This window comes from Equus caballus, chromosome 4 (genome assembly GCF_041296265.1).
Source record: "Equus caballus isolate H_3958 breed thoroughbred chromosome 4, TB-T2T, whole genome shotgun sequence".
NCBI lineage: Eukaryota > Metazoa > Chordata > Mammalia > Perissodactyla > Equidae > Equus > Equus caballus.
The window spans coordinates 112,005,231-112,147,382 of NC_091687.1; the positions used below are offsets into that span (position 1 = coordinate 112,005,231).

The 142,152-nt window shown below is 49.1% G+C and overlaps 1 protein-coding gene across 6 annotated transcripts; it reads left to right on the forward strand.

Moving 5' to 3' along the window:
• The first annotated feature begins 1,300 nt into the window (after nucleotides 1-1,300).
• Nucleotides 1,301-91,511, forward strand: DNAJB6 (DnaJ heat shock protein family (Hsp40) member B6). Of its 6 annotated transcripts, none has more exons than XM_023640120.2 (10): nucleotides 1,301-1,770; nucleotides 25,074-25,164; nucleotides 28,747-28,856; nucleotides 30,673-30,732; nucleotides 31,569-31,679; nucleotides 43,323-43,454; nucleotides 45,999-46,140; nucleotides 46,750-46,820; nucleotides 70,203-70,415; nucleotides 77,281-78,767. In XM_023640120.2, the coding sequence occupies exons 2-10, from the start codon at nucleotides 25,100-25,102 to the stop codon at nucleotides 77,361-77,363; spliced, it is 987 nt and encodes a 328-aa protein (XP_023495888.2). In that variant the 5' UTR covers nucleotides 1,301-1,770; nucleotides 25,074-25,099; the 3' UTR covers nucleotides 77,364-78,767. The 6 variants fall into 6 exon arrangements, with proteins under 6 accessions (XP_023495888.2, XP_023495886.2, XP_023495889.1 ...); XM_023640118.2 differs by lacking the exon at nucleotides 77,281-78,767 and adding an exon at nucleotides 88,757-91,511 and having other exon boundaries at nucleotides 1,574-1,770; XM_070266122.1 differs by lacking the exon at nucleotides 1,301-1,770 and adding an exon at nucleotides 2,141-2,353.
• Nucleotides 91,512-142,152: the final 50,641 nt, after the last annotated feature.

The following is a 142,152-nucleotide window of genomic DNA, read 5'->3' on the forward strand; positions in this document are numbered from 1 at the left end:
AATACTGCAAGGGACACAAACCTCCACCAAACTGCTGGTAGATGCGGTTACATGTGACAGTGCCAAACTGCGTATACCTGAATGAAATTCCAGGCTCTGCTGGGATTACCTTATGTGTTACCATGAGATGTCCACAGTAAAACCAAATATTCTGTCATTCCCACCTTTTGACCAGGCATTTACAGAACCAGAAGAGAAGAGAGAATTGACTCAGCTGAAAAACTCTTTTTTTTTTTCACTATATATTTTTAAATTTTTTTTTTTAAGAGGGGAAGATGAGCCCTGAGCCAACATCTGCCGCCAAGCCTCCTCTTTTTGCTGAGGAAGCCTGGCCCTGAGCTAACATCCGTGCCCATCTTCCTCTACTTTATATGTGGGATGCCTGCCACAGCATGGCTTGACAAGCAGTGCTATGTCCACACCCAGGATCTGAACCAGTGAACCCTGGGCCGCCAAAGCAGAACGTGCGAACTTAACTGCTGCGCCACCAGGCTGGCCCGTTTTGTTTTCTTTTGCTAACTGGTCATCTGCTAAAAACGATACGCTCTAAGTAACCCAATGAAGGCTTAAGAAACACAAGAACTGCATAAGCACACTATCCAGTGTGGGGGAGGAAGACAAATGCTCTACCCACTCTAGATCCTTCTGGTCCGGCTATGAATTAAATTCACGTGAGACAGGATGACAGCAGAAAATCAAACAAAGCTTTATAACCCGTATACATGGGAGACCCTCCGGAAAACTGAGTAACTTGCCAAAATGAGGGAGATTCTCATCTTAAATTCCATCTTCAGCTGAAGTCAAAGGAGGATGTTGGGGGTGGAGGGAGTCAGTTATGTGAGATGACCAGAAAAGCACTGTCAACAAGGGGAGGGTTATCATGCAGATTTAAGTGTTTGCCTTCCCCATTGTTAAGAGCTTCCAGAGATAAGGTCATCCCCCCTCTTCCTGGTACACAGAGGGAGATCCCCTTACACATGTAAATCTCTCCTACAACCGGGAAGTTCTACGTCGGCTCGGTTTTCAGAGCTTTTCCCATGTCAGTAGTTTTTAAAAGGAACCAGCCCCAGATAATCCTCATGCCAAAGAGACACATCTTGGGGTGGCCAGTTCCCACGCCCCAGCAGCAATCCTTGGCTCGGAGGCAGGAAGAACGAGAGGAGCAGTGAAGGCCGGGCACCGGCTGCTATAAAGGGGCGCCCCCTGTCTCCCACCCAAGCCTCCCCCGCGGAGGGTCGCGGGGAGGCCGAGCCGGCACCGGCGCATCGGACCGGGCGCGCACGCGGCGTCCTCGGCCCAGCCCGGCCCGGAGCGGAGGGCAGGCCCGCAGAGACGCGCGGGGGCTCCGTCCGGACCGCGGCGCCCGGCCAGCTCCAGAGGCGGCGGGCCAGCCCCCCAGCACGCGGCCACAGCGTGCGGACTCGACTCCAACCCAGCCAGACCCCGACAGGCCCCGGGCTCCGTCGCCTCCGCGCCGGGGGCCTCCGGCTGCACGCTGTGGGCGGTCAGCCGGGACTCGGGGACCGGCCGGGAGGAACCTTCGGGAAGGCGGGGCGGGGCGCGCGGCGTGCATGCGCGGCGTCGGGGCCGGGCGGAAGTGGACGTCGCCGCGCCGCCGCTGCGTGACGCACTTCCTGTTTGTTGTTGGAGAAAGGAGAGAAAGGAAAGCGCTAGGAGCAGCCGTCACCGTCATCAGCGCCGCCGCGCCGGAGCCGAGGGAGACCGGGCCCCTTCCCGCCGCGCCGTCCCGCCGCCGGCCCCGCGTCCTCGGTGAGCGCCGTCCGCGCGGGGCAGGGGCGGGCCGCCGACCTGACCCGGGCCTGAAACGCGTGTGCGGACTGGGCCGCGCCGGCCGGGGTCGCGGTGGGGGTCAGGCCGGGGGCGGAGGCCGGGGGGCGCGGGCCGGGGTCGGGGCCGGCGTGGAGGGCTGGTGTGGGGCCGGGGGCGGGCTGCGCCGGCTGGGGTCGCGGTGGGGGTCAGGCGGGGGGCAGAGGCCGGGGGTCGCGGGCCGGGGCTGGGGTCGGGCCGGTGTGGGGCTGGGGACGGGCCGCGTCGGGGGTCGGCGTGGCGGTCAGGCCGGGCTCGCGGCCGGAGACGGGTGTGGGGCCGACGCCGAGGCGCGGACGGCGCTCGGTCCCGCGTGCCGACCTGCCGCCGCTCCCCGCCCGGCCCCCGCGTCCCCGCGCCGGCGGTTGGCGGTGCCGCCCGTGCGCCGCGGGCTGGGGGCCGGCTCCTGCCGTGTGCGGCCGGGGCCCCGCTCGGCCCGTCCCGCTCGGCCGCGCGGGGCTCACAGCGGGAGAGGCTGGCTTTTTCTTGAAGGGCCCACGTAGCTGACCCCAAGGCCAGGAGCGGGGTAGGTGTACAGGAAAAGTGGGAGCCTGTGCGAGGCGGCGTCCCGAGCACGGAGGCCGGGCAGCGCGTGGGGACGCGGAGCCGCGGGGCCACAGCTCCCCGCGGAGTTCTCGGAAGTTTGTTGATTAACAAAATGCCTGACTTTCAACTCACTACTTAGAGAGCCGCTGCGCTTTGTTTCCTTTCAAAGTGTAACGCAGTTTACATAAGTCGAGTTTATAGCAACTTTTGCCCAAGTAAGGAAAGAATTGACGAAAGAGGGGTAAATTGCAAACCTTGTATTGAGGGGTGAACTTAGTTACTCACTAGCTCCTGTGAGCTGCGGAAAGGGAATGGCGGTGGAGACCACCAGTCCAGGGGCTGCCTGGGAAGGGTGGGTTGGGCAGCGCTGCTTGTTTCAACGTTGTTATTTCAGTTGTGGATTCGTAGTAAGATTTTATGACTAGAATCTTTTAAGGCAACTAAATGATTTAGTAGAAAAGTTAGACTAAATGACCAAAAAAGGGAAAGATAAACCCGTCCTGTTTGACTTTGTTTGCTGACTCTTCAGGTTTAATCACCCTCATAATTATACATATAAAAAATGGTTTAGGAATTATATCCTCCCCCCCCCCCCGTGCACCCCACTGGGGGAAGTTTTAATCCAGACTTTCCTTGTTTCCAGTAAGAAACTTTAGCTCTCATGGGGTTACAACTTTTGTATTTGTATGATCTGTAACAAAAAGATGAGTGTGCACACTATCGAGGAGCTGTGGAATGTTTTGCATTATGCAGAATAGGAGTTTGGGGAGTAAGTTGGCTTGGTGTAGTAGTTAGTAGGTGTGGATGACTTGGTGGGAAGTGGGAGAACAAAAGGGGTTGAGAAGGTGGCTTTTGAAATTGGCCTAACTATGCTTAGTGTGGTGCTGTAGAGGATGAGAAAGTTGGGAATTTAAGGGCCTTTAAAGAATTTGAGATGAGTTCGGCATCCTTTTCAAAATATCAGTGTTTTAAATTTGTTTTCTTGAGTTGAAAGTGGTAGGTTTGAGAGTGTTTCTTGCTGCAGGACAGAGGCTTATCTGGAGGGCTGGGTGGGGAGTACTGTTTGAGTAATACTCTGAAGACTGAATTATGGATAAAGAATTCTGGTATGATATGGGCAATGAAGTGTCATACAGTAGCTTTCCTTTTTAAGCAAACCCATTATTTTTGGGGGTAGAACCAGGAGTAGAATTATTAACTCTGTTTTGGACAGTTTCAAACAAATACAACCGTGTGCTCTTCACCATCATTGACAGTTTTCAATTTAGCAAACTCGAAAACCAGGTTGGGGTGGGATGGTTTATGTGTTATTTTTTACAGTTTTAAAGGGGACACTTTAAAACTTGGTAGATTATTTTTAATTCAGCTTTTCAGAATTGCAGTGCAATCCTGACCGTGTCACTTAGACCGGTGTTACCTGTTAGGTTCCACTGGAGTGCAGTCGGCATGTCTGCGCCAAAGGTCAGCTGCGATGTAGGTTAATGCTTGAGGGTGGTTACACATCTTCTGATGTCTGTTGGTAAGGAGTAAGTGGATATGACCAGCCTTTGTTCTGTAAGCTGATGTCTTAACAAGATTTTTAGAAGTTTTTTTCCTTTCTGCGTTTTTATTTCAACTTGGAAATGATTCTAGGGTTTAGCATGGTATTGTGTGTCAGAAATCTGGTTTGGTTTAAATTTGTCCAGGACACCGCCTAGCGGTGAAAGGAGGGTAACTGCAGGCTCACTGGTACATTGGGATGGGATGGGGCGAGACTTCAGAAAGGCGGCGTTTCTCTTGCATGAATAGAGTTTGAGAGAACTTCCAACTCGAGAAAGGGAGATACGGGAGAAGAAAAGCGAAGCTGATGACGATCAGAATAGTGATGGAAATGGTAATATAGGAATGGAAAGACAATTTAAAGCCTAATTGGAGAAAATGACTTACTGGATAAGTCAGCTAGGAAAACTTTGATGGTTTATTGTATATTTATTATAAGGTGTTTTTTCTTTTTTTTTTTAAAGGTTTTGTTGTTTTCCTTTTTCTCCCAAACCCCCCCCCCCCCGTACATAGTTGTATATTCTTAGTTGTGGGTCCTTTTAGTTGTGGCATATGGGACGCCACCTCAGCATGGCTTGATGAGTGGGGGCGTGTCCACACCCAGGATCCGAACCAGCAAAACCCTGGACTGCCACAGCGGAGCGCGCGAACTTAACCCTTCAGCCAAGGGGCTGGCCCCCTATGGTGTTTTTTCAAACTCTGTGTTTTTAGAGGACTTAAAATCACAATTGACCCACAGCTTTTTTTTTTTAAAGCAATTTGATTTCTTTTTTGTTTTTTTAAAGATTGGCACCCGAGCTAACATCTGTTGCCATTTTCTTTTCTCTTTTTTAATAATTCTTCTGCCCAAAGCCCCCCAGTACATAGCTGTATATTTTACTTGTAGATCCTTCTGGCTCTGCTATGTGGGGTGCCACTTCAGTGTGGCCTGACGAGCAGTGCCATGTCCACACCCAGGATCCGAACCGGTGAAACCCTGGGCCACTGAAGTGGAGTGCACGGACTTAACCACTTGGCCACAGGGCTGGCCTCCCTTTCTGTTTTAATATCCTACCTAAGAAGAAGTAAAATTTAAAAACCTTATTGTTAAAGTGGGGAAAATTAATTTCTGAGAAAACATAGTTAAATTTCTAAGGATTGCAACATATGTCAAAGCAGAGAAGGTTCTGTCTTGTTTATATCCTTCATACCTTATTTCAAAAGCTGTATCTTATTTATGCATAGCTTGGTTTTACTCTTAGAATTGTTATCCTGTCTAAAGTTTGTAAGGACTTTTTGGCCATTCTAAAAACAGCAAGCGTTGCTTATGGCTGTGGGGCAGTAGAACTACTTGTGTATCTAAATACTCTAGGTATTAGGATTCTTAAGCTCGTTTGCAAGCATCTCTTGTCTCTGATTTCCTCAGGCAGCATGTGATTTAGTGCCCTTTAAAATTCTGCTCCTACCTTTAGCACCAGCGGCGTTCAGAGTCTGCTTTGCATTTCCGTGTGGGCACCGGGGTGCTCCTGTGCCTCCCTCCAGGGTAGGCTTCAATCTGCTGTGTTCCTTTGTGCCTGTAGCACTGTCTCCGACCCAGAGTGCTCAGAAAATAATGAATAGGATCCTTCCTGCTTTGTTCTGATACTCTTCTGCACTTAATAATGAGATTCAGAGTTTAGGAAAGTTAGAAAGAGATATATAAATATATAAAATGTTAAATTTTAGTTCACAGGTATCTGAGACTGGGTACTTGGCCATGTGTTCTACGGTGTTTTTTTTTCTTTAAAGATTTTATTTTTTCCTTTTTCTCCCCAAAGCCCCCCGGTACATAGTTGTATATTTTTTAGTTGTGGGTCCTTCTAGTTGTGGCTTGTGGGATGCCGCCTCAGCATGGCTTGATGAGCGGTGCCATGTCTGTGCCCAGGATCTGAACCGGCGAACCAGGGAAATCCTGGGCCCCAGAAGGGGAGCGCGTGAACTTAACCACTCGGCTGTGGGGCTGGCCCTCTGTTCTGTTGTGTATCGATGAAAGGAAGTCAGTCATGTCCCTATCTAATAGGTGATAATTGCCAGTTGAAAGGATGGTCTCGCATCTTGAGTTAGAGGAAATAACTTCTCTTGTTTGTTTCAGGAATACTTCAAGGCATATCAGGTAAGAACAAAATATATAAGTAGGTGATGTGTGATAAGGAACGATAGTCCACTTTTATGTTTTTGAATTTGTTCTGGGCGTTCATCAGATAATGAAATGACATGTAGGAAGCTTTCCCAGATTTATCATTTATTTCTTTTTAAACTTCTTGCCTGCTTCCATTCCATTAAGCAAATAGTATTGAACTAGTTTCTTGCCACAATAGGAATGAAACATTTTTTAAAAAGTGTTTTTTTAAATTACCCTTTTTCTAGGTTAATAGAATTAGTGAGAATTTTGATCTGCTGGTTTTTTTTTTAAGGTTGGCACCTGAGCTAACATCTGTTGCCCATCTTTTCTTCTTCTTCTCCCCAAAGCCCCCGGTACATAGTTGTTTGTTCTAGTCGTAGGTCCTTCTACCTGTGGCGTGTGGGATGCTGCCCCAGCGTGGCCTGATGAGCGGTGCCATGTCTGCTCCCACGATTGGAACTGGTGAAACCCTGGGCCGCCAATGTGAACTTAACCACTCGGCCACGCAGCCGGCCTCTGATTTTTTTTTTTTAAGCTAAAGGTAGAGAATGTCTTCAGTGGACATATTATCGAATTGTTACTGATAAACAAACAGCAAACAATAGGATATTAGAGTATATGAGGAAGCCCATTTGGTGTAAACCTAATTTGGCGTGGCCTTGTTTTTTCTGAAAGGGCTTAACATGGCCCTGGAGCATGCATTTCTGTCTGCTTTAAGCATTTGCTATGTCCCAAAGACAGGACCAGATGGCCTTAAGATAAAGGTGCACCTTCCCCCACATTGGCATTTCCTTAAGGATAAGCATCTCTCCCTAGGCTAGGAACTGATTGCTGCGCCCACCCTGTGACCACCCGGCTCGCCTGTGATCACCCAGCTCCAGACAGCAGACCTGCCCCCTGCTGTGTCCACCAATCGCCCTGTGCAACAGGGCGATCTTGTGACTATTGTCAAAGGGACGTTTGAATCATATGCGATACATGCTCTCTGACGGTATATAACCACTCAGTGCATCCCACTTCTTTGGAGTGCTCCCTTCCTTTGTGGAAGGACTCTCCCAGGCTATGTGGTCCTCATGTCTGGCTCAAAATAAGCTCACCCCAATTTTGATTTATAGATTGGTTATGGATTATTTACGTCAACATACTTAAAACAATGTATAATGAGTAGTAATCTATGGGTGGATAATAAGGCTTTCTGGAAGAAGGAAGGGTTCCCCCTCCTTCGGCTCCATTTTCAGTGTTGATTTTCATGAATTGGAAAGGAACAAAGGAGCATTTTTTTCCTATCTAAGCAGAGCGCGTTTTCTTAGATGGTAGATGGAGAGATGTTTGAGAAAGGTCTCATGGGTGGAAAGATGGTCAGTTATGTCCAGTAATGCCTTATTTGTGAGTCCAGTAGGACTCAGAATGTAGAGATATCTAAGTCTACACTCCACGCTTGAACCTGTCTCAGGATAATCTGTACAGGCCTCGAAGGCTGGTAATATTTGGAACGATCATGTTGGGCACATATATTCTCTCAATTTTGTTAAGAACACAGGGCATGTGTAATGACTAAAAAGTTCTCTAGAAAATGATTAAAATCATGACTTTGTAACTAAAAGGGGCAAGGTGAACTGTGCATAAAACTTGACTTTTTAGAGCTTACTCATCACGGAGCACCTCAAGTAGCTGAAATTTTGTGTTATTTATAGTCAAAACTGATAGTGGATGCAGTTTCGTGGAGGAGAAGCAGTGGCTCTGAAGTCACATAGCACCCTGTAGATAAACAGGATCTTGAGAGAGACAATTCTGGTCCCACTTTTTCTATGAGCCAGCCCTCAGGCTGTCTGATCCTGACTTTATCCCATACGGATCATTTCTGAAGCTTTCTTTTTTTTGAGGAGGAGTAGTTAAATTTGTACTGCTTTAGTGGTGTTCCTGGATGTTTTGTTACATTTAATTTACATCTTTGTTTTGGGGAAGAGTTATCATTGTGGCTAGAGATTTCATCTACTGCATACTGGTTTGCATGCAGTTGATATGGGATGGTATGTATTTGATTCAGCGGCCTCTACTAGAGAGATTTAATCATCTGTGTATTTCTTTTTTAAGATTTTATTTTTCCTTCTTCTCCCCAAAGCTCTCTGGTACATAGTTGTATATTTTTAGTTGTGGGTCCTTCTAGTTGTGGCATGTGGGACGCCGCCTCAGCATGGCCTGATGAGTGGTGCCATGTCCGCACCCAGGATGCAAGCCGGTGAAACCCTGGGCCACTGAAGCAGAATATGTGAACTTAACCCCTCGGCCACGAGGCCACCCCCTGATCCATGTATTTAGAGAAACGTGACATATAGATTGGTCAGAAAGTCAAAAGTGAATAAAGTGAGTTTTTGAAGGTTACCCAGATGTTTGGGAACCTGTAGAGTACCTTTCCAATGATATACAGGAATGGAAGTAAAGGCAGATTTGTTGGGAAATCTCTGCACCTTTTCTCTCTTGGTAGTAAAAGGAAAATCTCGGGCCGGCCCTGTGGCCTAGTCATTAAGTTTGGCATGCTCTGCTTAAGTGGCCTGGGTTCATGGGTTCAGATCCTGGGCATGGACCTACACCATTTATCAGCCATGCTGGGGCGGTGACCCACATACAAAATAGAAGATTGGCACAGGTGTTAGCTCAGGGCTAATCTTCCTCAGCAAAAAAAGAAAAAAAAAGAAAAAAAGAAATCTGAGAGACTTAGCAAGAATGATCTAGATTCATTTTACTTAGAATTCTATCTTGAAGAACTCTCTAGTAGTGAAACTTGTAAATGCGCATAATCACAGTATAATTCAGTTGTAGAGTAATTGTGCAGGAGATATGCTAGCTGATTTAGCTTTGGGAAGCAGAACTTCTGTTTGGGGATGTTGATGTAATGGTACACTGGTTAAAAGTGCAAGCAGTGGTAGAGAGGTGGGTATTTGAACTAGCAGCCTTCACCCTGAAGGAGCATCTTGGGTACTGTGTATGTACATACACCAACCAGCCCATTTTTCGTATTTGTAAGATCTATTTGGAGAAAGTAGGAGTCTTGGATGGGCAGGGTTGGACCCCTAGGAGTTAGAAATGGCAGATTGTTGCTAATCTACAGACTGGGAAAAGAGAACGCATTACACGGTGGTGGCTAGTTGTATGGTGAGGACAGAAACTTCTCTATACTTCAGTAGCTTATCTTCTCGGGTGATCCACAGCTTTAGACCACAGGACTTGCTTCTGCATTGGAAGGACTGCGTAGCTTTAATGAAGTGAGAATTCATCTTTCCAGAGAGGAACTCCTCCATGTTCATTTGGGTACACTGTAGTGGGTGCAGGCTTCTCTTTCAGGGGAAGACTTTCTCTTGTTAGTGGCATGGAGTTCATTCCGATTCCCAGTGCCCCCCGTGCACAGCAGAGTGGAACCCTGCCCAGTCTCTGCGCCATCCTCTCACCTTCGAGTGCTGTATCAGACAATGCTCTGCTCCTAATCATAGGGTTTTCGTGCCAGTTTTTTCAGAAGTGGGTGGCCAGGTCTTTCTTCCTAGTCTGGAAGCTCTGCTGAAACGTGTCCACCATGAGTGACCCTGCTGGTACTTGAAATACTGGTGGCAGAGCTTTCAGCATTACAGCAACACGCAGCTGCCACAGTAGGACAATCGACAGACGGGTGGTGTGGTTCCCTGACCAGGAAGGGAACCCTGGGCTGCTGTGGTTAGTGTGCTGAATCTTAACTGCTAGACCACAGGAGAAGACTAGATTGAATACACAGTATCTGGCATATAGAGGGTATATAGTAACATTTTAATATTTTGCTAATTTGGCTTGGCTAGTCAAAATTTATCCTAAGTGGACCATCAGCTTTGGGTTCACATCGTAGATGAATATTTGTATGAGTCACCTGAGGTGCTTGTTTAAAATGTACGTTCACGGGCTAACATACTGTTGGGTGAAATGGCATCTTTTGGAATGGACCTAGGAATCCTCATTTAGACATGCTCCCCTTTTTTCGTACATACAAAGTCATTCTCTCGGTAGACAGCCATCTTTGGGGTTTTCTATTTGTGCATGCTGTTCCTTTCTGTGGAGCACCTGTGCCAGTAGCACTTCTCTCGGTTCCTGGTATCTGCTCTGTGCTTTCCCTGACTCATTTCACAGTCTGAGTTGCACTTAGTCATGTTGGTAGAAGCTTTTTTCCAGCCCAAGCAGTGTATGACACCCGGTGGGCATCCCCACATTGAAAAGAGGGAATAATAGAAGACATAGTTAAGGCTTGGCTTTCAGTGATTCCAATAAAGGCCTTTGTAAGATTTGGTCAAAAAAATTAGGAAACGCCAACAGTTCAGTAGAAAAATGGGCAAAGGGCATAGATGAGCAGTTCACAGGAAGCACTTAACAGATAGCCTTTGAACCTGAAAAGATGCTTAACTTCATGAGCACAAGACAGATCAGGCTTCACTTACGGGTTGGAAATATCAGACAGGGTAGTAATTGTTTCTTAGGGCTGGAAAACGTAAGGCTAATAATACTAGTCAGAATGCATGTTGGTCCAGCCTATGTGGAAGGCAGTTAGGCAATGTCTTTTTTTTTCAGAGAGACATACATTTTTTGATGCAGAAAGTTCTACAGCTTACCCCAGAGAGTTACTTGCAGCAGTGATGAAGAGGGCAGCTCACGCTGGAGCGCCTGAGTCTGATCTTGCTCCCCACTGTGGTGTGTAACCCTAGACCATGTGCAGGCTCTGGGCCTCAGGCTTCCCCAGGGAGAAATAAGGGCAGCAGCAGTGTCCACCTAGTGCTCAGACTAGTGCTGGGTATGGTCAGGGCTCAAACGTCAGCTGTGTTAGGATATTCGTACGTTCACCACACGTGCCCTCCACCACACAGAACACTTCATTTTAAAAGGGGAAAATATGGCCTGTAAATAGTAATTTTTTTCTGAAATTGTACTTAAAATTCCCAAGCTGTTTAAGGGCTTCTGCAGTGTATCTATTTTTCATGTGACTTAGTATCTATTTTTCATGTGACAATTCCGTTGCTCGTTTCTGCTTTTACATTTTTTTGTCTTTGTAGGTATATATATATATTTGATAATCTATCCTGAATTGTTTTATTCATTCATTGATTTATTTTATTGCTGAGGAAGATTGTCCCTGAGCTAACATCTGTGCCGGTCTTCCTCTGTTTTGTTTGTGGGATGCTGCCACAGCATGGCTCGATGAATGGTGTGTAAGTCTGGGCCTGGGATCCGAACCTGCGAACTCTGGGCCACCAAAGTGGAGTGCATGAACTTAACCACTATGCCACTCCTCTAGCCCCCTTTTCTTATTTTTTATTTTTGTATTGAGATATAATTGACATAACACTGTGTAAGTTTGATGTGTACAACATATTGATTTTATACATTTTTATATTGTAGTGTGATTACTATGGTAGTGTTTCTAACACTTATGTCACATAATTCTATCATTGTATATTTTTTAATTTCAATTTTTTTTTTTTAAGGATTGGCGCCTGAGCTAACAACTATTGCCAATCTTCTTTTTCTTTTTTTTTTCCTTTCTGCTTTTTCTCCCCACATCCCCCGAGTACATAGTTGTATATTTTAGTTGTGGGTCCTTCTAGTTGTGGCATGTGGGACACTGCCTCAATGTGGCCTGATGAGTGGTGCCATGTCCACGCCCAGGATCCAAATCAGCAAAACCCTGGGCTGCCGTAGTGGAGCGCGCAAACTTAACCACTCGGCCATGGGGCCAGCCCCCCCAATTTCACATGTATGTTTTATTTGCCAAACTCAACTTTGCATGCTCTACCAAAAGAAAAAAAAGAGAGAGAGATACTAATTTAAATAGCTCCAGTTCTGTCATTACTTCAGCGGTTGATTTTATTTCTGTAGGCAATAGGTGTGTTCATGTCACATGTAGTATCATTTGGCTGAATGCAGAACATGGAAAGAATGATTTTAAAGGTGAGATTCAGGGGCCGGCCCCACGGCCCAGTGGTTAAGTTCGTGTGCTCTGCTTTGGCGGCCCAGGGTTTCGCCGGTTTGTGTCCTGGGTGCGGACCTAGCACCACTCATCAAGCCATGCTGAGGCGGTGTCCCACGTGCCACAAATGGACTCACAACTAAAATATACAACTATGTACTGGGGGGCTTTGGGAAGAAGAAGGAAAAATAAAATCTTAAAATAAAAATACAACTCAGATAGTGACCAAAGAGCTGACCACCAGGCCAGTAGGTAGTTACAGCTTCCTTAGTCCTGACGGAGAATTATTTGCCAAAAAAGAGTTAGAAAGACTAAGGGGATAGAAAACAGTACCAGCCAATCAAAATATTCATTAATTTGCTAAAGCCATCAAAAGTGAAACCTTTGAGGGGCCAGCCCTGGGGTCGAGTGGTGAAGTTCACGGGCTCTGCTGTGGTGGCCCAGGGTTTCGCCGCTTTGGATCCTGGACGCGGACCTAGCGCCACTCATGAAGCCATGCTGAGGTGGCATCCCACATGCCACAACTAGAAGGACCTACAACTAAAATACACCACTGTGTACTGGGGGACTTTGGGGGGAAGTAGAAGGAAAAAAAGATTGGCAGCAGATGTTAGCTCAGGGGCCAATCTTTAAAAAAAAAGTGAAACCTTTGAAAAATTTAATTAGTGATTATAAACTCTTTTGCACCAATATTTACATTATTGAGTACAATATACATTTAAACATGCATCTTGATGAATATATGGGCCTTTGGCTTATTCACCGATTGGAATATGAGGAAACATTAGTATCTTTCTGACATTCTGTAGTTAAAAGCTTTCTTCTGTGTACCCACTAATTCAATAAGCTTCATTATTTACCGCGGACTGTATTATTGAGCTCTAAAAATAAAATGACATGTGTCCTGCCCTCAAGGAGCTTACGATGTAAAAAGTGTTAAAAAACCCAGTGTAATGTGTGATGGGTGTGATAACTTGATCAATGTTTTAATGGAGGCGTGTGTAAGATGCAGTCCCATTGTAAAGAAAGGTATACAGAGGTGTGTCCTCAGAAGAGAGGAGGTAACCTGGAGTTGGGATGAGGATGAAGAATGCACCTGCGAGGTGCAAGGGTAGGCCAGAGTGCAGACAAGAGGCATTGTCTGTAGTCGGCAGGTGATGGAGTCTGCTTTGCACATAGGATAGCATCAGGGAGGATATGAAGTCAGACAGGGTCATGGCCTTGGATGCTGTGGAATGGAGTCTTGAGTTTTCCCTGTCAAGTGGCACATATAATGATTTTTGGTAGTACACTAAAGAAATTTATTTCATTTTAATAGTTACATATTGTTGCAGTAAAAATAACTAGCATTTCTAACTTGTGATTTTTATGGATTTTACAATGTGCCCATTAACAAATTAACTTATAAAAGTGTAAAACAAGAGAAAGAGTAAAGGTGATATGCATGTAAGTAAATCAGACCAGAGGTTGGTTAAAGCCATCTTAAATGGTAAGAATCATTGAAGGGTTTTGGCTAGAGCACAGGTCTGCCTCATGGGTATTGTGGAACTTGTTTTTGCAGTGGTGTAGCTGACAGATGGTGAGAGTCTAAACCAGGGCAGAGTGGGTAACTGGTGATTGATAGGTGATTGGTTATGGAGGTTGAGGGAAAAAGGGTAAATTTTAGAAACTGGTTTTAATTGAACATTTTATATGATTCCATTTTCCTCTCCTTAGCTAGCGTATGTTATACTTTTTTTTTTTTTTACCTTTTTAATGGTTGCCCTAGAGTTTGCAGTGTCTGCATACAGCTAATCCAAGTGCACATTCACATAACACTGTACAGTTTCATCGGTAGTGCAAGTACCTTTTAATAACAGATATTCGTAATTCTCCCCTCCCTGCCCTTGTATCATTGTCATTCATTTCACTCACATAAGCATATGTAGTCACATAAGCTCATATAATCAAATGTGTTGTTATTATTTGAATGAATTATCAGATCAGTTAGGAATAAGAAAAATAAGTTTTTCTTTTACGGACACTTGTTCTTTCTCTGTTCTTTGTAGATCTGAGTTTCTCACCTATATCATTTTCCTTTTCTCTGAAGAACTGTTAACATTTCTTGCAGGGCAGATCTGCTGGCAACAAATTTCCTCAGCTTTGTTTACCAGAGAAAGTCTCTATTCTTAACTTTTTTTTTTGGCTGAAGAAGATTCTCCCTGAGCTAACATCTGTTGCCAATCCTCTTTTGCTTGAGGAAGATTCATCCTGAGCTAGCATCTGTGCCAATCTTCCTGTTTTGTATGTGGGTTGCAGCCACAGCATGTCTGCCGCCGAGTGGTGTAGGTCTGTGCCCAGGAACCAAACCTGGGCTGCCAAAGCAGAGTGCACTAAGCTTAAGCAGTAGGCCATGGGGCCGGCCCCAATTTGTTCTTCACTGTTGAAGGATAATTTTGCAGGGTACAGAATTCTAGGTTGGTGGGGTTCCCCCCACACCAACACTACAACGTTTTACTCCACTCTAACTTGCATGGATGGAATTCTTATCTTTACTTTCCTATAGGTAAGGTGTTTTTTCCTCTGGCTTCTTTTAAGATTTTTTTCTTTGATTTTCTAAAGTTTGAATATGATATGCCTAGGTGTAGTTTGTTTGGTCATTATCCTGCTTGGTGTGCTCTGATCTTCCTGAATGTGTGGTTTGGTGTCTGACATTAATTTGAGGGAAATTCTCAATCATTACTGCTTCAAATTGCTTTAAGGTTCATTTATGCTTTGGAGTGTTGCTTCTTTTCTTCTGGTATTTCCATTACGTGTGTATTACATCTTTTGTAGTTGGCCAGCAGCTCTTGGATATTCTGTTTTCAGTTTCAAAGTTTCTGTTGTTCGATTCCTCAGCCCTGTCCAGTCTACTAATAAGCTCACCAGTGACATTTCCCATGTCTGTTAGTGTTTTTGATCTCTAGCATTTCTTTTTGATGCTTTCTTAGAATTTCCATCTCTTACGTTATCCGTCTGTTCTTGCATGTGGCCTGCTTTTTCCGTTAAAGCTCTTAGCGTATTAATTGTAGTTTTAAAAAATTCTTTGTGTGGTAGTTCCACCCTTCCTGCCATATCTGACTGGTTCCAATGCTTGCTCAGTCTCTTCAAACTGCTTTTTGCGTTTTAGTATGCCTTGTAATTTTTTGTTAAAGATGGTGGATGTGATGTACTGGGTAAAAGGAACTGCTGTAAGGACCCCTCAGGAATGTGGAGGTGAGGGGAAGTGTGTGTTGGGGGGCTTTCTATAGTCTGTGAGTAGGTCTCAGTCTTCTACGGAGCTTGTGCGTCTGGACTGCCAACTTCACTAGTACTTCCCAGTTCCCCTCCTCTCTCCTGGGTGGGACAGGATGGCTGGGGGACTGGAGTTGGGTGTTCCCCTGCCCTCACGTGGGTTAGGCTCTGATAAAAGAGTTTCCCCTGAGGGCAGACCTTGTTAAGAACAAAATGTTCTAGTATTTCTAAATGGTTCCTTTTCTCCTCGGCAAGCACGTTTTTCTCAAATATTTAGTGTGGGGACCTGATAGAGCCCCTGGAGGTAAAACTCACAAAAATGTGTTGTTAACGCTCCGACTTGTCCACTCCAAGCTGCCAGCAATTTGTCAGTTGCAGTTCAAGTTTCCTATCCTGGTATTGGTTCTTTCGCCGAGGTTTCTTTTGCTCTGGCAAGTTGTGATTCTCTCTATCTGCTGAAGTGTCTCTCAGTTTCGGGGGGCAGACCTCACTTCTGTGACAGATCTAAGACGACTTGTCAAGTTTTCAGTTTGTTCACCTTCTCCTTATTAGGATGGAGGGGTGACGTCATAGCTCCTTACGTGCGGGACTAGAAAGCAGACGTCTGTTTTTGTATTTTTAAGGAAAATCTTTTATGGATGTTTCAGGAGGAGGGAAAGTAAATGCTTCTGTTGAGTTTACCATTTTAAGTATGAAACTTGTAAGTTTATAAAAGTTAGACTTTAGGGATTGATTCTGGCACCCTTGACTTAACTATTGGATGAGCTCCGCCCAGGGGTGAGTCCTGCGGTTGCTGGGGTTCCAGTTGCAATCTCAACTTGCGTGTTTTGTAGTGTTGTAGTGTATGTGCCAGTTGTATATTTTTAGTTGTGAGTCCTTCTAGCTGTGGCATGTGGGACACTGCCTCAGCATGGCTTGATGAGCAGTGCCAGCTCTGCGCCCAGGATCCAAACCAGTGAAGCCCTGGGCCCCCGAAGCAGAGCGCTCGAACTTAACCGCTCGGCCATGGGGCCAGCCCCTATATTTCGTTTTAATAAGTTCAGATTTAAATGGCTGCATCTGACTAGCAGATACTATATTGGACAGTGCATTTTAGAAGGTGTTTTCCGAGTGCAGTTCCCTCCTGCCTGAAGTCCTTGTGGACACCTGTGTTTACGTGTCTGCTCTTTCGTGTATTGTTCCGTCATAGAAATCACTTCCTTTGATTCCTGCGTTAGTTTTCAGCGTGCTGAGGGGAACAGGCATTGGCTTCTGGGTGCAAGAGAGAAGCCACTTTTTCCTGGCAGTGCCTGCAGATAGTGGGAGGCTGTGAGGAGGGAGCCGTGTTGCTCCCTTGATCTGGGTACCCTTGAGAAGGGAAGGCAAATCGAGTCAGCTTCTGAGTCCCTCTGAGTGCCCATGTGCTGGTATTATCTATCCCCTGTAACGTCCATTGAACATGTTCGATCAGGAGAGGAATGTAGGTCAAGAGGCTGTCTCTTGGGCTCTCTTTCTGTATGTGGGTGTCTGTAGTGCTAAGTCCTAGGTGAGAACTGAAGAGCTAGTTCTCACTCATCCTCACAGGCTTACACCTGCAGTTTTAGCTGGGAAGCAAGGAGGGTCGGCTATTCTTAGGTAGGTGAAGGCCATTTAAAATGCATTGTTTGCGGGGCTGGCCCCGTGGCCGAGTGGTTAAGTTCGCGCGCTCTGCGGCAGGCGGCCCAGTGTTTCGTTGGTTCGAATCCTGGGCATGGACGTGGCACTGCTCATCAAACCACGCTGAGGCAGCATCCCACATGCCACAACTAGAAGGACCCACAGCGAAGAATATACAACTATGTACCGGGGGGCTTTGGGGAGAAAGAGGAAAAAATAAAATCTTTAAAAAAAAATAAAATAAAATGCATTGTTTGCACAGATGGCATCTTTTTGAAAATAAGTGCCTATATTTGATGCTTTAGAAAGATTGTTAAAGATTCAACTTAGTTTGTGACTGGGGAAGTAGTCTTTGTGTATAAAATAATGCTGGTTTATACCTCCTTGTGCATCTTCTGGTTCAGCAGCAGTTTACTTAAAATTATTTTGGAATAGGGTCATATTTCTAAATTTTCTGGCTGCTTTTATCATCTGATACTATACAATCAGTTGGACATTTAGTGTATAAATTTATCAGTTTTTTAAAAAACATGGTGTTAATATTTAGAAATAGTTCTGCAGGGAAGTTACTGATATAAATGTATAGGTGGCCTTTTATTTTGTGTTAAGCTCTGGGGTTAATCATAAATAATTTGAATGCAGTTAATCTTTGTGGATTTTGTCAAGTTTTAAATTGTTTCTTTTATCTCTAATTACTCTGAAGCGATGAGAAATGAATGTGACAAACACTACATGGTGGTTGTGATATCAGTACTTAAGCCCACTTTCAGGTTTCTTCGATGTCCAAGGTCCTCAGTACCTTTGGATCTCTATTTCTAGACCTTAGGATATTTTCACTTTATTGTCTTTACAGAGCAATTTTTGAGTTTAAAATTTGTTAATTTTTTTTAAAGAGTGGCACCTGAGCTAACAACTGTTGCCAATCTTTTTTTTCTCCTGCTTTTTTCTTCCCAAATCCCCCCCTACATAGTTGTATACTCTAGTTGTGGGTCCTTCTAGTTGTGGCATGTGGGATGCCACCTCAGCATGGCTTGATGAGTGGTACCATGTCTGTGCCTAGGATCCAGACTGGTGAAACCCCGGGCTGCTGAAGCTGAGTGCACGAACTTAACCAGTTGGCCATGGGCCGGCCCCACAGTACATTTTTCAAAACTCAGAAATTAACATTGGTACAGTACTGTTAACTACAGCCTGTATTTGCATCCCAGCAGTTTTTCCGCTAATGTCCTTTAACTGCTCCACACACTAGTCCAGGAGTCCAGATAGCATTTAGTTGTCATTTATTGTCAGTCATCTCCATGCTGGTACAGTTCTGCAGTAATTCCTTGTTTTTCTTGACAAGACCTATCATTTTTTTGCTTGTTTCTTTACTTTCTTGCTTGACTGCATGTCCCAGGCACATCTTGCACTTCCCTGCCCTGAACCTATAGCCAGTACAGTAATTTTTCCTTCCGTCTAATCCCAGTGGAGCCAACAGTGTCTTTCGTAGCTGGTTTTGTCTGCTGCTGGACACGGTATTGTATCTGTTGTGATAGCATCTGCATATTTACAAGCTTACCTTGGCTGTGAGAAGTGAGGGCTTGAATAAATTAGGAGAATCCCACAGCATTTCAGGGTAAGAGATGCTGGTGCCGTTGAATGAAGATGGAGAAAAGTGAATGGGTTTGACATATTTTGCAGATAGACCAGGCAAAACTGGATTAATTTCTTGTGTGTATGCGGGTATGTAGTGATGTTGGTGACAGTGGAAGTTTCCAGTCAAGCAGCTTGAGAGCTCAAGGTAGAATTCACTAGAGAAAGACCAGGTGTTGGGGAGAGGGGAGGATCAGGAGTTAAATTTGGTCATGTTCTATTTGGGATGTCTGTCAGACGTCCAAGTGGCTGTGTCAGGCAGCCATCTGTCTATTTGTGTCTGAAGTGCCGAAGAGAGACCTAGAATTAGAGCTTAAATTTGGGAATCATTGCTAAATAAATGGTATTTAAATAATGGGAGGAGATGAAAACAATGTAGGATGGGAAGAGGGCTTTGAGCCCCTAGCTTTCCCATTATTATTCACAGGTCTAGTTGAGGGGGGCAAGTTGGCATACAGAAAACAAATCAGAAGCTGATGTGACCAGAAAGCCCAAGTATGTTTAGGGTTTTGGAAAGTCAAATAGCGTGAGCCCTGAAAATGTCTATTGGATGTTAGCATGGGAGGCTTTTCCTTTTGACCTTAAACAAGAGTAAGTTTCATGGGGCTGGCCCCATGGCTGAGTGGTTTAAGTTCGCTTGCTCCGCTTTGGTGGCCCAGGGTTTCGCCGGTTTGGATCCTGGGCGCGGACATGGTACCGCTCATCAAGCCATGCTGAGGTGGCATCCCACATGCCACGACTAGAAGGACCCACAACTAGAATATACATCTATGTACTGGGGGGCTTCGGGTAGAAGAAGGAAAAATAAAATCTTAAAAAAAAAAAGTAAGTTTCAAGTGGTGGATGAGAGCAGGACAGGACTGGAAGAGGGAGTAGAGAAGGTGGTAAGTATGAACAGTTTTTGCAAAAGAGATGGTAGAGGGTGAGGTTTTGGACTGTTCTTCAGATGATGGATCTCCTCTGAGCTTTCTTCATGGGGTAGTCTTCATTTAGAAAGAGACGAAAGCAGCCACCATTCCAGGAGCTGTTACTTGATGATGCTCATATATTCCCTCAGTCCCCGTCGTGGTGACTGTCCTTGTGGCATAGAAAGATCTTCCAGGGGGAAGTTTTAGGTGGTTAAGTGATCATAGCCTTCACCACCATGGCCTCCTGAGTTTCAACTCATCTCCCCTGTCTGAACTAACTGCGTTGAGGATCTTTCTGCCACGTCATTTGCACAAACACAGGCACATTAGTGCAAATACAGGACAAACTGTATGGATTTATGAGAACGTATGCTTTGAATTGGTAGCAAAGATGTGTAAGCAGTGGCTCAGGTAGTGGTTCAACCGTTAGGAATTGGGAGCTTCATCCTGAGATTTCTCCCCTTGTTCTTTTGGGAACGATGGACTGGCATAGTTTCCCCTGTGTTCTGTCACTGCTACGCACTGCTAAGGTGTCCCCACAGATCTGTGCAGCAGCAGCTGGAGCTCAAAAGTGAAAATAACCTTACATACTTAATTAGTAGCCCTTTGAAATAGAGCTGAAAGGGTGCTGGTTTTTCTCCTGCTTCCTGGCTGCTCTTGCTGTGTTGTGGTCCATAGTCAGGTTTTAGTTCCTGAAGTTGGAAGGTTACTATGCCCTTTTTTTTTTTTTTTAAAGATTTTATTCTCCCCAAAGCCCCCCCCCCCACTCCCCCTGCCGGCCCCCCCCCCCCCCCCACATAGCTGTGTATCTTCAGTTGTGGGTCCTTCCAGTTGTGGCATGTGGGATGCCACCTCAGCATGGCTTGATGAGCAGTACCATGTCTGCGCCCAGGATCCGAACTGGTGAAACCCTGGGCCACTGAAGCGGAGTGCGCGAACTTAACCACTTGGCCACTGGGCCGGCCCCTACTATGCTCCTTGATCTTGAGAATCAGCCAACTCTTGTGCGGGTAGTAATTTCCAGGCTGAACTTGCCTCTCACCAGCCAACCAATGCTCTTCCAATGCTGTAGTTACCAGTGAGGAAACCTTTGTAATTGAGTGTTCACTCCCATATTTTGTAACTGATTGCATTTAAAACAATTTCCCTAATATTTTATGGCGAACATACTCAAGCAGTTGAAAGCACTGTACAGTGAATAACCACGTACCCTCAGGTCCATCCTCCAGTTAATAGTTTATCTTTGTTATGTATGTAGCACAGCTGATTGGATTTTGATGTTAAGTTGGAAGAATTACAAGAAAATAATAACCATATAGTTTTTCTCCCCGTAATTTGTAATTCTTTTAAAAAGTGCTGGGAATCGGTTTGAGAAAAATACATATTGATGTTCTAAATGCGAAATCTGGTTATAGTCTGTTCTGCATTCCTAACTGCTAGCATCTAGAGCTTTTTTTTCTTCTTTTGAGGAAGATTAACCCTGAGCTAACATCTGTGCCCATCTTCTTCTACTCTTTATACGCCTGCCGCAGCATGACTTAGGTTGCATAGGTCTGCATCCAGGATCCGAACTGGTGAACCCCGGGCCGCTGAAGCAGAACGTGTGAACTGAACTGCCGCGCCACTGGGCTGGCCCTATCTGGAGCTTTTATTAATGTATTTAAGGTTATACATTGCTTTCCAAAGTTCATTTTGGTCAGTTGGTGAAGTTGATACGTAGTTCAGGTTCATCTAAATACTTCTTGGTTTCCTTTATGATTTCTGTGACCCAAGGGCTGTCTTAAAAACAAGAGTTTTCTTTCCACAGTTGTTTCTTTGTGGTTTTGTGATAGTTTTCTATTTTGATTCCATTGCTTTTGTAAGTGTTCCAGAACTTAGGTGTTTAAGTATGCTTGACCTTGTGTGCATGTGCTTGGTAAGAACATGAATTTTCTTAATTGTTACCTGCAGGGCCCTATTTTACGTTCCATTACACCAAGTTTCTTAAATGTGCTCAAATCTGGCAAACTTAATTTTCAGTCTGCTTAATGATATGATTGTGAATGTATCTTTTAAAAAAAGTTTTTATTTATAAAAACATAAACAACAAAACTTTTAACGTGTAACATATATACAAACTTTTAAAAAGCTTTTTATGGGGCCTGGCCCCGTGGCTGAGTGGTTAAGTTCGTGAGCTCCGCTGCACTGCAGCGGCCCAGGGTTTCGCTGGTTCGGATGCTGGGCGCGGACATGGCACCAGTCATCAGGCCACGTTGAGGTGGCATCCCACGTGCCACAACTGGAAGGACCCACAACTAAAATGTACAACTATGTACTGAGGGGGTTTTGGGAGAAAAAGCAGAAAGAAAAAAAAATAGATTGGCAATAGTTGTTAGCTCAGGTGCCAATCTTTAAAAAGCTTTTATGTATAACTTTCGATATAACTTACGTTTTTACGTAACATAACATGTACCCTGGAGTACAGTTCAGTGGCATTAAGTACATTTACATTGTTGTGTGTCCACCACCACCATCCATCACAGAAAATTTTTATCCTCCCACATCGAAATTCTGTACCCATTAAACAGTAACTCCCCGTTACCTCCCACCCCTGGCATCCTCAGTGTTTCCTTTTTACCTTGTAATACTGTTTCTGATTTGGATGTTTTTGAGGCCATGTTGCATTCAGAATTCCATATTTTATCCTTGTGAAGTCATTGTTCATGATAATGCTCGTATTCCTTTGTACTCTTCCTGAGGGTCATGTTGCTGCACAAGCTTTCTTTTTTTTTGTGAGGAAGATTGGCCCTGAGCTAACATCTGTTGCCAATCCTCCTCTTTTTACTTGAGGAAGATTGTCATGGAGCTGACATCTGTGCCAATCTTCTTCCTCTATGTGGGATGCCACCACAGCATGGCTTGATGAGCCGTGCTGGGTGTGCACCCAGGATCTGAACCTGTGAACCCTGGGCTGCCGTAGTGGAACTGGTGAATTTAACCACTACACCACTCGGCTGGCCCCTACACAAGCTTTCTTATGTTTACTTTGTACGTGTTTCCTGTCCCATGAATTTGAATTTTTCTGTCTCTTAGTAACAGTGTAGCTTTTTTAAAAAGTCAATTTTAATGAAATTAAGGTGCATGATATACACCTTAAACTTAGACAATGTTCTATGTCAAGTTGTATGATAAAGCTGGAAAAGTAAAACATTCAGTTTTAGAATATCTTTGATCTTAATTCATTTACATCGCATTTACAGTTATTGTGTTTACTGAAGTATTTGAGTTAAATGAATGGTTGTAGAATACTTAGAATTGTGCCTGCTGTGTTTTACTGAAATTAAAATGTTTTTACATCTCCTGTTTTATGCTTTTTCATAAAAGGATCCCTGTGCTCCCCTCTCATCTGATAAGGTTATGTTTTGTTTTTTAAATTTTATTTTTTTAAGTTGAGATACAATTGATTTTAGACATTTATACTTTTATATATTGCAGTGTTGATTTGAGACATTTATATGTTGCAGTATGATTGCCACCACGTTAGCTAACACCTCTATCACATCACATAATTATTATTTCTTTTCTGTGGTGAGAACATTTAGATCTAGTCCCTTAGCTCTGAAGTATATAATGCATCATCGTTGACTGTAATCACCATGCTGTGCTTTAAAGATTAATTTTTCCTTTTTCTCCCCAAAGCCCCCCGGTACATTGTTGTGTCTTTTTAGTTGTGGGTCCTTCTAGTTGTGGCATGTGGGATGCTACCTCAGCACGGCTTGATGCATGGTGGTATGTCCACGCCCAGGGTTCCAACCGGCAAAACCCTGGGCCACTGAAGCGGAGAGTGATACTGTGGGAAAATTTTTTAGTATTCACAGCCCTGAAAGTAACCTGCCAGATCATAGCAAATAACACATAAAACCTAAAATAACACTAACATAGAGTAAAAGCAGGAATGACATGGTAAATACACAGACTAAATAAAGTAGAAATAATGTCTGTACTGTGTAGTTTCACTTACCAGAACCAGGAAGACAGCGAGCACACTGGAAGGCTGAGAGGCGGTGGTGATGGTGGTGTGTTAGTTAGTGTGAGTCATTGGAGGCTGGCGTGGTGGGAGACTGGGGTGTGTGTACGATAGAGAGAAAGAGGTTCATCTGTTAACATGATTCGTCATCATCATCTGAATCCATCAGGGCAGTCAGGTCGGTAACGTGTAGACCTTCTGTGTCTGCCCGCCTTGGTTCAGTGGCTGATGTGAAGGCTCGAAATACAATAGTATGCTGAATGCTGTTGTCGCAAAAATGAAAATGCTCTTTGGATTTCTTTCTGTTAATGAAAACATGTACTAACGCAGATCTTTTGTAAAAGCCAGGTGATGTAAAGCACACTTTTGGATAACACATGAAACTTAGAGATAGTTTTGGTTTTAATCATGGGTTGTTGCCAACGTTGGAAAGTAGAAATACAGTACAACTGCATCTTGTTTTGAGAAATGGAATAATTCCTAGTTGTGGCATTATTTAACCATAGCATTTTCAGCCTCAGCAACATGGCCTTAGAAAAGTTAATGATCTCATTTATTCATTTACAATCAGAGTATTTTGAAAATATGCTACTAGGGTTTCTAGGAATGCTCTGGAAAACCTGGCTTCAGTTTTGGGCAAAGTGGCTTGACAGAAGAACTTGCTTTATTGGGTGAAGTTATTTTGTACTGTTGTGGGGAGTAGACCTGCTTTTTGTAAGTTTTTGGTCACTGGTTTGATGAAATGATTTAGCTAGTCAAATTTAAAGAATTCATTAGATCTCACATCTTAAAGAAGCAGCGCATGTGTGTAGTTCCTGTTTGGTTTGTAGGACCCGAGGCTAAGTCCCATTAGAGGGGGTAGAAGAAGGGAGTTTCATTGTCCTGCCCTGTTAAGTGACCTGAATAACCTGCTGCAGGTGAAGCAAATCTCTGCTGCTGGTTTTCCACCGGAGGCGTGATATCTAGGGATACCTTCTAATTAGTATTGATGACAGGGCAATAATATGTTGTTTTGGTAGATGGACAAGAGTTTGAAGCCAGAGGGTAAAGTTACACTAATAGCCCTGTGGTCAAAGACATTTCCTTTTTCTCTCCCAGGGGATGTGTGCGAGGACATTGGCTAGTCCCTAGCAAGAGCTGCAGAACTGTGGAAGGTGTCTTTGTGAGGTTTCCCTGTTGTGTTTGCCAGGGCAGGGACACTGTGTTCATCCTGGTGGCCCCGCAGTCTTGCTCAATGCCTGGCACAGGAATGCACCGAAGGAGGGAGGTAACAGAAGCTCCCTGAGCACAGCCCGTGTCAGGAAAACAAGATCCTCACAAAGGGCCTGTCAGCTGGTGGTCAAGTGGGCACCGAGTCTCTGCCTCAGAGTCACCTGTTACTTTTATTTAGTTTAGGCTATTATTAGGCTATTTCAGAGCTTTTTTCCTATGTCGAGAAGGGTCTTAGGGCATGAGTCTTGGAATCAGTTCTCAGACAAGGCCCCAGCCCGACAGGCAGTGGTTAGTGCTGGGGTGAGGTGACTGCCTCCCTCCCTCTCCTGCTCTGTTCCCACCCCCATGAGGAGCTCAACCTTGGCAGTCTTGTAATTGACCACGGATTTCTATTTGCAGGACTTGTTCCAACAGCCTGTTAAAACATGGTGGATTACTATGAAGTTCTAGGCGTGCAGAGACATGCCTCAGCCGAGGATATTAAAAAGGCGTAAGTAATTGTATTTCTGAAATAATAAATCTGTGCAGTTGAACACTGACAATTGAGTAGTATAACTTTATATATTATTGCCTATTAAAATAGTGTTTAATGTAGTATAACAGTCTTTGAATGCTGCAGTTTAATTTTAGCTTTAAACAGAGCAGGTAACAAATTAGCTTTTGCTTTCTCAGACCTGGGCCCAGCCCATAACTTATCATTTGGGAATGAGAAGGTCACCTGGTTTCCTCTGTTACTTTGCCTTGGGACAATGGATTCCATTTCTGCTGAAGTAGATCAAAAACTTACTGAGGATGTGAGATAATCCCAAAGAACTTTGACGTTGGGCTTTGAAATGGAGTTGACATGGCATTCTTAGAGTATGGTGCCATAACATTCTTGGTATGGTTGCTTGAAAATCCCCATTGTACGGTCGCAGCTTGCACTATTAGAACCCATTCTGGCCCACGTTGAAGTCTGTCCTACTTGCACCTTGTGACCAGGGCCTGACCCATGTGAGGTGTCGGTCTTAGGTCATGGGTGGCTCTCAAGGTGAACTGGATCTACTTGATTCATTTGACATTAACGTATAGCAAAAAATGTCATTAAATAGGTTTGATAGATTTTTAGCATAGTCAGACTAAGTAAACCTGGAACGATTGGAAGTTAGGTTTCAGTTTGTGTTGTAGGAACCAACTTTTTGATTAATGCATAATGAAGCCTATGCTACTAGACTTAGTAGGTCTGCAGATGGAAATTAAGGATTGTTGAACCAAATAATTCATTTAAAAGTGCCAAACAACATAGCAGGTTGACTGCTATGTTGGGCATAACTGAAGCTACTTGCAGAACATCCCTGTGTCAGATCTTGGCCAAGAAACTGAGTAGGAGCAGCCCGTTCAGGTGAGAGCAGGCAGGCCGAGAAAGTGCCTCAGAGGAAGTGCTCAGAGCTGTCACCAGTGGGCTGTGGGATTCCTCACACCCGGTCACAGTTCACAGCCCGTAATTGCTTGGTGCAGTTGGAAACACTGTACTGTTCTTGAACAAACATAATATGTGCACAGTACTTCTATTACCTGATGGAAAAACATGCCTTCGTTACGCTAGACACAATTAGAAAGTAGACTGGCTTTAGTTACTTGTGGGAACATGGTTGAGCACTTATCTCCAGGATGACTTTGAAGTGTGAATTTAGAAAGTGTTATCACCTTATAAAGGAACAAGATTTTCCTACTGAGTGTGTGGTTGAATAAATATTGAGTCAGACCAGATTCAGCCTTTTTTTTTTTTTGAGGAAGATTAGCCCTGAGCTAACATCTGCCTCCAATCCTCCTCTTTTTGCCGAGGAAGACTGGCCCTGACCTAACATCCGTGCCCATCTTCCTCTCCTTTATATGTGGGACACCTACCACAGCCTGGCTTGCCAAGTGGTGCCATGTCCGCACCCGGGATCCGAACTGGTGAACCTCAGGCCGCCAAAGCGGAACGTGCGAACTTAACTGCTGCACCACTGGGCCGGCCCCAGCCCTGTTGGTTTTTAATGAGTAAAATGGCAGCTGTGGGTGGTGCATGTTCCTACAACAGTCCATCTTGTGGACTCCAGGCTTTGTTCATGTGCAACCAGAAAAACTTTTGTTTGAAGACTAACAGTGTGTGGCTGTCACCTCCCTCCCCATTTCTGAGAAACCTACAGTCTTACTGTGTTTGCATCACAGGCCATCTGAGTGATTCCCTTCCCTCCACGTTGCTAATGTACTAGGGTGTAAAGCCAAACTGTAGTCTGAGGGTCAACACTGAAAGACATTCTAGGCTCCTTACACTTAGTGTATTTTACTGTTATATTATGCTTTGAATATAAAAAATTTTAGTAGTCTTTCACAGGCATATACAGTTAACTTTTCCTGGATTCTCACCCGTTTCTTTGTTTTCACATGAGCATCCTACAGTCACGCATCACTTTATGAGGGGTATGTGTTCTGATAAGTGTGTCATTAGGTGATTTTGTCGTTGTGTGAACAGCAAGAGTATACAGAAGGGAAACAAAATTTGCCACCCCGAAATGTGACTCTTTAACATGAGGATTGTTTTGTTTTAGGCTGGTGATTTGTAAGAAACAGACTCAGTTACTTCTTCCTTAGAAGCGTAAAAGAATTCAGATTAAAACACCTGTCTCAGGAAGTGAGCTGTCACCTTAGCATCACTTAAACCAGGTGGTAGACAGAGAGGCGCCTAGAAAAGCCTGTTTGTTGGCTTCTCTCTGTGTTCTTCTGTTTCTGTGTGGCCAAGCAGTTTTCTGAATGTGTGCTCCTTTTCACCTACCTGTGAATTCCTTCCTTCCCTTCGAAGTCCCTGACCCTCCCCACCCAACATCTTCTTTTGTCTTTAGCTGAGGATGGTATTTGAGGTGAAGGCTGTGGCCGTTTTGAGGAGTTACTCGGTTTTCCTGGGTTTCTCCTCTTTATACATGTTATTAAACTTTTGTTTGTTTTTCTCCTGTTAATCTGTCTCATGTCAGTTGAATTCGTAGACCAGCCGGAAGAACCTAGAAAGGCAGAGGAACATTTCTTCCTTTCCTACAGTACTTACACAAACCTACATGGTATAGCCTACTACACACCTAGGCTGGATTGGAACTAATCTTATGGGACCACTGTGGTATATGCCGTCCATTGTTGATCAGAACATCGTCATGTGGCACAAGACTAGTGCAAACCAGTTGTTGTTTCTCGTTAGTCTTTGATGTGGTGTGTCATTTTTTATGGAGGGTTTGTAGCACTACAGGGCTTTTGGTCTGCCACTGCATGTTTAGGTCCACAGCGATATAAGAAGAAAGTACCGTTTCAGCATTATAGAGTTCAGCTTTAATCAGATTTTGATAAATCAAGGTTTTTGATTGAAATGGTGAAATTAAATTGAACCTCAGCAGCCTTACGTGAATAACTTGCCACATGTTAAAAGGACTGTCAAGTTCTTATTCTAGTCTTAGATTTTGAGGGGCACACCCCCTCCCCTTGTACTGTCCTCCTCCTTAAATGTATGCATCTTACGTTTAGCTACTTAGAAGAAAGGATTTTTTGGTATTTAAAAAGCATGTGATTGTTAGGCTAATTGAAACCTTGGTCACAGAATCTTTAACTGAATCTTGAATCTGGAATAGGGGATGCTTTGTGAAAGATGCTGGGATACTTGACTGCTGTGGTCCATGGCCCACCTTCGCCACACTGATGTGTGAAGTAATGGGCAGGTGGGGCCATGTGGACATAAGGATGAGGGCAGTCATGTTGAATCCTTTCTGCACAGTTACCAAGGCGGCCTGCGTATAGTCCGTTCTCAGCCTTATCACAGTGAGTTCACACTGTGCACACTTTGGTCCTTAAACATTGTAACATTTTTCTTTGTCTGGAGGTTGTCTTGTATTCTGCTATCTGGATTTTAGAAATTGCTTCATTCTTGGGGAAAGGGAGATTTACAGTTGAAACTGATACTAATCGCACTAGTTTGCAGCTCTGAAGCCTCTTTCTTGCTTAGTGATGATTCAAAGGCCATTGGATTTTGGGCTTTGGATGTGATCAAGACCATTTTACTCTTTTCAAGATATCGGAAACTGGCACTGAAGTGGCATCCAGATAAAAATCCTGAGAATAAAGAAGAAGCAGAGAGAAAATTTAAACAAGTAGCTGAAGCGTATGAGGTGTTATCAGATGGTGAGTAATGCTCGGTGGGGGTCAGGGCCCTCCCCAGGGCTGGCTGGCAGAGCATGGGTGTGGCTGGCTCAGCTTTGGGGTGCTGGAAACAAAGTTTCTTACTTTCCTTGTGAAGATTGGACTTTCATGTTCCTTCCTGGCAGTTAGCTGTGAGTGCTGTGGAGCACCCCAGTTTCTAGTGACTTCTAGAATGGCTGTTGTGAAACAGTACTGACACCCTCGTCTCAGAACTGACAGGAGAGTCAGATAGGCATCTGTCTGGGTGACCGCATGGTGGTGGTGGCAGCCCCTTTTCTTGGGGTAATGACCTCTCATTCCCATTGCCCTTCTTAAACATACTTACTGATTTTTACTTATGTTTAACACACTTAAACATATGTAGGTATTGATTTTTACTACTTGAAAGGACTTCCTTAGTTTCAGGAAATAAGTAATTGAGCATACAGCTGAGATTTAGACTTAAGAGCTTCTCGGTGTGTTTTCCCACCCCAGGTCTAGAGTATAGGTATTCAGTGTTATTCAAAGTCAGATCCATAGCCTAGTTTCATGAATTATGTGAAAGGTTAGCTGTTAGCCAGATACATACAGTCAGTCGGTTTTTCCTGAAGGTATGGGTCCTGGGATAGGGAGAAGAGTGTGGAGCTGGAAATCTGCTGACACTGTCTTGCCAGGAAGCAGTGCTGGCTGACCTGGTATGAGTCAAGGCAGAGGCATTGAAAAGGCTGGAGACTGATTAACCGACCCCGGGGAGTGTATCCACACACGGCAGGGTCACTAGTGAAAGATGTTTTTGATTTTATCACTGCGTCCTAAACTGACAGGGTTTTGAGCTGGACTGACATCACATACCACGGGACCTCAGTGTCTTGTTTGTGCTGATCCAGCACGCCTAGATTTGTGGATTTCATAGACCAGGAACTTGAGATAGACAAGTCTGGAGCTAAACTCAAACTTCATATTTGACAGAAAGAGAACTTCTAAATTCCCATAAAAATGCTGTTGTCCCTTTTTCTTGAGGGAGCATGTATTTTTCATGTTCCCTTATGCAGCCTCCAGCCTCAGCTGGGCTGTTGAGAGTCACTGTCACAAGTGTGGTTACTGTTCCTATTAAGTCTCTGGTTCCCAAAACCTGCCTATAATTGGTTTGCTTTTACATCTCTTTTCCTCATAACCTCTTGTTATTTTACTGCATGATTTTGTAGAACATGAGATTTTGGGGGAACACACATGATGTTGTATCAAAAGAACCTGTCTGTCTCAGCAGTGCTATATTGTGGTTCTTTTTATTCTAGAATGTAGATCCTAAGATGACAAAGGACAGTAGCACGTCCCCCACGCTGGTGGGACGTTGCCTGACGGGGGGATGAGACTGTAGGGCAGGGCTGGCTCTTCTGGCGTTCAGTGCGTCTGCTTTCCATCCTCGCTGAGGCCCTGTCCTCTGTCTTTGCCATGCATCTCGTCCCCCAGTTGGACTTCACAGCAAGAAGGGACTCTTCCAGGGGTGGGGAAATTTTATAACTTCGTACTGTGGTTTAATGTGGTTTGCCTGGGCTCCAGGCAGTCGAGGGACACATATATTCTAATATTTATAATCATGCCTTAAACTTCATAATACTTAAATTGTTCCGAGTTGCTTTTAAGGAGAGATTTTTCCCTCTTCCTCCTTTTCCTTTAAAGTAAGCGAGGCTTAACTCCTTAAAACTAACTGTGAAAAATTGAAAACTGCTTGGTTTTTTAATTTGCAATTTGGAAATACTTCTCAATTTTGAGGGGAAAAGAATTTGGTCTTTACTGACTTTTCTTTTTAAATTTATAGCTAAAAAACGGGACCTCTATGACAAGTACGGCAAAGAAGGATTAAACGGTGGAGGTGGAGGTATGTAAATGTTTATTTGTCTCCTTGCCTTGTGGTGATGAGCAGAGGACATCTTGAGGTGGTCTTGAGGAGGGTTGAATCTCTCACTTCTCTGGGACAGAGATGTTTTCAGTAGGTAACAGATTCAGCCCAGAAAGTGGGCTGAACTGGGGGGAGGAAGGAGATCAATAGCATTTAAAAAGCCTGTTAGAAATCTTTTGTTAGACTGGAAAGTGTATGTTGGTGTACTTTTTGTAGGTAAGAAATAATTTAGAACCTTACTGTAATATCATGTTGTGAGTTTGTGCCCCCAGATAGGTACCTGATGTTATGTCAAAATATCCTTAGGGTTTAAAAAACGATTTTACTGAAAAACTGAAATAACTGCCTCTGGTGATGAGGCCTAGATAGGTGTACTTTTGATGAAAAGTCCCTGTAGTGGTCTGTCATCCTGCCGGCTTCCATGGTGGGCATTTGGAAACTAATGCTCCAAAGCCCCCGTGGACAGCTCGGATGAGTAAATGTTTATATGCTTGGTTCACATGAAGTTTCATAACAAAGAATAAAAGTGGTGCGTAATATGAATGTGCCTGTTAGAAATTTAGAGACGGTGAGGTAGTGCTAAGGTGCGATGATGTTGTGAAGTTAGGACTGCTGTAATCTGGGCACATTTTTATCAACTCCACGCACAGATGGTTTCAGTCAAGGCAGGGCCAATGTTTTGAATTTTAGGGCCTCAGGTTTACGAAATATTTTCTTTTTTTAGGTCAGGGTTTATGTAATATTCTGTAGACAAATAATTGTTGGCTACTCAACACAAGAGTTCATAAACTAAAAGCTCTGCTGTCTTTGTGTAGGTGGAAGTCACTTTGACAGTCCGTTTGAGTTTGGCTTCACATTCCGTAACCCAGATGACGTCTTCAGGGAATTTTTTGGTGGAAGGGACCCGTTTTCATTCGAATTCTTTGGTAAGTTTGTTGTCTGGACCCTCGTTTACTGGGTGTGTCCCTGACTCGCACAAAGACTGACAGTGCCTCTGCTGTGTAATTACTGGTGTTACCGTTGTATCTTGTCCTTCAACTTTGTGTTTAAGCAGCGTAGGGGTTGTAAAATCCTTTCTCCTCCTTTTTGAAGATTTTTCTGAATTTATACCTTGCACTTTAAAATAATAAAGATTTTAATGGATTCATTCCCTTCACTCGGTGTGGCCCTAATTACCTTCCTTTGCTATCTCAGACAGTGATAGGGACTGGGATGCTCGGGGCTCAGAAATGCTGTTTCCTGTTGAACACCGAATTGTATGTGAATTTGCTGTGTAATTTTCTGATTAAAAACACCAAGCATCATAGTGCATACATACTGTTCGGAAGACATTTGATTTATAAATGTCTTTTTGTCTTTCTAATTGTGGTATATTACGACTACTGAGTTGACAGTTTCTGGGAGGAAAGTTCACGTGTAGAGCACGGCAGCACTAGTATTCTTGTCCCCAGAGTAACCGTGGTGTTCTAGCTGCTGTTTGACCATGAGAGAAGTCCTGATGCCTAATGTTAGGTTTTCTGTGTGTCTTGGGCCCGGGCAGTGTCGGACTGTTGTTAGAGCGTCCTCTCCAGTGCGGGAACTGTCCGGTGTGCTGGGCAACATGGGGGTTGGGCTTCACTGCTGCTGTAGCCCTTTTGTCTTTTGGCTCCTTGAGGGGAAACACATCCTGTGTGGACTCCCCTTCATTGCCTGGAGCCTGTGGAAGAGCCCGAACACCACATGCAGCCCCGTGGGAGGGGAACAAGAAGAGCACTTCTGTCTACAGATAACATGGGGGAAACCAGTGGACCCCTGCCCATCATAGGCATGAGGAAGAAGTCACTACCATGTCTGGTAGGCATTGGGCCTTTTAAACTGAAGGTGCAGCACTTCAGTTTATTTCAGATGGAGGTCCACAGAGATTTTCCTTATTTTTCTTTTTTTTTTTTACTATGGGAGGCCTTTTTAAGAAGGTAGCTTTCTGAGGAAGAGAAGGACAGCTGACGTATGTTAGCTTTTTCATAAGCAAATATAACAGTGAAAGCTAAGCAGGGGAATGTTCAACTTGGGGTGGGGAGGGAAGACTGTACGTGGTCTTTTTTGCTTTAATTACTGCTACTGTGAATGTAAACGTGTGTATTGGGGAAGGCTCCCTATAAATGTGATATGAAATGTAATCATACTTAGCTTTTATTAATTGGCGTTCATTTAGGGAATAAATCATATTGTAAGAAAAACAGGAAGAACTTAATGATGATTTGTGTCTTAAAATTACCTTTGTCTCATTACACCCTGTAGCAAACTCCAGATGTGTGTTTTCGGGGAGCAGGGCAGTGTTGGGTGGAATGTTGTGTTTGGATGGCATGAACCTCCTGGTGGCCAAGTGAGGAGGAAGGTCCGGTTTTCTGCCACCCAGGACTTCGGTTCTAGGGTACACAAGGGGTCGGGGTGGCAGAGAAGGGCAGAGCAGACCCACCTTTCTGAGCCTGAGGCCAAGCATCTTAAACTTGCTTTATGTCTTAGGTGATTTTTTTTTAGAGTAAAAAGGAAGAATCCCTTAGTGATTGAATTGTAGCCAGATTTTGTTTTCCTTGGGGAAAAAAAAATCTGATTGGCCAAGGTTCCTCGTTAAAAATGATTTTTCTTGGGGCCTGCTCAGTGGCGCAGCGGTTAAGTGTGCACATTCCGCTTCAGCGGCCCGGCGTTTGCTGGTTTGGATCCCTGGTATGGACATGGTACCACTTGGCACGCCATGCTGTGGTAGGCATCCCACATATAAAGTAGAGGAAGATGGGCACGGATGTTAGCTCAGGGCCAGTCTTCCTCAGCAAAAAGAGGAGGATTGACAGCAGATGTTAGCTCAGGGCTAATCTTCCTCAAAAAGAAAAAAAAAAAAGATTTTCCTTGAGCAGTTCTTTCTAGAGTAAAGAATGTATAGAGTATAATCAGATGTGAGCTCACAAGTAACATATAGTTTTTACCCATTATAAGCTGTTTAAACCTGCTGACTTTTATGTCTTCTAAATTGTGAGATTTGTGTATAGAAAGAAATCTTTATGTGCATGTGTACTTCACCTGAAACGGTTATAGATTGTGAACATAGGCTCATTTTGGTGGAGGTTTCCTCTGCTGGGCTCAGAGTCCAGCTTGTCAGGTAAGTAGTCTTGCTGTAATTCCTGCTTCCTGGGCCCCCTGTTTTAGACACTGAGATGTCATGTCACACTTTAACTGTAGGCGTGTCCCCTGTGTTTCCCGTGATTAGTGTGGCAGTGATGCTTCTTCCATCCATTCTCGTAGGTGTTGTGGGTGACTTCCATTTTCAGGCTCTCAGGGTTTACACGCAGGAGAAGAAGCTGCTCCACGGCTACTACATGTATGAAGTCACGGTGCAGCCTGCTGGCGGTATGTGGAGTGTAGATGGGCGTGAACGCAGGGCTGGGGGACTGCTGCTTTGGCAGTGATTTAGTTGATGTTTATCAGCATCCAAATCCTGTTTACTCAACCCTGTTAGGTCCATTTATGGTGACACATTTTTTATTCTAATTTTTCACATGATCAGCTGTTTTTTACCTCTCCTGTTCTGGCTTCCAAAAAACTAGTTCAGAATCTGTTAGAAGACGTGCTGAGCTGCACTTTGCATTTATGAGAATATAAAGTCCCGTGTCTGACTTCAGACTCCCCACATGAAAGAGGAGGAACCTAGGGAACCAGTGAGCTGTGGGAAGAGTTGAGGTGTGAAAGCTGTTGGACAGACTGTCAGCAGTTCTGTGCTCGAGGACCAAGCTGTGAGAATTGTCACATTGTGACAGAGAGGACTTGGGCCTGGCGTCTTGCTGATGTTGACTCCTCCTTGCCAGTGGACGGCCTCCCAGGAGAGGTAGTTGAGGCTGGTGCTAAAACCAGCACTGAACACTGGCTCGGAAATGGAGCGGTGCAGGCGAAACTCCTGATGCCAGCTGACTTTGTTTAAATTTCCCCCAAATATGGCATACCCGAAAAGGAGCCCTTGTCAGAACATTAATTGGAAAAATTAACAACGAGGGATTTCATTAATTTGAATTAGGATCATCTGTTCATTTGTTTATTCTTATAGGATACCATTGCTCTGTGAAATGATGTTCTAAGATAGAAAAGTGACGAAGATCAGTCCGTTTTGATCATTAGAGTCATAGCAGGAAATATTCTTTGGAAGAATTGTCTGGGTATGACTTGACATTTTTGCTTACTTGTATTCTCACGTTGGAAAGCCAAAACCAAACTTTAAAACCTGAAATCGTTTCCAGAAAACTTGTTTTTTTAAAGCATATTTTCCCTTCACAATCAATTGTGTAAGCTTAGTGAATGAAAAAATTGAGGTAGCAATAGAGAAGTTTTATGGCATGGAGACCCAGGGAGAGCAGGCTTCTGGAGGGAAGTATAATCCTCTTGAGGAGAGTAGATGGCTAATTGTCTGAGCCCGGGTTAAACGTAATGTAGTGAGTCAGTGATTTTGCTCCCCCAGGGTTCGAGGAGGTGGCGAGTGAGGAGTTGGAGCCTAGTGAAGAGCTAGACCAGCCCTGTTTTGAGGAGACGGTGGAAGACACCCAGAGTGAAGAGAACAGTGAGGTTTTGGATGTGATATCCAGCGAGGAGCTTGATGTCTTTAGTGAAGATGAGGCGAGTGAAGGCTGTAGCCGGGGCCGGGGCGAGCTTCTGAGTGAGGAATTGGAGTTTGTCTCCAGTGAGGACGAGGCGAGCCCGGGGGACGCGGAGGAGCTCAGCGAGGAGTGCGAGGAGCTGCTGAGCGAGGACAGCGGCCCAGAGCTTGAGGCGCTGCTTGGGCAACAGTAACTCTGAAGGACCTGCCCCTCTCTTTCTTGTGAGGAGGCTAACTTACTTAAAGTCTATCTGGAATAAAAAATTTCTGCTACTAGTGCCTTGAGACTGTCCTTGGTCAGATTCCTGTAGCCATCTTGGAGATACCTGAAGAAACAAGAAGGGTGGGGGCCCTGGGAGCTGCAGACCAGCTGTCGCACAGGTTCTCTCTCCCTTTGAAGCCAGTGCTTGAGGCCCTGGAAGCGGGATTTGGGCCTGCAGTAGTGTCCTGGGGCTGCTGTAATGAAGTGCCACAGACTGGGTGGCCTAAATTACAGAGGGACCCTCTCCCAGTTCTGAGGCTGCAATTCTGAGGTCAGCATGTGGGCGGGGCTGGTCCCTGGGAGGGAGCATCCTTCCAGCCTCCCAGCTTCTGGTGGCCTCACACGGTCCTGGACGGATAGGTGTCTTCACATCCTGTCCCCTCTGCGCATGCCTGTCTTGGTCAGTTTCCCCTTTTTGTTTTATAGTGACACTCGTGATGCTGGATTAGGGCCCACCCTGATGACCTCATCTTAACTTGATCGTCTACAAAGACCCTGTTCCCAAACCAGGTCACATCGGCTGGCCCTGGGGGTTAGGGATTCAACATCTGTTGAGGGGGGCACAATTTAACCTATAATGTGGTCTTCCTTACAGAGTTGTCTGTACAGTTGAGAAGCAGCAGATTTTGAAAGGGAAAAGAAGGGGAGACCTTTAAAGTTAGACATGCTAAGAGAAATTAGAAGGTTAGAGTATAGATGCAGAAGTGAGAGCGCCCTGGCCGTTCGGAGTAACCGCACGTATGGACCGGAAACCCCACAGCTCGTGCAGTCGGTACAGCGCTGCAGCGGTGCACATCTGTAACAAAGGTGCCTTGATGAATTCAGGAGAAAGCCTCACGCGCTCACCTGCACTTGTGTGATAGGAAAGAAGGCAAGGGATAGGTGGAGAAGGGCATGGCCTAGACTGGTCTCCAGCTAATGTAGCCAAAATTACCAACGTTTTTCATGTAACTTTTAAAAGGACTGCAAAGCCCGTGGTCCGAAACGAGTGAGGGGAGCAGTGCGTGTGGCCACCCCGCTGGCCTCTGCCCGTTTCTGTCACGTTGAGGGGATTTAGTGCTCTGGTGAGATTCTCTTGAAGAACATAACGAAGTGTGGTTCTGTGCACATTTGAGAGCTCTTGCTGTTGGAATGTGGAGCTGGCATTTGAAAATAGTTCATTGCCGCTTAAAATTATGCTCGCAGTGAGGAGGGGTGGATGCTGTGTTAGTGATTTGCAGCTTCTTTTCAGGTGTTTTTCAGGATGTAGTTAGTGATGTCGAGACATTTGTTCCTCTTATCCCCCATGCCACCCTTCCTCCAGATAGAGAAAGGGGTTCTTGAAAAGCTTGTTCTGAGAGTTGTTTTTCTGGGCCATGAGAACAGCAGTTCTGGCCACCCCCACAGCAGGCGCGGAACCTTGTAATGAGATTCTGCAGCTGAGCCCTCTGTGTGCTGTTTGTTCCCCAGCAGGGGAAGCCAGCACCTCACCCTGTGTTGGTTTTCATCACGTGGGTCTTGAGTCTCATGTAGGTTGTGCCCATCATCACTTTCTTGCGGAATTTTGCTCCCTGTGGTCGAGGGAGCCTCTTCCTTACTTGGAAGTTGGACATGTTCTGTGGCCGCGGTTACAGGATGAGGGGAGTTAATGTTGTGGTCGGCTTCCTAACACTGACAAGGTCCGTTTATGGAAGTCGAATGGGCGCAGCACAGTGTGAGGGAGAGGAAAGCAGAAGATGTAAAGGCACGGGGAGAGGAGGACAGTGTCATTTGTGGAGGAGGGAGACAGCACACGGTGCGAGGTAAGATACGGTTGTCCTCATAGGTTCCTTCTGTGAGGGAGTCATTTCCCTGTGAGGAGAGATGCTCATGGGACACCAGGCCTCCGATGGTGTCTGAAAGAGGACGGTTTGGATCCAGTGTGCGTGTTTTGGATCCTTGACTTGGAAAGATTTGTGCAACTCTTAGAAAATACAGTGCTCCACCCAGACCTAAGATGTAACTAGAAGTTTATTTGTGACAAGATGATTGTATGGGAACTTGAGAGGTGTACGTTCATTTGTTGGGCATATGTTTTACTACGTGCCCACTGTTTAGTGCCAGGCAGCATCCCAGGTGCTGATTCAGCAGTGAAGTATGCCCCAAACACCCATTCTCCTGAGGGTTCCAATCTAGTGTGGTGCTATGGCTGTGTTTTTAATTTTACCCCATTTCTGTTTATTTCAGATTCTGTCCAAATATTTTTTCTAACTTCCAAATATGTAAGAAAAAACATTGTAAAAATTTGGGTTGTAGTAAAGGAGTGTTTTAATTTTACTTTGTCGTATTGGGGTTAGCTGGGTGATCTCTTAGAGTCTCTGCCTGCTCCACTTGGCTTTTGAATTTCAAGTGTTTCCCCCTTGTAAAGGTTGCTGTAGAGTTTAGCTTTGAAACTATAGTGGAGTGAATATTTTCCTTTGTTCGAAATGCCCATGATGCTTTTTAGATTTTTTCCTTCTTTTTCTCCCCAAAGCCCCCCAGTACGTAGTTGTATATTTTACTCGTGGGTCCTTCTAGTTGTGGCATGTGGGACGCTGCCTCACCGTGGCCTGATGAGTGGTACCATGTCCACGCCCAGGATCCAAACCATTGAAACCCTGGGCTGCTGAAGCTGAGCGTGAACCCAACCGCTCGGCCATGGGGCCGGCCCCTTTTAGATTGTTTTGTTGTCTTTTTTGTTTCAGTTTATCTGGGGGAACTAATAGTGTGAGGCCATGAGGAAAGGAGCAGCTGGTGCCTTAATTTCATTATGCAGGCCTCCTTGTTTGGGTTTTGTTTTACTGAAATGTTTGCTTCAGGGTGGAGGGTACAAGCTGTCTTAATGGTCGTCCTTAGTTTTCTCCTATGCTTTCATTTGATCTGTGGTTAAAGCATTTGATTTGAATTAGTTTCTCTTCATTGTTATGTTGTTGGTTTTCTCTCAGGTTCTGACCCTTGGTAAAACTTAAGAAAATGCATGGCTTTAAACATCTTTCACGCTTGTTTTTTTTATAAGGCTTTTTATATGAATGTATGCATGTAAACATTGGTTATATGTGTTTTGTGCTCAGTTTTTTCACACCATTCGGTTCCATGTATTTTTTTCGTAAGTTTGATAGTTACTTTGTTGATTGGTATCTTGCTAATATCATGAACCCCTTAATGGACTGGGTTTAGTATTTCTGAGAGAATAGCAGGATCCTACGAGATTTTAAAGATGTGTTTGATACAAGATGCCTAGAACTCTGAAATGATAGACTTAAGGCATAATACAGACACTTGCCTGTTTCACGTAATGTTTGTCTCAGGATAGAGTTGTGTTAAGGCATAAGGACCTGCTTAAAGATAACTTGTAAAATGATCAAGAATATACATTTTTTTTTAATTTTCTAAAATCTGTGTTAGGGGTCTCAAGGGAGACAGAACCAACAGGATCTGTATCTATATATCACTTTCTATGTCTGTATCTGAAGAAATTTCATGTGAGGAATTGGCTCACTTGATTATGGAGACTGACAAGTTCAAAATCTGCAGAGCTGATGTCCCAGTTTGAGTCCAAAGGGCATCAGGCTGAAGAGCCAGTGTGCCTGTTCAAAAGCCATCAAGCAGGAGAATTCTTTCTTGGGGAGAAGGTCAGCCTTTTGTTCTCTTCAGCCCTTCAGCTGATTGCATGAGGCCCACCCACATTGGGAAGGCCAATCTGCTCTACTCGAGTCTACTGATCTGAATGTTAGTCATATCCAAAAACACCTTCAGAAACACACCTGGAATAATGTTTGACCAATATCTGGGTACCCCATAGTCCCTTCAAGTTGATGCATAAAATTAACCATGACAAGTCCACCCCTGGTCACCTTGGCACCCATACTCATCATCTGCTTAAACCATGCTTAATCTCCAAGTAAAGACAAGAACGAGATCATAATTCTGGCTAACAGGACAAGTACTATCCTGCATACAACCAAAAGTGCACTAAGGGTTTCCCCTAAAAGGAGGTGAGGTCCTTGAGTTTACTGTTCTCCTTGATCTTCCAGGTGGAGATGCTTGATACGCTCTCTGTGTCTTAGGTTGCCTGACAAGGGGATGAGAGGCGAGACAACAAAGACCTTTGCTTAGTGTTTACTAATGTGTGTGTACAGACGTATTCATAGCAAAACGAGGAGGAGCTACCACAGAGGTGGCAGTCCTCCGTTCTGTAACAGGGCACGTGGCCGTCCTTAGCTGGTATTTGTGACTCCCTTCTGCCTCTGCCTGTGCCTTGTTCCCTTTGCCTGCAGCAAGCACCTCCTCCTCTGGCTGGGCTGTACACCTGGTGGGAGTGAAGGTTAAAAGTACTTGGTAGCACATTTGGTTATGTTAACATGAGTTATTAAAATTTATTTCTAAAATATAAATGTAGGATTTATTCTGTTTAACCTCAAAAATAATCCATAGTGCATACTCAGTGTAAGAATTGGGACAGTATGGATGAGGTGAGAGGAGCAAGGGGTCAGCCTTCGACTGGCACTGATTGAAAGCCACTGTTAACATGTTTTAGGTGTTGTGGTGTGTACATGTGTGTTCTCTCCTGCCTTTTTCTAAAGCTTAAATTTTGTGACCACTTGGAAATCTGCACTCAAGCTGCTGGTTATTTACCTCCTCCTCTACTGGAAAACTGGGTTCTTTACAGTTTTCACTATAAATAGGGCTGTGAACTCCCTTAGTGCAGCTAAGTTATTCCATGTTTGAGATGAGCTGACTTCCCTGAAGTAGAGTTGCTGAGTTGAAAGGTTTTTAAAAATTGTATTTAGTTTGGGGGCTGAAGATTTTAAAAGCTCATGATACATACTGCCAAATTGCTTTTTGAAAGGGTGGAAACCAGTAACAGGCAGTAATAAGCAGCTCTTAAGAAAGGTTTGTCTAATCTCACAGAAGCAACTTTTTACCACACTTCATTATAAGGGTGATACTTAAGACTTAAAGAAAAAGAATGTTTTTCTTAGTGTCACCATGACTGATGTTAAGGGAGTCTTTTCATTTCGGGGTTACCTTTTCTGACTTTAATCAGTGAATACCAGAATTGTAGAAAGTCATATTTAGGCTACATAATATCAATGGAAAAATAAACAAGATAAAGAGATTTTTAAAAAAGTAACAAGAAAATGTAACTGAAAAGGCACTGGTCTTACTCTCATAACATACTTCTAAACCAACTTTGGAGGTAGTTTCTAAAGAGGGTGCTTTTAGGGGGCTGGCCTCATGGTGTAGTGGTTAAGTTTGGTGGGCTCCGTTTCCATGGCCCGGGTTCGTGGGTTCGGATCCCAGCTGTGGACCTATGCCACCAGGTTGTGGTGGTGTCCCACGTATAAAGTGGAGGAAGATTGGTACAAATGTTAACTCAGTGACCATCCTCCTCAAGCAAAAAAAAGAGGAGGATTGGCAAAAGATGTTAGCTCAGGGCTCATCTTCCTCAGCAAGGGAAAAAAAATGTGATTTTATTATTTTGCAAGTCTTAGTTTAGGTTAAGGTGTAAGCGTACTAAAGCCACTTGTTTAATAGTAGCATCACATGGACACTGGTTTAAATTGGATTTGAAAGCCTGTGAACAACGTTTAAAGATTTAGTTAACATATGAACCTAAAGAAAGTATAATTAATCTTTACAGCAGCGATAAAAGGGACATTGCAGAAGGACGCAAACGCTAGGATTCAATGTACATAAAGTTCAGGAGTGCAGAACGACGACGTAGTTTAGGGATTCGTGTCTGGGTGCAAAAGTCTGAAGCTGGGAGTGTGAACTCTCTTGAATGATTATTTCTTAGGGGAGAGTGGGAGAATTACTGCACAGCGAGTTTAAACTGTTTGTAGCATTTCTGTTTCTTAACCTGGGCGGTCATACAAGAGTGTTAATTAGCCACCATTTTGTAGCTCTGATTGATAAAATTCAGCTGGTGTGGCAGGTGGGTAGGCCATGGCAACAAGGTAAAAAGCCACTAAATAAAATGGTTGAATTTTATTTGAATAGAATGAAGTCTCTGGAGAAATTCACAAAATGTTATTAGCTTTACGTAGAGTTTATGATTAACTTCTTTCTCTTATTCATGCTTTTGAATATTATAATAAAGGGTCTGTAAGCATGTTTACAAAGTAGCTTAGAAATGAGTTTCTTAGAATTATTTTTAAAAGGGTTTAAAAGCATTTACTGTGGGAACTAAGTTGCGAAATCAGTAAAATTTGGGGGTTAGCTTCTTGCTAACAATAGCAGTTGTTATCTATTACCCTCTGTGACATGCCCTCCTCGCTTGGGGGCTAGTGGAGCAGGTCTGTGCATTCGGATTGCTCATGTTCCTTCCTACTCCTCTAGCACTTTCTCCTTTCTTATCTTTTAAGAAGCTATCAGTGAGCAGTTTTCCTGAATGTTTCATTTTTCAGGCCCATTTTCCTGCATTTAGCATTAGATAGAGCTCTCTTTAAGAGGCCACGTTTACGCCTTTTCTCTTTCCTTGCTCCTATTAATACTGAGCTTTCCTTAAGGCCCCTGAGTCTTGCCTGGCTAGCCATTCATGACATGAGGGTCCTGTGGGCAACGACGCACTGGTCTTTGCAGACGTCTTTCAGACGACTGCCCTAGTTCACCTTGAGGGGCTACACTTCTCAGGTCACGGTTGGTGATAACCTGAATTGCAGCTGTGAATCTCAGTTTCTGTTTGGTTTCAGTGCTTGTTACATGTTATTTTGTATTTACTCTGTCATTTCTTTTGTTTCACTACTCAGGTGTGTTGACTCACTGTGTTGCGCCGCCTCCCCTGTCTTAAAAACATGCCATACTAGTTCTTTAGTTTTTGTGTCATGGGTTGCTTTTTTCTTTCCCTGCATGCATTTCTGCCTTACCATTCATCAGGCATCCTTGTTTTCATCTCTTGCAGAATTCCCATTCCCACCCCCACCCCCCAAAATATTTAACATTGATTAATTGCATATAGAATCTCGGTAAAATTTTCTGATGGCAATATGATGCCTGTTTGTGTTAGTAATTTTCTATTAAAGTTGTGTTTTACCACTAATATTTATTTTGCCAATTAACATTTATTCAGATTTGATTTTGACTAATCCTTTCTGAACTGTTTTTGAGATGTCGAGCTTACAGAAAAGTAAAAGGAATTCTAAAACCTCTCAGCCCAGAATCACCAGCTGTTAAATTTTACCTCCATTGGTATAACATTCTCTCTCTCTCTGTTGTAAATGAATATTAGAATAATCCATTTTTGTTATTTCTGAATTAAATTGAAGAAGGCAGCCAGACTCCGTGGAATACAGCCACCGAGGGGTGAAAGCATCTTAGCCTTCCAGGTGGTGGCAGCAGGGTAGAGTCTAACCGAACTTCGTTACCAGGCTCATGGAGACAGCTCTCTCCAGGTGGAAGCGCATGGTAATGGTCCTGAGCTTTAGATTTGTATATACAGTGTTTCTGTCAACAGTCTGCTTGCTTATTTCCCTGTGTCTTCTAGCTGTAGTTGAATTAAACAAGTAAGTAAAACTGCTGGTTAGATGCACTCAGTGTGCTCTGTAGTTAAGTTATGGTATTATAACTTCTTGGTAAGAAGTGTTGTTCCTAATGGAATAATATAAGGCAATAACCCATTTCCTTTATTGCAGCTCTCCTGTGAAAAAATAAACATGAATAAAGACTTTACAAAATGCATTTCTTTGTTTTTAGAAGACCCATTTGAAGACTTTTTTGGTAGTCGAAGGGGCCCCCGCGGAAGCAGAAACCGAGGCACAGGGTCGTTTTTCTCTGCCTTCAGTGGATTTCCATCTTTTGGAGGAGGATTTCCTTCTTTTGATACAGGTATTAAATCCTTAGACTTAATCTCTGATGACCTGAACAGAAGTTAGTGCTGATAAACAGAATAGTGTTCTTTTGTTGTTTTTTTGAGGAAAATTGGCCCTGAGCTAACATTGGTTGCCAGTCTTTCTCTTTCTGTTTTGTTTTTTCTCCCCAAAGCCCCAGTATGTAGTTATATATCCTAGCTGTGAGACCTTCTGGTTCTTCTATGTGGGATGCTGCCACAGCATGGCTTGATGAGCGAGCAGTGTGTAGCTCCATACCCAGGATCCAAACCAGCGAACCCTGGGCTGCCAAAGTGGAGTGTGCGGACTCAACCACTATGCCACCGGGCTCGCCCCTAGAATACTCTCAGTTAGGGCAGTTTGAAGTATGTGTACTCCTTTTGGTAGAACAGCTTTGTACATCTGCCAGTATTTTTTATGTGTACAAATTTGTGCTTAGTAACCTACATTTTTTTCTGTTCTCCCCAAGAATATTAGACTCAAAAATCCACTTCTGATCTTATTATTAAAAGCCAACATTTAATGAAATTCCTGGTTAAAGAGTAATGTGCTTTTGGGTAAATGAGAAATAACGCACTTAGACAATCTCACTAAATCATTTTTTTAATCTAACCTCCTTGACAGTTAAAAAAATACACACAAACAGGTAGTATCTTAGGAAAGTCCCAGGTGATGGGACCAGAAGCCAGGGCTTCCACATGGGCCTGTAGTGTGTGTGACCATGGCACGCTGAGTCCACTGGGGAAGTGCGACCTCTTGTGATTGCCCTGCTACGTGGTGGTTATGGTCAACTCGAGCGATGCGCACATGGCATGATGTAATTGTGTGTGGAGAATTAGAATCTTAGCTTTTCTGTGAAGCTAGTCTTATCAGTGGAACTATTTTTCTCGTATTTTCTCCTGTTTACTTTAAATGCTCTGCGGTAAGAATTGCAGTGCGTGTTACTGTACAGGCTGTCCTGCTAATACAGCTCAGTCTTCTTCCCTCCAGAAACTGGGCTGGGAACATCTAGGTAAATGGACTGGTCGGACTCTAATATGCAGGGCAGTTTTCAAGGTACTTTGCTCTAGCAAATCCTCTCATTAGATACTGTGTAATACAGTAAAGGTGGGAGGGGGTGGTGAAGGAAAGCTGGTTAAAAATATCAACAAAATAGTACTTCATTTAAGAAACGTGTGGCTGACGTGGGAGGTAGATGTGTGGCTCCTGGCTTGCTCTAGACCTGTGCTGTCCTGTACGGTAGCCACCAGCTCCCTGTAGCTGTTGAGCACTGGGGATGTGGCCAGTCCATGTTGAGATGTGTTTTGAGTATGAGATATACACTGGATTTCAAAGACTGAATATGAAAGAGAATGTAAAGTGTCTCGTTTTTTATATTGGATATTGAGATGATAATATTTTGAATATTTTGGATTAAATAAAATCTTAAAATTAGTTTTACGAATTTCTTTTTACTTATTTTTTGAGGAAGATTAGCCCTGAGCTAACGTCTGCTGCCAATCCTCCTCTTTTTGCTGAGGAAGACTGGCCCTGAGCTAACATCCATGCCCATCTTCCTCTACTTTATATGTGGGATGCCTACCACGGCATAGTTTTTGCCAAGCGGTGCTATGTCTGCACCCGGGATCCACACTGGCGAACCCCACGCTGCTGAGAAGCAGAACTTGTGAACTTAACTGCTGTGCCACTGGGCCAGCCCTTCTTTTTATTTTTAATGGGACCATTAGAAAATGTGAAATGATTTATTGGCTCACATTCTATTTCTTTTGGATGTCCCTGGTCCTAGAAAATTAGAGCTTAGATGATTGAGTCGTATTTAGAGAGAGTATGGGGTATTTGTTTTAATGTGAACGATTTGGAAGTGGGACAAGTAATAAGCTCTTTTAATAAGCCAACCAGTTCTTAATCAAAGTGTGACGTGTGAAAATCGGGAGTTTTTGATTTCCGTAGTGTGATTGCCATGTAATTGAGAACGTTGTCCATAGTTTATAGCAAATTTGTAGTATTCATTCTAAAATTATCCTAGCTTTTTAGAAATTCAGATTTTCACCCCCTGTGGTCACATTGCAAGGAGAAGGTAAGCATTATAGATGGGCTTGACGTTCTTTGGTGGTGAAGTCACCCTCTAAGATTAAGATGCATATTGCCATCCCACTCCCTGTGTGATCCACATTGCCAGGTTGACCATCCATGAATAGGGTGAAATGCCAGTGAGGTCCAGCAAAGCACTGTGTAAAGGAGAGAGGGAGAGGGGGCAAGGGATACGCCTCCAAAGAGGGAGCTGGTTCTTCCTTCTGTTCCTGGAATACGTGTCCACGGATTCAGCGGAGTGCGGGTTTCCCCTTCCCTGCGGTTCTGTGGCAGTACTGCATAGGCATTACTCTCCTGTATTTTTTATTATTTCTGTATGAGCTTTCAGTTACTCCTCAGTTACACAGCTTACATCAGATGTCTACTATGAAGTTTTGAAACTCAGTAATTTTTGCATTAAATGAATACTGGACATACTGGTGTCTAATCTTTGTTTCCTGTTTTCCTACAGGATTTACTTCCTTTGGTTCACTGGGTCATGGGGGCCTCACTTCGTTCTCTTCCACGGCGTTTGGTGGTAGTGGGATGGGCAACTTCAAATCTATATCAACTTCTACTAAAACTGTTAATGGCAGAAAAATCACTACAAAGAGGTACAGCAGTCTTCTGTATTTCATATTTGTAATAAGCAAGGTAGTGTTTCCTTGGGGCCACGTTTCCTTTGCACACCCGAGAGTGTGAAGTACAGGCTGTGTGTGAGATTTGGCACCATGAGAAATTTTGCTTCATCTCCAAATTAGAGCTTTTACTTTTAAGCTTTTGCTTAATGTTATATATTAGAAGTGGTATTTATTTAGAGCCATGTTTAACGTGTAATAATATGCGTAAGTTTTGCTGGCACTGTTAGAATGGTGAAATAGAAAGCCATTAGCAATAAAACCTTTCCCATTTTGATTAATAGTGTCTGCACATGCGGTGTTCTGCTTGTAGTATTAGAGATGAAGCTTACGTGTCAGAATAAATCTCTTTAAGGAAAGATTTATCATCAACAGGTTGGCTTTAGCTGTGTTTTTCAGCCTCAAAATTAGTGATTTCATGTATGTCTTTGGCAATTATGTCCTTTAAAATATGCATATACGTTCACATACATATTATGTATAATGAATATGTATTACATATACATCTGTATACATAGGTGAATATGTTTACATATGCATATATTTACTTCAAAAAAAACTTTTCAAATGCATTTTATCCTCCAGAATTGTCGAGAATGGTCAAGAAAGAGTAGAAGTTGAAGAAGATGGCCAGTTAAAGTCTCTAACGATAAATGGTAAGGAGCAGCTGCTGCGCTTGGATAACAAGTAATTCAACGCACGCATGTAACAAACAGAAATGTTAACATAACAAGCACCATTTGAGGATTAACAGGAACATTTTTTTGAAGATTTCAAACGAACTCGACTTTCAGTATAACTGTACCTAATCTAAAGTATTTATACACAGCTCGTCGGAGCCCTGTTTGTCATAGACTTTTGAGTTTATTGTTGGGACCACATAATAGGACCATTTTTTTTTGTCTTTAAAATTGTTGTAAATCTCTGTATGCACTTTGCTTTTTTATTAAACGTAATCCAAGGTGGCCGTGACTCTTTCGTACACTAACACCAGCACGGACCTGCTTTTCCATTGTGTTTGAAACGTGAGCCGAGTAGTGTCAGCCTGCTGTGACGTTAACATTGCCAGAATGAATCTTCCACAAAAATAATTTCGTTTTTTTTCAGTATTTAGTAGTGAAAGATATTAATGCATTAATGGTAATACATTTCTGGTTTAATATAAATTGAGGATGTTTTCTAGTTGTGCATGAATGCTGGCAACTTAGTAAGTTTTGACAATTGTTTAAATATGTAATGTTAAGCTTAGGTTTAAAAAAGTAAAGCTGGTAAACTGGGTCTTTGTCATTTACTTAAAAAAAAAAAAAAAAAGAAAATAAATGCGAATGTGTTTGGTGCATTCTTTCCGGAGTGGGGCGTGTGGCCTTCTTGTGTCTGTGTATGATTTTGTGCCTGGGCTTCTAGTGTCAACTTCATTACTATTTTGTTCTCTTCATTAAGGTGGATGCTGGACTTAAGTTACATGTATTTGTTTTCTTCCGCGTATTTGGAGAGTATATGAAGATTTTTCTATTCATGTTAAATAATAATTAGCAATTTATTAAACATTTTAATATGGTAATATTTCTACGGGGAGGGAAGAAATAGCTATACAGCTTTTCATTCTTCGAGGTATGTTCTAGTTTTTTAGGTTACGTTTGATGCCAGCTCATTTAAAGACCTTATACATGGTAAGGTCACAGAATGATACAGATGAGGGCCAAAATAAAGGTGTTACTTTTGTTTTTCAATCTGTAAAATCTGTCACGATCACCATTGATAACTAGAATTTCTGCCAGAGGAGTATTAAACTAGACTTGGATTGCATTTAAACTACCCACTTGGTTTTGTTTTGGCAATAAGCGGTATATGAAGACGGCTGGAGGGATGGGAGGTTACTAAGGATTATTCTCTAACAGACACATTTCTTTCAACACGGGCTTAGTGGGAAAGCGTCTGGAAATTGCTTATGGTACCATACAATCTTTAAAGAAGCTCGTGTGTTATTATTGAAAACAAATAAAAGGTAATTTTTACAGTCTCATAGAAGCTATTAAAAAAGCATTGCAAAATTTAATGTGAGTATTCAAGCCAGTTGAAGAAGGCAAGCAATGAAAGAGATGTTTAAATGTGTTGTCTTCGCTCTCAGCACCTTTGGATGAGGGACATATGTAGGCAGGTCACACGTTGGAGAACAATGTTGTAATTGTAAAATCCAGTTTCACAGATAGAATTTTAGTTCCAGAAAGCCTACTTTGGTTTATGTTATTAGGATAGATGGCTTCTCTCTTACTAAGTGAGAAACTCAAGTAAATACCTGGAACAACTTAGAGTTATATATTTTTCATTACAGAGTAGGATGAACCATTTGATATAGCAGGCTTGGTGGTACCTAGGGATACCAGGTAGATGCAGAGAGGTCTTGTCTATTCCATAATTGTTAGGGTTTCCCAGGAAGCATTTCATCATAACCTTGGTTTTACACTTGTGAGCATAACTGGGATGGTCATGTGTAATACAGCTGCAACTGTAAACAGTTTACTCAGATTGGTGTTACAAGTAAAAGGGGTTTGACTCCTAAGGTATCTTCTTTGTGAATCATTTTTGTGGGGAGTATCACAGTCAAACATCCATCATTTGTGTCCGAGAAAATTGTTGTTCTTCTGCACTTCTGCTGATAGGACTGTCACTTTGATTAAGTTAATAATAGTGTTAGAGAAGTTATTTGTTCCTGTCAGATCTGGTTCCTGGGGTTTTGAAAGCAGTGAAGTTCATTCAGTCTGGAGCAGCAAGTCCAGGGTGCTGTGAAAGCAGCTTTGAACAGTCAGGCTGTTTCCAGCATTGGTAGCATCACTCAATCAAAGAATGACTTGGAAGAATAGCATTCAATTTACATTACAGATTGTGGTCATTTGTTAGTCCCTGCAGTTTCTGTGTTAAAAAAAAAAAAAAAAAAATCTGTGGTCTTGAATGCGTTTGAAAACAGGGAAACGAAATGCTCCCTCCAAACTGCGTGTGTCCGGTGTGCACAGTCCATGCGCGGCCTGGGCCCGCCCGCTTTGTCCCATGCCGTGTGTTCTGTTTGGTGTGTGCTTGGTAGCCTTGTTCGGGCGGGGATGTTAGCAGTTGTTAATGAGGGGAGTTCTTCTGTTTTAATTCCCTGAAGCCGAGTATGGAGGGGATAGCAGTCTGCCGTGCGTTTCTCATCTCGGCTCTCCTTTCCTCCCCTGTAGTTTCCCCTCAGGTGGTTTGATTTAGTTCATTGATGGATTATGCCTCACACTCCTCTCATTTACAGGTTCCAAAGGCTCCAGGTTTGATTGGCAAATGTTTCTTTATTCTACACGTGCTGTCAGTGGTCCTGTAGATGGCAGTTCGTCTCCTTCTTTGAAGCTCTTTAAAGGACAGATTCTAGAAGCTTGCACAGTTAGCTTTAGAATTTATAAAGTTACTCATAACCTGTGTGCCTAGTCTGCTAAAGTCATTGCTTCTAGAATGCTAAAGCTTGAGGGACACCATTTGTGGGATGACATCTCTCCAGTCAATATTCGTTTCTGTTTATTAACTACTAAAGCTTTAAAATTCCTGCTCATTTACCTAATAGCTATTATTATCCTCTTCGGGGACTGGTCTTTCTTTTTAAGCTGTCATGACATAATTAAAAATATTTTTATTTTCAGTGACTCCATCAGTAGTAGTTTGTAAGTGGTTGTATTATCTGTGGTGTTAGTTCCCAGTGGTGAGGAAAGGTAGTTATCAGCATGTTCAGGAACAGGATGGAGGTTTGCAAGCCTTAAACTGTTTAGTGAATTTGAACACTTGATATATTGTATGGGTAAGAGGGAGTTGATCTGTATGACCCAATGACTTTTTTTTTAAGTATAGGTACGACATTCTGTTACCCTTTGAGGTATTTTTAAGGTGGTCACTATACTTCTGGATTAGGTAGTTTAATGATGCAGGTTCTCTAAGAAACATTTGCTTAAATTATTAAATTGTTCCTCCATCACCATTTCCTGCATCCTTTAGGTCGAATCTAATGATTCTCCTTTTGTTTTAGATAACTTTTCCAGAGTTGGCCATATGGGTGACTTTTAATTCTTGTTTCAACACCTTTGAATATGCTGTTCTTTGCAATTCTAGTGAGTTGGATTAATTAGATGTAGACCTTGGTACTAAGTATGACCAACAGTTGAAATCTGATAGAGCAAAACGTTTGTTTTGACTAAATTCTGTGTTCATCTTGGCATTTGAAAAGGTCACAGAGGGGCTGGCCCTGTGGCCGAGTGGTTAAGTTGAGTGCTCCGCTTCAGCGGCCCAGGGCTTCACCAGTTCGGATCCTGGGCGTGGACATGGCACTGCTTGTCAGGCCATCCTAAGGCGGCATCCCATATGCCACAACTGGAAGTACCCACAACTAAAAATATGCAACTATGTACCGGGGGGCTTTGGGGAGAAAAAGGAAAAAAATAAAATCTTAAAAAAAAAAGGTCACAGAAGGGAAAGTTACAATAGCTCTTACTATATCAGGAATCTAGAAATCACTGTGACCACTGATTTCCAGAAATTAGAGTTAGCTGGCACTTTTGGAGTCTTGATTGTTAGCGGTGGAATTTGGCATCAAAAGGCCTTTCCTTGCTGTTTGCTTGGGTAAATACTTGCTTCCTTGCCTTTGTGCAGCCTGTCAGTTGATCCTGACACACTTATTCTGAAGGAGTCACTGAGTTTTCCAATGTGGGTGAGTTACGCTCTTGCTGCAGAACCCTGCGTAGACTTTTTATCCCATTCCTCCTCTTGTAGCTTTCAGAAAACAGAAGAATCGTTTTCTAAGGTCCAGTCCCCATAAGAATACAGGCCCTGTGAGGCAGGAATTTCTGTCTGAAGTTTTCTTTCTGTTCCTTCCCCACATATGGCACTTTCAGGATTCTTTTAAGTACGTGTGGAGTAAACCCAGAATGGTGATTGCCATCCCACACTCATTTGTCTGACACCCCTGGAACCCTGACTTGTTAACCTGGGAGTACATTGTCTTCCACTCCTTGTATCCCAAGTATAGACTGAGTCTGGTTTTGGACGGCTTGGGGGTGTGTCTTGGTTTATGACATAGCTTTTCTCTTTGGACCACTGAATAGTGAATGTTTGTGTTAAGTTTCATAATCTCATAAGCACTGCTGTTTATTACATATTGGCCTTTTTTATCCCAGTAGGAATGATTTTTATCTCTTTAAAAAGAGCCCAGTGCCATCATGCCATTGTCCCCACCCCTTCCCTTCTGTTTGGCTGCCAGCTGGTGGCTGTGTCCTGATGCTGAGGGTCATTCAAAGCATCAATAGAAAATAACAAGAACAGTAATGAAAACAAGGGAGAACAGGCCTTTCTTATTCTTAGCTAGTCTGCAGAGGATTTGTTAAGGACCTTGGAGATCAAGATACTATTGCAAAAGTGATACTGGATCCTGTTGGCTCCCACTTTATGAAGAAGATCTTTCTTGGTCACTGCGGGATCACATGGTGCTCAGAGCTGTGAGATGGAGCCTCTGCTCTGCCCCCTAGAGCTCCACTTGGTTGGACAGGAGCGCTTTGCCTACAAAGGGTGTGAGTGCGCTGGCGAGTACTGTAGGTCGTGTGGGTCGTGGAGGGAGGGGAGGCCTATTTAAGATGTTCCTTAAGGTATTGGTCAGATTTCAGTCTTTCCAGAGGCAGTCCAGACCTTCTGGGGGACGTAACAGCAGAAGCCAAAGCACCATCTCTGGCAGTCATCCCTCTACCCCCAAACTCACACAGCGTGGGCGCTGCTGATGTGGATTTCGCAACTGTCTGAGTCGCGTTTCTTAGGCATTTCTCCCAAGTTTTTTCTTTCATAGTTGAGATTTTATTGGTTGTTTTGAGGATCAGTACACAGACATTTCAATTTGTACGTAATTCTTAATGTATACCCTGAAACTGTAAAAGAGTCATAGTTGTGATAGTCTTTTCCAAGTAGTAATTCTAGTGACTCTCAGCTTAAAATTTGGAGGCAGATTTTCTTTAAGAGGCTGCCAGTGCATATATCTTCAAATGTCGATAAGCTGTTATATCGTGTCCTACTAATACACAATTTCATATCATATATAAACAAAGTTACTAGGAAAACTGGACCACCACATGCAAAGATAACCAGTGATGTCAGAGTGTAAGAAATTCTAACTGGGAGAGCCAGGCACAGAGAGTAGTTTTCTTTAGGAAACAGTTGTAGCAAAAAACAACCTGGGAATAGGAGCAGCTTAGAATATTCAAGGACGTGTTAAATGTGTGACTGCTTTGTCTTATAGTATATAAAAACTACACTACCCGTGGCCCCCCCACCCCCCAATCCATGGAATGTTAAGCTCTGATACCCAAGACATTCAAAGCCCACTCTTTTCTGGTTGTACCAACAAATAAACAACCAGCACGTGATTTTACCTCTTCAAAAGCATTTATACCTAAAATGGGATGAGGTGAGAGTCCCTCATCCTAAAAAACGTTTCTAGAGCTGTTAAGAAACTTGCATTTACAAAATGGTTGATAAAAATATTCCTCTGGCTTGTGCAGGAAAGGAGCCGGGGACTGCTGGCATGGCAGGCTGCGTGATCAGCCTTCATCCAGCCCTGGCTCCATCTCCTGCTGGGGGATCTGTAGTTTCCTGGTGAGCCCCTTCTGCCTGCTTGACCCTTGCTCCCTTTCCCTTTTGTTTGCAATGTTGTGACTGAAGATTTGTCTTTTTCCTGCCCCCTTGGTGCGCTGTCCTTTCTCTTTTTTTTTTTATTGAGTTATTGATAGGTTACAATCTTGTGAAATTTCGGTTGTACATTAATGTTTGTCAGTCATGTTGTAGGTGCACCACTTCACCCTTTGTGCCCACCCCCCACCCCACCTTTCCCCTGGTATCCACTAAACTGTTCTTAGTCCATAATTTTCAATTCCTCATATGAGTGGAGTCATACACAGATTATCTTTCTCTCGCTGGCTTACTTCACTTAGCATAATTCCCTCAAGGTCCATCCATGTTATTGCAAATGGAATGATTTTGTTCTGTTTTGCAGCTGAGTAGTATTCCATTGTATATATGTACCACATCTACTTTATCCATTCATCTGTTGATGGGCACTTAGGTTGCTTCCACGTCTTGGCTATTGTAAACAGTGCTGCAATAAACATTGGGGTGCATAGGACTTTTGGGATTGCTGACTTCAAGCTCTTTGGATAAATACCCAGTAGTGGGCTAGCTGGATCGTATGGTAGTTCTATTTTTAATTTTTTGAGGAATCTCCATACTGTTTTCCATAGTGGCTGCACCAGTTTGCATTCCCACCAGCAGTGTATGAGGGTTCCTTTTTCTCCACAACCTCTCCAACATTTGTTACTATTAGTTTTAGATATTTTTGTCATTCTAACGGGTGTAAGGTGATATCTTAGTGTAGTTTGGATTTGCATTTCCCTGATGATCAGCGATGATGAGCATCTTTTCATGTGCCTGTTGGCCATCAGTATATCTTCTTTGGAGAAATGTCTGTTCATGTCTCTAGCCCATTTTTTGATTGGGTTGTTTGATGTTTTGTTGTTGAGTTGCGAGAGTTCTTTATATATTAAGGATATTAAGCCTTTCTCAGATATATGACTTGCAAATATTTTTTCCCAGTTAGTGGGTTGTGTTTTTGTTTCAATCCTGTTTTCATTTGCCTTGAAGAAGCTCTTTAATCTGATGAAGTCCCATTTGCTTATTCTTTCTGTTGTTTCCCTTCTCTGAGAAGGCATGGTGTCTGAAAAGATCCTTTTAATACTGATGTCACAGAGTGTACTGCCTACGTTTTCTTCCAGAAGCCTTATGGTTTCAGGTCTCAGCTTTAGGTCTTTGATCCATTTTGAGTTTATTTTGGTGAATGGTGAAAAAGAATGGTCAATTTTCAATCTTTTACTTGTGGCTTTCCAGTTTTCCCAGCACCATTTGTTGAAAAGACTTTCTTTTCTCCATTGTATGCCTTCAGGCGAGCTGTCCTTTCTCTTGGGCTTGGAGGGTGATGGGGAGCTCGCACCCAAAGCTTGTGTGAAGCTGGGCTGTCTGGCCACTCCGTCTGCTTGTCAAATGAGGAACATTGCTGCCAATCAACCCTGAGCCAAAACAGATACCCTCTTCCCTTAGGCTTTCCAGGCTGCTGTATGTGATGCCAGGGCTCTGAACCTGGAATCTAGAACTGAAAGAGGATGATTGATGTTCTTCATATGGCACTTGAGCCCCCTTGTTCCCTTGTCCGTGGCCCGTGGACTCTTTGGAAGGTCCATGCACAGTTGAGCTGTGATGTGTTAAAGGGCTTTGGGAAAGCATGAAGGGCTGTTCGGGAGAGACTGAGGGAAAGTTCCCATAGAGGCCAGCAGCTTGCTTCAGTCCCCGCCAAGCAGTGACTGGATTTTCAGTTGGTTTCAGAATGGCTGGTGTCCTGAGTCGGTCAGGTAGTACTCAGCTCGGGGGGCTCTCCCCACCCATAGTTTGTGCTCGCTGGTCGTTTGCACCCATTGTGGCCTTGGTGCGAGTCTCTTGCGCAGCCAGGCAAAATGTTGGTATACATTTCTTCGTGTAACTTTTGAGGCATTTGCATAGAGTCTATGTTCTTGTTGGAGTAGTTCCATTAAAGTAGGTCCCTAGAAGGTGAACGATGGGGTTGAGAGACTTGTGTGTTTAAAATTGATAGTCACAAATTACCTTCTACGAGATATGCTCCCATCAACAGTGGATTCCTCACATGCTTGCTAACATTGTGAACAGTTTTTAACACTTACATTCCTTTGGTTAGTTAATTAGGTGGAGCATCTTGTTTGTGTGGGAGCTGGTATGTGCTTGTTTTTCTGGGGAATTTTTGTCAGATTCCATAGGTCCCTGTGACGTGAAGTTTATTAGTCCTTTGCCTGCGCTTTTGAAGTGATTGTCCTGTCAAGTTCTCATTTGTTCATTTGAGTTACTGTGTAGTAGTCTTAATTTCTTATTTGGAAATGTCTATCTTTTTTGTGGTCTTTGGCTTAATATCATACGTCTTCCACAACTGAGTATCTTCTATTTTCTTCATGTCTTTTCGTATATATTTGTCTCTTCTTTAATTTACTTGGAATGTTTCTGTGTGTTGAAAACATCTGACTTCCTCCCAGATTTCTTGCCAGTGTTAATATCTACTAAATTTCTGTTAGTACAGCTATTTTTGGACTCTTGTCTTCTTTTGGTCTTATTTTATGCCACGATCACACGGTATCAGTTGTAGTGGTTACTTGAAAGGGCAGGTCATTTTCCAGCACTTGTTGGGAGTTATACTTTCAAAGGAAAAGCCCCATAAACTCAAGCTCTGCCCAGTCAGTTTAAATTAATAGATTCTGGGGAAACCTTGACATCCAGGAACAGTATGGCACAGTTGCCTTTTAAAAAATCTTGTTTTACATACAGCTGTGAAATTAATAGTGTTTTTCTTTAGACGTGCACATTTCTTAAAAGTGTGGCTAGATGAGGCTGGGAACTTTCTCTGTGTATGGGCACGTATTTTCTTTTCTAACTGGCTGTTATTGTATATCATCAGTAAGAAAATCAGGTTTAGTATTGTCCTGTGTCCAGTCACTTTAGTGTGCTGTTGGCTCACTCGGACCTTTTTTTCCTAAAAGATATCATATATTATATATAGCTGGAAAACCCTACAGATTTTCTCATCCTTTAGCCCTAATTGTTAATCCGAGGCACTTTTTCTCTTGTTCCCACTAGGCTCATTTTAGTACTGTTTTACTTTGTGGGGATTGTGCTTGTAGTTCTTCCTGTTTCTTCCTACTGAGAAAGAAGCCGACAAGGCAGTGCCAGGTTCTCCGGCTTGAACTTTGCCTTGGTCTTCTGACTGTCGGGAGGGTCACGCCTGGATCGTGGTTTGGTGGTCAGCCTGCTCTTGTTTCGTTGGGAAGCGTCCCAGCTTCTCTGTGCCCAAGGTGCGATTCCGCACGCCAGTGAAGCCATCTGGTCTTGGCACGTTTTCTAGTTACTGATATCTTTAACATTTTTTATTATTACTGGTTTATCAGTTTACTAAGTTCTGTTTTCACCGAACGTGTCCATCCTATTGAGACCTTTGATGTTTTGATCAGTCGGTACTTAGATTTCTTTCTCATTATTTACATTTGTTCTTTGAAGCTTTTCAAGTGCTTATCTGTTTTATTAGTCCCTCTTAAAACAATAGCTTTTAATGTTTTCCAAGCCTCCTTATTAATTTTAATCTTTTTCTTCCTATTCTCTTTAATTGTACTTCTGCAGTATATTTATTTGTAGTCTTTTCTACACAAATGAGTTTTCAAATTACTTTTGAGTTCGACTTATAAAACATTCTTCTTCTTTTTTTTTTTTCCTGCTGAGGAAGATTTGCCCTGAGCTAATGTCTGTTGCCTGTCCTCTATTTTGTATGTGAGCTGCTGTCACAGCATGAGCACTGTAGGCCTGTGCCCAGGAGCTGAACCCAGGCTGCTGAAGTGGAACACGCTGAACTTTAATCACTTGGCCGCCGGCACTGGCTCCAATTTTGTTGATTCTAAGTCACTTGTATTTTTTATTTCAATTTTCATTCAATACATGGCCTGTAAAACATGGGTTGTTAGGAATGAAAGGTTCAGAAACAGCAAGTTTTTAGCTAGTCAATTCTGCTAAGTCTTTTTCTATCTTGGGTGAGAATTACTGCCTCTATATATTTATCTTCTAAAAAATGTTTAAAATATTAATCCATCTCCAATTTTTGAGTGAGGTACAGAGTCTTAATTTGTATTCTCCCGTATGGATAGCTATTTTGTCCTTTCCCCACTGTGAAATGTGATTTAATTCTTAGTAATTTACCTGTGTTTGGATTCTTTTTGGAGGCAGCTTATCAGGGTTCTCGTATAGTGAGTAAATTTGTTGAGGACGGATTTTTAAAGAGAGGGAAAGAGCACCTCAGCCCTTAGCAGAGGAAGATGCATTTCATCTTGACCTCTCAGTGCAGTCCCACACACACAGGTGCGGGTGAGCTGTGTCTGCTCCCACTGGTTACATCCCAGGGCTGGGGATGTAGTTTAAAGGCCTAAACTTTAGGAGCAGCTTTTTCTGTTTTTTATTGTCTTTGTACTTGAAAGAAGCCACTCGAGTGTGGGGTACAGAATGTTGCAGTGTCAAGTCAAAAGCTTTAGTGTCCATTCAACGTTTTTGTTACTTGACTTTTAGAACTAACATCTCGTTTTGCTTTAAAATTTCAAAGACAGCTTCCTAGGATTATTACTAGGTGAGTGGTCGTCACTGCCCCTGCCATGGGCACGGGAACCTAACTTTGGGCTCCAGGCGTGCGGTGATGATGTGTTGGAGGAGAGGGCTGACACCTGGGTGGGTTTTGCCGTTTTCTTAGGCGAGGCCCTGACGAAGTGGTGTCTGTCTGTAGTGAGGTTTTTTTTCTCTAAAGATTGGCGCCTGAGCTAACATCTGTTGCCAATCCTTTTGTTGTTGTTGTTCTTCCCTTCTCCCCAGAGCCCCTCAGTACGTAGTTGTATATTCCAGTTGTGAGTGCCTCTGGTTGTGCCATGTGGGTTGCCGCCTCAGCATGGCTTGATGAGCGGTGCCATGTCTGTGCTCAGGATCCAAACCGGCGAAACCCTGGGCCACCAAAGCAGAGCGTGCGAACTTAACCACTCAGCCACGGGGCTGGCCCCTATGATGTATTATTTTTTTTTTTAAAGATTTTATTTTTTCCTTTTTCTCCCCAAAGCCCCCCGGTACATAGTTGTGTATTCTTCGTTGTGGGTTCCTCTAGTTGTGGCATGTGGGACGCTGCCTCAGCGTGGTCTGACAAGCAGTGCCATGTCCGCGCCCAGGATTCGAACCGACGAAACACTGGGCCGCCTGCAGCGGAGCGCACGAACTTAACCACTCGGCCACGGGGCCAGCCCCTGTGATGTATTATTTTTATTAAAACAACTACAAGAATTCCTTGGCGAGCATATCTTGCCTTAGTCTAAATAGTTTTATAAGAAATATATTTAACAGATGTCAGTATTTCAAAGAACACTGAAGAGCCTTGAGAAGAAACTAGAATCACTCATGAAATTTGTTTCTGGATTGAAGTGTGTACATCTTCAGAAAAATCGCATTTTATGAACATGTAACCCTACAAAACCTAGAACCTTCATTCTGTTTTATGATATGCCTTTTCAGGATTTACTGTGGTTGTTTATTGTGGCAGCCTTTGTCCTTCTTGATCAAAGTCATACTTCAGACGTACTGTTACATGTCTGCAGCGCTAAAGACTAAGCAAGAAAGGGCAGCTCGCCCGCTCAGGGCCAGCAGGTGTCCTATGGATGCTTAGGGCACACAGGATTCCTTTTGTAAAGAGTTCTGCTGCTATGAATCGCACTTGCAGTTTGTGTAGTAGGCGGCTAGAAATAAGGGAGCTAAAATATTTCCTCTCTGCTTCCCACAGTACAGTCCTCGTCTTTCTCACCGCCTTCCTCTAAACAGATGCTGATCCTGTTGTTGAGGCCGTTTTTCAGCTTGGGTCTGGGATGTGTGGCGCAAGAGGAGGAGCAGTGTGAACCGCTGGGCTCTGACTTTGCCTCACTGAGCACGTTCCCACGGCGCGTCGTTCTGCACCCTCTGGTGGCCTCCGGGTTGTGTGCGGGGTGTCACTAGCTCTAATTAGGGCAGCTCACCATGGTAGGGCGTTAGAACAGAACTTGACCCGAGGCGAAGTACGTGAGAGCAGGGTCATGGGCCAGCTAAGGGAAGGGAGAGCCGGCCCCCGCTGAGGGACCTCAGACAAATTCAGGGTCAGGAATTTTCAGACGCAGGATCCACAGATGAGAAAATGGAGGCCTCATGTGCCTCTGCCTTCCTTGATTCCTTCTTACAGTTGTCCTCAAACCCTACCAGATACATCAGGGTGTGGTGGTGATGAGATACCAGCTGCTAGACCTGCGTTCCTGGAGCTAACAGCCCTGTTGGGTAGATTTGTAACACCCCGACTTTCCAGATGAGGCTGTGGGCACAGACAGTGTGGGTGGGATCCAACTCGATCCTCCAGAGCCCGTCCATGCTCTTCGTCCCGGGATGCTGTGCTGCATATATTTTCCCCATGAGGCCTGTGCCTAAAACTAGCCCTTTGCTTCATGAAATAGCCTCTGAGGAGTAACTATAGCTGCCTGTTTATAAGGAGGTTGCTAAGCTGCACTGTCTCGTAACTAACAACATTTGGCCGACCCCACAGATGGACATTTGATGTCTTAACGAATCCCATTAAGTTCCGGCCCCTGCCTTCAAGCTGGAAAGACAGGTGCAGTCAAGCAATCCCCGGCTAAGGGAGAGACGTGGACGCGTGTGGTGGTTACACCGTGGGGGGCAGTGGGGGGTGCAAATGCCTTGGGACAGGGTTAAGGAGTTCTGTCCTCTGTTTTTAATAAAATGGTACTTTTAGTGTTTTTAAGCTGCAGTACTGGTGGGGAAGCCAACCCCACTGGGGCTTCAGGGTGACTTTTGGCCCTTTGTGGACCATGCTCCGTCCTGGCCCTGAGCGGGGATTTTATGCGCCGCATCCTCAGTGCAGAGGGGCTTGGACAGAAGAGCTGCTTCTGTTCTCCTTGACCCTCAACCGTACTCCGTGTTCCTCCTGTGCCCCACACATCTGTTCCCAGCACCCCTGTCTGTCTCCTCCTGGAGCCCAGCCACCATCTTGACTTGGTTTCCCCTTCACATAGTCTGCCGTTATGTTCTTTCACTTTCACCAGTTATCCGAGAGCTAGTCCTCATGTCTCTTAGTAACTAGTCCTTAAAAATTAGTTGTCACGTATGTCGTCCCTGCTCCTGACCTCTGCCTGCTCAGCCCCTCTTCCCCGTCATCACCACGTCATAGCCATGGTCTGGTGGCTAGAGTTCAGTCCCTCTCCTGTCTCACAGCTCTGAGACGTCCCTGGCTTATGAGACAGTTTAGAATTTGTCCTGTTCCTGCCTTTCCCGTCCCCTGACCCCTCCTGCACAGCCCTCTGTGCTGTGTCCAAATCTCTTCCTGGTCTGGGCCGTTGACGTCCTGGGAACTGCACGCTGCCCTTTCTGTCCTCTGCTTGTACTTCTCACCTCTCCACCCTCTGGCTGCTGCTCGTCCGTTCTGTGTACTTGGCAGAGCCTGGGCGCTGCGGCCCGGGCCTCATTGTGTCCCCATTTTCTGTTAGTGAGTGTGCACCACCCAGCTATGTGAGGACGGGAGCAGTACCACATGCTGGTGTCTCAGTGCCTGGCCCATACCAGGCCCTAGATATCTGAAGGGGTCTTCTAATGGGCGAGTGATGCATTTTTGGATGGTTGAGTAATCTCAAGTTGTGTTAGTGCTATTTTGATTTAAGTATGGGATTAACCCCCCTCCACCTCAAAAAGAAACAAAAAGCCATAACCAAGGCCTCTTGGATTGTACATATTTGGGAAAAGTGATTCTGTTTTTATCTAGGAAAGTTTGTTTTCATTTGCATATTATCAGCCACGCTCTTACACCGTACTTGGACTCTATTTGGGGAAGAACTGAAGTATTTGATGTGACAGTTGTGCATATGTCACAGCTGCTGGAACATTCCTTTCATAGCTTCTTGGTGATTTCAGTGAGCTTTGGCTCAAGGGACTGGCAGATTGTGTTTTTGTTTTTAAATTTTATTTAACTTGGTGTTAGAGGGCAGGATGTTTTCATTTAGTTTTCCAAATGAAAAGGACGCTTAACGGTTGTAACCGGTGTAAGTCTTAGTGAATTTATGTGTTTTAATAGTTCATGCACAGGAAAAGGCTAGCAGAAATTATGCCAAAACATAAAATTTTGTATGGGTTGTAGAATTAGACGTGACTTCTTTTTTTCAACCTGTATGTTTTGTCTTTATATAGTACAAATTGCTGAACTCAAGTTGTTTAAACAATTAGTGGCAAATTTCCATAGAAGAGGAATGGTTTAGAAATTAATGAAATAGTTTGCTCATGGTCTAGTGGTTAAGATTTGGGGCTCCCACTGCTGCGGCCCCGGTTCACTTGCCTGTCAAGAGAACCACCTACCCATCTGTAGGCTGTCACACTGCAGGTGCTGTGTGTTGCTGTGATGCTGAAAGCTCTGCCACCAGTATTTCAAGTACCAGCAGGGTCACTCATGGTGGACACGTTTCAGCAGAGCTTCCAGACTAGACAGACTAGGAAGGAAGGACCTGGCCACCCACTTCTGAAAAAATTGGCCCTGAAAACCCTATGATTAGGAGCAGAGCATTGTCTGATACAGTGCTGGAAGGTGAGAGGATGGCGCAGAGAGACTGGGCAGGGTTCCACTCTGCTGTGCACGGGGGCGCTAGGAGTCGGAATCAACTCCATGCCACTAACAACAGCAAAATGGAAAGTTTGAAAAATGGTCTAGAAAAAAGCCAAAAATGTGGTTGGCTTTCAGAAAGTGTGATGTTGGGTGTTGGGGGAGGAGACAAACAGTGGCAGTGATCACTCTTTGGTTTTAATTGTTGAATTTTAGGTTGTAACAAGAGGCACCATGTGGGTTTGTAGGTCGCTCTCTTGATTTCTTCATAGGGACGTTTGTCCGCATTGCATTGATGAGTGAGTTGGTTGGATTCTTCCACAGTGGCCTTGCACAAGACAGCGTGCCATGACTGGAACATTCCCTGAGTTTGCAACAGCAAATACAGAGGGGTGTGTGCTGCCGGAAGAGCATGCCTGGCCCACCCTCTGCCCACAGGAGTGTGGGTGTCTGCAGTGGGGCGTGAGGGGTGACCTTTCCTCCTGTGCTTAGCTGGTGCTAACAAGCAGTGTCACCTCCTTTGACTCGAAGATGCTTCAGAGTGTTTTTGCCAGAACGTTAGAATATGTTAAATTTATAACGTGGGTTTTCAGAGTTCTTGTTCAGTTACAGAAAATGTGCAGTATTGTCTGCCCCTGTCAGAAAAGCCTTTGTAAAGGTCCAACCTCAAGTGTATTGAGTATTAATAAGGCTCTCATATGGTTCAGTTTTCTTTGTGAGGTGAATTTAAAGGGAAAGAAGTGCTGGGAGAGGACTGAGGGCCCCAGTGCCATGAGCCTTCCTGGGCGTGTTCTAGGTGTGTCCGTTGTTGAGAGCCCATTGTGGCGCTCCCTGAAGGGGACCGCTCGGAGCGGACACTCATCTGCGAGGGACCTGTGGAGAGCTCTGGCTCTTCCCGGATATGACGGGTTCTCGTCTTCCTCCGTGTGCCCTCCTGGCGGCCAGGGTGGGCGTGACTTCGTGGTCATTCTGAGCCCCTGGTACTCAGGGCCCACTGTCACCATTGTCCACTGGGGGGTTAGGTTTAATTTGAAAGATGGGTCCTAAAGTTGATAGTAAGGAGGGGTGGCTTCTAATGCACAAACACAGTTCTCACACTCTGGGTCGGCTTGTCAATTTTTAAATTTTTTCTGGAGCCGTTTAAAAGTTCTCTTCACACTCTTTACCACCTTTCTCTTAACGCCCTGTAATAATTGTAGCTGATGTGGCCATGTATCTCGTCGTGGGATCTTTGCTCCAGGGCAGTGGAATTTTCCTCGTGCATCAGCTGTGATGAAGACTGGAGAGAAATTGGGGATTTGCGTGTATCACAACCAGCAGTTGGAGGTCACCGGACCCGACACTTTTAAGTACTGTTGAGCTCTGGGTAGATGAGATGCCAGCCGGGGTGTAAAAGACTCTTTCTGGAGATGGTGCAGGCGCTGGCTTCAGTGTGTGTGCTGTGTTCGGTGTTTAGGAAGTCCAGCAAGGTGGATGACTTCTTCCTCGTTGGGAAATTGGGGTAATACTAGTTCTGATTGTGTGGGACTGACTCCACCAACTCTTTCGGAAGCTCCCTGTTTTGTCACCATGAGGTAGAAGCAGTTGGGGTTCCGAAGAGGTGGTTGAAGTTACTCCACGTCCTCTGAAATGTGCGGGAACGATCGGTCCCTTGATGACTTGGCTTCTTCTAACGCCTGTCATGATTCTTTCCCTCACAGCGTCGATTGTACTCGCTAGTTACTTGGATCACCTCTTACTGGACAAGGGATTGATTGTTTTGTTAACAGTACAGGTCACTCTTAAGTTGTGTAAATTGTGTTTTTATGTAATTGATATTCTTTAAGGAACCAAAACTGAGCAAAATTGATCTGTTCATATAGCAATTTATGAAAGTGAATATATTGTCAGTGTTCTGAAATACCACTCTCCTTCCCTTGGCTTTCATAGGCTTTTTTTCTGGTACTTTTTCACGCAGTTCATGCAGAATTGAGCTGGAAATATCTTCCTGAGGAAGCTCCACCCTGGGGCCTGCCTGCCCTTTCTCAGGTTGACTCCCTGGACCCCAACTTGTCTTCACAGGGAACAAGCCAGCGTGCTCGCCCTCCACACAGCTCAGGTAGTGGGCAGCGGTAGCAGGCCAGAGGCAGACACTGCAACAATGAGCCGCGGAGACACTGCGTCCAGCCTGCTGCCTCTGCCCTCCTCCTGGTGGTGTGAGGGAGGGCTGTGCAGTCACAGGGCCCTCAGTGTTTAACAAAGAGCATCTCGACCTTAGCGTTTCTTCTGGTAATGGGACTTGAATTTTTCTAAAGTGCTTTTATGTACATCATCACACTCAAACCTGGTGGTTGGATTTTAACCTCCTTGTAAAGATGAGGAAAGTGAAAGCTCAAAGAAGTGGGAGACTTCCTCCGGGGCACACAGTGTCCCCCGTTTTGTGTAACGTTGGGTGTAGTGTGCACAGTGCAGCAACTGCTGTGTGCAGAGCTGGGTGTGGCGTGGCCTGGGTCAGTGTGAGCCTGCAGTGGTGGAGTGCCACGTGGACTTTCAGTTTCAGAGGAGGACACACTGTTGCCCTTGGCAGTCTACTGTTGCTGGGCAGTGTGTTTTTCTTGGACAATGTTTTTGTTCAGAGAATAGCCGACTCTTCAGACGTCCACTTCCGTCTACCTCCGTCACCGTTGAACTGTTCACACCACGCCTTGCACTGTCATGGGACGGAGGCCTGGAGGCGCATGTGAGGTTGTGCAAGTGCTGAGTGTGACAGGCGAGCACCCGTGCTCAGTGGCGGCCCCACGTGTGGGGACTGCTGGAGACAAGCAGGCTTGCCCTTTGTGTCTTCAGTCCCAGGTGCCTGAAGTGGGCACTGGCTGATCCTGATTTTTAAAAATAAATATTGCAGAGTCAATGGCTGCTTGTTTAGAGTAAGGTGCTTTCTGGCTGAATGCCTTTTTCTGGGGCAGGGTAGGCAGGTTGTTGTCTGGATCCAGAGCAATCATTATCTTTAGGGCAAAAATTTCTTGCCAAGGAGAACCTTTGGTGTTTGTTTACTTCCCATGCAGCGTTCCATCTGCTGGCCGCCAGCATGGAGAAACTTGCCATCCAAGTCAGGAACCAGAGAGTCAGAAGTTTATTTTTGTAATAGGGCTGTTTTGGGGGCAACAGTATCTTCTTACGCCTGTCGGAACTCTTACAGCTTGCTGTCTGAAACTCGGGAGTCAAAGTGGGTCAGATGTGGAGTTCCTCGCTATCTGCGGTCTGAATTCAGGACCCGAAGTACTTAGTGAGGAACGCTTTGCCTCCAAAGCAGAGTATTGCCTCTTCCCTCCCTGCGTGCTCATGCCCCCACACCACTCTGTCCTCCCTGCTGGGCCGTGCAGGCCGGTGTTGCTCTGCAGGGACTTGTGACTGAGCTCAGAGTTGGGCTCGATGGCAGCAGTGAATTGAGCCTGCGCTAAGGGTTTGCAGTTGAGTAGTTTCCGTTCTAAAGTTGAGGGGGCTTTGCTGGATGCCAGGGTAGGAAGAGGGTACAAGAGGAAAAGAACATCGGGGAAGCAAGGGAAGGTTCCAGCTCAGTGGCTCAGTTCCCCAGCCGATCACACCCCCTGCACCTGAGGGCCGGGAGTGAATGATTTGTAGCCTGCTCTGCATTCAGAGTGGCCTGATGGTTATGTGTGAATCTCAAGTGGTCCAGGCTCCTGGGCCTTCATATGGATTTGCATCCTTCTCCAGCATAAGAGGACAGACTCAGTCCTTGGAATCGATGCAGAAACCTGTTGACCACGTGAAGCAGATTCCTCTGGCCTTGGGATCCTGCAGGACTTGGGGCACATGGGAGGCCTTGCGGATAAGGACGAAGTTCAGAAGTACTTGTTAGGGTGCAGGCAGTCCTTGTTCCTGATGCTTGGGACCTTCCCTCTCTACTGTCCAGTCCTGTCTGTCTGCGGCTGCAATGACTTCCTCCCCACCTGCCCTTTTTCTTCTCATCTCTTACTCGAAAGCTGTGGGAGGCAGTGGGCAGCACAGGTCTGGTTCATTCATTCTCAGTCAGTGGTGCAGGTCATTGCTGGAGGCACGGGCACCGGCCTGGTGGTGAGAACTGGAGCCCCTACCAGTGTCCCCAGGCGGCTGCAGCTGGAGGGACGGCCGATGCCCTTGGTCCTGAGCAGCAGTTACAGTGCTCGAAGTTATTGTAATGGTTATCTCATTAAAACCAGCATTGTACCCCCTTTTCTCAGACAAAGCCAAGCGATGTATATGTCACCAACAGCTAAGTGTCACTTTTAAGGATGGTGGTCTATTTTCTATTAATCTGTCAGTGCCTGGTAGTACATTGTGTATGTGGTGGGCTCAAAGAGAGCTTGAATGTGGAGTGATTCTTTCCAGAAAGTATCTGGCAAAAAGTTTTAGATAGGGAAAGAAATAATTTCATCTTTGTTTCTCTATTTCATCTTTATTTCCTTACCCCCAATCATTTTTCCTGGTACTTGAGACACTGTAAAGTTTTATGGGGAAACTTCTGGGGTCAGTGACCTTTGCAGCTCATAATGTGGCATGGCGGGGCCTGCGGGAGCATAGAGGTCATGGTGTCCTCCTCAAGGGTCAACCACGTGGGTAAGTAAGACAGTGACACCCAGGACAGTTAGGTGGTGCTCAGCTGTGTGTCCTCCCACTGTTTCTGAATGGGCTCACCATGGAGACCTAACCCCAGAGCTGAGCTCTCAACCCTGTCTACATGCTTGGACCACTCAGCAATTCCTCCTGCAGAGAATGTGCCTTAGGACTTGAGGGAAGCAAGTGTCACAGAGAGGCCTGGAGTGGAGACGGTGCTAGGATTTGCCCAGGAGGAAAGGCAGGGAAGGCTGGGTTTCCTGGGAAGAGAGCAGCCCAGGTGAGCATGGGAGGGGTTCCGAGATGCTCGCCAGAGCACACTCCACTGAGCAGATGGGATAGACCGGTGAGAACTGCAGGGCTGCTCAGGAGAGCTGGGTCCTGCTGTGTCCATCTCACTGGGATCCTGGCTTGAAGGCCAGGGCTTTCTCCCCCAGAAGGGAGAGTGCGTGTCCCCCCGGGGTACTGTCAGTTCTAAAATGGCGTGTTCTCTCTAGTCAGTGATTGGATCACCTTCTGAACGCTGAATGTGCGACGGGATCCAAGAGGAATGGGAGACACAACGCCTTCGCCCAAAGTCTGGGGAGATGACGAAATACCTTACACGTGGAGCGTGTCTGTTTTCTCTGTTTGTATATTTGGGGTATTTGCTCTCAGAATATCAAGTTTACCATCTTAGTGACTATTTTATTTTCTAACCAGACAGCAAACACAAAACGTACAAGTGGCTCTGAGTGAAAGCCAGTATGTGTCTGCACGTCGCAGGCCTGAGAAAAGTAGGTGGATTAGTAAAGAGAAAACGGGTGATTGCAGCCATATCCCAAGCCTGGCATTTCTTACCCAGACAGTGGCTTGTCTAGCCCTAGACTGATCAGCAAAGCTCTGAAATAGGAGAACTTTGAAGACTCCTGTCCTACGTTGGCCTTCTAACTTGTAAGCTGGCTCCACTGAAGACCCCTCGTGGAGAAGAGCAGATGACCACTTCCTCTGCACAGTAAAGGACGGAAACAAGCCCCGCAGTTCTCCATTCAGATAGGTTTTACTCCTTGATGTGGGAGGTAAGTCTCATTTGTAGCTGACTGCATATGCAGAACCCCGGACGACACACAGTTGTGAGATTGGGTTTTCTGTAAGTGAGATGTGTGGGAAAATACCACCTCTTTTTTCTGGCATGTGACTGAACGGCTGATGGGAAAGACTGGGCTCTGAGTTTGCCTAGGGTGTGGAACCTCCACTGCTGGTGAGGTAAGTGACACAGCTGAAGACCGCCAGCGCCCAGGACACCGACCGCGCGTCACACACCTCCACGTCTGCCGAGCTCGGCGCTGTCAGGGTCACGGAGCCAAACTCAGATTTAAAGACGCTGGTGTTGAGTGTTCAGTGCAGTGCGTCACTCCCCTGAGACATCAGCAGTTGTTTCTCAAATGTTACACTTGTTCACAAGCTGTGCTGTTTAAAAATCACGTCAAAATTGTTAGGTGTGATCCTGCTAGAGGCAGGGAGTGGAGGACTAGTAGCAAGGAGTCTCAGTACTTCCCACCCGTATTTACACAGGATCCGCTGTCTTCTTCCTTCCAAGGTGGAAAGAAGCTGAGCGTGTGCCTTGGATAATGTTTACTGCTGAGTTTCTGTTGGAGTTTGCGAACCAGAACCGGAGGGTGAGCCCAGGCTGCAGCCAGGGGAGCCTGCGGGTGCTGGGGCCACGGGTTCCCTCCCACCTTCTCTCCCACCACTTCAAATGCAGATTTTGAAGTAAAGTGCCACATAACAGTTTCTTAACAGCAGCTTCCTGGGACCCCCTCCCTGGAAAGGGATCCATGTATTTGGGAATCCAGAAGCTTCCTGCTGGGTCCTTTCCCTAGAGACCCCTCGAGGGGTGGGCCTGCCTGTGAGTGCTCTCCCCGCCCCCCACCCGGGCTCCGCTCCGTGAACCTCGTGCTCACTGCACTTTCCTCCTGCAGGGCAGGGCTGCAGGGACACTCCGTGTGGGTGCAAAGCATGGACACAGTTGGTCCTTGTCGTTTTCCTTCACTCAGCGGTCACAGAACATTAGAGAGGAGGGGGTCTCGGACCCACCAGGCCCCCTTGTTCATCTGACGGGCGAGCAGATGGGTTCTTGAATGAAGCGCTTGCCCAAGACCAAAATGACCACCGGGTCTAGGGCTTCAGTCTCCTCTCAGCTCAGTCGTTAAATTTGATTCTGAGAAGCCTGCTGGGGGTGTGGTGGGTGTCCTCCGGAGGGCTGTTAACAGGAGTTGTGTCAGTAGACATCCCATGCAGGTCTGCCAAGGCCATGTGCACAGACTACTAAGCATTCCTTCCCAGCTCCAAGATCTGCTGCACGCTATTCATCATAGCTTAGTTAAACAGCTCCGGAAATAACATTTGTTTCTTTTTTATCCAAAGGATGGGGGTGTGTGACTGGTGCACTAGATGAGAACTGGGGGCCTGCACTTAGCCGAGTCTTGCTGCAGTGCCGTGGTGTCTTACTTCCAGAAAGCAATCGAGCACCTTTTTTGAGTGCCTGCTGTGCCCAGTGCTGTAGGGGATTCAGAAGTTTTATAAGAGGAACTTGAGACTTAATTTGGAAAACCTCTAATATGCAAACTATACAATGTAGGCTATCTGAAGTCCTAGTGTTTCTCAAGAATGAATTTCTGTGCTTGGTGTGGGTGGGTGAGAATCTGTTAAAAGTGCCCTTCCTAGACCAGCACGCTCATCATGGTCTCCAGTGGCCGGTGCTCCTGTTTGAGGAGGAATGCTCCTAGGAACTCGAGAGCAGGGTTTCATGTGAGGGTTTGGGGGCGGTCCTTGCAGCTCCAGAGTTCTATCGATGAAATACAGGTTCATAATGCTCCCGATTCATTGGAGCCAGGCTCCTGAGGAAAGGCACCGTGTGTCTCTTTTCCTAGCACAATGACTGCCGCTCAGGTACTGAGAAATGGTGTCCGAACAACTACAGTTGTGAAAACCTCTACAGTAGTGTATTCTTAACATGTTTCATTTCAGGAGTATCTCAATGAGTGCATGCTCCTTAAAGGTTGGAGGGAAAGTGGGAATGGGAGGAGAGCCAGCATCTGGGGTAACACTTGGTGCTGTGCTTGATTGAGGAAGAGTGCGCGTGGGTGTCCTGCCTCAGTCTATACTGAAAGAGAGGGCAACCTTTCAGTTCACTTGCTTGGGGCTCAGAACTTTAAGCACTGGATGTCGTAGTGTTTGATGACTCTGTCTTCCAGTGAGCAGTTGACATTTCTACCTTTCCCCCTAAGGAGCAGAGTTTTTACAAGGTACAAGAAAGGTCACCGCTTTTGGTTTCACTGTTCCATCAGATGGATAGTTAAACAGTTTTGTTATTGGACTTCGAGCATACATACCCACGACATGACTGGTAATCACAAGCTCTTCGGAGGATGCGATTTGAAATCATTCAGTTAATATTATCGTTTGTTTTCTTAATTTATTCCTAGCATCCACCTAATGTGAAAAACTTTGTTTTTTAAAAGATCAATAGAAACACAACTTTGAGAGCGATGAGGAGTGTTCTGTCTTAGTGTGTGTCTGACTGACAGGCGGCCAGTGCTCACGGGGCCTCAGCTTAGAGCTGCGCGCTCGTGTCCGAGCAGGCAGACAAGTGGGCACCACTTCCGCTACAACAGGCTCACGTTAACGTTAGATGGAGAGGCAAAGTCTTGCGTGTACAGGTTCTAGAATTAAAGCTGCCCGAGAATGAGATCGATGGCTGGATCTGGAGCCTTTTCCTTCCAGGGAAACACGGCCGGGCTTTTTGACAATGGGTTTGTCGCAGGTAGTCCAGCCCCCACTGCTTCTTTCAGCAGGATGCATTCACTCTTGGAGGAGAGGTGTCGATTGTGCTTTCAGGAATCATTCATGTGCCTTAGGGCGGGGGAGCCGCTGCTTCCATTTGATTCCTATGTAACTTTTTTTCTCTTCTCTCTTGGAAGGTTAAGTTCAGACCTCCATAGTGCAATTGGTGAAATAGAATAATTTCTTCCTTCTCCTATTCCAGGACTATGGTGGCTGTAGAGACGGTGAATACCTAGGAAAGGGTGCTCGCCCGTCAGTGCTGCTGTACGAGCAGTAGAACCCCTCCCGCAGTGCGAGCTCATGCCTCTCTCCAATCTTTTGCTTTCAGGTGTAGCAGACGAGGACGCCTTCGAGGAAGAGTGCAGGCGAAGAGGCCAGAATTCGCTGCCCTCCCAGCCCGCCAGCACCAGCGTCCGCTCGCTGAGGTCGCACAGGCCTGCCTCTCTACCCAAACACACATCTCACTATGTTTTTGAGGACGAGGACGAGCAAGGCAGACATCGGGCCACGAGCAACTGGGATCCCTCCATGTTCTCAGCAGGTGTGCAAAGGGAAACTGATGTGGAGCATCCCCAAGGGGATGCCTCCCTTCCTCCCCAAGGCCAGAGAGGACAGAAATCGCTCCTGTGCTGTTGTGTCCTGACTTGAATGGGGCGGGTGGGAGCAGGGGCTGGCGAGAGGCTAGTCAGAGCCAACGGCGGCTGGAGGAGGTGCCCTGGCTCTCGGCTTACCTCCCTCGAGACCCCCACGATTAAAGCAGGGTGCCAGTCTTCAATGCTGGTATGAAGTGTGTTGTCTTGGGCAAAGGATCACAGGTGCCACAGAATTGCTAGGTGCTGCTTTTACCTTAAATGCTCCTTTCTGTAACTTTCACCTTAGTGCTTGAGATCTGGGAATGTAGACCGTAGACTGGACACGTGCCTGGCCACTCCCTAAGCTGGCGGGCACCTTCGTCTGAGCACTGAGACACTTGGCATGTGCTGCCCACCCTTCTGCCTTCATTTGTGTTTGATGAAAAGCAAGGCCCCCGTGGAGTGCAGTCCTGGTGTAAAGTTGGTGGGTGCTGGTCCACACCTCCAGGTGAAGCTGCAACCTTGAATCTCCTCCACTTCTAGATGCACCGGCTGTTCATTTTTCCAGAGCCCAGCTCTGCCCTCTTCCAGCTTCTTGACTTGTCATTTTTTACAGAGCCCAGGATGGGTCTTTGAAGTGAATTCACCATAGAAAGTTGTGGATTATCTCTGAGGGTGTGGCTGTGCATGTGGGTTGCACCCTGACTGAGTTCTAAAGCCCAAAGTAAATTTAATTGGAATTATCATTAGTTTGAAGCATTTGTGCCATCTTGATTCTCACCTCTGGAAGTCACCAGGTTGGCCATAGCACATTATGTGGTGGAGGGAAATACTGATCCTAGGTCCTCTGTGTCAGGGTGACATCTAAGTGTACATCATGAGGTTAATTTTGTGGACTGAGGGCAAAGCAGCGTTATCTAAGCAATAAGTTCCACTCCCAGACCTTTCTATTGGGCAGTTAGTCCCTTAAAGTCCCTTCTGGACCTTCTCAGGTAAAGCAGAGGTGTCTGTTAGGGTTTTGAGGAGGACAGAAGGAAATGTACGCTCCACCTGAAGGTGAGTGTCCTGGGGCCTCGGGCCATGGCACAGATCCCTCCAGGGTTGTGTGGACCCAGCCATCAGCTCTGCCGTGGAGAGGTGCCAACAAAAGCAGATGGACCATTTGGAGACATTAGCCTTTTCCTGTGTAATTGATTGAAAACAGAGGCAATTGGAAGGGCCAAATGAATTCAGAAGGAGCTCATTCTGCCTTGACTGGGGGTGTGGACATTTTCCCAGGATCTATTGTCAACTCCAGGTACTGAATGGTCTTAGGGCAGGCTGGGGAGGATGGTGTGCTGTCAGGGGTCTTGGCAAGGGGCACGGTTGTGAGTTCAGTCTTCCTGAACAAATAGTGTTTGAACAGTGAGTTAATGGGCTACGTCCGTTTGGTTGGAAGGACACCATGAACCTACTGACTACGGAATATTGCAGCTCCCAAGAATAAGGTGTGCGGGTATGGACCTGCCTGGCAGTCTTGTTCACATGCATAGCCAGCCTCCTGGAATAGGACGTGGAGCCAGCGCCAGCCGACTGGCCCGAAGGGCATATACTGAGTTCAGATTAGGCCCCTCCTTCCCTGTTGCTGTGGATTCCCAAAGACCATGCCTGTTGAGTGAAAGATAATTTGCCACCACTGGCGAATCTTGGGAAAGTAGGATTTAGTAGAAAAACAGAAATTAACGTGAGACTTTAGGGGAGAAGATTCAATTTCTGTAATCTGGGGGTTCTCCTTTCTACTGGCACAATGTTTTGCATTTTTGCAGAATCCGCTTGCAGCTCTTCACCCACTTTTGCAGAGTCTGGGCACGAGGCAGTAATAAGGATGTGGAACAGGGTCCATCCTGGTGCAGACGCCACCAGGATGCTCCTGCTTTAGCACCGCGAGTCCCACTTCCCATGAAGCCTCGTCTCGGGGAAACTTCCATGGCCCTTGGCAGGCTCCTGTGTGCCCCAGTGTGGTCTGTGTGCCACGCAATACTCTTTCTGCTGCATTGCCACCTCTTGGGTAATTATTTTTAAAAAGAAGCACATAGTAGGGGCCTTGGTTACCCAGGAAGTGTTAGGTACCCCCACTCTGCTTTAGCTGTTCAACCAGCCGCTAGGCGAAGATGCCCTGGAGCCCGCTAGTGACAGTGCGGGGTGGAGGCAGCCTGGCAGTTCTGGGAAGCCACTATTTCAGGCTAAAAATGAGCTCTCGCTTGAGAGGCACTCCTCAAACGTGGAATTTTTAGCTGGTATGAGGATTTCCTATCATTGTGGTGTAGCTAATATAATTCAGCGTCAGGATGCAACTGAAGGGACCTGGGGATGTCTGTGGTTCGAAGCAGGCAGTGGTGATTCTCTTTCAGCCCGAACGGTCATTGTTTAGGGAGCTCTGGCAGTGGTGTGGCTGTGGGTGAGTGTGATCTGGATTTGACTTGCTGGCGTTTGTGTTTTGTGAACATGCTGTTACGTTAAATCACTAACCTCCTGTGAGACCCACTCCGCTTCATCTGAGAGGATAGGGCCTGCCTCTCGGAGCCAGCGAACCCTGCAGTAAGACGCTGACAAAGGATTAGTGTTTTCATTTGTGAATGGCACACATCCTGTGGGTCTGTCAAGAACATCTAACTGTTAAAAGAGAAAATTAAAATTATTCAACATGAAAATAATTCATGAATGAGAAATAAAATTGATCCTTTAACTTTTTTTGCTTCTATTTGTGTGGTTTGAAGAAAGCCCCTCACCCAGGAATGCTGTAGCTGCTGCCCTGTGCAAAGCGGAGCATGGCGCTCACGGGGCTAATGCGCGTAGTTAACCTGGAGTGGCTTTGACTGCTTTTGAAGTTTGTCTTTTTAAAGAAACTAACTTATGCATCTATACCTGCTTCTCTTATAAAACTTTCAGCAGTTCTTTAGAAGGTGTTTTTTCTCTATGGGACCTATAACAAACCTTGTCGTTGCCGTGGGAACTCTTGGAGTCTGTGAGGGTCAGTCTGAGGTAGGGCTGCCAGGTGTCGGATGTTCCAGACCCGCCGGGAGCGAAGGGAACAGCCGCCTCGGGTGCTGCTCGACTGCATTTCCTCTGTAGGGAGTTTGGGGGACAGGAAGACTTCCTTTTTCTTGGTTGTTTTTTACTTAAACATTGACCAATTTAATAAAATACCAAAGCAATTGTGGTTTGCGGTGGAGCCGTGTGCTCTCCACTTCCCCACGGACCTGACCTCGTCCTTTCATCCTGCGACGTGGGGACCTGCCTGCCTCGGAAATCTCAGGGCTCTTTGGAATCGTGACCTCTGAGAGTAGATTCCTCAACACTAGAAAGGAGGTCTTTTTTTCTAATAAACACCTGTATTCTCTGTTCTGGGTCAGGGCCTTGGTTAACGTTGGTTTTGGTGAAGGTGGGGATGTGAAAAGCTGCCCTGTTGGGTGGCGGGGCAGGTAGACTTCGGGTTTCCCTTCGAGGCTTGTCGACACAAGTGGCTAGAACCGGGTGGGCTTAGGGTGGGCCTAGGTGGGTACCTGGGCTGTGGACACGGCCGCACTCTTGCAGACCCACAGCTTGGAGCGTTAGTCATGGCAGAGCTGTGCTCTGTGTCCCCTCGTGCCCAGACCCATGGGCATGTTTCACTCCATTCCCCTCCATCTGAGGCCTTTGCTGCAGACGCAGTGTGTGTAGGGCCTGTTTGAATAGGTGGGGACAGAGATTCTTCATTCAACGTCTGTTTCCTGACATGGTTTTGGAGAGGATTTCCTACCAGACAGACTGGGCTCCTAGGGTGAGTTAGACTTCCTGTTCTGGGTTCAGCTGCGAGCACTTGCCCCTGCAGTGGTGGGAGGACCGGGCCCTCGGGGTTGCTTCCTGAACCGCACTGTCTCAGAGAGAGAGGGTGGCCCAGGGTGACTCCAGCTCCGCCTGCCTGGGCTCCAGTGGGCGGCGCGGGCCTGTCGGGCGTGTGCATCTTCACCCCTCGGGCCCTGGACTGTGGCTGGGGGCCGCTTGGGATTGCCAGGCGGGCGCCTGCCGGGTGGAACGTTTCTGGCCGGTGGACGGAATGTGTAGCAGCTCCATGGACGGGAGTCTTGTCGTTTGTGCCGGAATTCCTTTGGTTTGTCTGAGGTTATCTTTCTGTGGTCGTCTTAAAATTAAAACTGCCTTGTAGCAGAAGTGGCATTTTAGTGAGAAATTTGAGTGAGGAATTGATTCCCCAGGCCCCATGCTGTGACAGTAGGTGGTCTCCGGGAAGGAGCCGGGGTCGCAGTGGATCACGGGGACACGGGCTGGAACCTGGAGGCCCTGGAGGACAGCTCAGCCCAGCTCCACCTGCTGTGTGCTCTGGGGCTTCGCAGTCCCTTCTGGGTCAGGTGTGAGGATTTCATGACTGGAGGAAGCGGTGTGGGGCCCAGGTCAGGCCCGGGCTGTGAGCTCTCCATCTTGTCGAGGGAGGCAGGAGAGGGTCACCGGGTCTGCCAGCATCTGCGCCCCAGGAGCCTGTCTGCCGCCCTTGGCCCAGCCCTTGTACTGCCTGCCTACCCCACAGTGGTTCTTCCGGGTGCTTTGGCTCCCTCTCCCGCCCTTGGGTGCTCATACTCGAATTTGAAAGTGACAGTTGCATAAAGGGACGCGTGGATCAGAATCTGGACAGCGCGGAGCCGAGAGAAGGACTGGACTTCTCACCTTGCTCGCTGGGCTTCTGGGGCTGCAGGACCATCAGGGATGGGAGAGATTCCTTGTCACTGGGCGGTTAGCAGTTTTTCTTTCTCTTATTTTCGGCTCCTTTTACATGTCCTTGAGTCTGGGGGGAGGAAAAGAGGCTGTGCTCGTCTACCTGCATGGGGGACCTTTAGGAAGTTACGCCTTCAGGGAGTCAGAAGCCAGGAGGCCACTCAACCCCGCAGTCAGTCGAGTTGCCCAAGTAAGCACAGCTGAGGTCTCTGAACCCCGTCCACGGTCCGTGTTCATGGGGTGGCCATGTCCTCCTTGAAAAGGCCTTTGCCTGCACCCCTCACAGCCGCCCTGGGGACTGATCACAGGAGCAATCGCTGTGGAGGTTTTCTCCATGGAAGACCCATCTGGGACTGCATGTGGCCCTCCTGATGTCACCCTCTGTTAGTACCTACAACCTGTGATCAGGGTGTAGGGCACACTGCCAGCTTCCGAAACCTGCTCCGTCCCATTTTGATGCCTTGGGGGATGTTCTCTCTTCCTCTGTTGCACCCTAGCATCACTGCTGTTTGGGTCCCAGGCCCCCTGGAGTCACCTCTGGGCTGGGACTGTGAATGAGGCCTTCTGCCCGCCCCGCCCTGCCGTGCATCATGCCGTGTGCACCTGTGTCACTTAGCCATTTGTCTTCTTCCTCCCCATTCAAAACATCAAGGTGACTTTCCTCAACATGTGGCCCTGGTGGCTTAGTGTTTGGCAGGTGGCAGCCCCTGTTCTCTGCATTGGGCAGCCAGGCCCTTGGGCCGCACGGTACCCTGGGAAAGGGGCGGCCTCTGACGCACTTGCACAGCAGCCAAAGTTGAGTGGTCGGTGAGGGATGGCAAGTGTGGGGCCCTCTGCCTCCCTGAGATGGGAATGAAGAGGCCCTGGAAGCCTGTTCGGTAGAGGCCCTTGGGCTTTGCGTCCCTGCTAGCCGCGGCGGCAGTGAGCACCTTGGAAGGCAGGCTTCCCTCTGGTGATGGGTAGATGGCGGTTGTCAGCCAGGCACCGGCCCGGGTCCAGATCCCGTCATGAGCGGCTGTGGGCACCCATCTCACGGACACAAGGGCCCCAGTCCACCTGTGGTTGTGATGCTGCCAGAAGGGACGTCCCAGAGTGGGTGGATGAGCATCGTGCCTACCCCTGGCGCCTGTTAACAGACTGTGCCGAGTTCTGTCTAGATTGGTTGTGCTCTGAAGTGTCACCTTAGACTGTAAATCTCAAGAATGCTTTTAGATGGTCTGGCTTAGGGGCCCACCTGTACTAAGTCACAGACCCACAGTGACGTGGTCTGCTTCCATTCCTCTGTTCTGTTCCGGTCAAGCCATTTAAATTGATCTTTTGATACCTAAATTCAACTTCTGGTCTGGTTCCTACCCAGCTGTGTGCTCGTCCACCCACATCTGAAGGACTGATTGAGCACACGGTCCTAAGCCATTTCTGCAGAACTGAAGCTGGAGTTCTTATTTTGGGCTCTGTGGACAGATTCTCCAGAGGGTGAGCAGGGCCCGTCCGTCTGTCATTCTCCTTTGGCTCAGTCAGGCAGTTGTTGGCTTTGAGCACACGACACAGGGAAAGTGGACAAGTCCTGTCCTCATGTCGGAAATGGGCACCTTTCCCACGCTGAGCACCCAGAACCTGGGAGAATGAGCCACATCCACAGCAGTCTTCTCCCTGCAGAGCGGACTCTGCTCGGGCCAGAGCTGGAGGAGGCCTGTCACCTAAGCCGGAGCCAGCTCTGCTCAGGTCGGGGACAGGGTTGTCAGTCTCCAGGTGGGACCCCGGGCCAGGTCCTCAGACAGACGTGAGGACTCAGCAGAGGGGTTAAGTAAACCTGGCTGCTGGGCGGGTGGAGGAGGGGCCTGGCCGAGAATGCCAGCCTCTGCGTGGCTGTGACACTCTGGATAACGTTACAGGTTTCCAGTGCGTGGTTCAGAAAGTCAGTCCATGTGCTTCTTGAGCTGTAGGTGCCGCCCAGGTGGAAGTGAGGATACATGACTGTATTGTGGTGTTTTGTTTTTTAACGTGGGGGAGTGTTAAGAAATGTGTTTGCCTCTTACTGGGGGAGCAGCTGCTGTTCTGCACAGTGTTTCACAAGCCGTGTTTTCTTAGGATTCAAAGAAGGTGGCAAGAGGAAGAAGCAGAAGCAGAGAGAGGAGTCGAAGAAGAAGAAGTCAACCAAAGGGCACCCCTAGACTGGACTTGGCGGATGCGCTGGCTCCGCCCGAGCCTCGGCGCCCAGGCTGCTCTGTGGTTGTGCGCACGCGTTAGGTAGCGGCATCTGCTTCACCTCTGTCCCAAGACCACACCTCCTCAGCATCGGGGACGCTGATCACGGATCAGCCAGATTAGGGACGGTGGGAGACGGGAGAGATGGTCCTGGGTGGCGATGGCAGAAATGCAGAACCCGCTAGACCGTCTCTGCTTCTCCCCAGCACTAAATCCGACAGTGTTTCCTCTAGCGTGGTCAGCAGTCAGCTCCTTCTTTCAGCTGTCCAGCGCCATGCAGCCTGCTGCCACAGCCATGGCTGCAGAGGGCTGGTGAGGTGCAGACCGGTACCTGAGTGCGCATCCCCCGAACGGCTTTCCTTCCTCGCAGCAGCACAGTGTTTGAAACTAGACTGTAGTCGAGTATAAGGTGACTTAAAGGTGACGTCAATCCCATGCTGAATCATGACCCTCAAGGGGACTTTCTCTCAGTCCAGGGAGCCAGACCTTCAAAGCAGCTCCTTAGAGTGACCTGGCCGCTCGCTTAACCTGCCAGCCCACTGGTGAGTCATTTCAGATGTAAAGTCCTTCCATATATTTACGGTTTTAATTTTAATCCTCTCCAAGTAGTCCAAATTCTACTTCAAATATTTAATTTTTGCTGAATTCCATCTTTTTTCCTGGAATCCACAATTGTTCTTTTTAGCATGAACACAGGATTCTACAAAATTTTGTTCAGTAGTACCATCTCTGGCTCTTAGTTTAAGGTCATGCTGGGGAAAAACACATGACTTATTTACACACACACACACACTCTCGGATATTGAGCAAGTACACTAAGTATTTTAGTTTGTAAACGTTGGCACCTTTGAAACATCGCTTTATTCCAGCAAGCCCCTCCCCAGTGTCCTGTGATTGCTTCTTTGCGTGGCAGCTTGCTTCCTGCCCTTGGTTTTCTCAGCACCGACGAGCTCTGGTGCCGCCTGGCTGCGCCCTGCATGCCGCAGCACCTGCCCCCTCTAACAGAAGTGCTGCTGCTCGCGCGGCCTGTCCCTCTGCTCTCTGGGAAGGGAGGGTACTGTGGAAAGCTTGGATGTGATTTGAAAATGCCAGCAACTTTAATCTAGCAGAGGCAAAACCTGGGAAATTTTGGGCCCAATCCTAGTGGCAGTGCCGTGGGCTTGGAAGGCAGAAGTGAGTGTAATCTTTGTGGTTTCAAGATGATGGTTACAGAGAAGTTTGCTTTGTTTGTTTATTTGGTTTTGGTGGGGAGGTGGTATGGACTGTTGGGTGAAGAGTGGACTGCTATTTAATGCTTGTTGTGGAAAATGTAACCATCAAAGCGTAACAGTGTTTTAAGTGCTCCCGACGTAAATAAAATGTAAGTGTAATTTTCTGCTGCTCACTTGCCATCATTTATACATATCAGTCAGTCGCACTGTTATTAGTAATTAAAATAAAAGCATTTCTTCTCCATTTCAATTATGAAAGATAGTGATATTTTGAGAGCAAAAGCTGGATTCTGGACTGCGTTACTGTAAGGTGAACATGTTGTTTTAAAGATAACATTCCCACTGTGAATTCACATTGTGTGAAACCAACAGCTCGTGCTGACACTAATGGAAGCACTGGAGAGGACGGGAGGGACATTCCTATCAGACTGTCCTGGCCGCAGACAGTGAGCACGACAAGACCACCCCACGTTTGCAGCCCTGTCATGGAGTCATGGCCCTCCTGCGATACAGGAGAGGGCTTGATGAGATCCCCGCTCCTTGTGAGGCCCTCCACAGACAGCGCTGCAGGGCGTGGGGCTCCTCTCAGCTGCTCACGTGCCAGAATCTGACTGCTCCTGGGACCTGGGGAGGGAGGCAAGCATTTCTGCGGGCGCGAAGAAAGTTTCTAGCACTTGGCCCCCGCTGTCCTTCGAGGCCCGAGACACAGGAACTGTGTCTGTGGGGTGGTGCCAGGGCCATGAATGTCTTCAGGCTGCACACGGAACCAGCTTTCATCAAGCAGCCAGGCCCCTCGGCTTCACGTGACCCTGCCATGCGCGCCCACTCACGTCCAAAGGCAGCTCCCGACCTGCTCCTCAGAGAGTGGGAGATTCCCCAGCCCCAGAGGCCGGGGCCACGAGGTAGGTACCTGCTTCACAGGTGAGAAGACGGGCGTGCAGCTGCCCTGCAGAGGTGCCGAGCCAGACCTGTGTCTGCTGGCTGCCCATCCCTTGGGCCCCCCGCTTGGATGGCCCTGAGGGCGTGTTTGCTGCATACAGGTGGGCGAGGCTGCTCATCATTACTGCCTCCTACTTGGGGGAGTCTTCAGAAGACAGGGTGCTGCTCTGGGGGCGCTGGGTGTTGGGGAGGGTGGGGTCCCAGCACCTGTGTGCACACAGGTAGCTCTCACTTTGCTGTGGCTCACCAGTGGCAGCTGTTGAAATGATCGTGGGGGGAGGAGGGCCCTGTGCATGGCCTCGTGATCTTCCAGGTGGTGGTTCTTGGGTGCTGGGTGCACATCCAAGGGTGGCGAAGGGTAAAGAAGGGTGGGGGGTGGGGTGGGGTCCCAGCCTCCAACTGCAGCTTCTTCACCCCAAGGGCCCCTCTGGGGACAGCTTGTGGGACTGGGCACGGAGGGTGATCCTGGTCCTTCACACCACCCGGGGTTCTCTGTTACCCTCTTTCCCCTGTGTCAGGAGGATTAAGGGCTGCAAAACTCACTGTAGACAAATACTTTTAAACATTTACTTTGAAATGCCTCCACTTTCACAGGAAGTTGCACAAATAGTACTAAGAGGTCCGGCATGCCCTCACCTGGGGTCCCCAGTGTAAGTGGAGCGTCAAAACCAGGAAAACGACACGGTTCGATCCACGGGGAAACACCCTCAGAGGATTGTTCAGAGGCTCAAAAAAATGGGACCATAACATTAATAATCATACCAAATTTTGTCTTGCTTTTGCCAAAATGAGGTTTTATTTGGAATCTGAAAGTAAGGAGTCCTAAGAGTGATCACGTTTGGAATGCACATTCATGTTTCCATCCCTTGCTGGTGGTCCTGGTCACCCAGGTTGCCTCTGGGGTGTTTCTGCACCGAGTTGCAAGCACAGAGACCTCCCGGGGCCTCCCGTCAGGGTGCCAGGCCCTCTCTCGGTCTTCCTCACCATCTGATGCTGCCACACACAGTGCCACCCAGGGACTGTCCTCTTGTGGGTTGTCCGGCCCACAGTTGACCACTGGTCTCTGGGAGCATGGCCCACTTGGGGTGGCCCCTGCTGGTGCTCAGGTCGAGTCAGCACAGGTGTCATCCTGTGAGCCTGAGGGGCACAATGTGACGGCGTGGCCTGTGGACCTGGAGTGGACAAGAAGCCACCTGGGCTGGTTACTGCAAGCCACAAAGCAGAAGGCCCGAGGCGCCACTTGGGCAGGCTGGTGCCTCCCTCAGTGGCCAGGCCCAGAGGACGTCCTGGGGCTGTGGCAGCCACGCCCACTGCCCCTTCCCCTTGACCTTTAGTGCCACCTCGATCTCCATGGGGAGCACTTTGCCGTCATGGCGCCCATAGCACCGAGCAAAGGCATTAACGGCTGGGTGAGGGAACACGGCCTGGGCAGTGCCTACCAGGTGCGAGCCCCCTCCTGACCCCGTCACCCTGTCAATCACTGAAGGTGAAATGAAATCAACATGTCCTGCCATCTCTGTGGATGGAAGAACAGAGGGCAGCCCCAGCTGAGCTGACCGAGACACAGCCACACGCTGCCAGGGGGAGACTGGCAGGAGCTCAGGACCCGGTCAACCCAAGGAGGCAGCCAGTGCTGGGAAGGGCCAGGTGTGAGCAGCTGTGGGACGGTCATAGGGTTTCCAGGCCAAGGCAGGCAAGGCCAAGAGCCAGTGGGCCGAGAGAAAATGCCCGTAGGTGGGTGGAGGGGCCCTCCCTGAGGGAAAGAAGTCACAGAGGGTCCTTTGCCCAGGGAGGAGGCAGGGTGGGGCCCTGCTGTGGTTGGGGGTGGGGGTCACCTGTGAGGGGTGGGCCCTGTGGGTGGACAGCCCGTCCCCTCACTTGTGGAGCTGAGACAAGATTGGGTTCCTGGAGAATTCCGTGGTTTCTTCTCACCATGAACTGAGGAGGGGTCTGGCTGCCTTCTGGGTGGGTCTGCCCCTCCCTTGCCCCATCGCACCTGCTCCAGGCTGACCTCTCACCGCCCTCCCTCGGCCTGAGGGCCTCTTCATTGGGTGCGCTGGCAGCCCTGCCTCCTCGTTGAGAAGCCCTTGTGGACCCGTGTTTCCCCAGGGCCTACCCTAGCTGGGCCTCTGCAGAGGGGACCTGACAGGCAGTCTGCTGGGATTGCAGGTTGCCCAGGCGAGGCGGCCAGGCGCCCTGGCCATGTTCTCACCCCAGCTGACTCCTGGGAGGTCCCTGCCCTTTGGAGACTGGCCAAGCGAGTCAGCCCAGGCCAGGAGTAGAAGGGCCCGTCTCCGGCCTAGAGGTTCAGGCTGCCTCTCCCACCCCACAGGGCCGGGCGAGAGAGCTTTGCCTCCCACTGTAGGGAGCCGGGTTCCCTTCAGGCTCTTCCCACCAACTCCCGGGAGTCACTCCTTGTCGGTTAAGGCCAGGAGCATCGCTGGAAATGCAAGTGCCCAGGCTGGCACTCGCGTCTTGTGTCTCCCTTCGCTCGCCTGTTGGGCTAGAAGTGGCCTCCCTCCACCGGGTCAGCGGGGATGGAGCCAGAGCCTGCCTGCAGCCGTTGGGCCTCTACTGCAGGGAGCACGGTGCCTGGCGTGCCCCCACCCCCACCCCCATACTGTTCCACAGGACGGTCGACATCCAGCCCAGCGCTTTGCGCAGAGCCTGCTAAATACATATGTTTTGAGGAAAGGAATGGGTGATTGGCTCCCAGCCTGTGGAGGAAGGACCCATCACCACCTATTCCAAAACTTTGCCATGCACGAGCTGCTTTGAAATTTTTTTATCCTGGTAAAATACACATAATGTGAAATTTGTAACTGCTTTTCAATGTACACTTCAGTGTTGTTAAGCCCAGTAACGCTGTTGTGCACTCGTTACCACCATCCGTCTCCAGAACTCTTCATCTTCCCAAACCGAACTTCTGTCCTCATTAAACACTAACTCCCCATGCACCTCCCCCGGCCCCCACCATTCTCCGTTCTGTCTATGACTGATGATTCTTGGGACCTCAAATAAGTGGAAGCCTGCAGTATTTGTCACTTTGTGACTGGCTTATTTCACTCAGCATGATGTCCTGTAGGTTCATCCACGCTGTGGCATGTGTCAGGAGCCCCTTCCTTTTTTAAGGCTGAGTCGTGTCCCTTGTATGAATGGACCATGTTCCACTCGGTCATCCATTCGTCCGTCTGGGCGCCTGGTTGCTGGCACTGAGCTGCTTCTGACCTGTGTCGTGAGTTGGAAGCTGCAGCGGTATCTGTTTGGGGACACGTCCTGTTTCTGTCTGGGGAGGTGTGTGCTGTGTGTTTCTGTTCCTGCCCCTTTGGTGGCTGTTGGGCCATCCTGCTGCCTGGGAGTCAGAGCTGAGGGCAGGATTGAATTTGGGGTCCCCTGCAGCCCAAAGAGGGTCTCAGGCACCGGGCAAGTTGCCCTCAGGGGCCTGACTTGGCCTGTTCCCGCCAAGCCTGACCGAGGCTCCAGCCGAGAACTTTCCTCACTCCTTCCCGGGGCCAGCTGGCTGGGGAGAGACACTGTGCCCGGTGCCTGCTGCCTGCGCACAACCCCTCGGGCCACCCTGGCCGCCTTTCAGGGGCCGGAATGAGGCTGTCTTGGTCTTCAAAGCTGGCCACGGATCCTGGGCACCTGATTTTCCCCGCTGACTTTTCCCTGCCCACCCTGGAGCTGGCAGGGCAAGGCAGGGTGGAGAGAAAGCGGGTCCCAGGCCCCTAGCAGGGCGGCTTTGTGTTGGTGGAGGACGCCGGGCACGGGCCCCTCCCTGGGCCTCCGTGGTTAGGACCGGCCTCCGCCCTGTCCCCTCCAACTCTCACTGGCCACCCACAGAAGGTCACCTGGGAATTACGTCCACACCTGCCTGCGCCCAGGGCACCTGGTGCTCCCCATTTGCCCATCGCCACCCACTTTGCCCCATCAACACGTTTCAGTCAACATGGTTCTCGCTGAGTCTGAGTGGCTTGGGGTGTGGGTGGGGAGTGACCAGGAGCCTGCCTCTAGGGTATGTGCACATTGAAGATGCCCTAGTGTGGCACTGGCTCCAGGACAACTCTAGGGGTGACCATGCTGTTAAGGCAGGTGTCCGTCTTCTCGTTATGGTCACGTCTCGAAGCTTTATCACACTGACCACAGTTATTGCACACAGGGGCGAGGCCCTGCCAGCCCAACGCAAGACCAGTTCCTGGCAGAGCCCTGTCTGGGCAAAGGGATGGTCTGCTCATCACTGCTGGGCCAGGCCGCTGCCTCTGACCTGACAGCTTCTCAGACACATCTCAGCACCATTAGTGTTGGTCAGAAAATCGCTCAAGCGTTTTCTCAGAATTCCCAACTTCCTCCCAGAAGAGGTCACGCAGTAACCCCACAGATGAGTTCCGGCCCAGCCCAGGTGCGGGGTGGCTCCTACTGCAGCGCGGAGGCAGCAGGAGGGTTCCCGGTGGTTCCGGCCCTCTGTCAGTGTGGACAGTGGACACATCAGGGGCGGGATTTGCTTTACCAAAGACAGCTGCGCTGAATTTCTGCTTGTGTGGCGGCATCCCCTCCTGAGGCCCCAGAACCCGCCCTCTCCCTACGCCCCGCAGCTGCCTCGCCTGCTGCGCCAGGCCGGGGGTTCCGGGTAAGCAGCGCGACCCCTGCCCTGGACGATGGACGTGACTGATCACAGCCTGCCAGCGGCTGAGGCATCAGGCTTCATTCTTGGCTTTTGTCTCTGGGGGTTTTATAGTTTTTTGCTTGATCAACAGCGTTCGTTCTTGTGAACAAACGGAATTCAGTTTTTATGGCATAAAAATTATTGTTTCTCTGACCGACTAGCCATTACACAGTGACACGGGCTGGCCCCGGATGCTGCAGGACGATGCATCTTCCTGTTCCCGAGAAGGTGGGTTGATGAATAGGGTCTGGAGGGATGGGGCCTGGCTTGCAGAAATCCTGGCTTTATTCCTGAACGACGGGCCGAGTTCTGGAAGGTCTTTCTACACAAGGGAGACCCAGCCTGGAGAGGGCAGGGACCCAGGGCAGGAGTGAGACCCTGAGTCCACCAAGCAGGCCTCTGAAACGCTGCCTGTCACTGAGGCCGGCACAGGCGGGGCCTCTCATCTCGGACGCCTGCCCGTTTCCTTATTCTCGCCTGTTAAGCCCTGGTCAGCAGCCCCGCAGGGCAGGCTCCGGCCACTGTGCAGGCAGGGAAGGCAGGGTCTGCCCCCTGGAGGAGCTGGTGGCATCTAGAAGCACCCAGAGCGCAGGCGGCCCTGCGATGCCACATTCCTTAGGGAGCTCGAGGTCTGGGGACGCCAAGGGCGGTGCTTCATGACACTCTTGTGATCTGGCCATCTCCTGAGCCCGGCCGTCAGTGTCCTTTTACAAAGGAGAACACAGGCTCCAGGACGTCAGGTGCAGTCCCAGAGTGCACAGAGGGACGAGGGGGCCATCCGATGGATGCGAGGTTTCTGCTCCTGCCCCCTGCTCACGCTGTCATTCCCAGCCACAGACCTCTGGTACTTTGCACAAAGCTGGGTGAACACACCTCTGCGTTCTCAGGACGGGCTGGGGAGATAGAGCTGCCTCGGCACCTAGGCTGTGGTTTTGCCCATCCTCAAATCTCCGGGCAAGGGCCATTCTGTTTCAGCTGGGCCCCTCATCCCCTGCCCATGGTCACGGCTAAACACCGAAGGCCTGAGGCCGCGGCTGTACGGATCTCACGTAGCAAGCACCTCCTACCTGCCAGGCGCCGTCTGGGCCGGACCCGGGGCTGAGCCCTCCCAGATGGAGGGCCTGAGCCCCCTGACGTGAGAAAGCCTCCAGAGGCCTCTGGAAGCCTATTAGATCACTCTGGTCAGGGAAATTTCCCGACCGACCAGAAGAACTAAATGCCCGTTCGTGTGTATGGGCCGCGAGGCAGGCTGGCTGCTCCGTGGCTGCTGGCTCTGGGATCCCAGACGTAAAGAGCCACGGCAGCAGCCCTTCCATAGGGCGTTTGGAGATTCTTCTTGCATCTTTAGTTTCAGAGCCCACCCACGTTGGAGGAAGCATCTTCCCCTCTTAGGATTCCGTCCATGGGACTAGTCCTGGAAGGAAGCAGGCTGCCTCCGACTGGCCCCTGAGCGATGGGAAGCAACCAGAATATTGTGGTGTCACCCCTGGCCCCCAGCCCCCTGCCCAGGAGGAGCTCATCAGGGTGATGGAGGCCTCCCCAGCAGAAAGGGGCAGGAAGCAGCCTGGTGGGCGACCTGTGCTTTGCTGGCCCACCCAGGATGCCGAGAGTAAGGGCCTGTGTCAGTGTCACCAGGACAGCAGGCGTGTGGGGGTCGAGGGGCACCCAGTTCTGCTGACTGCCCGTGCTGGGTCTCAGTTCTATTGGGCTTTTATTTTCCTGACTTTGTAGTATGGACAATTCATACAGACAAGTAGCTAGATTTGGCAGTTTTGTGTGTGCGTGTGTGTGTGTAATTTGCAGACCATCTTAAGGTACATCATCTCCCAAAATAAAGGGCCATTCTCCTGCATGACCTCGGTACTGTTATCACACCCCATGAAATTAGTGATGATCCCCCAGCGCCACCTAATTCTTGGTCATCTTCAGAAGGATTTCTATAATGTTTTTAAACCGTGCTTCAGTCGGCACCACACACTGCACTCGGTTGTCGTGTCTCCTAAATCTGTGTGTTCTTACCTTTTATTGTGAAAAGGCTTAAACATACCCAGTGTGTGTTGGCGTGGACAGTGGTAGAGATGACCCCTCCCCCAGCTCTAACCATTGTCAGCACCTGTCGGATCTGCGTTGTCGGTCTCCTCCCCTCCCCTGGTGTTTTAGAGCAAACCCGGGACATTGTATCATTTTGTCTCTAAGTAGTTAACATATTATTCCTCTGCATTCTCAGTTGGAATTCTATAAAGACCAATTTTCCTGTGTCCTCTCTGGGTCCCTGAAGTACAGAAAAAGGCTGATAAATGCTGCGTCTTTCCCTATTTACCACCTCTCAGAAAAATCAGTTGGTTCTCTGGCTTCCTCCAAGGATACCCAAGGTGATCAATTACTTTCTCTTTTTAGTCTCAACATGAACTCAAAGATTTTAAGATCTTTCTTGAGTCCCATCCATTGAAGTCACATCCCAGGACACGCCAGATCTCACATCTTACCTGTCTAAAGGGACAGATAAGAAATACACATATTTAACAAAGGCTTATTTCAGGACTCATAGAGTGATTCTGGGGTGCTGGGCTGGGCCTAGTGTGCGTGTATGAGAGACAGAGACTCAGCAGAAGCTCTAGCCTGTGAACCCCCCATCGCACAGGAGGGCACAGGGCATCCCAATAGTGACAACAGGCAAGTGGGATGTTTACGCTGTGAGAGTGAGGTCAATTTGCTATCGAGGCCCAGAGACATTAAAATCCTTTCCGAAAAACTAACAGGGCTGTACAGGTAACATGAGAAGGCAACATAGTTCTTTCCACATTCCCATTTCCCAAGGTAACTGCAGGTGCAAGGAAGTGCAGGCCTAATTTCCAGATGACCAACAAAAGCTGGACCCCAGGCTGGCCTCCAGTCTTCCTGGGCCTGCTTCTGCTGCTGGCTCTTTTCAGATCCCCACTTAATTGGTCTAGTGGAGGAGGGGCCAGCAATGGTGGGTCAGTCCACCCATCCACCCACCTGCCCATCATCCACCCATCTTCCATCCTTCATCATTTATCTGCCGTCCATCCATCCATCCATCCATCCATCCGTCCAATGAATGCTAATTGTGTATCCAGTGTGTGCCAGGCAGGTCGCGGACACAGCTGTATGAGTTGCAGCCCCACTCTGCAGAGGAAACGAGATGTGCTGTCCACAGACAGGAAAAGTCACCCCAGCCCCGCTTCTCTCAGGCCCCCTGGTCATGGGCGCAGACAGTGCAGGAGGAATCCAGAGGAGGGACACCTGCTGGTGGGAGGTTGAGGAGCTTCGTGGGTGGGTCTTGGTGGGCGGAGGTGGGCAGGCAGTCCAGGTGAGGAGAACAGCCTGAGCCAAGCTGTGGGCTTGCAGGGCGGAAGTGGGAAGAGGGTGAACTTGTGGAAGTGGAGGATTTGGGGTGAGGTAGGAGGAGGTGAGGCTGGCAGGTGGGTGGACCAGATTGTGGCAGCCTCCAGCAACTACCGGAGTGTGGACCTGCTGCTGAGCGCAGACACAGACGGTCTGAGGGGAGCGGAAGGGCTGCTTTCCTGTCACCTCGCCTGGCCGAGTGAGCAACACTGGAGCAGGCCTGTGACGACCTGTTCCAAGGACCGTGTCCGTAGTGAGCAGTGCAGGCTGACCCCAGGAAAGCCCCCTCCCAAAGTCACACAGTCGCAGTGAATAGACACCAATCGCAGGTCCTTGAGCTCAGGCCTGAGTCTGGACAATGGGAGCAGCGGGAACCAGGTGGGGAACCAGCAAGGCAGCCTCCCGGGTGCCCATTCCCTCAGGCAGGAGATGGCTGCTGCTCCAGGACTGGCCACTTCTCTGTCTTCCTGAAGCTTTGGAGGGTCACCTGTCACCTCATAGGTCACCTGTCACCTGTAGGATCACCTGCTACCTGACCCATCACCCTGGCTCCAGGAGGCCATAGACCTCGGATGTGGGTCCTGCCCCCGAATCCCTTTCTTCTCGTCCCTCTTCTCCCTGGACGGTGCCTCTGGGAGCACCCAGTTAGGAGCCAACCCAGATCCACGAGCCTGTGAGGGTGGGGAGTGCCCCTCCCTGACCAGCTGCAGCATGGTGACCTGCTCCAGGCCTCCCGCCAGCTCGTCCACTCAGGGCCGGCACCGAGCAGGCCGGACAGATGCGTGTGACAGGAGAGGAGCCAGAAGGGAGAGTCCGGGGTCTGCAGGGCAGTCTTGCTGCTCAGAGCCCTGACAGAGGCAGTGCTAAGGAGGGACTGCTCCATAGAGGAGGGGGCCCTAGAAGCAGAGAAGTCTGAGGGACGGACAGCAGCTCCCTGGGCAGGGGACCGGTCAAGCCATAAAGACTTCCTGCTAACCCGTCACCCTCGCCGAGTCCAGGAATGCGGGGAGAAGGAGGTGTCCCGTTTCATTCTCCTACCCGCAGTCTGCCACAGCTGACCGTCCACTGCCACCCTGGGCTCCCTGAGATCCCCTTGTCATCTGTGGGGGTGGATGGGGCCCCTGGGAAGGCGTGTCCGTGTTCTAACCTGGACTGTGAATGTGCCCTTGTGTAAACTTAGGTCTTTGCAGATGTGATCCCGCCAAGGATGGCGAGATGAGACCGCCTAGTGCCAGGCGTCCTAAGAGGAAGGAGCGGGAGATTTGAGACCAGACAAGTACAGGAGGAGGCCACGTGCAGACAGAGCGAAGACTGGGTGACTCGGCCACGAGCCCAGGGATGCCTGGGGTCCCCAGGAGCTGGAAGAGGCAGGAAGGACACCCTCCTGGGGCCTCCGGAGGGAGCACAGCCTTGCGGCACCTGGATCTGACTTCTGGACTCCAAGCTGTGGAGGATGAGTGCTGTGTTGTGAGCCCCGTGTGTTGTGTTTGCTCGGCCGCCCCAGGACGCAGAGCCCGCGACTGCCGCTGGGGCCCACCCTGCTCTCAGAGATTTGGCCTGCTTAGAGTATGGGTCCTGGGGTTTAAGACTTCAGCACCCCCACTTTTAAAACCCCAAATCAAGTATTCTCTGTAAAACCTCCATATATCCATGTAGCTTAGTGGGAATGTTTCTTTATCCAGGGTCTTCACGTAGAAAAAGGACAACATGAATGCTGGCCACTCTTCGTGGGAGTAATTTTGAGATGGTATTCTATGGTGCAATATTTCCTGTGGCCACAGGAGGGCGCCTCCATAAAAGGAACAGGACCATGGGCAGGAGACCCGCCTCCACCCCACCCCTCGCACGCACGCGCACGCACACCCGCACACATGCATGCACACGCACACACGGTAGAGTAAATCAGTCTTAAACTTTAATAATGTTGAAGTTAATCAAGGCTGAAATAAGTTGGAGCGGGAGGGGGCCAGAGCGGTTTCATTGTCCCCTTGGTGGAATAAAATAATTAGTTTTACTGGAGACTGAGGAGTTTCTCTGTTCAACATTTACCACCTACTCTCGTAACCTTATAAATAACACAGCAAAGGAGTCACAAGAACACGATTTTAGAAGGTAAAATTAAGCTCTTCCGAAAGTTCGGGGTTCTTTTTCCTACACTCACAAGCCAGAACATTTCCACATCTTTTACTCAAATAAACATCCGACACATGGTAACTTGTGGTTTCCTGGGCTAATGGAGAAAAATGAAATCCATTGTTAATATTTCTAAGACCTTCTACCTAACATAATCCCATAACCCATGGAACGCTGCGCTGGTCCCCAGTAAGTGGCCACAGAAAGGAAATGTCACATCGGCCAAGATCTGCACAGAGTTCCTGGGCGGTCACCCAGTGGCTGGAGCAAACGCAGGCCCCTCACCTGTGGGCCTGACGGGCCTCACCTGGGCTTGGCCCGAGCTCCTGGTACGAACAGGTGGCTGTTTCATCGATCCAGAATTGCAGGACCGGGAATTCTCCAAGGTGCAGTTCAACATCCTGATGAATAACGGAAGTCTTCATTTCCCCTGTTTTTGTCTCTTCTCACCGGAGTGCACCGTGTCTCTCTTGCCTGACACCTTGTGACATCAAAGTGTGACATCAAAGTGTGACACCGAGTGCCCCCGCTGTCCTTTACGTCTCCAGATTGTTACTGAAACCAAGGTAAAAACTCAAGCTGATGGAAGAAATAGAATAAAGGGAGAGAAAGCAAAGGTCAGACCCAAAAGAGGCCAGTCTTGACCCCAAGCCCCCGCGAGGAGGATTGTGCATTCCCGGGCTGATGCAGGCCCTTCCTCCCCACACCAGACCCCTCATCTAAACTAAACTAACTCAGAACTCCAGAAAACCCACCATCACCAGCCAGTTAGGAAAGTACATCTTTCTCATTTCCATTGGTTTCAGTTTCAATGCAAGTCAGTTGATGTACGTGACTCCTTTGTTAGCTTAAGTCTTAGAAGGTTTATTGCTTGCAGTATGTGACAGTAACAATGGGGTTTCAAGCGTCCTTCTGTGTGGTGGTAAAAACTCCTCCTCGTTTGGGAGCAGGAAGACCTCACCACTCACAGCTGAGCCTCCCAATCTGACGTTTGTGATCTCAATGGGTTACGTGTTAGAGAGGCCATAAGGATCACGGTGTGTCCCATCCCGATTCAGGGACTAGAAAATAGAAGCATGGTGTAGAAAGAAAGTCATCTTTCCATCTCTTTTATTTGCTTTTAAATCTACTTTCTTTTCATTTTTAGCTGCATTGACAAATACTTAGCTGTAAGTACCAAGCATCTTGGGAGAATATAAATATGAGTCAGATTTGCCAGCTAAATACGTTTCATTAGAGCTAGACAGCCAATTTCACTTCAGATTAAGAGGCTGCCTGCAGATTTCTGGAACTTTATTTTTTACATACTTTCTCTATAATTTACGTATTTTTGGACACAATGTCTGCAGTCAGATCAGAATAACAGGACTGACCCAGGCTGATCAGATGGAGGGTGCGAATTTCCTCGTGTGTGCGCCTCAGCTTGGGCTGCGCCATAGGTTTGCCAGAAGTGACATTATAATCTCCTCAGTACAGGTTATATTTATCACAGCCAGTTTAGAAAGAGTTGGAATTAATTAGGGAATGTCTCAAATGTCAGATCATTAAATGAAACTGTAAAAAGTAAATTGTAGTCTTTGGCAAGCAAGTATTTCATAAAATAAGAGCCCTTGAATGGAATGGTAATTGTCTGAAATATATACTTTTATTACCACTTTTAGAGACACAGATTAACAATCTGAAAGTTTTAAATATGATGTGAATAGTGATGTATTATAGCTCCCACAAGAAATCATGAAATTTGATGTCTGAAATCTTACCAAGACTCATGGAGTAGTCAATTAAAATATAGTATTGTTAAAGGTGTGTGTTCGTGTGTGTGTGTGTGTATTTAACATCTGCCAGTTGTTTGAATTTTAAAAGCCATTTACAAAGAATTCAGTATGATAGATAATGTGGAAAATATTGAAAGCTAAAGTCAAAAAATAGAGGCATCTCTTTGAAATAAATGATCAAACTGGCGTGAAGTGACCTGGGGCAGTCCGCTCGGAGTGACGCAGCCTCGACACTGGCTGGCTCCTCGTTTGTCACATACCATCTGTGGTGACTAATGAGGAAAACGGTTACCAACAATTTCAGAAATTTCCACAAACTGAGAATCTTGTCTCCTTTCTATATTTGATTCTGATGACACAGAAACAGTTTCTGTTTCGATGTGTTAATGTCACTTGCATTAAACAAACTGTGATAAACGAGTCTGGGATGGCGTGTGTGGGGGGGCTCCTGTGACTTCTTTTTTTTCAGTTGTTTTTAGTTGAAAACACTTCTTTTTCAGTGTGGAAGGAATTTGTATAGAAGGTATAAGAAACATGTGTCTAGAAAAGCATCTGCTAATTTTAAAGCACCGAACCAACACTGTTAAGATGTTGGTTTGCACAGGGCTTGCCATCGAGGGAGCCAGGCATGGCTAAGTGTGGATCATCTGTCAAGAGCCTAAAATAACCCTGGGTCTCTCTCACTGTCTGCCGATGACCGCCACCTGTTCACGGATACGTGGACACCACTGAGAAGCCACCCTGCTAATCAAAGGGAAGAGCTTTGGCTCCTGTTGGAAGAGTACGCAGACTGTTTCATGGAAACTGTAAAGCTCCAGTTTGCAATCGTGTTGATAGGATCAAATCTGTCTCGTTGGTCCAAGCTTACAGAGGCCAACTGAGATGAGAGAAGCATTGCGTTTTATATACGATGTTCTCACACTCTGGGGTGTCAGCTGAGCCTGGCACTTTGTTAGCATCAAGCACAGTTGTAGGAAGTGCAAACACGGCCACGGTTAGAATCCCGGTTGCAGCAGGGCAGAAAGGCGACGCCGTGGGTTCTGCTGGAAGTTTGAGCACAAATTCCCCTGACTGTGGAGCAGTCGGACCGTGCTGACCCCTGGGCCTTTTGGTTTTCTGGGGGTCTTCCCCTGAACACTGCCCAGATGGGAGGGTCTCGTTTGGGACGAGAAAGGAGGGGCATCTTGAGGAAGCAGCCTCGACAGCATCTGGGTATGGTGTATCTTGTGTATCCCAGCACATTTGCCCAAGCTGAATTCTACAGGCTTCGTGCACACACACACAGAGTTGTGGCTGTCGTCGTCACCTGGGGAGGGGACACATTGACCTGACGATGTGCCAGGTGAAAGTCCTTGGGAATGACAGCAGGAGGGGACATCTCTGCTCCTTGGTGAAACAGTTTGCTCTCTGGGAACGGCCAGAAGCTGCTCGGAGGCGAGACCGCAGAGGAGAGGGAGGGGCACCTGTCTGCCAGCTCAGAGCCTTGGCAATTATTAGGTGTAAATTTTAACCATTTTACAAGCCTGTAAAATTAGTGAATGGATTATGGCAGGTACTATGTGGGGAGCATGGCGGAGAGAAGAAGATAATTAACTAAAGAAGCTTTAACCTGGTCGACAACGAGGCTGGGTTTTCTAAAGACGGCGTCTAAGTGGGGAATTCCAGAAATGTCCCGGCTGATGACAGGATCACAACATTTGAGATGAGGGGCCCACGTCTGTACAGGGGGCTCGTTCCCCTGGGTGTGCACAAATATCAAACATTAACCTCATATTTCACGGTCACAGCTCAAACCTTCTAGCACACATGTGCATACGCACATGCACACACGCGTGCACATGCACATGCACTTCTAGTATCACTGACTTGTTGTGGGACGGGATCTGGAGTCAGGTCTGCCCACTAGGCATTCCATCACAATACTCCGCCTGTTGACCGGCTCAGCCTTACTCATTCTATCCTCCTGAATCCTTGTTCACCTTCACAGACGTCTTCACGGAAAGAGCTGTCATCCAGGAAGAGGATGTGTCCCTGTGGTCGGACTGTGTCCTTGAGCATTTCCTTCTTGGAGGTGGAAGTGCCATGGTGGGGCACGGCCGCCCCATCCCTGTGAGAAGCAGAGGGATGGGACGAAGCTTGCCACCTCCTCTCTCAGAGCTGCCGGCTGGTCTCCAGCGGAATGCAAGGTGAACAAATTGGGATCATTAGAGGTGGACATGGTCCAGAGGACAGTCTGCCTTCCTCTCCTGAGGCCCAGGTCAGAGCCGCTGTCCACCCCCTGCAGCCTCTGCTCTCTTTCCGGAGAGGGGATTGCTGGTGGCAATACCCTGCTAGTCGTCGTGGGAGTTGAATCGTGTCCCCACAAAAAGACAGGTTGGAGTCCTAGCCCCTGGAGTCTGTGAAGATGGCCTTATATGGAAATACGTCTTTGCGGATGTGATCAAGGTCAGAAGAGGTTACACCGGAGTAGGGTGGCCCTAAACCCGGTGACTAGCGTCTTTATAAAAAGGCCGGGTGAAGACACAGGAAAAGTCTATGTGACAATGGAGGCAGAGATTGGAGCGATGCATCTACAAGCCAAGCACGGGCGTCACCAGCAGAGGCCGGAGGAGATGGGAAGGGCCCTCCCCTGGAGCCCTCGGAGGGAGCTCAGCCCTGCGGCCACTTGGCCTGAGACCCCTGGCCTCCAGAACTTGAGAGAATTGTTTCTGCGGTTTCCAGCCGCCGGCCTGCTGTACTGAGGTGTGGTGGCCCTGGGTCCTGGCGCGTCAGTCGGCCCACAGGGACCAGGGGTGCTGCAGCGAGCTCGAGTGGCCACTCTCCTAAGTGTCCCCATGTGCCGGGTCACCAGAGGGTGAGCCTGTGACGGGCGCAGGGTGCAGGCTTCGTCTCCCCGGGGCCCCTTGAGTAGGAGCGTCTTTCCCGTCGTTGGCGAGTGTCCCCGAGGGTGTTCCACACTTTTGCTTTTCCACGCTGTGGAGTTTGCTCCGGTTTATCATCACTTTCCTGTGATGCTCATGCGAGGGTTGTTTTCTTTATCCTGCTCAGCCCACACCCTAAAGAAAGTGCTGGATGGAGATGAAAGGCGCGTGGGAGCGAGGGCTGTGCCTACGGGACTCGAGGCTCGGCCAGGCAGGTCATGAGTCCGTCAGAGGTGCAGCTGTCGCGTCCAGTCCGTGTCTCGCAGCCTCTGCTGGCCGGGCCCCCACACTCATCATGGTCTCCCGACAGGCGCCTCCCACCTTCCTTGTGCCCGTGTGCCCTCCCTCAGAGTGCGCCCCGAAGGGCAGGGCGTCTCTTGCAGCCGCCCCGCTCATGGCGTGCTCCTCAGGTCGCTCAGACTTCATTTCAGCCTCAGACTCATCATTGGAACGATGCAGGAGGCAACTTGTTAAGAAATGGGAGAAAAACAGCTCAAATGGAAAAAATATTCATTTCTCAGTGGTTGTTGAAACGGGCTGTTATAGATATTTTAAGAAAAGTTAAACTGGGTGATTTTCTTCTTCAGTTTTAACGTTTAAACTTTTAAATGAAAAATCGTGAAATAATGTTTCTTTAAGAGGTCACCAGGAAGCTGAGCAAGACAAGTGGGAGCCAGGCGGCATTTCACGAGAAGCTGAAGGAGGAAAGGCTGGGGAGGTTGGGCAGGTGTGTCCTTGGTCCGGGAGGGGAGGCGACAGGAGCAGGTAAATAGGCCGGCCTGGCATGAGGTGGGGCGGCTTCCTCGGCCTCCCCTCCCCACAGTGTCAGCAGCGCCCGGTTGCATCTCCTTTCTTCTCACCCGGACTGAGCAACATCCCCTCCGAGCCTGGGTGGTGGCTGCTCCAGGTGTGGGGCCGCCGCATCCTAAGAGCACAGTTGCTTCCATCTGGGAATAACTGGAGCTTTAGCGATTCCGCTCGAGGGAAATCCACTCCTCAGTCAGTTTTCTGATCTCCCCCAGCAGGGTTTGTGGTGAAATCAGCATGATGTGATATGAAGGGGATGAGGAATGGGGCAGGTCGAGGGAGGGGAGCTCATGGGTGCCGAGTCCCCGCCTGTGGGGGCCGGTGGTCTTTCCTGGCTCATGCCCTGCGGCTCCTGGGTGCAGTGGCTCCCACTGGGCCCTCTGCCTGGACCGCCATCCTGACCCCTCGTGTTCACTCAGGCACCCACTGTGTCACTGTCATCAGCTGGGCTGGGGCATCTGTGTGGTTGCGAGGCTGATGATGTGAGGTGACGCTGGCTCCAGCTCAGGAGCCACCGTCTTGAGATGGTGGCCAGGCTTCCGGCACTTTCCTTCTGCAAGTCCGGAAATCAGAGAGAGACCAGCTCATCTTGCAGAGGAGACAGGCCCTTCCTGGCCAAATCCTAACTCTGCGACTCCCTACACGGTTCTTGCACAATTTGAAGCCTGTCTGGCGGCTTCATGACACGTGTGCATATTTACCAGGGCCGGGGGCTTTGTGTTACTCGCTATTTATTTGTCCTTTACACCCAGCTGGCTTCTGAGAAAGACCCTGTGTGAGCTTCACGGGAATCCCGTGGTTGCTGCTCCCCCCACCCCACACCCAGCCTGCTCGGGCCCCCGTTGCCCTCCTCGGGGGACGCGGTGCTGCCTGGGCTGCTTGGCCATGCAGAGACCATGAGGAGATGGAGGGCAGACTGAGACAGTCCCGACTCGGGGAACATGAGCGTCCCCTCCAAGGGGAAGACATAGAGTCAGCACCGTCAACGTGACGAGCCGGCCGCAGTGCTCGCCCGGACCTCTGGCAGCTCCGTGCGGCAGCGACAATGGCTCAGGGCTCAGAATCTCATCGTTGGCGAGGGCTGCCAGGCTCCTTCCCTTCCTGGGGTGACTCAGTTCGTCCTGCTCCGGGTCGTGACTCAGACCTGGGGCTGGCAGCTTTGCATCAGTTGGTTACTCTGGGGGTGAGTGCTTATGGGCCCAGCAGGTGCACTGTGTGGCGAGTGGAACAGGAGACTTGGTGCTGCCTCCTGGGATCCTGCGGGACCAACCTGGCTCCTGGCTGGGAGGACATGTTTGAATGCAGGCCGATTGTGGGATTGCTGTGGTCAAGCCTCGGTGAATGGGCACAATATGGACCTTCCAGAACATTCCGAGGATTCCTTGAGAACATAGAGTGTGTGGTTTCTGCAGGATGGGTCAGGTGTCAGTTCCGTCTCCCTCCTTCATGGACAGACGATCACAGTGTGAGGCCAGCATGTGGCCGTTGGCCAGTGGGCTGGGCAGAGGGGGCCACCTGCAATCGGCAGCTTTGGAAGCACTGGCGGTGGAGCTGGGCTTGAGGGGTGAGTGGCATTCAGATAACGGAGAGATGGGAAAGATGTTGCCAGCAGGGAATGGTCTGAGTGTTCAGTTCCCATAGGACAGAGCACGTGCCCTGGGGGCTGAGCCAGCAGTGGGGAGCCTGTGGTGGGAAGAGGGTCCCCCCAGGGGAGCGGGTGCTGCAAGGATGTAAAGACAGGGCTCAGGCATAGAGGGGCCTGAGCAGACTGGAAAGCTGGAGCTTTGCCTTATGGACAGTGGAGAGCAGACCAGGGGTCTGGGGCCGGGCCGCAGCTCCACGACAGTCCTGGTCCCCCTGGCCGGAGATGAGCCTGGAGCTTACACACCACCCCTTTGCTTGTGAACTGTGGGTGCTCCGAGGAGGCAGCACCTGGTAGGGCCATCACCTCCCCAAGAGAAGAGAGCCAAGGCTTAGGGCGAAACAGTATCTGAGCTGTGGGCATGTGGCGTCCCCACGCAGAGGTATCCAGGATTTGCGTGTTCCTTGTGAGGATGGATGCCAACAGCAAGGAGTTAGCCGGCTTCCCTCGTCCCCGTGGGGTGTGCCTGCCTGTGTCCCTCGTTTCCATGGGGTGCCTGCGTCCCCGTGCCCATGAGGTGCTGCTCTGTTCCCCACCATACAGGCGTCCAGAGACCAAGAGCCTCCACACAGGGTCAGAGCTTGAAGAAGGCTGTCCTGGGGGCCATTTTGGAACTTCAGATGAAAGTGACCTGCCCATTTGTGAAGCTGCCAAGGCCACAGGGCAGGTCTGTGGGGAAGAGCCAGGGCCCCAGGAGCCCACTTGTGGAAACGGGGCAGCCAGCTGGCCGCATGCCTGTGAGCGGGGCTGGAGCCGAGGGGACCGGGGCTGGTGTGCTGCACCGTGTCCCGGATTCCTAGGTTGAGGCCCTGACCCCACGTGGCTTGTCAGAGATGGGCCTGCAGGGAGGTGATTAAGGTGAAGTGGGTCACAAGGGTGGGGCCCGATCCCACGGGATTAGTGTCCTCCTGAGCAGAGAGAGACACCTGGGTGCACAGAGGGACGGCCATGTGAGGACATTCGAGAGGGTGGCGTCTGCGAGCCCAGGAGAGGGGCCTCTGCAGGTCCCAGCCCTGCCAGCACCTGGATCCTGGATTCCAGCCTCCAGACCCAGAGATGGTCCATTTGTGTGGCCCAGCCGTCCGGCCTGTGGTGTTTGTTACGCAGCCTGAGCTGACAGACGCGAGGTGTGGGGCAGACATGGGAACTGCTGGGGACAGAGGCCGGGGGGCCAGGGGAAGGTAGACGGGTGGGTGCTGTCAGGAGGAACCAGTTCCAGTCTTGTCTCTGTCTGGGCTTTTTCCTGCTTTTAAAGCCCGAGGCCCCAGGGGTGGATGGAAAGAGAGATTTGAGTATTTTTAGTTGTTAAAAATTTTCTTTTTTTAAAAGCTGATGCTGTTCAATAATTAACTTTCTCTGGGTCCTGCTGTTTCTTAAATGGAAAATTAGAGGCAAATGGAAGTGTCAAAAAGAAAGCAAAATCAACAACAACAAACCACCCCCACCAGCCCGTGCCAAAACCCCAGCCTGAGGTCCTCAGCGGGTCCAGCCCCTGAGCCCGCGGAGTTTCAGGCCTGCGTGGACGGCGCACCTGCCACTCCCAGGGCAGAGCCATTGACGTGCTCAGCCCAAGCCCGCTGTCTGTGTGGATCTTCTGCCTTCACACAAAGACCTCGGCTCTTAGGGGCTCCGCCAGGGGGGGCTGCCCCTCGAGAAGCAGAGAAAGACCCATCTGGGGAGAGGACTGCCCTCCGGTGGGATGAGCTGAGGGGCGTGGCAGGAATCCATGGATGCCTTCACCCCAAGTGTTTGTTTTCCAAGATTTCACCTAGTTTGTCTTGAATAATCCAGGCTAGGCCATCTGGTTCCTGAGGCCCTGGAGCTGCACCAGCTAGGACAGGATGGGGACAGAAGCACCCTTCAGCCCTCCGGGACCCACTGAGTCCTTGGTCACCCTGATCAACCCAGCGATGGCCCCGGACGGCAGGGTGTGACTGTGGGGTGTGGACACGTCGCCCCCACCCTGCCGTGTCCTGGCCTTGGGCGCAGGAGGGTGCAGACGTCTGCAGGCAGATAGAAGGCCTGTTCCCCTCCGCTGGGCGCATGAGTTACAACTGTCGGCTTTTGGACATGTGTGTGTGGCTTAAGTTCTGTTCCACACTGAGGTTCTCAGCTGGGTGTTTTCATCCAACAGGTCCCGAAGCTCAGGCTAGGGGTGATTTCTCTCAGAGGGTCTCAGCTGGGACCCTTCCCATGGAAATTAAACTGTCCCTCCCTTGCCCTAGGATATCAGGTGTTTGGAGTAATAAATGTATTTTTTGTTTTTTCTAGAAAAGTTTGAAACTTCTGTTCTAATCTGACCATCTTGCTGTGTTGGCGGTCCAATCATTAATATTAAAGTCATTTAATCATTCATTGATTAAATCTTTGAACACTGAGTCTGGTGGTCAGGGCAGACCTCTGTCCACGGGACCTGGTGGGTTTCTAGCCCCCAGCACAGGGCTTGCAAGCGACAGGGCTCAGTAAGCCGGTGAATGAAAGACCACGTGATGAAGGGCCAAGGGGTGGGTGGCAGGGGGAGTGGGGCCTGGCAGGGCCTGGGCCTCCCCCTGTGACTGTGCTCAGGACTCTGTGTGTCTATCCTGGGCCGACCGGGGGCTCTCCCTGGATGAGGAGAGACAGTCTACAGCTGCCAGCCCCACCTCTCAGCACCGAGTGCCCAGCTGCCACGCCCGTCTTGGGCACCCGTCACCTCTCATTGCCAGGCCTCCTGATCTGTATTCCGAGCTCTGTCTTGTGTGGGCCAGTCTGTCCTCCACTGGGGTCAAGTGCATCCCCTCGTCCTCCAGCTGGAGAGTCTTCAGTGACTCCCGTCGCCTCTGGGAAAACAGCTAAACTGTATGGCACGCCTGCCTCCCGCCCATGGCTCTCCACGGGTCCTGGCGCTCTGTAGAGAGCAGACCCCAGCTCTCTACGTTGTGCACCCAGGGTCCCCCCTTCCACCCTCCTCCTGGGGGCACGCCCCACGCCTCTGCGGGGCCCAGGCTGCCCCTCGCTGGGGGAAGCAGTGCTACTGTGTGGTGACCCGTGCTGACACTCTTCAAGGGCCCGTCCTCCTTGTTACCATGTATTTCAGCGTCTGGCAGGGGAGCTGGCACAGAGCAGGAACACGGTGGTTCTTTGCAGAATAAATGAATGGACTCTGGATAGCTGGCGGCCTGCAGGCTTGTAGGCATTCTGCTGTTTCCATACTTCCTGCAGAAGGGATCTTGAGGTTGCTGGTCCAAACTCTGTCCAGACAGAGGGCTGGCCTCTTCGCTCCCACTGCCTCTCCATTCTGGGCCTTTCTCCCAAAGCTGCCAGACCAGGGTTGAGGTCTTCTCTCTCCTGACTTGCCTTGGTTTGTCTAAGTCTGTCCCTGAGACGCCCCGTTTGTTCCTTCACATCCCTGACTGTGAAGGTGACCAGGATGCTGACCACGTGGTAAGTTGTCCTCGTCTGTAAATACGCTCGTAGCGCAACCTGCCAGAAGGGCGAGGTGAGTCAGACCAGGCCTGAGGGCGGTTCTGGGCTCCAGGTTTCTCATTCATGAATGGGGAGCGCTGTCCTCCGGAGAGTGTGGGCCCTGCTGCCCGGCGTGGGGCTGGGGGAAAGCCCTGCCCTCCGGAGCCTGCGTTCTAGTGGCCACAAGGAGGTTGTTTGAGCTATTCTGGGTCTCTTGAAATTTCACATTAATGTTAAACCAGCTTCTCAATTTCTACAAAGACATCAGAAGGGATTCTGACCGGGATCGCATTGAATCTGCAGATGGGTTTGGGGAGAATCGCTATTGTAACAATGTTACAATGTTACAAAGTCTTCTGATCCATGAACATGGGATGTTTTTCCATTTATTTAGACCTTCATTAGTTTCTTTCAACAACGTTTCATAGTTTTCAGAATGTAAGTTTTACATTTCTTTTGTTAAATTTATTCCTAAGTATTTTATTCTTTTGGTGCTATTATGAATGGAATTGTTTTCTTAATTTCATTTTCAGATTGCTCATTGCAATTGTATCAAAATATAGTTGATTTTTGTATTTTGATGTTGTGTTCTACAACCTTGTTGAGCTCTTTCATTAGTTCTAATACTTTTTTAGTGGATTCCTTAGTATTTTCTATATTCAGGATTGTGTCATCTGCACATAGAGATGATTTTATTTCTTCTTTTCTGGTTTGGAAGCCTGTAATGTCCCTTCCCTGCCTTCCCGCCCTGGCTGGAACCTCCAGTGCCGTTGTGAGCAGTCGTGACCGGAACAGACACCACATCTCGTCCCTGCTCTGGGGGGAAGTTTCAGCCTTTACTGTTAAGTGCAGATCAGCCCTGGGTGTCTGTAGATGTCCTTTATCAAGTTGAGGAAGTTCCTTTCCATTCCTAGTTTTTTGAATATTTTTATCATGTAAGGGTGTTGGATCTTGACAAATGCTTTTTCTGCATCCATTGAGATGATCATTTTACTTTTGTTTTTTATTCTATTCATGTGATATATTACTTTAATAGGTTTTCAGAGGTTAAACTAATCTTGCGTTCCTGGGATAAACCCCACATGGTCATGGTGTATAATTCTTTTCATATGTTGCTGGATTTGGTTTGCTAGTATTTTGTTGAGGATTTTTGTGTCCATATTCATAAGAGATATTGGTTTGTAGTTTTCCTGTGATATCTTTTTCTGGTTTTGGTATCAGGGTAATACTGGCTTCATAAAATGTTGCGTATTCTTTAAAAACGAGACTTCCCAGGGCCAGCCCTGATGGCCGAGTGGTTAAAGTTCAGCATTCTCTGTTTTGGGGGCTGGGCTTGGTTCCTGGGTGCAGGACCACACTGCTCATCTGTCAGTAGCCAGGCTGTGGCGGCATCTCACACAGGGGAACTAGAGGGACTTACAACTAGAATGTATGGCTATGCACTGGGGCTTCAGGAGGAAAAAAAAAGAGAGAGAGAGTGGCAGATTGGCAACGGGTGTTAGCTCAGGGTGAATCTTTCCCAGAAAAAAACAAAAACAAAACCCTCCCCATCTGTGGTTTAATGAGGGGCTCCGGAGTTTTGCTGGGGGTCAACATGAAATTTGCTGGGCCTTCAGTTATAGAAATATCCAGTCCATTTTCACCAATTTTTTGGCTTTGAGATTCCCTTTGGAAATTATTTTTGCCTTCTTGCAAAGCCTCCCAAAGTGCATTCAGATGCAATGTTGAATTTTGACCGTTGGTGGTGGCTACGTTCAGTGAAATATTTAACCAAAGAATTGAGTCCGCCACTGACGGGGACCCTCCTCTGTGAATCCAGGCTTGTCAGAACTTGTTTACTCCTCCAAACTAAAATCTCATTTGCAGTTTCTGCTGGATGCCCATTTATTACGTTATTATTAATCATAACGCCTCAGCTTTACTGAGCGCTCACTGTCTGAAGCCGTCACTCACGGGATCTCGTTTGTCTTCACACAAGCCTGTGCGGTGGGCCTTTCACGGCCTCCCTTGTGTAGACAAGGATGCCGAGGCTGGAGATGTGAGTGGGCTGTCCCGACGTCCCCAAGCTGGTAACTGTCGGAGCCGAGATCCCACCCCGGCCTGTCCGACTGTGGCTCCCGGGCTGGACCGTCCACAGCTCTGCCCAGATCTGCCCTCGCAGCCGTGTCTAGACACCCCCACCCCCGGCTCCCAGGGCTTGTGGCGGGGGGGGGGGGGGGGGGGGGGGGGGGGGGGCGGTCAGGCAGCTCTTGTTCAATTTATGTTTCGAGGGAGGGAGTGGTGGTGGGAAGGCAGCTGCCCGCTCCTTTTGCCTCCTCCCGTCGTCCGGCACCCCTTCAACCTGCCCTTATTCTGCGTCGTGTCATGAGCTGCCAGGAGGAAAATCACGTCACTCATGAAGGAAGAAGCACCAGACGCTAGTTAAACTTACTTTGGCAATTTGTCTTTAATCAAGGCCGTTCCAGTCTGTGGCTCGGAGTCTTGATTACCCCTCTCCAGTGGGCGCCCTGATTCCAGGCTGCGTCCCTGATTTTTTTATTTAATTTTTTTCCCACTCTTCTTCCTGATTTCTGGGTTGGAGAGTCTGAAACTCATCCTTGCTTCAAATGGACTTGGCGATTTCGTCTGGTGAGAGCCTCCCGGGAGGGGCAGGGGACGGAGATTCCCCTTGACGGCATTCTCCCTGACTCTTCACATTCCCAGCCCCACAGGGAAGGCGCTGGGCCGCAGGGCCATTCTTCTCGACCTCTCTTGACCCTTACCCCCTGCTGAGTCCAGGGTGAAGGGTCATTTTCTCAGCTTCCCTCTGCTGCAGAGAACTAAAGATTTGGCTTACCCCCTTTGTGTGCCCAGAGAGCTCACCCAGAAAGCTGCGGATGGTCATTGAAACTGCTGATTGTTGGGGGAGCCCGAGCTGCCGTGTGAAACTGTTTCTAGAACCATAGCATCTGTCTGTCTTTGGTGGAAGGACTTCCCAGGGGGCCTACATCCTGTCCTGATGCAGCAAAGCCTTTTTCCCGTTCTCCCGTGTCAGCTCTGAAGTGGAAAGGCAGGAAGGAAGGGAGAGAAAAGAAATGAGAGGGAGGGAAGACTGAGTGGTTCTAAGATGGAGAAACCCTTTGTCCTTTGAAGGAAGAGAAACCAGTGTGTGCATCAGCGGTCATGCCATCGCCTGCATGAGTGGGGGTCAGCCACGGCCACTTCCCCCAGCGCCATGTCCTCCGGGAGGGGACACAGACCACCTGTCATTGCCACTGCCTCTCTGAGGGGCCCCGTGGTGGCGCTTTCCTCCCGTGATGGGGAGGATGTGATGTCTGCCACGCCTTTTCCCTCTCATCCCGGGAGAAGGAGCTAACGGGGCCGTCTCCAGCGGGGTAGCACAAAGGCTCCTCGCCTTAGAGGATGAAGGTGCAGGGCGCCAGGCCCGGTGGGGTCTCCAGGGCCTGTGGAGGAGACTAGATGTGCCAGTGCGCTGTGTCCCGCTGTCCTGCCGCCAGGGCTCTTCTCTGCACCACGCCCTCCTGGCCTTGCTGACGGCCGGCCCAGGTTCCCAGTTCTTCTGAAAATCCCAACATCCACCTAGAACCTTCTGCCAGTCTCTGCCATCAAGCGACAGTCTCTAGAACTTTCTGGCAGAAGGCAAGCTCCTGGGACTCCAGCTCTTTCTTATTGCACATTTCCCCCGATTACACAAATGCTCCTTTACGAAAAGCTGGAAAACACGGGGAAGTTGGAGGAAGACAGCAAGAGCCATTGGTGACCAAGTCACCTCGAGATCCTTGTTGTAAGTGCTTTGAAACGTGACCTCCTTGTTCTTTCACTAGTTAGCATGTTTTGTGGGTGTGCAAATTTCATTAAAAACAAAGTGGAATCCTCATATATGCATAGTTTTGAATCCTGCCTTTACATTCAATATTACGTGTCATGGACATTTTCTATGTCATTCAAATCTTTTCAAGAACATTACTTAAACAGCTACAGAGCTTCCTTTTGTTTGGAGGTATTATAATATGTTTTGTTCTTATTGCTAAAGCTCAACGTGGAAGACACTTCTGAACACAGCCAAGTCTTCTAGACAGGAGCTGTTCCCGGGCACATGCCCTCCTGGTCCCCCCTGGGCCCACAAGGCTGGGAAAAGGACAATCTCTGGGCACAAGAAAGCCAGCAGATAGAGAAATAACCCCTGTGTGTGTGTATGTGTGTGTGTGTGTGCATGCATATGTTTGTGCCTGCGTGCGTGAGATCAGACACAGGTACAGAGCTGGAGTCGTGGAAATCCTTGACTGGCTTCTCTCTGGGGGCTGAAGGTTGGAGCTGTGCAGGCCGTGAGGGTTCCGTGCTTGTCTGGAAGCTGGACTTGGCAGGGGTTCTGGAAGTACTGACATTCTCATAAGTCACTGTCATGAAAAGCCCCCTGAAGTGACCCAAATGGGACATGGCTCCCCTCAGAATCAGGGCCACTGGGCGTGTCTACAGCTGGGGGGCTGCCGGGGCCCTTCCACAGGTACCGGGCTGCCTTCGGTACTGCAGGTTGTGCCTGGGAGACGCAAACCGGGCAGCAGCCATGTTTACATCCACCTCCTGCAGTTTCCGCTTTGCTCTCAGCTGAGTGGAGGGGCCGTGTGGCTTCTGCCGTGAGCAGAGTCCAGCGTCACAGCTCTCCTTTCCTGGGCAGCTGGGGCCGTGTCTCGGGATGCTCACGTTTTGTCACAAACCAAGCACATGGGAACTCTCTCTCTGCTGTGGCGAGTTAGGTGTTGATGGACGGCTGCTTAGGAGTTACGTTCCTGCCCACTGTTCTGTTTTTCTTTTCTTTTTTAAGGGAACATATATGGTAACAAAAAAGAAATTCTCAAGTTATTTAAAATAGCAGATATCTTGGGTTCTTACTATAAATTCTTATCAATATGAGAGGAGAAGAAATGCATGGACTTGAACTTTGTGGACCTGACAGCTGTTTAAAAGCCCAGTGCTTTTCTTAGAGAACGCCTGCAGCGAATGGTCCCCCGTGAAGGTGCAGAGGTGGCCCGGGTCCACCCTGCAGGACCACGTGCTGCTTCAGCCACACAGACCAGGGACGTCATTGGTGTCATAAAAGGTGAGATCTGCTGTACAAAATCTTCTTTCCTCTGCGACTAACTGCAGGGAAAAAAAAGAGATGATTACACTGTCAGTTTACCAACATTCCTACAACTTCTTGCCTTTCCACCCTGTTGACTGATTCTGGGTCGTGTTTGTGTCTGCCTGTGAGCTCTTGTCCTTTAAAGCACGGTGAGCTGGGTGGAGTCCATGTGGACTCTGCAGAAATGCAAGAGTGGTTTTAAAATCTACGTCTTTGCTGAGGGTGACGCTCTCCTTTGACTTGAGGGGAAATCACCCATTTCAAACAAAGAAAAGGTACCACTGATTTTCCAGCGATGAGACGATTTTCTCCGGGAGGATTGGAAGACCCAGGAGTGTGGGTGTGAGGAGGGAGCAGTGTCTCCTGAAATCTGCTCTAGGAAGGTTCCGAGGGCAGCCCCTCCATCCTCAGGAGAGTGTTGGCGCCGAAGATGGACACTACAAGGATGTTGCCTTTGCCTCCTGGTTCTTGCCAGCTTGTCCCGGCTTTTGCTAATTTTGCTAATTTGTTCAATTCTGTACAGTTCAAAATAGGCCAGTGGGTCCCCAAATAAAGTTTGAAGCGTCCATAAGAAGTGTTCTCAGCTTTGCTCTCTCCACCTGGGCCGCACGTGCCTGCCAGTGGGACACGAGGGTCTTGAGCTGAGGGACGTTGTCCATCGTTCAGGGTCTGGGCTGCTCCCCAGTCCAGTGAAGATCAGCGAGCTCTTCATTTATCTAGCAGATAAACAAGGAAGATCTCCCGCGAGCTTCTTGTGGGGGCCGGCACGCGTGTCTGGCACGCGCTACTGCAGGCCCTCCTTGTGAATGTGGGTATCACGGCATGAGGCTGACGAGAGGCATTCTCTGGAAATCTTCACATGGGATGCAGACACTAAATGCTCTGGCCATAGCAGACGAGAAATCATCTTAGTACCTTTGAGTTGAAAGATGAAAGGGTGATAGATGTGCGTGATACGGAAGTTCAGAGCCACAAGACTAGATGCCGAATTCAACTGTAGGCAGAGACGGGGCCTGGAGGCCTCGGGTTCAGGGTTGAAGCTGGGGCTGTCGGCTTGAGTTGTTTGTGGATCGTGCTTCGTCGTTGGTGGTGGCGGCTTAAACAAAGTCCTTTTTGCTTTCTAGACACTGGTATGGACTGCGGGATGCACGTTTAACTATTACTCCGTGGAGAGGAAGCTAGAGATTACACAATTATTGTGGCAGCGAAGGCCTCTCTCTAAAGGACAAAATGAACCCATTATTTCAAAAGCAAGGCTCCCATCCTCTCTATTTGCGAAGCGTCCACGGCTTCCTGGGGCTCAGGGGCTCCTTCCCTGGTGTGTTCTTCCATCGTAGGCTGGGGGGAGATACCGCCTTCTTGTGGTGCTACGGCCTGGGCAAGGAAAACCGTCGGAATTAAGTGGGTCCTCAATTTGATGGGGGGCCATTGAACAGTTAGGGCATGTCAAGAGCCCTTCTCAGCAGGGTTCTAAAACCAGATTGTGATCTGAGATGAAAAGGGAGGGTTAAAACAAGCCATTTCCACATAGCAGTCCCGGAGCACTGGGACAGCTCCCTCTCCGAGCCGCACCCGGGACCGTTGGCCGAGCCACGTTGTTTCTGCAAGAACTGCTTGCTGGTGGGGATGATGTTTGAAATTTAGTGACCTGCCACTTGGCATTCACGTCCCCGTTGCTGTTCTTTAGAAAACCCAGGTCTTGCCCCAGATTTTAGCTAATATTTTACGTGGCTCAAATTCACCTCCTCACCCCTGAGCCCACGTCTCTTCCCTTCCGTCCCGCGCCCAGCCGTGTAACAGTCCACAAAAAGCGCTGTGCAGACGTGTGCGAGTGAAGCCATGTTCCTGGCCCCCCACCCTCCCCGCCCCGGCGGCAGGAGGCCGGCCGGATTGGCTTGCGCGTTGCCAGGACTCGGTTGCTAGGATGGCGGCAGCCTGCAGCCCCTGCAGGAAGCATGTAATGAATTATGGATGGTGGTTTTCTCCGAGAGGCCTGATCTGTAATGCAGATGAGCTCAAGTTCTCCTTTTCTTCTGGCTTCTTAAGAAAAAAAAATCAGAGTTTTAAATCAGAAGCTGGCATTTACGAAGTCCCAGTTGCCACTGGCAGAGGCTCGGCCTGCGAAGTTAATTCTTATGCAAAGAGAGGGCCAGAGGTCAGTGTCTGTTATTTGTTCTGGAAAAGCTTGTAGGATTTTCACTGAACTCTGTGACCCTTTGGGGGCATTCTTTTTTGTGTGTGATCAGAGACAAAATGGGATATAAACACTAGAAGTGGCATTTTCTGAATATTAGACACTTTTCCTCTGGGCCTGCAAAGCCAGGGGCTTGGAAGGTTCAGGTCTGTAGCTGGCAGATCCGTTAGGGCTCTCCTCCCCTCTGCCCTCCGGCTCCAGCCTCTACCCCCAGAGGCAAAGAAACATTTGCCTGAGAAGGACCTGGGCCTCTCTCTGCAGAGTGGACACCACTGGAGGCTCTTTAGTCTCCCGCCCACGATAGTTTCGGCTGGAGGGGGCTTTGCGATGTTTCTCCTGCGCTATCACATCCACAAGGGCCTGTGCTGCTCCGATGCCATCCGCACGGTGGCCTCAGTGCTGCCCCCGGTGGGCCCGGAGGGGACGGAGGGGTCAGAGTGCTGGGCTCCCACAAGGTGGGACCTTCCTGCCCTACGCCCCTGGGACTTGTTCCCCAGGCTGGGAGTCAGGAGGGGACCTGTGCTGCCCACCCCGGCACTGATGACGGCAGGATGCTCTCAGGGGGAGCGAGGGCCACTGGCGGCTCTCCGAGCAGGAGGACGCAGAGCCTGAGGGCTGAGGGCATCGTTATTAAAGCAGGGACTTCAGTCCTCCTGGGGGCGAGCTCCAGAATCAACACCCGCCCGTGCGCTTGAGGTTCCAGACAGCCTTTCAGGGTGCCGTCCTATCAGCCTCACCTTGGGGACCAGCCCGGGAGCCCCGTGCTCCCAGCTTCGCAAATACCCGTTCCCATTGTCCGGTTCTCCCTGGAACACGGAACGCTGTGAATGCCGCTGAGAACACACACAGACCAGGCAGGGCGCCGTGGGTTCACAGACACGGCCGCTTCACCTTCACGACACAACGGAGCAGAATGTGCTGGCTCTGGGACTCAGACAGCACTAAAAACAATAAACCGATTTTCTGGAAAGTCAACGATTGAAAATACCTGTTATTACCTGCCTCAGCCAGCAGGTAATCTCTCACCACCATGGAGAGACTCTCAATTATTAAAAGAAAGAAAGGAGAGAAAACGAACTTTATTTCAAAGAGGCAAAGTCTTTCTTCCAGAATGAGGACAAAGCTGTTTAGGTGAAAATTACATTTGCCACCCCACGTCAGAGTGTTTATTGAGTGGTGGCCGGGTCAGCCCAAAGAATGTCAGAGACACAGGACGCTGAAGTAATGGATTGATGGAATAATCTACTAAAACTGCTTCCAGAATGTTCTGTTTGTCTGAAGTCTGATCCTTTCTTTTTATTGAGGGAATGCTATGGATGTTTTGTTTTCAGAATCTCGGGAACTGTTTTAATAAAGAGCTGTGGGTCACCTATTCTGTTTAGAGTCACGTAGAGACAACAATCATAGGCAATAGCAGTTGGCTTAGAATTTAAAAGAAAGCAAAATAAAAAAGCCCAGAAGATCAGGTTTCGCCCGTGTCTACCTATAGAGGGTGATGTGAAAATGGAGGTAATTCATTGGATGAAACAAGCAAAATCCCAGATAATTGAGGCAAAACAGGGCAGGGTGACTGTCTCTTCCCGGCCTGAGTCCTTTGGCTGGTTTCCTCCTTTCTGTCTGTGCAGACGCAGCCTGGGCCTCCCGCACGGTAAACGGCGACGCGCACAGCCGCGGAGTCACGGGGGATTTCTGCCGCTCAGGGGCCGACTGTGTGATGGGCTGACGGTACCGAGCGTTAGATGAACGCGAATGAGTTCTATTTTGGAACATCTGACAGAGACGTGGCTTGTAGGAAAGCGATGTTTTTAAATAATATGTTTCATGCCGTATAGTTTCTTTTCATGAAAACAATGAGACAAACCAACAAACAAAAGCTGAGGGAAATTCACCCAGGACAGTGACGCAACCCGTCTGTGAGGGGAAAGACGACACTTCCAGCTAAGATAAAAATGCAGCAGCTCACGCTCCATCTCCGTACGTGGAAAATAAACCAGCATCGCTTCAAGTAACTATTGATTCTGTTATTAAAACACCGCCTGTTTGGTTTCCCAGATCATAGCAGTTATTAATGCATTATTAATTCCGTATAAGCTTCTGGCTTGTCATTTCCATTAAGCAGTGGAATAATTGCTGAGAGGGTGGGGGTCAGGAGGTGCGTTCACACCTCACTTCGCAATCTAGATGGAGGCAAGCGGCTGGGAAGGCCCTGGGACACAGACAGGCACCTGGCTATGGCAGGGTTTGTTATGTGTCCCAACCAGCCAAGTTTATTTTCGCAGGGCTGATGAGACAAAGATTGGAAAAGGAGGATTTCCGATGGAGGTTTTGGCTGGCTGGCTGCAGGGGAGCCTGAATTGGGGCTGTCTTTGGTTGAAATTATGAAACTCAACATCCAATGAAGATTGAAATATTTTGCAACTACCCAGACACTGTTCACAGGATCTTTCGAGCATCTGGACACCACTGGGTGGATTTTTTCACTGTCGAGGAAACGTTGTGGTGGAATAGGATTAGTGAGGAGGCAGGGCGAGGGAGGGAGAGCCCTCCGTCCGCTGCCGCTGGGGGCTCTGCCGGCAGTGCAGCGTCACGGGAAAGCCCAGCACGCTTTCAGGATGGGACAGCACAATTTACTTGGTCTAATTTGCCAGAGCTGCTTGAATCTCTCACCGTTTCGTTTTGTAGATTCCATTTGCTATATTTGGCAAGGGAATTTCAGCCGACAGGAGGAGACCCAGCCCTGTCCTCAGAGAAGACGCTGTTTTACCCGGATACAGTGGACGAGGGAGATGAAAACGGCGGGCAGGCCGTGGGGGCTTTGGATGGGTTGAAGGTGGCGATTTACATAAAGCATCAGGGCAGTGTGGGCAGTCCAGAGGGGGACGTGTGTGTCTACCGCCGCTATTGCTCCACTCTCCCTTGTCAGTGTCTACGAGGTGGGCCGGCACTAGCAACCTCTGGCACCTCTGCTGAGTCTGGTGCTTGGGTGGGGGCCGAGCCGCAGCTGCTCTGGTTTTTATTTAATGGGACCCACTTTCCAGCTGATACAAATGAAAGTAGAATGATTGGAAAGCCAGAAGGGTCAGCAGTCCTGCAGGCATATGAAGCTTACGTAGTTTTAAGAGTTCCTGGAGTGCAGGCAGGGGTAATTGTGCCCAGGAAGCTCCCATGACTCCAGACGTTTTGTGGCCTCCTCCTGGGGAGTCCCCAGGTTGCTCCCAGTGTGGCAGCCCATCTTTGGAGGCTGCCTCAGGGACAAACAGGCTCCTGGTATTCTGAGCTGACCAGAGACTGCAGAACTGATCAATACTGACGAGCGGGGCTCTGTGCTCCTGAGAAGACCTCCATGGCGGGGGTGCTGGCAGGGGGCAGGACACGCAGGCCCACACCCATGACACTTCCAACTTCTCTCCCTGAGTCAAAGCAAACGATAATTCAAACCAACTGAATGTATTCCTGCAAATGGAAAATGTCACTAGATTTGGAAAAATTCAAAAGACTCAAATAAAAGTCTAAATTACAGCCCTGAAAACTATGTAAACTTCATGTACACAGACTGTGATAATAGGGCCTGGCGGGGTGAAGGTCCCTGAACAGGTCACCCTGTGCTACTCAGTGTGCTTGGGGTATCCATGCCCATTCGCAGGTGGGACGAGGAGGGGAACTGAGCGTGAGCACTGAGAAGCCTCTATACGCTGTGACACAGCTGTGATGGTCAAGTGCACGGTCATTTAAAAATAATTCCCTTTGATTGCTCTTGCAGAAGTATCAGGCCACGTTGATTGCAAATACAATGATAAGTAGCTTGTGATGCATGGGTCTGGTCTGCCCTCTTGTTTCAGAGGGACTGTGACCGACAGAGGAGAACCACGGCGGTGTCCGCCTCACGAGAATTTCCCGTGATCTCTGGTCCAGGGTTGAGCACTCTTGCTGTGAAGACTTATGGCCAAGGCCCAGGGCCTTCTGCACAGTATTGGACAGACGTCAGACCACGTGGACCCCACAGCTCTTTGCTGTTTGCAGACTGCTTTTCATCTCTCTCCTGCTAGATCACTTCCTCACATCACAAGGCAGCGTCCCTGTATCCCCAGGCGTCTTCAGGGTGAGGCAGAGTTCCTACTGGGAACTGACCCCAGGGACGCCAACTGAGGCAGGTTCTGCCTTGTTTGGAGTGTCCAGGCTCTCATGGGGTTGTTTCTGCAGAGAAAGGCAGCTGTCTCCCCCAAAGCATTGCCGAGGACCAACACAGCCTGGTAGTACAGTCTGCATTTCCTAAGTAAGGAGGACGTACACCAAATAGATTCATGGGCCCCTTGCAGGAGGCCCAGGGGAGTGTGGGAGTCAGGACCCCAGACCCGCTGTGGGGGCCACTGCACGGCCTCGGCCGGGGGTCCAGTTGGAGAACCTTGCCAAGCCCTGGGGAGGGTTGTGGGGCGCATGAGCCCAGGAGAAAGGGGGGCTTTTTGTACTTTGCAGAAATGTGCCGTCTGGATTGGCCACAGCCCATATGGGAATCGGAGGTTCCCAGGATGAGGACTGCCACCGTGGTGCCCCAGAGGCAGGGCCCTAAACACGCCGAGGCTGTGACTGAGGACAGTAAGAGGTTCATGAAGAACCAGGGCCAGGAGCCCCCTGCAGGCGTGAGCGTTTGGAGGGGTGTGAGCAGACATTCTTTTTGCTGAGGGAACCACTCAAGAAGCAAAGCAGGACGAGTTAGTGGGGTCGTGGGGGTGCCTTACAGGTCAGCCCAGGCTGCACGGGGGTGGCCATGTGCACTCCCAGCCTGCCTCTGTGGAGAAGAGCTGGCCATGTTCCCAGGGTTTTGTCATATGGGAGTGGGTACCAACGCTAGAGAGGGGATGAAGTTGGCCAGTCTGGGGGGCAAGGAGGTCTCTGTTCTGGTCGCCAGGCTCTGGGTCCCCCTCAGCAGGGCGCACCCGGCAGCAGCCTCAGGGCTGTGGTCGCTAGCCTGGCGGGGTGGCCTCCCTCTGAGGGGTGAGGTGGGAGGTTGTCTGGCCGGAGAAGGTTCTCTGTGGGGAGATGGGGCTGGTGAGAATCCCCCAGAGGTTCTGCAGGAAGAGGAATGGGGCCGGGTCCCCCCCAGAAGCTGGCTCTGGGTTCCCAAGGAAGGGTGAGTAGCGGGGTGCGAGGCCGAGGGGTTTGCGCCCACACCAAGTCCCCTAGGGTGAGGAGTCCGCTGATGGGAGAGAGCTCAGACTGGAATAATGTTGTGACAAAGGGAGACACAGCCACCTGTTTACGTGGAGGGGACGGTGCTTTTCCTGATTATCCTTCTGTGCCAGTGGGGCCGACGCCGGCACCTCCCCCTTGTCTTGGCTTATCCTGGTCCTCCCAGTCTTCCAGGACGGTCTCTGTCCTCAGCAGGACTTCTCACGCAGCAGCTCCTTCTCTGAACTCCCGGCGCTTTCTGTCGTGTTGCTCTTCTCCTGGAGGTGGTCTTTTTATGGAGAGCGAGCGTGTCTTGCCTTCCAGTTAGAAGGAAGACCGCACGAGAGCAGGGGCCGGCAACCCGGTGCTGGTCCACGTGGCCTTGCCCAGACGGCATCCTCCGCAGGCTGTTGGAGCCTTTCCATGTCGCCCGTGTCCCCTTGCCCTCCTGTGCTGCTGCGCTCCTCTTGGAGCCTTGGCTGCACAGAGAATGTCTTCCAGTGGCTTTGCCTTCCTTGTTTGCTTCGTGGCATCTTCCACCCTGACACTCGGGCAGCGCTGTTTCCTCTTCCTCCCACTCTGAGCATTTGTTTATGTCTGTAGTATGCAACAGAAGATTTAAAAATAGAGGGGTTTCCATGGCAGCCTGGAAACTCCAGATCCAGAGACGAACTGCGGCACACAGCCTCGCCCGGGAGGACGCCGGAGTGGCCGTGGTCCTCTCCCTCTGACGTCACGACGGAGTCCCCTTGGAGCAGCACTCGTCACACCTCCTCCTGGGTGAGAGCCGCTCAGCCTTCTGGGTGGTGTCAGTCCTTCGTGGCCCAGGTCCTCGTCCCCTGCCTCCCGCCGGCTCGTCTGTCTCACTCCGAGGACGGGGACGACAGCTCTTTGCTGTCAGCCTCCAGGGAATGTTTAGGTACGTGAGTTACTTCATGAAAGTTGAACCAGCCGCAGTCCACCCCCAGGTGGTTCTCGTCTCTCTGGGGTCCGGCCCTCATGCTTCCCTTCGCTTTCGGGTCTCACTTGGTGGGACAGAGTCCTGTCCCACTACCGGTTGTGAAGTCGGTGTAGGACGGTCCTGCTAGTGTGGACCGCCCGGGCACCATGAGCACTGGCGAGTGGCCTCTGAGGACAAGCCCGAGGTCAGGGCCGAGGTCACGGGGGTACTGAGTGTGGGCCACAGGAGGAGGCGCCTTAGAGACAAAGGGAGGGTGTGTGGGTAGGTTTGTGTTGATGCTGATGCTTTTATTATCTGGAGAAATAATTTATCCACCTTGCTGCTTCCGGCTCCATGGAGCCGACTCCCCCCAAGAGTGAGGTGCAGGCACCTGTGGAGAGCAGGGCACGGAGCTGACGGCACGGGTGGGCCCCGTGGGGTTAACCGCCCCTTCCACACAGGCCTTCAGGAGGGCCAGCATTGGGCCAGAGAGATGAAGTGGAGCGGGTGCTGGCGCTGTTCTCACGTGCGTTAGCTGAAGTTCACGGTGGTGGAGACCGCAGGCGAGGGGACCCAGCCCCCAGGGCTGCAGGACAGAGAAGAGATCAGAATGACTGGAACCCAGGAGCCTGGAGGGGCCCACAGAGCTGAGGTCAGATGGCTCAGCTGCCGCCGTGACCTTGGAGGGGACATGTGAGCCAGTCCTGCGTGTACGGAAAACTCTGAAAACCAGCCTCCGCCAAGGCTCCTGGGACAGGATGAGCTGGAGGTGAAGTCACGTGCTGGATGGCGCTGTCAGGGAAAGAAGCAGGCCAGGAGGAGGTGTCCCTGCGTCTCGCTGGCCTGCAGTCTCCCTCCGGGGCCCTGTCAACGGGCTCCAGCAGGGAGCAGCTGGCAACGCATAATGTGGTTGCAAATCCCAGCCCCGCGTCGCACAGCCCAGCAGAGAAGCGCGATTTAGACGGAGGGACGGCGAAGGGCTTGACATCTGTGCACACACGGTGCTTCCCTCCACACCTTCCCTCTGCCTCTCCCGCTGGGTGTCAAGGTTCTTCTGGAAGGGCGTCCGTGAGCCTACGATGGCAGCTGTCTCCTGCCCTCCTTACCTGTAGGAGGCAGACCCGAACCCACCTCTCGCCAGTCTCCGGGATTCGCTGACTTCTCTTGGAAGTGGTTCCGCCTGACCTCCCTCTGGCTCTGAGCTTTTCAAGGCTCTTAGTTCCTGGTCTTCACGTGTTCAGCGTGTTCCTGAGTTACTTTTGCATCGCTTTGCTTTCCTTTTTCAAGTCATTTTATTTTAGACACGTTCTTATACACTGTGTCTGTTCTTTTTACTCCAATCTGAGATTCTATTTTAACCGATAATTAAATTCAGTTACATTTATCGCAATAATGGGTGACTTGGGATTTCTCTCTACAATCTTATCTTGTGTTATTTATCATGTTGTTTTTCCTCCTTCACCATTTTCTATTGGATCGATCAAGTTTTCTCTATTCTTTGCGCCCCCTCCGGCACTTCGGAACTTACCCATCACCTTCTGTTCTGGTGGGAGCTCCCTACGTGTTCACGGGCCTGCCTGGTGAGCACATCGACGGGGACGTCTCCTCCTCCCAACAACACGGGGGCTCGGAATGCGTTCACCTGGACGGCCCTTGCCCTTCTCCCAGGTTATTTTTGTCTGACATTTTAGTTCTATTTTGTTCATAAGCCTACTCTAAAATTTAGTCATTTTAATCCTTGCTTTTTACAGTCAAATCTTATTAAGACTCACCCCGTGGTTCCCAGGCTCCTGGTGGCCTTCTGCGTCTTCCAGTTCTCCCTCTCTGCTCACGAAGGCTTTCTTCCTTCCCATTTGTCCCGTTTTAAATTGGCAAAGCTACAGGAAATTTGCAAAACAGTGGAGTGAACCTTTTTATAAGCTTCACCCAGATTAGCTAACATTTCCTGCCTTGCCATGTGGGTCTCATCTCTCTCCTTCTCTCTCTAGTGTGTGTGTGTTTATTTACACATGTGTATTTTTTTATTGGCTAAACCATCTGAGAGTGCGATGCAGACATTGTGACACTTCTAAATACTTTAATACGCATCTCCTAAGACAAACTCTTACAAAACCACATTAAAGTGATCACGTGCCAGAAATTTTACGTTCTACCCCACAATTGCTACACAGCCATATCTGAAGTTGTGCAATCATCTCAATAATTGCCTTTACAGTTCTAATTGAAATCAAAGGTTCGATCAAGCGACATTTACTTTTCATGTCTCCTAGCTCCCTTTCTTCTTCTGACGGTGCCTCAGACGTTGTCTGGCTGCCTTTTCCGGCGTCAACACTTTGGGGAGTCTTAGGCAGCTGTTTGCAGAACGTCCCGTCCATCCTGGCTTCACAGCCTGGCCTGTCATTCAGGGCAGCGGCCTGTGTTCTGTCTGTGTCCCCAGCGCCCTGGCTCAGCCTGGGGACAGCAGGTGCAGGCACCGGGCAGCTCCCGCTCCGCCCTCTGGCCTTCAGCTTCTCTTGCTCCACTCCGGGAACTTCCCTCACTTTGTTCGGACCTCAGCAGAACACTGAAAAATGTTTGCATCATTTTAAACAAATGTCTAGGCATTTGTTAGCAGAAAGGCTTTTCAGAACTTCTCTCTTCACAGAATGGGAGTTCCATGCGCTCAGCTTTGTGAGACCCCCTCGTGTAAGTCCTATGCAGGGAGGACGGCAGCCAGGAGAGCTGGGTCCCAGGCCCGGACGGGTCCTCACGCAGTCCCGCAATTCCAGGGAGACAGACACTGGCTCAGCCCCGTGCTGGGTGAGGGCTCTGCTGACACCTTCGTGGTGCACCTCACAACCCCCCCAGGGGGCTTGCTTGCCCCGATTTACAGACGAGGACTCCAAACTCGGGGTGGGGCCCTATCCAGCCTCAGTAGGTGCTCCACGGGTGCCCCAGGGTGCCACAAGGCAGCAGCCAACACGCGTCCATGTTCCCAGCTCACTGAGTCCAAACCGAACGTGGTGGGTCCACACCAGGTGTCCTAGAGTCCTGTATATGTACAGTCCCCAGGATGGTCTGGAGGGACCCGCGGGTGGGCAGAGGGGGTCTACACTGACCTGTTCTAATAGCAGTGACATCCTGGGCACCACACCAGCCCCCTTCCCACCGACAGCCTCCCCAGCGCCCACCGCTTCAGGCAGTCACTCTCTCAGTGCCAGGAAAGCCAGCATCCCAGGCTGTGACAAACGGAGCCCAAGGGCCATGTGAGCCTCTCCCCATGCCCAGGACCTGGATGGAATGCCCTTGCCACTTATGGGCAGGCTCCCCTCCCCAGCTTCAGGACGAAATGACCCCTGTCTCGTTCTCATGCCCCCGCCAAGGCTGGTGGGGCGAACCCGCCAACTGGGGGTGATGCGGCCTCTCACAGGAGACTGACTGTGTAAACGCAGTTTTCAGGATTTCTCCTCCACCCATTCATTCATTGAACAGCTGTTTCCTGAGGGCCTGCTGTGTGCCAAGCGTAGTTCTAGGCGCCCACCCCTCTCAGCAGACCCAGACAAGCCTCTGCCTTCCCAGGCAAGTGGCCGGGAGACGCGAGCATGGGGAACTTTATACGCCCTCAGGTGGACAGGGGAGGACGGTCAGGCCCCGGCACGTTCCGCGCTGCTGTCCTGGGAGTCGTGGGCCTTCTACTGCTGGAGCCCATGGCTGATGACCCCTTGATGGCGTGGGGGCCCTGAGCTATCCCCCGACCCTCACCCCTGGCCTCAGGGCCCTCGGAGGCTCGGCCTCCACCTGCCCGCTCCCCAGCCCTGCACAGCCTCCCACCCCTACTGCAGCCCCCAGGCATCCCGCTCGCTCTCCCCAGAGGGCAGACCTTCCTGATGGATCCCTTCCTTACCACCTGGGAGTGGGGTGGGGACCAAGGAAGGTATCCCCAGCTCTCTTGGCTTGCACAGGCCATGGCCTCATTTCTCTGCTTCTATCGAGGCTCCTGGTAGCCTGGGAGGGTCTCTGGGTGTGGCCTTCTCCCAGGTTCCAGTGTCAGTCAGTCAAATACCACAGACCAGGGGCTTAAACAACAGAAACATGTTCTTCCTCCATCCTGGAGGCTGGAAGTTGGAGATTAAGGTGTTAGCAGGGCTGGTTCCTCCTGATGCCTCTCTCCTTGGGGTGTGGACACTGTCATCTTCCCCCTGTGTCCTCACATGGTATTACCTCTGTGCGTGTGTGTGTCCTCATCTCCTCTCTCATGAGGGCACCAGTCACACTGGATCAGGGCCCACCCTAAGGGCCTCGTTTTACCTTGACCACCTCTTTAAAGGCCTAGTCTCCAAATACAGTCGCATCCTGAGGGGGTCAGGATGTCGACATATGCATCTAGGGGACACAGCCCCTGACTGGCACGAGCCTCTCCTCTTGTTCCTTGCCTCTGCACACCTTGGCGTTTTCAGCCACCACGTCACCAGGTTCAGCCAGTGTGGGCTGGGGTCCTGAGCTCACTGGAGGTCCCTGCTGTGACAGCTCTCCTGTCCCTGGCGGCTGCCCTGGAGGCTGGTCCCCCTGGTCGGGGCCCTCCACAGGCATGTCTGAGCTCCCCCGATGGTGACGGCAGGACCTGTGGCCCCAGACAGGCCTCCTGAAGCACAAAGGTGGCTTTTGGAACCTGGGGATCTCCTTCTCTCTTGAAAAAGCCTGACTTGCAGGGCTGTGTCTCCCTGTGGACTCAGAAGCCACCTCAATGGCCAGGCTGCCAATGCCTGTGTCACTCCAGGGGGCTGCCATCACCCACAGCTACCCAGGCCGCAGAGGGTTCCAGACCACGCCCGGGTGGGATGGCAACTCGACTTGGAGGCGGAAGGTCTGAGTTTGAGCTCTGGCCCTGTCACTCATCAGCCATGTAATCTCATGGAATCGCTCGGCTTCTCTCTGTGCCGGCCACTGTAATTCGGGCCCATCCTGCTGTATCCGGGCTGCACAGGTGACAAAATATGATGATTGCTTAGAAGCGCTGCGTGAGCTCGGGAGCCCTGCAGGAACGTGGTGTCACTCTGTGAGCAGGAGCGGGTCCCCAGGATCCCCAGTCCTCACAGATCATGCCGTTCCTGTGATGGGGCACTGGTCACACAGGAAGAGAGAGAAGGGACAGTTCTGGTATCGAGCGCCCACCACGTGCTTCCTCTGTATTCATTCGCTCAGGTTCCATAATGACATCACAAGTGGCCACCATCATGATCTACCTCCTATAGGCCAGGAGGCTAAGGCACAGACAGGTTGAGTGCCCTGTCCAAGGACACACAGCTCCGCTGCTTCCAGGTCTAAGCCAGAGCCCATGCTCTGAACCACCCTGCAGCGGCCTGCGCCTCCTCCCCTCCCGCCTGAGGCCGGGTTCTCTCACAGGTAGAGACCTGGGGGTGTGAGTCCAGCCCCGCCTCTTTGCAGCTTTCTGCTGTCAGCACCATATGAGTAAACAGAAGCCCTGGTCCAGACCGCAGACGCCTTGTAGACATCTACTGAGCACCTGCTGCGTACAGGCCACTCTGCATGCTACTGGTTCATGGGGACAAAGTGGCATTTGACAGGGGACACAGGGCGGGATTCTGAAGCGTCGACAGGCAGAGGGAAATGAGGTGGTGTGGGTTCAGCCCGTCCACTGGAGGGTGAGTCTAAGGCACGAACACTAGACATTTCACGACTTACAGCTTCGTGCGTCAGGGAGCCCGGGACCTGCGAATGTCCTTCCTGCTCGAGCCCTCTTGCTTCCTAACCGGACGGCCCACAAATCACCTCGGGGACAGAAAACAGGAAAAGGGGCCTGAGTCCCCTTCCAGACCTGCCAACATCAAGTCCCAGGCCCGCCGAATCTTGGGAGGTGGGCTGGGGACTGCACTCGAACAAGGGCTCCCGTGACCTGGCGAGAGGTAGGCAGGTCGCTCGCTGTGTAGATCTCAGGAGCTGTTTCTCTCACTGCCTCTTAGCTGAGCTGTGCTTTGGGCAGGATTGAGACTTTTTCTCTCGGCCTGGGCTTTCTTGCTCACTTTCATCATTACTACTACTTTCTTATATTTCTGCTCTTATTTTAATGCTTTTTCGTTTCATCGTTATCTATGCTTTTTATTGTAAGTTGTCTCACCTTTTCCCAGGTTGGTGGGGTGCTAAAAGAAGGTCCTGCCAGTCCCCTTTTTGACTCATCCTGAGGGTAGCATCTCTTACTTTAATTTCTTAAAGTATTTAAAAGTTGTTTTATTAAATAAGACAAAATTAATGTCTACAGATGTTATTATTATTAATTTGACTAGTAAACTTTTTTCTCACAGATAAGCAAAGGCAAACTGTTTGGTCCAGGTAAGGTGTCATAACTCCCTGATTGAGGCTTGTGAGTTAACATAGCTGTATGTGCCATGTGCCGAAGGGACTGACAGACACCATGCCAAGGGTGGCCGCCATTGGAACACAGGCCCTGGGGCTTCAGGCTGCGTTCTTGCTCCCAGCTCTGGCTGCAGGACAGCCTTCCGCCATCCTGGTTGGCCAGTCAGGGGCATGTTTATAAGGGAGATGCCAGCCAGGTGTGATGGTGTGGCCGTGACCCCCTCCACACAACCAGCTCAGGCCTTGCCCGGGGTCACCGTGTGACGGCAGCAGCTTTGCTCATAAGCCAGACTCAACGGCCCGACAACTTGCTTATCTGTCTTTCTAAGACTCTGTCTGTCTGTCTATCAGGACACACAGTACTTAATTTTAATAAAGCTTGTTTAACATAGAATTATTAACATTACATCTGCGAAGTGCCCTAGAATGGTCTTTACTCCAATTGTCACGGTTCTTGAGAGAAACGCCTAGAGATTCCCAATAGTTTCTCCATCCCTGTGAGGGGGCTGCAGGTCAGGTGACAGGGAGGCTGGGGGCTGAGCAGGAGCAAGACCTCAAGCCAAGCGCTCAGAACAAAGCCGCCGCCTCCTGTTCCGGGAGAGCGGCCACGCCAGCCGCTGGCCGACCCTCCTCTGCGGCCGGGTTCCATTTTCCTCCTGCCCAGCTGGACAGGTTAAACGAGTGGTTGATTAATGGTGGGTATTTTCACTTGACTTAACTTCACTGACTTCCGAATGAGGAGAAGAACTCCAACAGAGCCCCGTTTAACTGAGACCCGTTTCAGGATGAGGAGGGCCTGGCTATGGCTGAGCTGGGGGTCCACCGGGGTTCCTGCTGGGACCTGATGGGGTGGACACTGGGACGCCAGCGTGGAGGCAGTCAGCCTGCAAGTTCAGGGCAAGACGATGCTCGGCTAAGCTGCAAAGGGTCCGTGCCAGACGCCCTGTCCCGCTGTGCAGACGTCCAGTTGCACATATTTCCCCTGCTTTCACGGAAACTTCGAGCCTGCATTTGTCCAGTGGAACAGCTGGTCTCGTTCGCTGCGCTAGCAGAACGGCTGCCTGCAGCCTCCTCCCTTCTCTTCTTCCTCCCGCTTCGCCCTCCCCCCAAGCCCCTTGGATGCAGAGATCGGCCCGCACTGGACGAAAGAAGTAACTTTGGGGCTGTTTTCACAGGAGGCCCAGGGTGGACATGGTTCCTGACTGACGGAGGACAGGGTTGACGGCCCCGCTGGGCGTCTCGCCAGGGTCTGACACCGCGGCCACGGCTCCCGAGAGCCCCCCGTGCTGTGGGCATCACTGGTGGCGTGCACTGGGGTTGGTTCTTCCTGACTTCTTTTGTGGGTGGTCACAAAAGCAGGAGGGGAGGGAAGAGAAAGAAATAAGAACGCGGAGACGGAGTGTGAGGGCTCGAGCCGCCGCGTTCCGTGTGGCTGAACCTGCCGAGGACGAGGCTGCTGCTCGGCTCTCCTGCCGTCGTGGGGACCACGCCACTCCCTCCTGCTGTAAGGCTTCCGGGCGGGGAACTCGGTCAGCGTCCTGAGGGGACGGTGTGGCCCCCTGCTCATTGTGCCTCAGGCTGGCTAGTTATTATTTATAATAAAACGTTTTCACATAGCTCGTATTCTATTGCCAGGAATAGATATACAGGATTACGATATAAAATGGGATTATAGTTCAGTGTACAAACTTTGAATTAAAAATGTAGATTAAAGTAAATATAAAAATTAAAGTATTAATGTATTTATATATGTCTTCATAAAAAGTTTTTCCTTCTAGATTGTTAAAATTATCTGTTGAAATTAAGGGACTCAAAGCAAAGTAAAATTAATAAACAGGAAAAACTTTAAATCAAAATTTAAATAAATCGATGTTATTTTAATTTTAAAACTCTTCGATTAATTAAATGTTATTAAATGTTGTTACGAGGACACAGCTCTTCTCAGTTCTCGCATCCGATGGCATCTCATCACTAGCGAGAGGGACCGTGAGGCTCTCACGTCTCAGGTCAGACCTGCGTGCATACGGATTTAAGAGTGGGGAGAATTAGCAGCGCAGAGTTCCTCAGTGGCCGTGTGCAGCCGTCGCTAATTCAGTGTTGGCTTGTCAAGATCTCTGCAGCCTCAAACTGGAACACAAAGAGAGGCAGGGAAAGGAGGCTTGGCTGTGCCGAAAAAATCCTGAGTTGATGGCATGCAGCGGTCTAAGAGGAAGGACCTGACAAGCTGATTAACTTGTCTTTGCTCTTACCTGAGGGCTTCCATCGTTCAAATCCTCCCGCGGGTGCGGGCAGAAGCTCAGCCCTGTGAGGATACGGGGCAGGCAGTGCGGGGACCTCCTCTGGGGTCTGGGGGTACCCCTCACAGAGCTCGGGTTTTTGGGTCGTAGGCTGTGCTGTGCCAGAGCTGAGCACCAGATCCTGAGTGATGTCCGAGACATGCCTATTCACCAGCGGAACGTGCGTGCGTGTGGAACCTGCAGCCTCTCGCTGTGGGGCTCAGGCAGGGACCCCAGGTCTAGGCAGGCCTAGGAGGGCCACTCAGAGCATTTGAGGGCCATTGGCCTCCTTCACCAGAATGCAGTGTGCGTGAGCTCTGTGCGGTGTTTGCAACTGCACCTCCTGCCACCAGAGCCGGCCACCTGACCACGCAGAGGGCGTCAGGGAGAGAGGAAGCCACAGTCCACATGCCTGAATGTTCTACACTCATGCATCTGGCTTAGACATCCTGCTGACCACCATGTTACAGGTGTTTTTTTCCTGAGTTTAAGTCAGGTGTTTCTATTTGGGCTTAGAACATTCAGTTTGTGGTCGCTGTGGAACCCTCAGTTTGTACACAGCCCCTGCAGGCCTCGACTTTGTTCACTCATTCAAAGTGTAGCCGAGTGAGATCAAAATTCATTCCGTACTTTGCACCCACGTGAATGGCTAAGATGAAACAAACTGGCACCATGGACGTGGAGCACCTGGAACGCACACGAAGCTGGTGGGAGTGTGCAGCGGTCCAGCACTGCGGAAAAGGGTCTGGCAGTTCCTGGTGAGGTTAAGTGACAAACGGACCCTGTGACCCAGCACTTCCGCTCCTCGGTATTAACCAAGGGAAATAAAATCATAAGTTCGCAAACACAGCTTCACTGATGATAGCCCAAACTGGCTACAACCTGATGTCCATCAGAGGGGTAAATGGATTGAAAAAAAAAACGACGTTCATACAGTGGGAAGTACTCAGCAATTAAAAGAAATGAACCAGGGCGGAGCACAGGAACATGGAGGGGTCTCAAAAACATTACGCCATGGGGCTGGCCCTGTGGCTGAGTGGTTGGGTTCATGCACCCTGCGTCGGCGGCCCAGGGTTTTGCCGGTTCGTATCCTGGGCGCAGACCTAGCACTGCTCATCAAGCCATGCTGAGGAGGTGTCTCACATAGCCGAGCTAGAAGGACCTACAACTAGAATATACAACTATGTACTGGGGGGCTTCGGGGAGAAGGAGAAGAAAAAAGGAAGATTGGCAGCAGATGTTAGCTCAGGGCCAATCTTTAAAGAAAAAAAAAAAGCCTTAGGTTCTAAGAAAAGATTTAATGTAAGTTGATTTATCCAAGCTGAGAAAGAACCAGAAAAATATAAAGGTGTAATTGGTAGCAGTTAACATAAAAAAAAAAAAATTATGCCACCCAAAAACTACAAGAAAGATACCAGACAGTGCACACTGTAGGGCCCCGTTTATGTGGCGCTCCAGAGCGGGCAGAGCTAATCAGCGGTGCAGGTCACCAGATCGTGGCCATCTTCAGGGCAGGGTGGGGTGAGGACTGCCTGCAAAGAGCACAAGGGGACTTTCTGCGAACGTGTCACGTGTTCATTGGCGTCCTGGTTTCACCAGTGTGTGCATTTGTCAAAATTCCTAGAGCCAAACGTGTAAAACACATGCATTTTATTATATGTAAGTTGTACCACAAGGAAATAAGTCATGTGAGAGATAAGTACTTTCAAATTTTATTGCAAGAAAGGTGAGTATTGATAAACAACAAAATAACGAAATGAATAGCAAACAAACGTGACTTAACCACATCCTGTGATGCTTTGACCAGCTGGTTGGCTGCTGGCAATGTCAGGGAGCATCCTGTCCACAGCCGTGCCTGAATTTTGACTGTCTTCACTGATCAAGTCCTGGGGTTTGCAAACTACAGCTTGTGGGCCAAATCCAGCCCCCACCTGTTTTTATCGGTGAACATTTTTAGTACGGCCATGCCCCCTCAGTTACCTGTGGCTTCTTCCTGCCTCAGTGACAGAGCTAAGGAGATGCAACAGGAGAGGCCATGGTCCCTGAAGGCCAGCATGGCTGCTGTCTGCTCCTGTGCAGAACAAATGTGTCGATCCCTGATCCAGCCCGGTTCTCTGTCCCGCCCACACCCACCCACTCGGCTCCTCCGAGTGGGGCCAGGCACCTGCAGCGTGATCTCCCCAGGTGGTTTTGCCTTCTACCACTTACTTTTTAACTTAGATTCTGTTTCTTCTGCCATTTGTGTCCGTATTTCTACACAGCACGTTGTGTTGCTGTTTCTCAGTTTTCTGTTTGAGACGTTCTCTCTGGGTCTGCTCCTACGGGAGACACTGGCCCTTGCCCTCCTCCTGCATTCCCGATGAGCTGAGACAGCGTTCGAACGTACCCGTCACCCAGAGCCGAAGCCACATGGTAGACTGATTGCTTTTCATCTCTTGTATTACTTGTTTTCATGGAATTAATGACTGCCCCATGTTTTTACGCGCTCTGTTTTTAGTGTGTCTGTCGCTAATCCAGACTTGCCAGCGGAGTTAGTGCCCTGCCCCTGACGTGCCCTGACACATCGTCATATTTCGTCCTGGCTGGCGTCTTCCCTGCGTTCTCTCCTCCCCCAGCCCTGAGCGGCTCCTTGGCTGGTATGGCGCAGTCTGGGCTTCCCGTTGCCGTCCTCCGGGATCTCCGTCCTCTCCCGTCACTGGCTCCCCTGGGGCCCAGATCGGTTCACCTGTTTCGGTTCAGTCCCTCATTCTACCTAAGTTTCCTGAGAAACAGTGTATGAGAGATGGATATTTTGAGAACTTGCATGTCTAAAAATATCTGCATTCCACCATGATCCTTGAGAACGTGATTTTAGGTTTGGCAGCACCATCGCTGAGTGTGTCTCGCAGCTTCCCGCATCCCTGTTGAGACATCCGTGTCTGTTCTGGTTCTCAGGGTTGCCTGCACTGTCTTTGGAGTCCGTCTTGTGGTGTGAAATTTCCAGCGGCTTCTTTGCTCGGGGTCTCGATTCACTCACCAGGCGGATGTCGAAGGCACAGGCTCTCCTCCTTCAGCCGTGGCAGGTTCCCATCCTGTGTCCTCCACACGCTCCTCCCGTCCATCCTCCTGTCCTCTGTCTGGAGGCCCCACTTTACGTCAAGACCTCTTGACTGGATCTGCGCTTTTCTTACCTGTTTCTCCTGTCTTCAACTCCTATTTTTACTTTTGGGGAGATTTCTTCAGCTTCATCTTCCAAACGTTGTAGTAAATATTTTATTTCTACTATCACAGGAGTTCTTCTTTATTCTCTGAGCGTTCTTTTGTTTTAAATAGCATCTCGCTTTTGTTTCATGGCTGCAGTATTTTCTCTTATCTCTCTGAATATCCCAATTACATTTTCTATGAAGTTTTCTTTTCCCTATTGTTTCTGTCCCATAAATAAATAAATGTATTTATTCTCCCAAAGCTTGGGCATCTTTGGCTCTGCCTTGGTTTTAAGAGTCAGGCTCTCCACAGCCCATCGGTGGGGCTTGCTGGCTGGGGCAGGGACGGGGTCATCTCATGCAGGAGGGTCCTCCTCCTCGGGGAGTCCAGTTTCCTGTTAGAAGGGTCCTCCAATCTTGTTCGGTGCATAAGCTTTGTTGCCTGATGTCTGCATGCTGAGGAGCAAGGGCTGCATGACTCAGTGTGCAGGCTTTTGTGGATGGGCCCCTATCAGCAAGGCTGTTCCCCATCCCCATCTGTTCTTTTTTTTTTTCTTTTTTTGAGGAAGATTAGCCCTGAGCTAACTGCTGCCAATCCTCCTCTTTTTGCTGAGGAAGACTGGCCCTGAGCTAACATCCATGCCTATCTTCCTCTACTTTATATGTGGGATGCCCACCACAGCATGGCTTGACAAGCAGTGCCATGTCTGCACCCGGGATCCGAACCGCCGAACCCTGGGCCGCCGAAGCAGAACGTGTGCACTTAACCACTGTGCCATCAGGCCGGCCCCCCCAGCTGTTCTTGGTGTCTCTGAGTCCAGAGACCCCTGGGTAGCCCTGCTAAGGGTGAGCCTGTCTTTAGCTGGGGCAGGTGGGTGGCCTCTTCGCTAAGCAGGCTGGGGGGTCAGCGGTGGAACTGAGCATGCCCACACCCCCGGGAGCAGAGGGATTGTTCCCGCAGTTGCTGGAACTGCTGGGGGGCGGGTCCATCTCAACCCCACCTGGGACGGTCTCAGCTGAGAGAGCTGCTTCTCCAGGGCCACAGGCCTCGGTCCTGTGGCTGCTCAGCTCAGGTGCAAGCCCTGCCCCCTTGTCCCAACAGGGTCAGCTCTGAAGGGCCATCCCGGCTTCATTGCTCTCTGCTGGGCTGGCGGGGGCTCCAGGGAGACCTCCCTCGCCCCTTCAGAGTTATTGATCCCATGCCACCCCAATAAATGTCCTGCCTGCTCGTCTCCACCTCCGAGTCGGCTCCTTGGGGAATCCATCAGGCAACACCCCACATCGCAGGCTGCCCTCCCCTTCCCACACCCTGGCCTTCAATCCTCAGACTTTTCCAGTGTCTGTGATTTGAAAACATTCACATTGTACCTCGTCGTACCCCACTGCACCCCACTGCACCCCACTATATCCTATTGAATCACACCACACCCCATTGCACCTCCTACTACACCCTACTGCACCCCACTGCACCCCCATATGCCCCTCTGCAGGCAGTTAAAGTCCAGCCTTTACGCCCTGACCTGTCTGGATGGAGAGTTGATCAGCTTCCATCTTCCAGAAGTTTCTCCTCCTCCTGTGTCCACCGTCTTCTTCCTAGTCTCTTCTCCTCATGGACTAAACCCTTAAAGGAGCCCTGGCCGTTGTCTTAGGGGTGTTTTGGAGCAGTGGAATTGGACACTGTGCCCAACTAGCCCTGTTTCCAGAATTCACCCCAGCGAGTTGTGGGTGTCGTGAGGTTTGGAAACTGTGGGTGCAGCGCTGCAGCAAGAACAAGGGGTTCTCGGACATCAAGGCCATGTCGGGCGGGGTGTAGATTGGCGCTCCTGGAGAGGGACTTCCGACTCCACCGTGGAGACCCAGTCCCCCGATACCAGGCTGTGCGTGAGGGTCCCAGGGAGGGGTCACAGTGATGGGGTCCCACTGAGAGGTCACATTGAGGCGTCACAATGAGAGGTCCCAGTGAGGGGGTCACAATGACGGGTCACAGTGAGGGGTCGCTGTGGGATCTGACGTCGTGGCAGGTAGCACACACCCTGGGTAGGAGCTTAGTTCTGCCTGGGACTCTCTGCCACCGGTAACGACGGAGCCAGTGCCTACCCTTCCCTGCCTGGCGCGGAGGAGCAGAGGTGCCCTCCTTCCCAGACTGCACCACACCAAACACTCTGGACATTTTCTTGTCTTTGGATTTGCACCACCTCTTCCTGTCACGTATTCCTGGAAGGAACAGCCAGTTCGGAAGAAGTCCTTTGCATTTCCACTAAACTTCCCTTGTTCTTTGGGGTCTGAACTGCAGCATCTCCTTTGTCATCAAGCTGGGGCCAGAAGCTGAAGGCAGGCGCGGTCCTCCCCGTGCCCCTGGCAGAGTTTGGATCAGGCGAATTTGGTGACATTCGTTTCTGCACACGTCTGTGGGAATGCAGGTGACAAGCCAGATTTTTCCCTCATAGACCTGACGTTGCATAAATCCTAGATGGGCGTGCCCTTGCCACTGAGTCTCAGGCAGGACTCTCTCCAGCGCCCTGAGTGAGATGGGAGGGGGTGTGGGCAGGACACCGTACGCAGAGTCAGCAGCGCCCCCCCCCGCCGCCACCGGATCCCTGGGTGTGTGGCGTCTTCCTTTCTTAGAGTCTTCATTCTCCCTTCTGTCAGCGGCGGGAACGGTGGTGGTCACTCCACATAGGGTTGTCAGGGGATCCAACACTACGGAGCGCCAAACCCGGATGCCCAGAATGTGGGGTGTGACCCCAGGAGGAAGAGCCCCTCTGACTGTGGGACGTGCCCTGGGCACGTCCTGCGCGAGAGCCCAGCTCTCTCAGTGCCGCGCTGAACCCTCCTGTCTGAAGGAGTGTCACATATTTGCAGGGGCTGCAATGTGGAGATGCATCGGTGGAAAAAATACAGGAGTTTTTCAGGTGAGACCATACAATCCTGTTTTGTAGGCAATGCACATTCAGTGGGAAAGGGTGCTTAGGGTTACGTAAGAGTGTGTGGGTTTTTTTTTTTAATATCACGAATGAAGCTAGTTTTTTCCAAAGCCCTCTGAGTCACCCTCTTCCCGATAGCTGTGATGCCCTGCATGCCCCTGAGGTTGGAAGAGCTGTAATTCAGAAGCCACGATCATTGTTGGAACCTTTGGCAGCCACTGCAGGCCCACCGTGTCTGTTTCTCAGCCTGAGGCCGGGCAGAGGAGGCACAGAGCAGCAGGGGCAGCGGCATTTCTGTGGACCCTTCCAGCAGTGCAATAACTAGGTTAGAGCGTGAGGGACGCATCTAATTAATGAGCCAAGTTACAATACCGTCCCTAAACCATCATAAGCAGAAGTAAAATCACATTTCTGTCTGAGCAGAGCCTCATCATGTGTGGTGGAGACTGGCCGTCTGTGGAAAAACCCAGAACGTGGTTGTTCTCATTCCTCCTTTGATGTGATGACTCCATGTCCCAAGTCACCCAGAGCATTCTGGGAGGGGTCTGTCAGAAGGTCATGCTGGTCTTTTGTGCAAGGCGACGCTGGTTGTGGCATTTGTTTGGAGGGGTGTGTGTGTGTGCACGCGTGTGCGTGTGTCTGTAAGATTTTTTCGAGACAAGCTGCTGTTCCTCTGCATTAAAATAATAGCCTAATTAATTTTAATATTCGCCTGACTGTGCATCTAAGTCCGTTGCAGGATGTGTCACAGGAGGAAAATACTAATAGGATATGTGCCAATTTGCAGTTTAAGTAAGGCTGCCTCTAATAGGAGTTGAAGAGCTCTGTGTTAACCCCCCACAATGGAGGGATCAGCCTTGGCGGCTGATTATTGAGCAACCTCCAGATACATTCACACAGCCTATTGAAATTCCAATCACCTCCTCGCACTATTCCCACCTATATAATTGTCAACTGGCCCTTATCATTATTTATTATGCAAAATTGAATTTTTTTGAAGCGTGAAGAATGAAGTAATTTCGTATGCAAACAGTTAAAACTCTCATGTGTATTCTGATTACGTACATGTTGATAAATTCACTTATGATGAGTGACAGTGTGAGATTTTGGGGTCGGGCCGGTCAATCCATGGAAGACACTGATGAAAATGATAAACTAAATGCCAGAAGTGTCCCTGACGCATCTTGGGATGAAGTGTGCAAAATGTCAGCGTCTAGCCGATGTCTATTAATAACTAAATATGATTGTTTGTAATGAGCAGAGATTTTCATGGTGATTGAAGTGTGATTTCTTTTGCTCTTCCAGATGTCGCTGCTTAGAAATTCCTATTGCTTTTTCCCTGATAAATGCATAATGACCTTTCAAACCTCTTAACTGTTAAAGGCCCTCTTATTCCTGGTACCCGAGTCAAGCAGGGGCTTGCGTTTCCTCTGCATTTTGGGCTGCCGTTCTAGCCTTGGTCAGAGTTCCTTTTATTCCTTTTACCCTCCGCGTCCTTGAGCCCTGGCTGTGGTTGCGGGTGAGGGTCCTCTTGGGGTGCACCTCCCTCTCGCCCCAGGTCAGTTTCCTTTTCGGAAGGTGAGAGTTGAGGCTCAGGGCCTGAACTGGCATGGCTCCCGGTTCCAGAGCCTTGGGACACGGTGGGAGAGGAGGTCCATTCCAGACCTGCCCCTGGGAGACCCCAGGTCCCCTGCTGCCCAAGAAGAGAAGTGGGCGGAGTTCATGCACAGCTTGTCTGAGCCTGAGAGGAACCCCAGGCCCCCCCACGGGTGAGATGAACACCAGGAGGGGCTGCACTCAGATCCTGGAGAAGCACAGGGCTGTCTCCGACACCCTCGGTGGAGGAGAGCCCGTTGTGGGCCACACTCAGAGCGTCCGTGTGGTTGTGCACAGGGCACAGATACCGTCATCTTCACTCTGTGTTCGTGAGCTGAGTCCTTCAGTCAACGAATACTTTCATGGTGCATCCAAACACCCTCCCCGCACATGGGACCTGGGAGCGTCCCCCGCCACCCCAAGGACAGCAGACTCGTGAGCAGATGAAGGCCCAGGGGAGAGGGGCTGAGTCTGTGCAAGACCCTCCTGGGGGAGGAGCTGAAGCTGAGCAGTGTTTTTCTGGTGTTGGTAGGACTAGCGGGGGAGTGGCGCTGCCTCCGTTCCTTCTGATCCTGCGAGTCCGGGCGGCCGGGAAGCTGGAACCGACTTTCTGCAAACACCCAGCTTTCCTGACGTCCGTGCTCCTCCGGCCACGGTGTGAGGAGTGTCGTCGTTCCTCCACCTTAGAACAGACTTGATGCTAAGGCGTCCTTTCTAGGGCGAATTCCCACGTCTAAGTTCTGACGACGGAAAGTAAGGAACCGTCCCTTCGGTGGTTCGTAAACGGGATGCACGTGTAGCGCTCACTGTTCATATGATGAAAATTTTAACACACACAAACCCCTGGAAAGTTAAACATGAAGAAATCGATGAAAACAAAGCAAATAATGTAGGGAACAGCCAGGACCATAAGCCAGCAGATCAGCAGGAAGCTTCGAGGGGACCGGGCGAGAGGTGCTGGCAGCCGTTGGTTCAGGAGCTCGCCCGCCTCCGGGCTGCCAAGTCCCACCGGCGCTTCCCCAGCCAAAGAAGAGGAATTCAGCGAAACACCGGTAAAGCAAGTCTGTGGCCTGTTGGGGTTAACTGTGTGCCCCCAAAAGATACATTCAAGTCCTAATCCCGCCCCCCATACCTGTGACCTGTGACCTTATTTGGAAATAGGGCCTTTGCAGATGCCATCATGTTCAAGTGAGGTCACACTGGATGAGGCCTAAGAGAAGAGGAGGAGAGACGCAGACACACAGGGAACACCAGGTGACGATGACGCTGGAGGTCAGGGTGACGTGTCTATGAGCAGGGAGCACCAAGGGCTGCCCCGTGGCCTAGAGCAGGGGGAAGCAAGGAGGGACCCCCCGAGCCTCAGAGCGAGCCTGGCCCTGCCGACACCCTGTTCTCAGGCTCTGGCCTCCCGACGGTGGGAGGGCACATTTCTGCTGTTTCAACCCACCCAGTTACGGTGCTTGTCACGGCTGCCCCGGGAAACTGACACATGGCCCAACTGGGCCAGTTTTGGTGGATTCTAACATGTTAAAAGTTTGTATCTAGCAGTTTTAGAAAGGAACTTCATTGAGATATAATTCACATACATACATTTCACCCATTTAAAGTGTGAAATTCAATGGTTTTTAGTACTTTCACAGATACGTGCAGCCATTATCACAATTTTAGAACATTTTAATCACTTCAGAGGGAAAGTGATGACCTCCTGCACTTACCCCCTGTGCCCCACTCCGCACCCTTAGCCCTGGGCAACCAGTAATCTACCTCTATCTATAGATTCCCCATGGCAGACACTTCCTATAAACGAAATCATGTAACCCGTGGTCCTTTCTGTCTGGTTCTTTCACTTAGTGTAACGTTTTCAAAATCCGTCCCTGCTGTAGATGATGACACTTCCCCGTATGGACTGTGTTTTGTTTTTCTGTGTGTCTGTTGGTGAGCATTAGGGTTGTTCTCCCTTTTGGCTATTGTGAACAATGTGGCTGTAAACATTTGTGTACAAGCTTCCGTGTGGACGTGTTTTCGTTTCTCTTGGGTGTCCGCCTGGGACTGGAATTGCCGGGTCATGTGCTGACTCTATGTTTAATCATTTGAGGAACTGCCAGACTGTTTTCCAATCAGCTCATCATTACCTCGCCAACACTTGTCATCTGACGTTTTTGACTCTATCCATCCTAGTGGGTGGGAAGTGGTCTCTCATCGTGGCTTTGGCTTGCATTTCGCTAATGACTGCTCACGTGGAGCATCTTTCTGTGAGCTTCTTGTGTTTTACCCTCTTCAGAGAAATGTCTGTTCAGATCCATTGCCCATTTTCTAATTGGATTGTCTTTTTGTTATTGAATTGTGAGAATTCTTTGTACATTCTAGACACCAGTCCCTTATCAGATACATGATTTGGAAATATTTTCTCCCATTCTGAAGGTTGACATTCTTTCACTAGTCACTTTTTGATATTCTTTGAAGCCCAAAAGTTTTAAATTTTCATGAAATCTAGTGTATTTATTTTTCTTTTTGTTGCCTATGCTTCTAGTAGGATCTAAGACTCCTTTCCCAAAGATTTACCCCTAGGTTTTCTTCTAAGAGTTTTGTAGTTTTACCTCTTACATTTAGCTCCTTGATCCATTTTGAGTTAATTTTTGTATATGGTGTGAGGTAGCGGTCCAGCTTCATTCTTTTGCATGTGGCTATCCCGTTGTCCCAGCACGATTTGTTGAGAAGCCTGCCCTCTCCCCATTGCATGGTCTTGGCACCATTGTCAAAAGTCAATTGGCCATAGAGGTAAAGGTTTATTTATTGGGTCTTATTTCTATTTCATTAATCCCTATGTCTATCCATGTGCCAGTGCCATACTGTCTTGATTTCTCTTGCTTTGTAGTGAGTTTTGAAACCAGGAACTGTGACTCTTCCTACTTTATTCTTCTTTTTCAAGATTATTTTGGCTATTCTGAGTCTGTTGCTATTTCCTATGCATTTTACAGTCAGTTTCTCAATTTCTACAAGGAAGCCAGCTGGGATTCTGATAAGGATTGAGGTGAATCTACGGTTTGGGGAATATTGCCATCGTGACAATGTTGTGTCTTCCAATTCAGGAATATGGGATGTTTTTCCATTTATTTGGGTCTTATTTAATTTCTTTCAACAATGTTTTGTAGTGTTCAGAGTATAAGTTTTTCACTTTGTTTGCTAAATTTATTCCTAAGCGTTTTATTCTTTTTGATGTTATTGTGAATGTAATTATTTTCTTAATTTCATGTTTTGGATTGCTTATTGCAATTATATACAAATACAATTGATTTTTGTATATTGATCTTGTATCTTACTACTTTTATGAACTAATTTATTAGTTGTAATAGGGTTGTAGTGGATTTGCTAGGATTTTCTGTATACAATTATCATGTCATCTTTAACTAGAGATAGTTTTACTTATTCATTTCCAATCTGGATGCCTTTTCTTTCTTTTTCTTGCCTAATTGAACTGAGTACAACCTCCAGTACATTTGTGAGGAGCAGGGTGAGGGTGGACATCTTGTCTTCTTCACTATCCTATGGGGAAAGCATCCAGTGTTTCACTGTTAAGTGTGACGTTAGCTGTGGGTTTCTGTGTAGATGCCCTTTTTGAGGTTGAGGAATTTCCCTTCTAGTCCTAGTTTACTGTTTTTTTTTTTTAAAGATTTTAATTTTTCCTTTTTCTCCCCAAAGCCCCCCAGTACATAGTTGTATATTCTTCGTTGTGAGAGTCCTTCTAGTTGTGGCATGTGGGACGCTGCCTCAGCGTGGTTTGATGAGCAGTGTCATGTTCGCGCCCAGGGTTCGAACCAACAAAACACTGGGCCACCTGCAGCGGAGCACACAAACTTAACCACTCGGCCTGGGGCCAGCCCCTACTGAGGGTTTTTTTTATCAAGAAAAGATGTTGGGTTAGTCAAATACTTTTTCTGTATGTATTGAGATGATCATGTAATTTTCGTTTTTTATTCTATTGATGTATTACCATAATTGATTTTCAGATTTAAACCAACCTGGTGTCCCCAGGATAAATCCCACTTGGTCCTGGTGGATAACTCTTATTATATGTTGCTGGATTCAGTCTGCTGGGATTTTGTTCAGAAGTTTTGCATCCATATTCATAAAAGATATTGCTCTGGAGTTTTGTTTTCTTGTGATATCTTTGCCTAGTTTTGATATCAGGTAATACTGGCCTCATAAAATGCTGCGTATTCTTTTAAAAAAATACTCCCCGGGGGCCGGCTCCGTGGCCGAGTGGTTAAGTTCGCGTGCTCCACTATAGGCGGCCCAGGGTTCGGATCCTGGGCGTGGACATGGCACCACTCGTCAGGCCACGTTGAGGTGGTGTCCCACGTCCCACAACTAGAGGGACCTGCAGCTAGGATATACAGCTATGTACGGGGGGTTTGGGGAGATAAAGCAGGAAAAAAAAATACTCCCCATCTATCTACTTAATAAAGTGCTTTAGAATTTTGCTAAGGATCAACATGAAATTTGCTAGTGTTGCAGTTACTGAATCTCCAGTCCACGGATCCAGGGGCAGAAGATAAGCTGGGAAGTGCCCTTGAAGTTTGTCAAGGCAATGGTCAGCTGCCCTCAGCACTGATAGCCATCAGCAGTGACACTTCATGGGCAGAAATGGCCAAACGGAGAAGGTGGCCTGGTGTGGAGGTATATGTTCTTCCTGGTATTGTGGCCAGGCATGCTCTGCTCCTGGGGGGGCAGGCCCTGGGTCCACGGTGTGAGGTGCTGTTTTCTTGCTGGTGCTCAAGTCCACATGTCTCCTGTTCTCTCCTATCAGAGCTGGTGCCCCGTGGGCACACTTCCAGACATTCCCACGTCCCTTTTAGGAAAATGCTGAGCAGCTCCAGGGACAAGTTGGAGCTAGAAGCTTCAGAGTTACTGATGATAAAGGAAAGAGATTCAGGAGCCAGGATGCCAGCCTAGGAGAAGAGAAGGATGAGCAGGCCCAGCAGACGCATCCAAACTTGTCTCCAGCTTCTTACCTTCTTGTCCTGTCTGTGCCATCTACACACCAGGAGGAATGATGCTCAGTGGCAGGAGGAGGAGGCAGGACTGAAGACCAATGGAGCCCAGTGTTTTTCTAGAGGGTGGATCCTGCGGAAAGCAGAAAAGTTGGGGGGAGGACAGAGCAAACGCCAGCCTTCTTAGTGGGAAAAGAACCTGGGAGGCTTTTTGACTCTGAAAAAAAGTGGAATCACAGACAGTTCTAGAGCAAGGCATCTAGGTCAGCCTTCTACCCCCACCTAATTCACTGAGCTGCTCAAGCCAAAATATTAAGATTCATTCTGGAGGCCTCTCTTTCTCTCACTCTCCACACGCAAACCTCAGCTCGTCTCACCAAGTCAACAGCACGTCCTGTCAGCTCCACGTTCAAGGTTGTCCTGAGCCCGACCACTTCCAGCCCCGGCACTGCCCATGCTGGGGACCGCCCTCACTTCCAGCTCTGGCTTCTGACACTGGGCACGCCCTTGGTCTGGAAGGCTCTCCCCACTCTCCGGGTCAGTTCTGCCTGGATCCCCCTTCTCAGAGTGGCCTTCTGGTCCCCACATGGCCCCCAGCCTTCTCACCCTGCTGAATTTTTCTCCAAAGCCTTATCGTGACCTGTCCTTATCAATGACTATTCTGTCCCCTGCACTTTAATGTGACGTGGCAGGAATTTTGCTCATCTTTTCACAGCTGCTGTACCCCTCTGTTCACACGGAGTCTTGCATATATGTATTCCTGTAAACACTTGCTGAACGAGTGGAGGAACAAGGCTGAAGGCAAAACCTATCACGAGGCTCCTGGGACCTTCCCCCCCAACCCCTGCGTCAGCCTCTCCTCCAGTGATCTTGTCTGGTCCTGCCCCTTTAGAGTGGGCCGGGAGGAGGCAGAGGCCTTGCTGGGCTGTATTCCAAGCCTATCGCTTTTAGTGGTTTTCTTTAAGATGAGCAGCTCAGAAAAGTATTTGCCTCTGCTGCATGGATTCACTGTGAACGAGCATCAGAATTCCGGGATTCCAGACTTGGGAAGATCTTTGATGGCGTCCAGGTCAACCTCCTCCTTCTACAGGTGACAAATCTGAGTCCCAGGGAAGTAAACTGGTTTGCTGGGGACCTGAGAGCTGGTGGGTGGTGGTTAGGGCGCTCTCCACTCCTGGTTGATTGGAGTTCCTCAATATGTATGGCCAAGCTTACAGTCCAGGATGGCATAGCTCCTTTGAAAACTGTCCTTCGGAGTTCGGTTGGGGAGGACAGCCTGTGGGGCTAGGTAGAGTTGGCATCGTCAGCAGCTCTTCCTGAAGAGCAGAGAAAGGGCTTCACGCCCACCTCTCCTCTGGTCCTGGAGAAACCAGGGGTGGTTTTTGCTCACATCCAAACCTCCTGTGATCAATGAGCAAAGCCCGGGCTTCCTGAGAACATCCAGGGTGGAGATGACACGGAAACTTGCCACCTTCATGGAGCTGAGTCTGTTCCCACACTGAGATCTGAGTCCATATTTGTTGAGTGAATTAATGACTTTGTAATTTTAAGCCTCTGGCTGTCTTAGCTAATCCAGGAGTCCCGGGAAATTGGTCCTTGTGAAGTTTTGATCAAAGCGTCCTTAGGTCCTTCTGGAACAAGGAAGCATAGAAATAGTAATTTTGAAGATGGTGGAGGCCATTGCCAGGGTTGGGGCAGGAGGAATGTGCGCCCCACATTCAACAGACATTCGTCGATGGCCTACTAAGTGCAAGGCTCTGAGGATGCCACGGAGAACAAGACAGTCCTGCCGTAAGACAGTCCACGGCCCAGTGGCAGAGAGCAGCTCAGAGACTCCCTGCCATGATGAGGCGCGCACCTAGGGATCAGCTAGTGAGGACGCTGGCTGGGAGGCTGACATCGCCACATGAAGCCAGTCTTTAAGGATTTGGGAGGGTTTCCTGGAGGGACCGGGGAGGGCATTGCTGTTGTCAGAACAGCCAGGGGAGGTTGTGGGATTTGGCGAGTTCCAGGAGGGGAGCGTGACCAGAGCAGAGCCTGCCTTTGGGGAGGGCTGACAGCCAGCTGAGAGGTGGCTGGCGAGGTGGTGAAGGGCCTAGGATGCATTCTGTTCTACTATTTATGGATTTTTATTGAAGTATAAATGACATACAACCTCCTATTAGTTTCAGGCGTACATCAGAGTGATGTGACATTTGTGTATATTGCGGAATGACCACCACGGTGAACCTGGTCACCATCTGTCACCACACAGAGTCATGACAACCTTATTGACTACACTCCCTGGCCTTGGATGCATTTTATCAGGGAGAGAGAGCCGCGGACGGCTGAAGTGATGCGATCAAATTTGCCTCTGGGAGGATGGAGTGACGGAGGAGTGGACATGGCTTCAGCACAGGCAGTGGGAGACAGCCAGGCGGGATTTCTGTAAGCGGAGGAGCAGCCGAGCGCGACCCCGGGCAATGGCAGTGCAGGTGAAGGGGGCGATGCGTGGGAGGAACTTAGGAGCAGAGGCAATGAGATGTGAGGACTGTTGGACAGGAAGATGGGGAGACGGAGAGAGAAAACTCTAGGAAGACTTTCTGTGGGCTTGGGGCCTAGGCGAAGGGGGGGGGGGTTCCTTTATTTTGGAGGCAAACACGGGGCTTTGGGTGAGGAGCTCAGTTTTGCCACATGGAGTCTGGACTGTGGTGGGATTTCAGGTGGAAAAATCAAGTGTAGCCACAGGTCTGGAGGGGAGTTTGGACGAAGGACAGATGCCTGGACATCATCGTGCGTGTGTAGGGTTGGCCGCTGACCTAGGGGGGAAATGGAGGAGATGGGGGAGAGAAAACAAGGCCAGGTGGCAGACTCGTGATGGAGTTCCCAGGATCTCTGTCTATGTAATAACCATCCTGCGGATTTGGGCAACACTTTCGATGTGACCAGAGCTTCTGCACACATTGTTTTATTTGTCGATGTAACACTATAAACAGGTGTGTTTCCGTCTTTCCCGTGGTATTCTCCATCAATCTGTCATCAACCCTTCTGCTATTAAAGAACCACATGGCGGCCGACGTGCTTCCAGACGGAAGAGTGAGGAGCGGGTCTCCCTGCAGGGTCTTCCCAGGACTCGATCTCTCGTACAGGCGCTCTTACCTTCCAAAGTCCATGCATCCATAATTGCCCAGAAGCTTAACTTACAGAACGGATAAGACGGAGGACGGACTTTCTCGATGAGCCTAAGCTTCAGAACAAGGAGCTGACCCTGCTGTGTGTTTGGAAGCAGTGAAATATTCTGTCCCTGTCGTCTGTAACGAAGCCGAAGTGCAGGAAGGTCAGTCTCCAGCATGGTGTAGTCTAGTCAGCATGGACTCGAGGGGCCCCCGTCGGGGAGCAAGGGTGAAGGCCTTGGGGGCACAGCGGCCCACGAGGAGGGCAGGCGGCACCTGCTGGGGTGGGCCAGCAGCTCTGGCGAGGAACCCACTGGCCTTCCAGCCTCTGCCACCCCCTTCGCCTCTTCTCTGCCAAGACGGCTCCACCCCATCGATTGCTTTACTTGCATCAGTGTCTCTGTTTAGATCCTTTCACAGCTCCCAGCTGCCTCCAGGAAAATTTCCCCAGACCTTGGCCAGACCCCAACCCTCCACGCTGGGTTCCAGCTCCCCCTCCAGGCTCGTCTTCCTCTGTGGAAGCTGAGTGCCCTGCTCAGGCCGAGTAGGTTTGCCACGTGTCCTGGGGTGCCTCCCACCACGTGAACAGCCCCCGAATCTCCCCACCCCACCCTGCTGATCCCACACGCCCTGCTCAGGCCCTCCCTCCGCCTCCCTCCTTCCTCACCTTCTCCGCCCACCCAGCACCCTCTTTGCTGGACTCTTGTCACTTTTAATAATCTGCTGCTCACTCCCCTGCCATGGTTATTAGGATGCTTTGGGCCCCCTGCCTTTGACCTCTGTTACAACTTTCTGAAGGGCAGGAACTTTATTTTACGTCTCTGAACCCTCACTGTACCTAGTACAGCGTTTTGCTCCGAGAAGGTACTTACGTAACGATGAATCAGAAGGAAAAACCCTCGGTGGTTGGGAGAAGTTCTCCTCCTGGGATGAATGTGCTACATCTTACTGGAGCTGGTCTGAGCATTGGATCCAAGTCACAGAGTCTCGCGGCGGGGGTGGGAAGGAGGAACGAGGGGCGGGCGGTCCAGCTCCCTGAGCACTGTGGCGGGCGGGCTGACACCCTGCATGTGTCTCACTGGGGCCAGCCCACAGTCGCCCACCTACCCTCATGGGTATGATTCTGTGGTTTCCAGGAGACGAAAGAAAAAATGGGAAGAAAACCCCGCAGATGGAGGCAGGTCGGGGCAGGGTCCGGCTCTGATAGCTCGGCCTTCCTTATGCCCGAGGGGACCTCTCATTCTTTTTTCCTTGATTTAAGGGATGTGTGAGTATTTCAGGGGGTGAGGAAGGAAGGAGGAGGACCCACTCTCGGACAGGTGGGTCTGAAATGAGCGTATCCACCCGTTCATTCACCCAGCGGGGAGACGGTGCCCACACCCACCACCCAGGCACGGGCCGGGCAGGCGGCCGCCACCGGCTCCATGCCTGCCGTGCCCCCTCGAGCCTGGCATTTTGTGAATGAAGGCAGATGGCTGAGCCTCGCGGCTGGGGAAGCGGGCGGTGAGAGTGGCGCTGGGCCGGGGACTGGGAACTCTTGTGGCTCAAGGCTTATTAGCAGCATCAATCATCGGCAGTGTCATTTCCAAACGCCCTCTCCTCACCTAATTTGCTAAACCTAATTCTTTATCACACCCGGAAGCTCGGATGAGAGATGGGAGTGCTAATGAGTGTTGGCTTGCCGGCTCTGCTGGGCGGGCGGGCGGCCTCAGTCTGGAGAGGGTTTTTCTCCCCCAGATCAACGGTGATGCCCTCCCACTCAGCAGGCGCCCTTTCATTCTGACCGGGGTTTCAGGGCCTGAGCAGCCACCGTGCCCTGCCTGGCACCCTCCCAGAGGCCGGCTCCCAGTGGCTCGCTGGCCTCACACCGGGAAAACGCTTTCGCAGCCTGGAAAATATCTGCTGGCATATTCCCTCCCTACTCTCCATTAATCTTGCCACCAATACCCTTTTATGTGGTTGGAAAAATTGAAATGAGCTGGGCGGGGGGAGGCGGGGGCCAACCCCTCCTCGGCAACATTTACGGTATTGACTCCCATCGTTGACTGTGTGCACAACCACCCGTCTGGGTAAATCCGAAGCAGCCTATAAAATTAGGAAGATAAGTGGCCACGGAGAAACCATCACATCTGATTCACCTGCCACGGAACCTTGACACGAGGAAGGAAAAGCCCTCTCTTCCAGCGCCCACAGCCAGCTCGGCCCCCAGCCCGGGCCTGACAAAGACAGGCACAGAGCCACAGCGGTCAAACCAAGACGAATAGGACTGGCGATCGCTCAAGAGCCGGGACCTCAGCTGGAAATGACCTCCAGAATCCAAGGGGGAGCCTCCCAGTGGTGGAGAAAGAGCTGGAGGAATTCATTGCACGAGCGTTTAGTGCTGGCACAGAGCGCCATTGTCCATCCATTGTGGATCCATGTGTTACCCCGTCTGCTGGGGCGCGTGGGGTGGAACACCAGCGTCTCTGAGCACAGCGTGCTCACGAGGCCACATGGGGGCTTCTGGAAATGAGCTGGGGCTTGGGGGGCCATCATTCCGGGTTTCTTCTCAGCAGAAGAGGATGTTTGTGTCAGGTCCGAAGTTAGCTTTTCCGTTTCCCCTGGCGGCTGAAACGTTAGGCCCTCTGAAGTGAAGGAGTCTTCATTCTGTACAAAAACAAGGTCGCGTTCGATGAGGCTGGGAGCAAATGAAGTGTACGTGTGCTTCCCTCTGAAAGAAAAGCACCCAGACTGAGCCGGCCCATCTGGGCTGGAGCAGGAACCTGGGCTGCGCAGAGCCTGGCCACACCGTTCTGTCACTGGCTCCATCCACATGGCCATGAGACGGAGGATTTGGATAAAAACTCTTTCCCCATTGTGGCCCTGGGCTGGACTAGTTCTGACCTACCCATGCGTGCAGATGCCGCCCACCTCGCAGGGTAGCCGGGTGAGTCCCCCCGAGGACCTCCACTGCCCTGTGGCGTGAGTGCAGGCCTGGTGACCAGCGGTCAGCCGGCAGGGGCAGCCCCAGGGTCAGGCTCTGGATGGACACACCCAGGGTGAGGCAGGTGTTGTGTTTGCCACCTGTGTGACCCAGGCAGTCACTCCCTCACCTGTCTGCACCTTGATGGACTTGTGTGTAAAATGGGAGCGGTATTGGCTGCTCGGCATGGCTGCAGCAGAAATGTGAGGAGACACTGCTGGTGCAGTGCAGCCTGGGCAGAAGGCGGCTTCCTCGTCCGTCTGGTGGCATCTCCTGCAGCGACGGGGCCCCACAGGCTGTCTCGGGGGGCCCCACAGGGCATGTGACAGGGGCGTGTTCTGAAGGGTCGCTGCACTGGCTGGCGCACATGGCTAGTCTCATGGCAAGATTCACAGCTGAATTCTCTTCTTTGCAAACGTATCGTGGGCTGACGTGCACTCTACCCAGTGAGCTGCTGCTCTGGGAACTGGGACCCACGGCTCAGTGACAAACCATCACACAGTCCATGGAGATGTCTGCACTGGGGGCACTTCTGGGTGACATTTTCTCCCTTTCCCCAAATAGAGCCTATGTTTTAACCTGGGAGAGTCACATGGCCCCTTTGGGCCCTGACATCCTCAGCTGTGTGCACATGCGTGTGCTTCATGTGTGCATGTATGTACACACACCCCGTATGTCCATGTATGTAGGTGTGTATGTACACAGTGCATATGCGTGCATATGTTTGTGCATGAGCATGCAGGCAGGTGTGTACTTCTTGCGCACATGTGTGTCATGCATGTTCACACGTGTATGTACCTGCATGCATGTGTGCATATGTGTGTGTGTGTGTGTGCATGTGCATGTGTGGCAGAGGGAGGGGGAATGTGCCCTGGGGGTGGACATAGATGACCTCTACAAGATCTCCCAGACCTGGAATCCTCCTATTTCACTAGTTTTTCAATCAGCAAGTATCATCCAGCGCCTCTTCTCTACCAGGCCCTGTACTAGGAGCCCGG

Coding starts and splice junctions, on each gene's coding strand:
- DNAJB6 (XM_023640118.2), top strand. CDS start 25,100: ATGGTGGATTACTATGAAGTTCTAGGCGTGCAGAGACATGCCTCAGCC. Junction 46,141..46,749: donor AGAAAAATCACTACAAAGAG/GTACAGCAGTCT, acceptor TTTATCCTCCAG/AATTGTCGAGAATGGTCAAG. Junction 70,416..88,756: donor TCCCTCCATGTTCTCAGCAG/GTGTGCAAAGGG, acceptor GTGTAAACTTAG/GTCTTTGCAGATGTGATCCC.